A 113,514-nucleotide genomic window follows, 5' to 3' on the forward strand; every position below is an offset into this window, starting at 1 on the left:
CATGCTGTAACTACTGAACCAAACCAGCTAGGGCTCACTGCCTTCTTCTAATCAGAGCTTTGTGATTGCATTTAGGATCTGCCCAGGTTATCCAGGATAACGGCCCCATCTCAAGGTCCATAACCTTAGTCACACCTGCAAAATCTCCTTTGCCATGTAAAGTAACATGCATAGGTTCCAGATATTAGCACCTATGTATAATTTTGGAGGCTTTATTCAGCCCACCACACTGTCCTACATAAATGTAATATCATGTGAGCCACAAATACAAGCCACGTATGTAATTTAAATTTTTTTAGTAGCTACATTTTTTTTAATATATTTTATTGATTTTTTACAGAGAGGAAGAGAGAGGGATAGAGAGTTAGAAACATCAATGAGAGAGAAACATCGATCAGCTGCCTCCTGCACACCCCCTACTGGGGCTGTGCCCGCAACCAAGGTACATGCCCTTGACCGGAATCGAACCTGGGACCCTTGAGTCCGCAGGCCGACGCTCTATCCACTGAGCCAAACCGGTTTCGGCTAGTAGCTACATTTTTAAAACAGTAAAATGAGACAGGCAAAATTAATTTTAATATATTACATTTAACTCAATATACACAAAATATGACATCAACCTATGATCAACACAAAGTTATTAATTATATCTCTTGCTTTTTTTCCATGCTAAGTTTTCAAAATCTGTTATTTTTTTTTTTACACGTAAAGCGCACTGCAATTCAGAACAGCCACATGTCAAGAGCTAGATATTCACATGTGACTGGCAACAACAAGGCCAACTACTAAACTGGGAAGTCACTGGAACAATTATTCAGAAAAGGGTGACAACAACATGGCTTTTCTATTTTTAATACCTGCGTAGAAATTTGTACAAACTGTTCCTAACGTTTTTGTCTGATCATTAAACAATATCAAAGACACTTCCGAAAAAGAATAAAGTGTGAGGACTTGCCCTATAATATCAAACCTTGTTATAAAGCTACAGACTGGATAGTATTGTGCAAGGGTGAACAGATAATAGAACAGAGGGACCAGAAATAAACCCATGCAAATATGGATACTTGATTTATGCCAAATGTACTTTTGCAGAGCAGTGGAGAAATGACGGCCCTTTTCATTATTATATTTGGCATAATAATCTCCAAATGGAATAAAATATGAATCATGACCCCCCCTACCTCCCAGTATCAATAAAAATCAACTCCAAGTGGATACTAATCTTAGTGAGACAGGCAAAACAATAACACTTTCAGAAGATAAAATAGGAGAGGATCTTTGAGACCTGGGTGTAGGAGACTTTTTTTAAACCAGAAAAAGCACTAAACATAATAACAACTACATTAAATTTAAGAACATCTTTTCATCAGACACAGATAAGAGAGTGAACAGGCAAGCAATAGAGTGGGTAAGATAGTTCCAATATATTATGTGCTAACGAGTTCATATCCAGAATAAATGAAGAACTACAAGTCAATAAGGAAAAGTCTAATATAAATACATGCAAAAGACTTGAGTAGGCATCTCGCAGAGGATGTCTAGCCAGTGGACTTATAAAAAGGTGCTCAACCTCATTTATAGTCATGGAAATGCATATTTAACCCACACCGAGATATCAACACAAATTCACCAGAGTGGCTAAATAGACACATAATGTGAGTTGGTGAGGATGTGGAACAAGGGAACTCAGATTCTGCCGATGGGAGTAAGAATCAATACAACCACCTTGGCATTATCAGGTTGAAGAGATTCTATGACCGGCAATTCATTTCCTAGCTGTATACCCAACAGAAAGGCATGCAACTTGTGCCATTTTTTATATTACCATATTTGAAACAGCTGAAAACTGGGAAAAAACAATATCCATAGACAGCAGAATGGATAAATTGTGGCATAGTTCTGGAATGGAATTCTATATAAAAGTGAATGAACTACAGGTATACGGAATAACATGAATGCACACTTTAAAAGCCAGCTACACATGGCCTGCCGGCGGGGCTCAGCTGGTTGGAGCGTCGTCCTGTACACCAACAGGTGGCGTGTTTGGTTCCCAGTCAGGGCACATCCTGGGTTACAGGTTTGATCCCCTGTGGCCATGGTTCTCTTTCTCTCTCCCTCTCTCTAAAATCAATTTTTTAAAAAGAAGAAATGGTTGACATGGCAAATTTTATATGTTTTACTACAATCAAAAAATTAATAATGTATTATACCAAAAACAATTGAATTGTACTTTAAATTGGTGAATGGTATGACTATGTGAATTAAATATCAATGCAGCTTTTTCTTAAAAACAAACAAACAAAAAAACACACCCACAAAACAAACAAAAACAAAAACCCTAAATGGTTGTTTTTAGGGTTCATTTTTAGGAGGTAAAACTGTAAAGAAAAAGTAAGTAAGTAATCTCTATAAACATCAGGAGACCAGGATACTGGTGACTTTACAGGGTGGGAGGAGTCTGCGACCAGAAACCAGCAGTATGGGGTGCTAACAATTTCCTTTTCTTCACCTGGGTGTTGTTGCAGGGAGTTTCATTTCATTTCATTTCATTTCATTTCATTTCATTTCATTTCATTTCATTTATTTTTTGCTGCAAAAAGCTTTATTGTTCCATTTGGTCCAATGCATGGGAGAGGGCTTCAGGGTGGTTGAAAGAATGGCTGGGGTTTCGGGGAGAAGCGCAGGCAAGAGCCAGACACCAGGGGGTGCAGAGGGGCCCCTCAAAGGCCTCTGGGCTCCAGGGGCTCCTAGTCGTGCTTGAGGGGGAGCCTTTGGAAGAGACTCGCCCTGCCCAGCCTGGGGCCGCGGCCTGCGGAGGGCAGGCAGGTGTGGCCCATCTTCTTGATGAGTTTCACCCCTCACCCGGAAGTGGTTCTCCAGGAGTCAGAGCTGAAGGTCTGCGGGCCCAGAAGGGCCCGGGTCAGGCTCCTCTCCCAGGCCAGGCGGCTGGCATGGCGCCCTGAGTTGTGCCCACTCATCTCGGGGGGCTTCTGCTCGTCCTGGAGGAGAAGGCGGCCACCGCGCTGGGTTTGCATCTTGAAGAGCCGCTCAGCGCCCTCGTGCTTCTCCGCCAACTCGAGGAAGAAGCGGCCCCGGCCCTCCAGAGCCACATGGTCCAGAGGTAGGTGTGGGCGCCCGCAGATGCAGGCTGGCCAGGCGGTGGACGCAGCCTCCAGCTCGGTGGAGTAATTCTGACGAATTTGGGAGCTCATGGTTGTTTGGCAATGGGAGTTACGGTGTGTTGTTCGGCAATGGGAGTTACGGTGTGTTGTTCGGCAATAAGGAGCAATAGCCCTGACTGGTTTGGCTCAGTGGATAGAGCATCGGCCTGTGGACTGAAGGGTCCCAGGTTCGATTCCGGTCAAGGGCATGTACCGTGGTTGCGGGCACATCCCCAGTGAGGGGTGTGCAGGAGGCAGCTGATCAATGTTTCTCTCTCATCGATGTTTCTAACTCTCTATCCCTCTCCCTCCCTTCCCCTCTATAAAAAATAAATAATATATATTTTATTTATTTTTTATATATTTTTATTGATTTCAGAGAGGAAGAGAGAGAGAGAGAGAGAGAGAAATATCAAAGATGAGAGGGAATCATGGATCGGCTGTCTGCTGTCTCCCGCATGCCCCACACTGGGAACCGAACCCGCCAACCGGGCATGTGCCCTGGCCGGGAATCGAACCATGACCTCCTGGTTCACAGGTGGATGCTCAACCACGGAGCCACACCGGCCCAGCAAATAAAATATATTTTTAAAAAAATAAGGAGCAATAGGTGTTTTGTTCGGCAATAGGAGCAACAGGTGTGTTGTTTGGCAATAGGAGTTAAGGTGTGTTGTTCGGCGATAGGAGTTAAGGTGTGTTGTTCGGCGATAGGAGTTAAGGTGTGTTGTTCGGCGATAGGAGTTAAGGTGTGCTGGCTGATGCCGAAGGCGGTCGGAGGCTGGAAGAAGGGGCGTCCTTGGGTCTGTTTCGTCCAAACACTGTTGAAGCAAGAGACACACCCGGGACCGCCGAGGGCACTCGGGAGTTTCATTTTATAATAATCCATTGAACTATTTATTCGTGTTTTTAGCCCAATTTTTTTTTAAAAAAAATTGATTTTAGAGAAGAAGGGAGAGGGAGAAAAAGCATCCATGTGAGAGAGAAACATCCATCTGCTGCCTCCCCCATGTGCCCCGACCAGGGATCGAACCCGCAGTCCGGGCACAGGCCTTGACCTGAATGGAATTTACCCCTTGCCCTCCGTGCAGTGCCAACACTCCATCCGAGCCACACCAGCCTGGCCATGTTTAGCACACTTTTAAAATGTGTATTATTTTTCACAATGCTTTAGTTCATTTAAATATATTTTTATTGATTTCAGAGCGGAAGGGAGAGGGAGAGATAGAAACATCAATGATGAGAGAGAATCACTGATCGGCTGCCTCCTGCACACCCCGTACTCGGGAGCCTGCAACCCTGGCATGTGCCCTTGACAGGAATCCAACCTGGAACCCTTCAGTCCGCCGGCCTGCCGTCTATCCACTGAGCCAAACAGGCTAGGGTGCACTGTAAGAATCCCTTTCCACGTCCCGCATGGTCCAGGGTTCCGGTTCAGGGTTCGAGTTCTGGAGAAGGGCCGCACACAAATGAAAGGAGACTTGAAGAAATTCAATTTGGCGAAATGGGGGGCCAGGCGGTAGTCCACCTCTAGTGGGAGAACTACCGACTGCTCTGGCCCTGCCATCCCTTTTATTGAGGCTTTGGGGAAAACATCTTAGGCAAAATAACAGAAACTTACATGTAGCCCTTAGGCAGGAAGTAACAGAAACTTACATGGGACAAACAAAGGTGGAGGCTGCTTCAGCTAACAATATCTCAACTAAAGGGTGAGTGGTTAGAGCAATTAAGGTTGTTGACCAGCCTTCCTGGCTTCCTGTCAACATCTCTCTTTTAGTGAAACTGATTTGTTTCCGGCAGTGCACAATGCTTCATTTTTAATTTAAAATTCAGTAAGAACAAAGTATTGGGGAGTTGAAGGAGGATGGCTTGTTGAGTAGACTACACGGGAACAGAGCTTCCCCATTTGAGCAGAGGGGGAAGAGAATTCTCCTCGCAGACAGCAGCGTGTCCCAGCTGCAGACGTACAAGAGAATGAGGTGAGCCTGAGTGCCGGGCTGAACTGATTACTCCGACAGTCTCATGTGAAAGAGGGCTAAGGGGTCGCCTGGCTCAAGGGACCAAGCAGCCTCCATTGCCTGCCTCCTTCGCCTCTTATTGTAACAGCAGTTTGAGATAAAGTTTATCTTTTAGATACAATCAATCAGGTCAGTAATCTTGGGAGGACACGTGTTTGTAGTGTCTTTTAAGCAAGTGCACCCAAAGATGAGGCATAAGGCTTCCAGTAAGCACCCGGGGTCTGCACCTGCACAGACTTGTTTGGAAAGGTCCAGGGATAATTAGGGGCGCTGCCTTCCACACTCCCCTAAGTTTTCCCTAAGAATTCCGATAAGCAGGGCAGGCAGACCTTCCACACACGCCCCTTTTCTCAGAATATCCTCCTTACAAACTTTCCAACCAAATCTCATGCTTCCCAGCACCTGGGGATTGAAAGGTGACCAGCCCAGTTCTGCCGGGGCTTAGAGAACAAGTGGGAAGAGGTGTGTGTGATGAAGTCCGGGGGCTGGGCAGAGGCCAGATGGTGGACAGACGGGAAGCTACATGGGGTGTTCTAGACATTGTCCTAACCCAGTGGTCGGCAAACTCATTAGGCAACAGAGCCATATATCAACAGGACAACGACTGAAATGTCTTTTGAGAGCCAAATTTTTTAAACTTAAACTTCTTCTAACGCCACTTCTTCAAAATAGACTCGCCCATGCCATGGTATTTTGTGGAAGAGCCACACTCAAGGGGCCAAAGAGCCGCATGTGGCTCGCGAGCTGCAGTTTGCCGACCACGGTCCTAAGGGAACAGTGTGACATCATGAGTGGTTTTCTTTTTTTATTAAGGTACTAGAAGCCCAGTGCATGAAATTCGTGCACGGCGGGGGGTTGTCCCTCAGCCCAGCCTGTACCCTCTCCAATCTGGGACTCCCGATCGGGCCTAAACGGGCAGTCGGACATCCCTCTCACAATCCAGGACTGCTGGCTCCCAACTGCTTGCCTGCCTGCCTTCCTGATTGCCCCTAACCGCTTCTGCCTGCCAGCCTGATCACCCCCTAACCACTCTGCTGCCAGCCTGGTTGATGCTTAACTGCTCCCCTGCCAGCCTGTTTGCCCCCAACTTCCCTCCTCTGCCGGCCTGGTCACCCCTAACTGCCCTCTCCTGCAGGGTTGATCACCTCCAACTGCCCTCCCTTGCAAGCCTGGTCCCTCTCAACTGCCCTCCCTTGCAGGCCTGGTCCCTCACAACTGCCCTCCCTTGCAGGCCGGGTGCCTCCCAACTGCCCTCTCCTCCTGGCCATCTTGTGGTGGCCATCTTGTGTCCATATGGGGGCAGGATCTTTGACCACATGGGGGCAGCTATATTGTGTGTTGCAGTGATGATCAATCTGTATATTACTCTTTTATTAGATAGGATAGAGGCCTGGTGCACGGGTGGGGGCCAGCTGGTTTGCCCTGAAGGGTGTCACAGATAAGGGTGGGGGTTCCCTTGGGGTGTGGGGTGGCCTGAGCGAGGGGCCTGTGGTGGTTTGCAGGCCGCCCATGCCCCCTGGCAACACAAGGGGAGGCCCTGGTATCTGGAATTTATTTTCCTTCTACAATTGAAACTTTGTAGCCTGGAGCGGAGCCAAGCCTGAGGCTCCAGCAGCCATTTCTGTGGCAGTTAATTCACCTTCTACAATTGCAACTTTGTAGCCTTAAGCGGGTGAGCCTGGCCAGGGTGTGCGGAAAGCTTTGCTTCCCCTGTTGCCGCCGGCAACCCTGGCCTGCTCTCTCAAGCTCCATTCTGCCGCCAGTTGTTTGAATTTGTTTACCTTCTATAATTGAAACTTTGTAGCTTGAGTGGAGGCTTAGGCCTGCAACAGCTATGGAAAGCTTGGCTTCCTCTGTTACCTGGGAAACCTTGCTCTCTGTGGCTGTAGCCATCTTGGATTGGGGTTAATTTGCATACTCACCCTGATTGGCTGGTGGGCGTGGCTTATGTAGCTGAGTGATGGTTAATTTGCATATTACCATTTTATTAGAGAGGATTATATGTGTACATATCTTACCATTGCCCCCCCACCCCACTCCCATACATGCCCTCACCCCCCAGAGTTTTGTGTCCATTGGTGATGCTTATATGCTTGCATACAAGTCCTTCTGTTGATCTCTTATCTCCCCCACCTCTCCCTAACCTTCCCGCTGTAATTTGACCTTCTGTTTGATGCTTTACCGTCTTTGTATCTATCTGTTTGTTCAACAGCTTATAATTTTCTTTATTATCCATAGATGAGTGAGATCATGTGGTATTTTTCTTTCATGGACTGGCTTATTTCACTTAGCATGATGTTCTCCAATTGCATCCAGGTTGCTGCAAATGGTAGGAGTTCCTTCTTTTTTATGGCAGCACAGTATTCCATTGTGTAGATGTAACATAGTTTTCTGATCCAGTCATCTGCTGACGGGCACCTAGGCTGTTTCCAAATCTTTGCTATGGTAAATTGTGCTGCTATGAACATAGGGGTGCATATATCCTTTTTGATTGGTGTTTCCAGTTTCTTAGGATATATTCCTAGGAGTGGGATTACTGGGTCAAATGGGAGTTCCATTTTCAGTTTTTTGAGGAAACTCCATACTGTTCTCCACAGTGGCTGCACCAGTCTGCATTCCCACCAGCAGTGCACAAGTGTTCCTTTTTCTCCGCATCCTCGCCAGCACTTGTCGTTTGCTCATTTGTTGATGATAGCCTTTCTGGCCGGTGTGAGATGGTATCGCATTGTTGTTTTGATTTGCATCTCATCATGAGTGGTTTTAAAGCAGGGAAGTGACCTGATGAATTCAGTTAGCTCATTCTGCCTGGAACACGGGAATAAATTGAATACGATCAGGAACAGAAGCCAAGAAACCAGTTAAGAAGCCATGTTAATAATTCTGAAGGTTGGTGGGAGCTTGGACTAGGGTGGAGGCAGTGGAGAGGAATACAGTGCCCTTGTGCCCTGGATGTGCTTAACAATTCTGTTCAACTATATCCGGCACTATTTCTTTGGAATGTAGTTAAAAATACTGTAATGTTATTGCGTACCCTATTATATACTGTACCTTGCTATATACAGTACATGCTTATAACCTACATACTTGCACATACATTTTGTGTACAGAGTTATACACACAAAATCAGGCCTGCTGTATTTTATGAGTGACTTAAGGTATTTCCAAAGTTATGTTGCGTACGTAACTTTTGTCTTACACACTGACTTTAGAACCTAACTTTAGTGTAAGGAACAACCCCATTGCTGATGGACTTGAGGTATTGAGGAGGTTTGGTGGGTGATTGGAATAGGAGGGAGAGAAAGAGGAATTAATGAAAGAATGATATTCTCAGGTCTCCTGCCTAAACAAGTGAGTAGACAGTGGTTCTATTTATTGAGATGGGACCCAGCAGGGGACGAACAGTGGAGGGTAGAAATGATGAGCTCCTTTTTCTTGATATTGTATGAAAATTTTCAAAAATGTAGAAAAGTTGACAGGTTGTACAGCTCATACACTTACCACCTAGATTCTACAACTCATTGCTGTGTTTTCTTCTTCACCTCTTCCCATGTACCCAGAGGAGTTCGTTTCAGAGCAAGCTGAATTAGTATCTAAGTGTCCTGTCTAAAAGGCTGCTGGTCTAGAGTACAGAAACACGTTTAAAGAGCTAAAATCGACCAAAAAAATAAATAAATAAAACTTTAAAAATTACAATTTCAACTGGTCTCTTGACTCTACCCTCTTCAGCTCATCTATTCCTATCCACCTGTCTGTCCATTTAATGTATCTTTATTTAAAAAAAAAATCTGTTCACATCACTTTTCTTTAAAAATTTATTTAAAAATTTATTGATGACAGAGAGGGAGAGAGGGAGGGAGGGAGAGGTTGTGATTGGCCGTTACACTTATTCCTGCACGCATCGGTTGGTGCTTGTATGTGCCCTGCCTGGGGATGGAACCTGCAAGCTTGGGGTATGCAGATGATGCTCTAACCAACTTAGCTACCCCTTGAGGGTCTCTGTTCACATGACGCGTCTTTCGCAGTCCTTCACAGCTGCTCACTGCCAGGCTGGCATGACTTCTAGTCCTTCAGGATCTTCCAGCAGGCGTGACTAAGTCTACATTGCTGACCTCATGCCTAGCTACTCCCCCACACCGTTTAGACTGCTTAGTGGCTCCTCAAATATACCAACCATACTTTCTGCTTTATGGCCTCCTCCAAGACATCCCTGAAAGCCAGGCTGGGACAATTCGAGTCTCCGCAGAGCTAAAAATCCTTGAGGATGGTGTTGAGTCTTTTATAGCCAGAATACTTAGCACTTTGCCTAATACAAAGCGGACATTCTGTTTTACTGTAGCTGAACTTTGTCTACACACAGGGCTTTGTAAACCTCCCTTTTCCTTCCAGCAAAATCCTCCTCAAGCCTGAATTCATTCAGGATGCCTTCCGGGCCCCTCCAAGTAGTGTGGGACTCTGACTCCGTTATCCACCGCCCCTGGACTTAATAAATCATATTTTAATAGTTTATATTTTAATAGTTTACCTATACAACTGCAGTACATGTTAACGCGTTCGCCTTCCTTGGGAACTAACAGCAAACCTACCCACGCTTCCAGGCTCTCTCCAAAGCACCTCTTCCATGTAATAGTTCACTGACCCCTAGCGAGAATGACTTCCTTTAACTCAGCTCCTGGTGCGTACATCTTGTTAGCACTGACGTTCTTTTTGTGGTTGTTGCTAATCCTCACCCAAGGATATTTCTCCCATTGCTTTTCAGAGCGAGTGGGAACGAGGGAGGGAGGGGAAGAGAGAGAACATGTGAGAGAGGCCTATGAGCTGGTTGCCTCCCACAGGCGCTCCAAAGGGACAGGGGTTGGCCCTGCAACCCAGCTACATGCTCTTGACCGGGAATTGAACCCGCGACCCTTCGAGCACTGATAGTCTCTCACAGCTGCTTCCTATTGCTGTCCGGGTCCCTTCCTCCCCGCCCTGGTAGGCTGACACTCCTAGCGGCTGGGACAGCGGTCCTGCTCCTCACGGACTCCCTGTCCGTCCGGCACCTGCCGCTGCGTTTTGCAAACTCCGCCTAAAGCCTCCTTCACCGATCGCCCGCTTATCCCTCTACTTATTGGGGTTCAGCCCCTCCCTGCGAGCGCCTCAGGACCCGGCTGGGACTAAGCGAGGGGGGTGGTGGTGCTGGCCCCGCCTCCCCGTGCCCAGTCCCTGGGTCCTAACGCTCCAGGGATCGACGCCGGATATCCGCTCCGGCGCAGTGACGTTTTAAGAGCGCGTGATGCGTGCGTTGCCCAGGTCGCCCCTCATCGGGAAGTAGGGCTGCTGGTGAAGGGGTGGGGCCCAACGCGGATCTCGCTCGCTCATTGGCTCCCGTGCTGACGGACAGGTGAAGGAGCCACTAAGATGCTGCTTGCATCCCGGCAAAATATAAATAAGTAAATAAACAACAGGCTGTGGGGAGGGGAGCGGGATGTCTGCTTGGGAGCTGCCGGGGCGCAGCTTGTTCATTTTGTCTTAACCTGGCCGGGAAGTCCCGTTTTCTGGGCTGTTGTCCTGACAGCGGAGTCGCCACAGACTCGAGTCTTAATTCCGATATTTCCAGCTCTGGCTTCCTGGGGCAGCCTCCGAGGGCTGGCCCGCCGCCCTGTGGTCCATTTTAGGTCTGGCGGCTGTAGCCCCCTCGCCTTTGGCCAGACTTGCTCCCAACTGGCCACCCAGGAAGTTGCCTGGCTGGCTGCCACTTAGACTTGGTAAAAGGAAAATCTGAACACATTCTCTGCCTGTGACCGCCGGTGCCCTCCAGGGCACAGGCGCCAAGATCCTCTTTAAAGCACGTGGCTGAGGCATTCGTGATGAGCTCCTGCTCATCTTCCCAGTCACATCTCAGAGGGTCACCACCAGGGTCAGGCCCTTTCAGCTTTGTGCTTGTGCTTGAGGCGTCCCTTCTGCCTGGATGGCGCCTGCCCCTTGCACCCTGTTTCGCTGCTGGAGAAGCTTGACCTCACTCTGAGGCCTTCCCCAGTTCACGTACTGCCCGCAGCCCTGCTCCCACCTCTGGGCTGAGCACACAGGCACGCTGGCTGTTGTGCCACACTGCTTATCACACCTGCTGGGTACCTGGAACGTGAGTGACCTGACGGAAGGGACTAGCACAGTGGACGTTGGTAGTTCAATAGATGGGTATTGAATGAATCAATATGGACTCTGAAGATCAAAAGTGAAGATTAAAAAGTGTCAGGCCGGTGTGGCCAGTGGTTGAGCGTCAACCTATGAACCAAAAGGTCATGGTTTGATTCCCAGTCAAGGCACATGCCTCGGTTGCAGGTCTGATCCCCAGTGTGGCTTGTGCAGGAGGCAGCGGATCAATGATTCTCTCTCATCATTGCTGTTTCTCTCTCTCTCTCTCTCTTTCCCTTCCTCTTTGAAATCAATTTAAACATTTTTAAGTGTCAGGCAGGGCTGTGGTATTTTGGGGGTTCACCAAGGACATGAACCACATCTTTTCCACTTCTGAATCTTGATAGCTATTTAACAAGGTGACCATCCTTTTCAAATATGTGAATAAATTCAAGATGACAAATAGCGAAGTTAAGCCATTTATTTATGGTTCCATCACAGCCCTGGAACGACTTCTGCCCCGTGAGGGCAGGGCAGGGGGCCTCAGGGTTCAGTCACTGAAGAAAATGCCAGCAGGCAGGCTTAGGAGGGTGTGTTCGTGTGTGAGACAATGAGGACACCAAATCCCAGAGGTGTTTACTGCAATGCGTATTCAAGGAGGGCGGGGCGGGGTGGGGTTCGCCCAATCTGATCCTTCAAGGCTCTGGGGTGACTCACTTTTCCTTGGGTTCAGAGGTGGGGCTGAGAGTTGTTCCCTGAGTTGGGTCCTGTTTCCCCTGGCCCTTGGCATTCCCCCAGTCCCCAGCCACGAGAGCCACGTTCCTCAGATAATTGATGTTGAAGCAGTTGGTCTGTTCATCCCCAGGATTCATTTTACAGCAGAAGGCAGGGTCTCGCCAGAAGTCACGCTGGGGACCACACAGGTCACTGATGAAGGATGTTTTCTGGTGGATGGGAAGAAGAAAGCAGAGACAGTGAGGGAGGGGGTCGTCAGAGGTCAGGCATGGAGACTTGGGTGCCCAAAGTCGCCCTTCCTTCAGCTTCTACTGCTCCCTTCCTGGGTGCCAGAGAGAATGCAAGGCTGCCTTGCACAACTAGACTTCCTGTGATGGACAGATGTGCATATCTGCAAAGGCTGGAGCTTAATAGGAATGTAGCAGTGGGGAGCAGGTCAGGTCAGGAATGAGGACTTCTGGAACCAAGAAGAAAGATCTCTCCCCCTAGTCCTCATTATTTCTGTGGACTGTTTTGAGGTCCTAAAAGTAGGGGTAACCTCCAGGTCTAGTAATCTCCCTCCCCTCCCCTGCATTCCCTTGGAGATGTGACTCCCTGCACCCACACTCACCTCCTCCTCAGCACAGCAGGCTTGCTCTGGAAGGGGCAGCTTACAGCAGCGGTCAGTCATGTTTCGGATTAGCCCAGGAATCTGCTTACTATGGTGGGAAAGGGCAGGGGTCAGGGTCTTCAGGAAACCCCAGGCAGTAAAAATGGTGCTTGGAGACAATGATTTTGATCTTGCCAAGAGTGCCCCAGAGGATGTCCCAAAAGGAGATTTTTGGGAAGGGAGGAGAGTTGGGAGGAATTGTACAAGACTTACTGCTTGGAGATAACTCTTTGGTCTCCACAGATATAGTCCATGATGTTGGGGGTGACTCGGCTGAGGTCAACGGTCAAGAGATCCCGGTCATAGTTGGGGTAGGGAGCCTTTTGGGCAAAGCATTCATCGCGTTTCGGGCTAGGAGGGTACCGGCAACATGAGTGGTGGTGGGTCTTTATAGCCATTTCTCGCTCACAGTAGCCATCGAGGGACTCCTCCCACTGTGAGACAGAAGAGGGAAGTCAGAAGCCTGGACACTTGGCCCCTTCTCCCCACACCCTCCACTTCCCTTGTTGCCCGCACTCTAAGGAGGGGGCCTCCCAACCCAGGTGCCAAAAGGGAAGGACAAAGAACCAGAGGGCAGGGGGCAGCTGTGGAGGTGGGAGGTTGGGGAGGTGGGAGGTGGAAGCACAGGTGGGGTTCGGAGCTGGCCACGGGAGATGAGCTGGCCACGGAGAGGGCTGGGTGAGGCTAGAGCTGGATGGATGGACGGACGGCAGACAGGTGCACGTGTGGGATCGTGGGTGGACGAGGCCAGGAGTGCAGGATGAAGGCTCAAGACGAACAGACTCAGGTGACGAACACAATGGATGGACGGACATTCACAAGCAGACGGACGGGTAAACATGTTCACAGTGGGGAGGCACGCGGAGGAACGGAGCAGCGGGATCAGAGGTCAGAGATGGGCGGGCAGGCAGGCAGGCTCTCCGGGGGGCTGGGACGCCCACTCACAGCCTTCCGTGTGCAGGTGTGGTTACTCCCCTGCCGGCAGCAGCGCTGGAACTCCCCCTCCAGCCGGCTCAGAGCCTGCAGCTGCCTTTGGAGGTGGTCAGTGGGTGGGAGGTTGCGGGGCACCGAGCGGAAGCGTCTTGCGTGGCAGATGTTCTTGATATTGTCCAGTGTGGGCAGCCCCGGGGGGAAAGGCAGCTCGAGGCCCGCGGATATGACAGGCTGGTGGCTGGGGCAGGCCGGGAGCTTGTAGTGTGGCCGGGGAGCTTCCTCCTGGAAGCAGGAGAATCGAGCCTCCCCCTGCTGTTTGCAGCACCAGTGGGGTCGGGTCTTGACCGAAAGCTCGGCCTCACAGTACTGGTCCATTGTGTCCTCCCACTAGAGGAGAAGGTGGGTCAGCCTCGCGGCCCCGGCCCCATTCCTGTCTTCCTCCCGGCTCCAGGGAAGGACTCTGGGCGGTGAGGGCGGAAAGCAGCAGAGCAGCCTCTGCTCTCCACGGTAGGACCAGTGAGGTTTCTGCACACCCAGGCCTCGGCCTCCAGTCCTTCACACACACACACACACACACACACACAGGACCAGTGAGGTTTCTGCACACCCAGGCCTCGGACACACACACACACACACACACACACACACACACGACCAGTGAGGTTTCTGCACACCCAGGCCTCGGCCTCCAGTCCTTCACTCACACACACACACACACACACACACACACACACACACACACACAGGACCAGTGAGGTTTCTGCACACCCAGGCCTCGGCCTCCAGTCCTTCACACACACACACACACACACACACACACACACACACACACACACACTGTCTGGGGTTTAAAGGACACCCCAGGTCTAAAAGCCCGAGCCTTACCACAAGTTTTGCACAGTCCATGCGCTTTGCATAGTAGTGACAGCGGCAGCAGCGGGAATATCCCGTCTCCAGCATATTGAGGGTCTCACCCTGGCGACTGAGGTGGGAGTAGCCAGTCTGTGGCAGGTTCCAAGGGCCATACACCACATGCTGGCGATTCGGACGGCAGATCTGGTCCAGGTTGTCTGGAGAAGGCCGCCCAGGAGGGAAGCCATCCAGCCGGTAGCCCCAGCCCCCTTGGGGCCGGCCCTGTTGGCAGTGCTGGCCTGGACTGTGCTGCGTGATGGGAGCGGGCTTTTCTAAAGTCGGGAAAACCGAGGGGAGGGGTAGAGAAAGGCTGGATGAGTTGGGAGGATTGAAAGGACTTGGGGTTGAGGAGAAAGGATTGGGAGGATATGGGGGAAGAGAAAGAAAGGAATTTGTGGCTCTTACCTTCAGATTGAGTAGCTGAAAGGAAAAGAGAACCATTATTGTCCCCCTGAGTCAGGCCTGCTCCCTGCACTGCGTCCCTAGGCCCAGGCGCCCTGCCCCCTCTGCAGGGTCCTGACACCGAAGCAGGGGGACCCACAGGCCAGAGCCGTCACTCACCCTCGCCCTGCTTAGGTGGGCCGGTGCTCTCCTCCTGTGCGGGGAACGTTGGTGTGTCTACTGCGGCGGAAGAAGACGCATAAGCAAAAGTCACATCGGGAAGGCTCTCTCTAAAAGCGGGGGACCTGGCCAGTTCCCATTCGCAGAGAGGGTCTCAATAGAGAAGCAAATGAAACTAGATTCTATTCTTATGCCAGTTGATCTCCGACTTTATAAAATAGGTATTATTTCCCCAACGTGACAGATGAGGAACTAAGGCTTGGAGAGGTGACTTACCCACGTTTGCACAGCTAGTCAGTGGCACAGTCCCCAAAGCCAGGGCAGGCAGAGGGTTAGAGAGAAGAGGGAGTCACTTACGCTCCTTCTGTTCAATAGGGCCCTGGGGAGGGGCCAGTTCTTCTTGGAGAGGGACCACGTTCCCGGGGGCAGCGGGGTGCTCGGCCTGGCTGCCTGACAGAGAGAGGAATCCTGAGGGGAGGACACAAAGGAGCAAGGATCAGCCTGATGCCAGCAAGATGACAGTGGGCTGGAGGCGAGGGAACTCCGGGCACTCACCACTCTTCACGAGGAGCTGGGGCGAGAACAGCTCCTCCACTTGGTCAAAGGAGGAAAAGGGCTGCACTGCAAAAGGGGAGGGTGTGAGGAGCCAGGTGCGGGGACCGGGCGAGGCCTGCTCTCCCCTCCCTCCCTGAAGACAGGGGGGAAGGCAGCCAGACTAGAAACCCGGAGGGGGAATGGGTGGACTTACCTTCACTCTGTCCCTCAAAGTCAGGGTCGTGCAGAGAGATGTCAGGGTGATCCCTGGGGAGGACTCGTGTCAGGGGTGGGGAAGGGGGCGCTGCATAGCCAACTAGAGGCAAGAAGGGAGACAGTCAGAGCCTACAGTTCCTGCTTGACCCCCAGTCCCATGCCACTCCCCCAAACGCTTACCTTCTTGATGGTACTCTGGCCCCAACTCCCTCTGCCTTGAAGGGTTGAAGCCTGGAGTGAGGAAGGGGGAGGCAGGGTGGTTTGAGAGGCCCTGCCTGGCTCTGAGCACGGGGTGGGGAGGAGGAGAGATCAGGAGCACAGGGAAGAGGATGAAGGCACCAGCAGCCCCTCCTTATTGCTCCTGCCCCGTGTCCCCTAATCCATCCCCCCAAACACTCCTTGACGTGAGTCACTGGGCTCTGCGCAAGCCTGTGATACTCTATGACAGCCTCACCCCTACCAGACGCACCGCCCAGGGTCTCCCAAGCCCGGGCCTACGGAGAACGGGACCTACGGGGCGGGAGGAAGGCCCCCATCTCTGTCAGGGTCACTCCCTCAGGACTTCTGGGCCGCCCTCCCACAGCCGCTCTGCCGGGATGCTCCCCTAGTTCTCAGAGGGAAAGGTCTGAACCTTGAACTGATCGGAGCCTTGCCTGTCCATTTCCTCCGCCGACCCTCCTATTCCAGGGCCTTCTGACATGAAGCCTACCCAGCAATGTAAGCTTCCTTCACCTTTAGCTACTCCCAGGTCCTCCTTAGGTTAGGTCTCCATTGAGGACGGGGACTGCGATGATTCAGGACTGAGGCAAAGCACCCCTCAGCCACAGGGAAAGGATCGCCTGTAGCTGACCTGCAGTCACGAAGACTAGGGGCAGCGAGCGGGCCTTGGGCAGATAGACTAGAGCTGTGATGCTCTCCCCAGCTTCCCTCGGGAGCGTTTTCTTCAGCATCCACGCAGGTCAAGTGTGTGTGCCAGAGGGTGGCTGTGTCCAGGCCCCTGTGCACGGGCACCGTTTCAACTCTTCTCCCAACCAGGCAGGGAGGTCGTCCAGACTCTAAGTCAGCAAATTGGTTTCGAGCCGCCTGGGGGCCCTTCTTCCACCTTCCGCTGCCTAATTGGTCCCACCTACATCTCCCTCAGGCAGAGGCCTCCCTCAGCGAGTCCACCTCCCCACCCGCGCCCCAGTTGGCCTTTGACTCCAAGTTTGCGTTTCTTGGCAGCAACCACTAGGCAGTCTCTAGCAGCAGCCGTCTCTAGCAACCCCTCCTGTGCCCCTGAGCCCTCCCTGGTGAAGGGCTTCAGGCCCAGGCCCACCTTGGGCCTGCTCAACAGCAGGAGCAATTGGAGAACCAACCTGCTGGTGATGAGCCACCTAGGATGGCTGGACTCAGGCCCAGGCCCCCGCTGGCCAGGACCCCTTCCCAAGGGCTGACTCCAACCCCAACTCACCTCCTTCAGAGGCTATAGAAGTAACAGCCAAACAGGCCAAGACCAAGGCTGCTCTGAGCATGGTCCTGGGGCAGTGGCCACCCAGGAGGTGTCTCCTCAGGTAGATCTGTATCCGAAGGCCTGGCTGCTGGGAACCTGCTCCTCTGGTTGCTGCTACTGCGGTAGTGAACTTCAGGCCGGCTCCCTTCCTTTTATATGGCTTTGTGGGAATAGCTCCCGCCCTCCTCAGCTTCCTGCCATGACTCAGTCCCAGCTGCTCCCCCTCCGGCAGCCACTCCTCCCAAACTCACCCTGAGGCATCCTGAGAGGCTTGAGAAGAATGGGGGTAATGAGAGGGGAACAATTTTAGGACCCCAAGATGTTTGAAAGTTTATTTTGTGCCTCAGTTTCTCTGTTTGCAGGTGGAGAAGGGAACTGACAACCTGCTGAATTGGGGTTGGGGAAATGGGCACTAAGGAGTTAAGTGGGAACAAGACACCTACCCTAGGGGCTCCCTAACCAGTGAGAGGCCTGGGCTGCCCTTTTTATTAACTCTTTTTCTTTTATTGATTTTAGAGAGGGAGGTATTTTTTTGTTCCACTTGTCTATGCATTCATTGGTTGGTTGATTTTTGTTGTTAATCCTCACGGAGGATATTTTTCCATTGCTTTTTTTAGAGTGGAAGGGAGAGGGACGGAGAGAAACATCAATGTGAGAGGGAACATCCCGATGAGTCCCAACCAGGGCCGGGGAACCTGCGACCATGGTACGTGCCCTTGACTGGAATTGTACTCGGACCCTTCAGTCTCAGGGCCGACACTCTATCCACTGAGCCAAACCAGCTAGGACTCAGCGGGCTCTGTGGCGCAATGGATAGCGCATTGGACTTCTAGTGACAAACCAGCTAGGACTCATTCATTGATTCTTGTTATGTGTCCTGACCAGGGATTGAACCTTCAACCTTGGTGGATCGGGACAGCACTCTAACCAACTGAGCTACCTGGCCAGGGCCTGGGTTGTCCCTTAACTTATTTTTTCTTTTCTAAAGTTTATTGATTTTTAGAGGGAAACATCGATGTGAGAAATGGTTGCCTCCTGCATGCACCCCAACCCGGGATCGAACCTGCATAGGTATGTGCCCTGACCAGGAATCCAACCCACCCCCTTCCAGTGCACAGGATGATGCTCCAACCAGCCAGGGCTGGGCTGTCCCTCTTCACGTTCCCCATCGCCCTGGGACAAGAGAGGGAGACGAAGTCAAACCCTCTTTATCCCCCACCAGGAGTCAGAGATGACGACACAACCCCAGAGCTTCAGGTTTATTATGTTTAGTTCCGCTCTCCTATGCAAGCAGCTGTGGCTTCCCCCACATCAATCTCTTTCCGGAGAGTAGATTCAGGCCTCCCCACAAGTTCTAAAGGGTCTGGGACTCCAGACTCTGTCCGTCAGGTGGGCCCCGCCTGTGTTCAGAGGGGCTGGTGGCTCCCGCAGGTCTGTCACATCACTATGCAAACTCAGAAAACTTCCTCGGCGTTTGGGACCCTGGAGTTCTGCAGCTCCAGCAGCCGTCCCACAGCCGCCGCCAAGTCCCGTTCTCCAAGCCGCCGATTGTCTCGAGTCCGAACGTTCACTGTTCTGTTGCTCTGCTCCTTCTGGCCAACCACTGCAAGTGGGGGGGGGGGGGGTATCTCAGGGCAGATGTAACCCACCTGGGGTATCTCCCTTTGCAGAAATGGAAGAGGCCTAACCTAAGTCTTTAGAAAGGGTGAGAACAAAGCCCAGATGTGGTGCGGGGACCGGTATATTACTGGCTCTTGCTCTGCAGCTCTCCTGCTCGTGCTGAGGAGATAAGAAGGTCGGGAGCCCGGGGTCAGAGATAGTAGGGTCAGCCAGAGCTAGACAAAGGTCAGCTGGCCCAGAGAATGTATGTGCACGTGTGTGTGAGTGTCAGAAAGGGCAGGTGGCGGTGGTGGGAGGCTCGGCAAGCCCACGGGGCTGTGGGCAGCGGAGTGGGTGTGGAGAGCTAGAATCAGGTTATCTGGCGGAAGACTTTCTGCTCCTGGCTTTCATTGGAAAATGAAAAAGGAACAGGCAGAGCTACACTCGTCTCCGTCTCCGTAAGGCCTTTCTCATCCAGGAGGGCTGACGCCATCTAGGTCTAGAATAAACAAAGCTAACTAATTAAGGCCTTATTAACCCTTCCTGTCCCTTTCTCTCTGACACTCCCTTGGTGAATTAACCTAACAGACAGCTATGAAGGATCAGAACACTGTTCTGTGGGTCAGAGGTAGCTGTTGGGGTGAAGAAAACTATGGTGCAAATGGCTCAGGCATCCTGGCTCCTGTCCAGCTCAGGAACTGAGCTCCAATTAAGCCAAATATGCAGATGACCAGACTTAATAAAAAGGAGAACAGCGTACGGGGCGGGTGCTGGAGCTGTCACTCACCAAACTGAAAATTGTAGTTGGCGAGCTGGGCCCCGCGGACTCTCCGGCTGAGGGTCTGACCAGAGTCAGCGTCCAGGTCCCCGACCAGTCCCCCCGCCCGCAGGCTCTGCTGTACCTGGGCAGAGGTTTGGTGACAGGAACTTAATTAAATGGAAGGCTGAGGAGTAGAACAGTCTGATACCAAAGCCCCATCTGCTCCTCCTCTCTCTGCCTCAAGGCTCTCGGGGTCTCAGACACCCCTCCTGTCTCCACATGGAGGCCCGGCCCTCGCCCCTGCAGCCTGTGCCTGCCTCCTGCTGGAGCCCAGCCTGCAGGTTCCCTGGGCTGCCTGCTTCTGGCTACAGTCTCCCCAACCAGCTGCTTGACTCGGGGTCAGCCCATAGCCTTACTTCTCCCGAGAAAGCAAAGGAAAAGCAACATGTATCCAACCCCTTTCTGTGCTCTGTCGTCGGCCTCTCCTGTGTGTTGATTTAACTGTCACACATCTCCACGAGGAGGGACCAGTCTGTTTCTCAGATGTGGAGTTCCCAGCACACAGGCCAGCAGCCTGCGAGCGCTGTGCACCTCCCACCCAGGTGGCCTCTTCCTGTGCACTTGCTCGGGTCCCTATTGGTCGTGCTCAGCCCTGTCCTCGCCCCCCATCCTCACCTCCCGGGCGTAGTCCTCTTGCTCGGCCCCCACTGGGAGGACCATCACCTGGAACGGGGACAGCCACAGCGGCCTAGTTGGGGAGAACAGAGGAGGGCAAACGCCTTATTCTGGCTCCGACCACGAGGGCGGCTGCAGCGAGCAGACTGGAGAAGGCAACAAGCTGGAGTCTGAAGCGGGCAGGGTCTGGGGCAGGCACCGTCCTGTCTGAGCTCAGAACGGAAGTCTGGAGTCAGGGGTCTCACCATCTCCCCCCACAGCTCTCCGCCAGCACTCCCAGCATTCTCTCCACAGAACCCAGAACTGCTCGGTGAATGAGGACTGGACGCTCCGGGGCCCCGGCTCGCCTTAGAGGGAAAAAGAAAAGTGGGTGGAATGGAGGAAGTAGCACAAATTGTGCAATCAAGATCACCTGCCAGTTCTGAGAAACATTCGGGCTCAGCAGGGGAGGGGGTGCAGGATCTGGTTCCTTTCAGGGCCAAAGGGGGAGGGGAAGCTGTTCTCCAGTGATTCCATGGGCGGCCGCGGGAAGAGGGAACTTGTCCGGACAAGGCTCGGTACCCCTTGTACTGGAGGTCAAATCTCAGGGGCAGCTGGAAGTCAAGCTGGATTGTCCCGCACTGATGGGGCCGGCCCAGGGCATCGTGGAGGTGCACGTCAATCTGGAGGAGAGAGGGGAGGGCCTGTGAGCAGCCAGAACCCGTGCCCTCCGGTACCTGTGCCCCCCCCCCCCTTTCCACCTTACCCAGGCTGCTCTGAGAGCCTTCTCCAGCGGGGCCTCGGCAGGCACTCTCAGTGGTGTAATATGAGGGGACACCAACAGTCACATGACTAACCTACACACTCCCTGGCCTCTCAATTCCTCGAGCGCCTCATCTCGGAGACCTTCACCCACACCCACACTGTGGCCGCACCTCCGGAACGGTCCACCCTGCTCTGATCCGTCTCTTGGTTTTCTAGCTCTGACAATTACTCCTGCTAATAGCTCTTCAATGTCTAGGTTCCTTAATGCTTCTTTCTCTCCCCGTTCAGACGCCTCCCGCCTTTGATTCTTCCCTAGGCAGCTGTACCCACCCTCCCAGGTTCCTGACATCATTGTTCCTATCACATCCACATGGCAAACTCCCACCCCGGTGGCACCCTCCCCTCCCACCTCCTTGGCACTTAACAGAATGGCTCAGCGCTGCCCAACATGTCACACACACACAGATGCAGAACGGATTGATGCCATGCAAGTCCCTGCTTCAACCTCAGCTGGACCCTTGCTGCTGCCCCCAAGTCTGTGGCTGCTTTAACCAGCTGTGTCCTCTTCTCCTCGAGGCTTTTCAAGCTTCCCCTCCTCTCTTCAAGGCTCACCTCCCTCACTGAAAGCTCTCCTCCCCCCATTCCCATCTCACCAAATGACTCTTTCCCCTATTTCATGGAAAATTCAGACAATTACTATCTTGAGATGGAAAATGTTTCAAACCCTGTAACCACACCCATGAACTTCCTGGCATCTCCCCCAGCCTTTCTGTGTGCCCCCAAACAAGGGCAACGGTTGTTCTTCGGTGGAGGACTTTCAAAGCCACCCTTCAGTGGAAGTTCCCTCACTGAAACCCCTTCGACAACTTCAGCTCCTCCCTGACCCCAACAGGCACCCTCTCGATACGGCATTTAAACATTCTCAGGTCTCTCCCCTCATAAACATTCTGACCGCACAGGCCCTTAGTGACTCTCTTTTGCCTTTTAACAGCCAAAGTTCTTGAAAGAGTTAGGTTCATTCATTCCCTCACTCTCCACTTTACCAAAAATGGTCCTGCAAAACCTAACAGCTTGAGCTCCGCCTTCGCTCTGGTCTTTCTAGAAACCCAGCTCTGCTCTTTCTGTGCCAGACAGCGTCCTCAAGGGGCAGGCGCAGTGCAATTCATGATGACCAATCCACTGGACCCGGTGAGGTGGCTTTCTCGCTTGCTCACAGCTTACTGTCTGCTGTCTGCTCTGCCTCTCCTTGGGCTGCATGAAGCAGCAAGCTTTTACCAACGTGCTCTGCTGGCAATGCTCTTACCAGGGCTGCACCAAAGGTCACCGCACTTGCAATGAAGCAGAACATCCCTGGCCCGAGCTTGTTAGAGGAGCTGCCACTGCCTGTTGTATCCACGCATCTCTGTCAGTGCCTAGCCTGCTACGATGAGAATTCTGTCTGTGACTCTCCCTGCTTCATGCTGCCACATAAACAAAGTTCTCCACGCAAAGGGTCACACAGTTTGCCTCTACTGAGATCAAGCCTGCGTAAGCTAAGCACCAACCAACAGAACATTCAGAAAGTCACTGCTCGTAACACAATACAGGGTGGGGCACAAGCAGGTTTGCAGTTGTTCATAAGGAAAAGAATGCAATTACTAAGTATTACAGGAATAAACTGTTTCACACACAACGGTAAACCTACTTGTGAAACAGTTTACTCTTGCATTACTATTAATTACTGTATTCAAAAGTAGATATGACTGTAGACCTACATTTGCCTCACATGGTATACTGTAGATTTCTTACTCTGCAATATTCCTCTGGAAGAAACCACATTGTTGGACCTTGTTTAATGAATTCAGGATTACTGTTGAATTCATTAATTAATAATGAAGCCTGTTTGCCCACTGTTTGTGAGAAGATACATCCAGAGTATTGCCTTTATAAGCAGACTGGCACCAACAGTTATTTTAACACCCAGCTAAGTTATATACAAGTAAACATTATTAGCAGCTGGTACTTTTGCTAGCGGTTGTTAATTCCAGGTGTGAAACTGAAAAATAACATTTTCCTGGCATGTTAAATCAAGCCTTTTAAAAAGTTTCCAAGAAAATTTTTCTGTCCTGGGTTGTTAATGGTTAAGGAATTTTGAATTTTGTGATAAATTTATCACATTTTTTTTTAGATCCTGCTGTGCCTTTATCATGAAATACATTTATTTGTCTTATAAAAATAGCTCTAAAATTTGTTTCAACCTAATTGGTAACCTGAGTTTATATCTAGCGTGAATTCATTATGGTATTATTAACATATGTGAATTCAGTATATTTTGAGGCAGTATTCTTTTGCCATTCATGAATTCTTTTTTAAAAATACATTTTTTATTGATTTCAGAGAGGGAGAGAGAGATAGAAACATCAATAATAAGAATCACTGATTAGCTGCCTTCTGCACACCACACTGGGGATCCAGCCTGTAACCTGTTATGTGCCCAGACTTGGAATCGAACCATGACCTCCTAGTTCAGTGGTCGGCAAACTCATTAGTCAACAGAGCCAAATATCAACAGTACAAGGATTGAAATGTCTTTTGAGAGCCAAATTTTTTAAACTTAAACTTCTTCTAACGCCACTTCTTCAAAATAGACTCGCCCAGGCCGTGGTATTTTGTGGAAGAGCCACACAAGGGCCAAAGAGCCGCATGTGACTCGCGAGCCGCAGTTTGCCGACCACGGGCCTAGTTCATAGGTCCACACTCAACCACTGAGCCACACCGGCCTGGCTATACAATTTTTAAAATCTTTATTACTTGCCTGATTAGAAATGTTTAAAATATTGCAAAAATTTTAATAATGTAGTAGTTTTTATAACCAATTTTCTTCTGTCTGCATGTAATTCTGATTTCTTAAATATATTCACTGAATCCAGCAGATACTTTTCAGTTCTCCCCCGACCCCCCGATTCTTCCGCTTCTTCCAACTCGCCATGTGAGTCAGTGTTCCCCGGCCCCCAGCCTCTGCCTCCGGCTCCCTCCTGAAGCACCTCTTTCCTTGGCCAACAATCACGCTTCGCATTAGAGCCCTGCAGGAGGCCTTCCTGACCCTCCTGGACAGCAGCTCCCTCAGCGCCTGCAACCACGGTCCTCACAGACAAGTCCCACGGGGCAGGGACTCTATCGCTCTTCTTTACACACAAGTTTAAAAATTCCTTTTTATCTGTTAAATACTTAATAAAACAGAAACTATCCAAAGCCCCCAGCTTACCTTGGGCCCATAGAAGGCACCATCTCCAGGGCTGAGGTCCCAGGGCTCTCCAAATCCTTCCAGGGCCCGCTGAAGGACCTTTAGAGGGAATGAGACAAGAGGACTATGAGCAACACACCCTCCAGCCCCCCAAGTGACCGCCTCCGCCTCTCCTGAGGACCCTGACTCCCAACTGTTCCCCTTCCATCGGAGAGTGGTTCATCCACCCGATTCCCTGCACCTGCTCAGCCTGGTCCCAAAGGCAAGGCTCTCCCAGGAAGCCAGCCGGCCGGGTGGACAGTGCCAGGCGGAAGGAGAAGCCCAGGACAGCATAGACAGAGCGGAGGAAATCCAGGCAGCCCCGGATCTCGGCTTCCAGCTGGGGGAGGAAGTAAGGGAGGGTGAGCTGTGTGCTGGACAGAGCTCGGGAGTGAGGGTAGTTTGGGGCACACAGAGGAAAGTTGGGGATAGCACGTAGCTGAACTGTCATATAAAGAGGGCAACTGCGGGTCAGGAATGTTGGCTCATGGGGAGAGGAGGGGTGAGAAATGCCTTGATGGAGCTGGGGAAGGCCACCTGATCCGGTGCACAGAAGATGTGAGCATCGTCCTGCTGGAAGCACCGCAGCCGGGTCAGTCCTCCCAGACTGCCAGAGGCCTCGGCCCTGTGAAGGGCCCCAAAGTCTGCCAGTCGCAGGGGCAGCTCTCGCCAGGATCTGGGCCGGTGGGCGAACATCAGGCTGAGATTGGGGTGGGAAGGGGTCAGTGCCACAGGGAAAACTAGCTCCCGAAGACTGCTTCCTCTCCCTGCACCCTCAGCTAAGGACCTCGCCAGCCTGCCGTGGCCTCGGAGTCCTGCCAGTCCCCACTCATCACAACCGGAGCCCTGCGTGACTCAAAGGCGATTTCTCAGCAACAACAACAGACATCACTTACTGTGCGCCTGTTCTGTGACAGGCGCCGAGTTGGGAAAAAACCTTAGACAGCACTCCAAACCCTTGATGTTACACGTAAGGCACTGAGGCGTAGAGTGGTACAATGATCTTCCCGAATTCACATGGTTAGCTAGAGGCAGATTCAAGACTCAAATCAGGTGCCCAGCCCTCTTCCCAGATGCTTCCTGACACTTAGTATTTAGCAGCCTGGGCCTCTGGCTCCAGCTCACCAGTGTGCAGGGCAGTTCATGGGCTTGAGGGCGAGTGTGTCTGCAGGATGGCTGGGCGAGTGGTCACTCTGGGAGCTGGTGGGCCTGTCAGAGCTTGGGGACTGCAGGGCAAACATGTCTTCCTGATAATGCTCCCAGTGTCCTGACAGCTCCCAGAGTTTCGTAGAAAACAGTGTGGGTGTTTTTACTTCTGAGAAACCACGGCGGGTGTACTCGGCCTGGAAAGGGGGTACAGACAGGAAAGGTCAAAGTGACTGGGGGAGAGAAGGGAAGGTGGCAGCTGTGTGACTCTCCTGGGCCCTCAGTCATGCTGATCACAGCCACAACCTACTAAACACCATATTAACTCTCTGTTCCCCAACGGGACCACACATTTCTAGTATCTTAATAAAAATCACCAGCATTGACAAAATTTATGTTTATGCTTCTAATCCCCCCTTTTAACACTTGACTTCTTCTAGGCCCCCAGCCCCTCCCTGGTCTTCCTCCCCGACTGGGCCCCCCTTACCCTGATAAAAGACACCAGCGCATTATACACCCTTGTCCCCCGAGGCAGGAAGAAGCAGCTCCCAGGACTCAGTTCATGGAAGAAAAAGAGCTCCTGTTCCTGGGGTCAGGAAGGGCAGTGGTCACGTCAAGGGGGAAGCAGGGGCTTTGGAACCCAGAAGAAATAAGGGAGGGAGCGCTCAGTCTGCTGCATTCCGAGTCTGCTCCCAACGTCACCATCACGTTCCTTCCTCTCGTCCCAGCCCTTCCCATCAGCCCCCGCCCCAATCTCGGTACCTTCCCAATGCGCCGGTGGTCCCGTAACTCGGCCTCCTTCCTCCATTCTTCCCAGGCCCTCAGCTCCTCTGCTGTGGGGAAGGAAACCCCTGACACCCTCTGCAGCGTCTCGGGGGCACCGGAAGCCTTCCATAAGGATGAGGAGTTCTGTGGGGGGCACGGGGAGTCCATGGGAAGACAAGAGGCTGAAGCCACCCAGCTTCTCTTGCAAACCTCAAAGGACAGTCTCTGTGGGCTCCACAGTTCTGCACTACTTCCCCCACCACCACCGCGGCGGGGCCTTCACACGCTTGTGATGCTTCTAGCCTCCAAAGTGCCCGGTTCTTGATTTCCACAGCGTCCCACTCAGGCCTAACGTTCTCCTGAGCGACTCACTACTGCTGCCCTGCCAGCGCCCGGCCTTAGTCCCTCCCCTTCAGTGACTGCTCAGGGGATTAACCTGAAGATCTGGTCAAGTGCCATCCCGCCATCCCCTTACCAGTCTCCCACCCTCTCCCCTATCTCGGGCCCCGTGAAATCACCTGCCTCTGCCCTTCCCAATACAGTTCTAATGAGAAACAGCCTGCACGTTACAGCACTTTCCCTCAAACACTTCCTCCTGCGTTCGTTGGCTCTGTCTCTGGATGTGGGTTTACTGGCAGGAATGAACAGTCTCTCTCCATAGATGGGGAAATAGGTAAGGAGATGTACCCAAGGCCACACACGTCATTAATGGCAGAGCCAGGACGAAGCACAGATGGCTAGGTTTCAGTCCGGCGCTTTTTGTTCTACATATCTGCCTCTCTCCTCGCCCTCTGCTCCCACTCTCTCTAATAACTCACCTTGCCCAGGAACAGTGTTTTCATAAAAGACATGCCCTTGACTTAGAGTATTCTCCCCGTGCCTGTCAAATGGTATTCCGCACCCCTCTGTTCACAGGAGCCGGCCGTGTAAGACCTTGTCCAGCCGGCCCGCGCCCTCCCACCCCATCTCCTTTAGCGCTGATGTCCAATTATGGAAACTGAGTTAGCTCCTGGGCCTGCCATCAGACTCAGTTTCTAGAAGGCAGGGACTAAGTATCTTTCTCCCTCTGGATTCCCGGCTTAGCTATCAGCAAGGAAGGGGCTGAGAGGATTATCTTCCCATTCCCCTGCTACTCCAGGGAAAACAGGAGTTTCCACCTAACCCTGTCCCCACAACTGACCGTGAGCAGCTTCAGTCCTCCAATCTGTCCGGTATGCCGAAGGTGGGGGCCCCGGCAAAGATCAACCAACATGCCACACCTGGGAGGAAGAGGGGCCAGTCAGTGGTCTCCAAATTCCGGAGTTTTTAGTTTTCTCCCTCTCCTGGCCTTTAGCTGACAGACAGAGGAAGTAAAGAAACGTGCTCCACAGAGAGAGCAATGGGGGATAAAAATCCATTCCCGTCCATTTCTTTTTCAGGAGCAACAGATTAGCTTCTGTCTTCTTTCCCTTAGCCCCCCTCCGGCCTTGTCAGTGCAGCCACCTCCCCATTTCTCTCCGTCTCCACCACTCTCACCCATAAACTGTTGCTGTCGGACCCGTCACTTTCTTCTCGATCAGGCGGAGCTTAAAGGGGTTATCCTGGAAGAAGGGATGAGTGAAGACAAGTCTTTATCCCCAGAATGCCATCCCGGGAGAGAGCCACCTCGTCCCTCAGGCCTCTGATCTTCCTCCTAAAACTGAGTGTTTCCAACCCACCTTGAAGAGCTGGCGAAGCTGATCCCGGGAAGCCTCTAGCCTCCGGAAGGGCTGAGCAGCAGCTGCAAGTTTTTGGCAAATTTGCTCCAAAACAGGCAGCTCTGAGCCCCGGATAGTCCTGGGAAGATGAGAACTGGTTGGTTTGCATCCTCTAAGCAGCATCACCTGGTGGCATACCTGTTGGCTAGGGGTGAAATCCTGCCCTCCAGAAACATCTAGAATTATTTGCTCTTAGACAAACTAACAGAAAACATAGGAAATCAGCTACAAATTTTATAGCTGGAGCAAATGCTCTATGTGTAAAATTAAAAGTTGAGTGCAGCCCCCAACTGGCTTGGCTCAGTCAGCCTGTAGGCTGAAGGGTCCCGGGTTCGATTCCCAGGCACATGCCTCAATTGCAGGCTCCATCCCCAGGAGTGGGGCATGCAGGAGGAAGCCAATCAATGATTCTCTCTCATCATTAGTATTTCTCTCTCTCCCTCTCCCTTCCTCTCTGAAATCAATAAAAATATATATCTTTTAAAAAGTTGAGTGCAGGCAATGTGGATGGACAAAATTAAAGCAATAGTAATGGAGAATGAAATAAAAGTTGAAGAACTCCTAAAGGCTAGAGAAGATGTTTTAAGCACATCAGGCCTGGAGGCCCTTCCCCCAGCTTGCTCCAAAGTGAACATGCCCAAGACCCCAGAAAAGGGCCTCAGAAACCACTCCAATAACAGGGTACAACCTTTCAGCTATAAGATGAATAAGGTCTGAGGAGCTAATGCATAGCATGGTGACTGTAGTTGATAATTCTGTATTGTATAGCTGAAATTTGCTATTTGCTAACAGACCTTAAGTGTTCTCACAATAAAAAGGTGAGGTCATCCTGGCTGGTTGCTCAGTGGTTAGAGCATCAAAGGGGCTCAGGTTCAATTCCTGGTCCCAGGCACATACCTGGGTTACAGGTTTGCTCCCCATCTCCAGTCAGAGTGTGTGCAGGAGGCAACCAGTCCATGTATCTCTCTCACATCTATGTTTCTCTCTCTCCCTCCTACTCCCCCTCCCTTCCACTCTCTCTGAAAAGCAATCGGAAAAATATCCTCAGGTGAGGATTAACAAAAAAACAACACAAAAAATGTGAGGTGATGGGTTAATTAACTAGATTGTGGGAATCCTTTCACAATGTATATGAATATCAAATTATCACAGTACACACTTTAAAAATATTACAATTTTGTCAATTATACCTCAAAAAAACCTGGGGGGAAAAGGTAAAGTCTCAAAAGAGAAACCATCCTTCTCCTCCTCCCTTGCACTGCTCACCGTTCCTTTCCCAGGAAGAAATCATGGTAGAAGCCACACTCTGTGCTGGGCCCTCGGCAGAGGACAGCACCGAGCAGTTGTTCAGCTGCTGCCCCCAGGACATGGGCGCTGGAGTGCCAGAACACCTGGGTTCACAGGAAAGAAGTCCATGAGTCCTAACCTTCTCCCTTAACCCAGTGGTCGGCAAACTGCGGCTCGCGAGCCACATGCGGCTCTTTGGCCCCTTGAGTGTGGCTCGGCGTTAGAACCACTTCTTCAAAATAGACTCACCCAGGCCGAAAACCGACTTCTGCGCATGGGCCACGAAGTTTCAATCGCACTGTACGTGCACGCATGCACGTGGTATTTTGTGGAAGAGCCACACTCAAGGGGCCAAAGAGCCACATGTGGCTCGCGAGCCGCGGTTTGCCGATCACTACCTTAACCCCTCGCTCTCGGATTCTCTCCTCCGAGAAGCTGGTGTGAAACCAGTATGGCTCTTCTAGGAAAAACTATCATATAATGGAGGTGGTGACAATTACATAGTGAGAAGGAAAAAAAAACAAAACAGAAAAGAAAGCAGAGGTCAGTAGTAACGGTGCACAGAAGAGAGTACCCTCCTACCCCACTCCCCGGGTACCAGGTCAGAGGAGGCCGGGCAGCTTTGCTCTCCTGTAACGTCTCTTATAGGGCTTCAGAGTAAGCTACTCTGTGAAGACTGCTTCTTAAAGGCTCTGCTCAGTCTTTCAGGCCTTTTTCTTGCCCCCTAGCTCAGGAATCCAGTGTGATGCAACCACTGCTTTAGGATTTGGTCATCATTTATACATAAGTGACATGAGAACTCAATTTTTCTGCATCCTAATACATGAGGTCTACATTACCTAAGCCAGTGGTCGGCAAACTCATTAGTCAACAGAGCCAAATTTCAACAGTACAACGATTGAAATTTCTTTTGAGAGCCAAATTTTTTAAATTTAAACTTCTTCTAATGCCACTTCTTCAAAATAGACTCACCCAGGCCGTGGTATTTTGTGGAAGAGCCACACTCAAGGGGCCAAAGAGCCGTATGTGGCTCGCAAGCCGCGGTTTGCCGACCACTGACCTAAGCTGACATGAAGAAGACAAAATGGGGACGTGGCTTGGTTGTATGCTCAGTTGTGGAAGCCACGTTAAAATTAAATATATGCTACAGGTGACTTATAATGGGTGTCTCAATATCATCCTGTTTTCTTTTTTCTTTTCTTTTTTTCATCCTGTTTTCAATGTATTACTTCCCCCTTTCACTAACACAAATGATGTCCGCTTATAAGAGACCCAGGCTTAGTAAAAACTTTCATCATAAGTTTCCAGCTTAGCTAGGAATAGTCAAGACAAGCAATCTGTGGTAAGTCTCCCTCCCAAGTAAAAATGGAAAAACTGAGGCAAAAGAAATTGTTAGAAACACCCACTTAAATATCTCTTAGTTTAGTAGCCACTGTATTTGTGATAAAGAAGAAACTTACTGCTTTCCCCTCTGCAGAGTCAAACGTCAGAAATCTGAGGTCAGAATCTGTCTCCAAGGGCCGCTCCAGATCATAAGGTTCTCCATTCACCTGAGCAGCCACTGCAGTATCTGCCAGGGTTGAACTTCATCAATGGGGATGGGGTGAAGATAAAGGAAAAGAGGGTTACAATCCACATGGAAAAAGAGGGACTCAACTTGCAAAGGGGGAATGTGTTACCAGAGCAATAGAACCTATTGTTTCTCCTCCCCCCTCCCCCCAGGACAACAGAGGCAGGACAGAGACTCTGAAACTAACACAGATAAAGAACGAAGGTAGGAAAAGCTATCTTGATGGCACGGAACAGAAACAAGCAGTTTTCTTTCTCTGCTCAGGTCCAGAGGACGCAGAGGGAGAACAATAATACCGGTAGGTAGAGAACGGGCCTGGTACCTGATCTGCTGGGCTAGCTGGTAAGGGGTTGTGTTCCATGCCACAGCCTCCACCTTCTGTCCTCCGGGAAGTGCTACCGTAATAGTCCGGTGTTCCTTCTGTGCCATGCTTGCTAACCTCTTTACCTGAGCAGCCCATAGCTCCTCAAAAAGGCCAAGCCGCTCTACCAAACCGGGTGGAGGAGTCGGCACAGCTGCCTGGAGGGAAAGGCGTTAGGAGGTAACACAGGTCCCATCAGTTATTCCTGGGATTGGGGATGGTGGGAGATGAGGATATTGAAGTGGCCGTGGTCCTAACCTCTAGTCTTTAAAAGGAATGGATGCTACAGGGCCCTACGTTAGGAGTCCTGGCTCCCCAGGCTGTTGACCTTAGGAAAAAGTGCCTCAAAAGGCTAGGGTAGCCCTGCCGCAGTGGCTCAGCCGTTGAGAATCGACCCATGAGCCAGGAGGTCATGGTTCAATTCCCCGTCAGGGCACATGCCCGGGTTGCGGGCTCCATCCCCTTTGTGTGGCGTCCAGGAGGCAGCCAATCAATGATTCTCTGTCATCACCGATGTTTCTATCCTTCTTTCCTCTCCCTTCCTCTCTGAAATCAATAAAAACATATAAATTGAAAAAAAAGAAAAGGCCAGAGTAGCCGGTCCGGGACTCAGGGCGGGAGCAGGGGCAGGGGGTCAGGCTGGGTTAAGAACCTACACCTTGGGCTTTGGGGGGTTCGGAACTTTGGGGTACCTCAAGCGCCGTGTGTAGCCCGCAGGCTTGTAACCCTGGGAGACGGAGCCGCCGCCACCTCTGATACAGCCCCATGTTCCTCCAGACCGGTGCCTACATCCCCAAATTTCTCCGCCAGAAGATTCCTCATTGGCCTCTGGCCCGACAAGGCCCATGCCTATTGGTTACTACAGCTGCCACTCTAGCCTAGAACCACCACCCCCAGGAAATGAGAAGACGTACGTACACCCCACACAGCAACAGCAGCGATGTGGGTGGTTCCGGCCGATGGGAAGACTTACGCGGTTACACCGGCAATCCCGAGACCTGCAGTTTCAGCCCAGAGTAGCAATAAGAGGTCCTGAGGGTTTGAGGACAGGAGCAAGAAAACTCTGAAAAAACAAACAAACAAAAAACTCTGGAGTGAGAGTGGGAGAAAAACGGACCAGAAAGGGCAGTCAGTAATTTCCACGTAACCGTATATATTTTTTACATAGTCTTTACTAGCAAGTAGGAAACACTTAAGAACATAGATTTGAAACCAAATGGACCTCGTGTAAATCCTGGATCTGCCTGCCATTCACTATGTAATTTGGAGAATTTGTTTTTTATGCTTCAGTTTGTTCATCTATGAGATGGGAATCATAGTATTGCTCCCAATTGTTGAAGTTTGTTTTATGTAAATCATCTAATATACTGCATGGTATAAGGTAATGGGCAACAGTATGGACAAACCATTAAAATAAGTTAATATAACAGCTTTAAGAGCTGGAGCAGAGCCCTCACCGGTTTGGCTCAGTGGATAGAGCGTTGGCCTGTGGACGAAGGGTCCCAGGTTCGATTCCAGTCAAGGGCACATGCCTGGGTTGCGGGCTTGGTCCAATGTGCAGGAGGCAGCCAATCAATGATTCCCTCTCATCATTGATGTTTCTTCCTCTCCTTTCCTCTCTGAAATCAATAAAAATATATTTTAAAAATCTTAAAAAAAAAAAAAAGGCTGGAGCAGAGAATCTGCAGAGGGCACTTCCTGGAGTTCCTTCATACTCGTGCTTAAGAGACCTGTAAATCTTATAGATGAGGAATTTAAAGTCAATTGAGTGCTAATGCTGGATTTAATCCAAGTCTTGTACTTTCCTACCACTGGTAATAGTGTTTACTTCAGAAAGTGGTGCCTGACCCAGAATCTTGGCTCTCTGCTTCCTATGCAAGACCTTTGCCTCTCATCCCCATTCTGGCTCTCAACTTCCTTTAGCCTTCTTTTCCCTTTCCATACTATATCTAGGATAAAGAACTAGGTATATTTGTTTTATCTTACACAGTAAAAACAAAATCTCAGTCAGATTTTAGTAAAGTGAGAGGGAAAATGGACTTGGAGCCAGCTATGAGGTTCTCAGTGATTCCCATTAGTGCCCTCACCTGGAGGTGGGGGTGGTTAGAGTTGGTGCTCAAGTTTCCGGTGGTGATGGAATCAAGGACTGAGGAGGAAGAGCTGTCAGAAAATGCTGGTTAATCTAGGTTTCCGGAGGCCAGAGGTTCTGTCTGGGAAAGACAGCAGTTGATCTGAGTCACAGGCACCATTCTAGATCTTGGCTCCATCTTCTTACATGTTAGATACCCTGAAATACAAAAAGAAATAAGACTGTGGAAGAGGGATATCACGTGTGTGTGTTTGTGTGTGTGTCTGGGAAAGGTATTGAGGATTTTTAAGTGGCATTCACAAAGTGTGTCAAGAGGCAGAATCCTTTCCATAGCTCCACACCAAAAGGTACAGGAGTGTTACATTGCAGGTGCTCAATAAATTATTGAATTAAGAATGTACCAATCATTGTGCTAGTATTGAGTTGAAACTCCAAAGGATACATAAACTGACATACATTTTTAAATCATTCTACCTTGTCCTTTTTTTGTGTGGAGGGTAGAGGGATGGTGGAATAAGTAAGCTCCATTATTATGGCAGCTTCCTATACTCATCCCTCAAACATTTATTGGCTACTCACTACGTGCAATGCACTGAGCTGTGTGGTCAGGGGATGCTGATCAGTCAACAACTACATCATTGCCTATGTAACCTGTGTTGCAACGAAGGAAGGAAAGAACTTCAAGTTATTCAATTTCTCCCTCTGTAGCAAGCAAGCCAGCAAAAGCAAGCTAGCTAAGGCCAATGCATTAATCGCCGGTTCTGCTACAATTTCTGAATTGTGCCTACTATGTCTCAGCCTCAGGGAATTTTAACCAGTTAGTCTGCCTGGGAAGCATCCCTAAAACTGCTCTTACTTCTATCCAGAGTATCACTGAACGCCTACTATGTGCCAAGTGCTTGTATTCACTATCTTAATTCCTAGAAAAAACCCTGACTAGTAGTAGCTCTTCTTATGCTCCCTTTATAACATGGAAAATTACCCTCAGAGAAGTCACAATCTCTGAATCCAAAGCCTATAGACCACGCCATGCTCTGCCGCCTCTCAGACACCAGAATAGTCAGAAGGCATCACGTTTGGTAGCACGGCTCTGCTCACTCTCCAGGTGCACTACTGGGAGCGTGTGGGGCCCAAAAGGCTTTAATATAGAGGTTGGAGAGAGGAGTCCAATAAAAACCAAGAAAAGAGGCATTTTACCAAATTTTTTCTAGCAGACTAAAGATAAGGAAAAAGAAGTGCTCAGGAAATAATGCCAGATTTCACAGAAGTCTAGGGAAAAGGGAATCCTCAGTTAAGGGTATCCTAGACCCTTAGTCAAGTTTTGGGAAATTCTCAGTTTTACTTCACCTTTAAAATAGACATCTTAAAGTTAGCTAAAGCTTTGAGGTGGTATTGTTATAATCTTATACAAGAATGCTCTCTGCTGAAGGTAAAATACATTTTCCATTTGCCAACAGGTCAACACATACCTCCAAATCTATCTTAGCTCTTAGAAGCAAAGTTTCCCTGCATCAAAGAGACAGAAAAGATATTGGAGGTAAAAAAGATAAATTTAAGAAGATAAAATATATAAAAATTTGTATCATTGCCATCAAATGCTTTTGAGGTTCACCCAATTAGCCAAGTAGCTAGAGGTACAGCAGGTGGTGTGGGGAGTTTTGGTTTATTAAAAATCCTTTTCCCTTAGCAATAAAGATCTAGGATGGGGCCAGGCTTTTTACTTTAACATTGCTTTAAGATGCCATGAAGAGAGAAAAAGTTCAACCAAATTTGCTGAGTAAATAAGGGGGAAAGCTTCCTATTAGGAGCATGGAAATAAGTTGAACTTGGCTTTGAAAACAAAGCCTTGGGTGCACCTAAAGTCTCTAGTTCCCTTTCCCCTAGACATCTCCTGAGTCTATAGAAGAGAAACAAGGCAACAGCCACCTCTACCCCCACCGCCCCCACCCCCCCCGGCGCCTTTTAAACAACCCTCCAAGGGAAAAACAGAAGTCTTCCAAACACAGGAACCAGTGCAGGGATGCCAACTGAGGTTCGATGCTGAGGCAAAAAACAAAGGAAAGAGCAAAGTACTCCAAAAGAAGGTCCTAGATACATCTACAGAAGGCAATTAAGGCCCACTACCCAATAGCCAAGATTTCAAATTCATCCTTTACTAGTCTCTACTGCCTTTGGCAATGCCTGGCTGCCTAGGAGATATGGACCTGAACTGTCTCATGTAGGTGCAAAGGATTGCTAGCCAGGGGAGGGCAAAACTGAAGCACAGGGTGCCACCCATCTCCCTTCTCTCCATGCATTTCAACTCAATTACCCCAAGACAAATGCAAGAAGTCTCAAGTCCGCATCTCTTTTCTACAAATTATGCAGCAAAGTCATTCTCAAAAATAAGGGGAGTCCTTGCCCTAGCTGGGTTGGCTCAGTGGATAGAGCATTGACCTGCAGACTGAAGGGTCCCAGGTTCGAATTCGGTCAAGGGCATGTATTTCAGTTGTGGGCTCGATCCCCAGTGGGGGCCGTGCAGGAGGCAGCCAATCGATGATGTTACTCTCTCATTGATGTTTCTATCTCTCTATCCCTCGCCATTTCTCTCTCACATATTTTTAAAAAAAGGGGGGGTGGGGGGGGGCCCTTGCCAGGTGCACCAAAAGATTTTGGGTTTGATTTGTGGTCAGGGCACATACCTAGGCTGTGGGTTTGATCCCTGGTCGGGGCGGGTATGAGAGGCAACCAATCTGTTTCTCTCTCACATCGATGTTTCTCTCTCTCTCCCTCAAATCAATAAACATATCCTTCGGTGAGGTTTAAAAAACACATAAGGAGAAACATAAGGAAGTAATGAGAAAAATAAGGAAGTGAAGTTGCTGGAACATTGAATTTGCTATGAACCCCAACAGGTCCAGGGTGGACTGGTTCAGCCAACACCCCTTTGAGTCAAACACAAAAAACAGTGGCCTGTACTTGTGTTCTCTCTGTTGGCACTGCTCACTAGCCCTGCCTCCCACATTTGTATTCTCAACTTTTGACTCTTGCCACAGTGAGCACAAAGGGAAAGGAGAAAATAAAGGAACCGTAAGGTAACTGCAGTGTCAGTTTCTACATAGATCTCAGCCTTCGTATCCCCTTCCTCAAACGCATAATTAAACGTAAGAGGTTCCTCCTGTTCTCCCCCAGCAGTCAGAATTGGATGGTTTTACATTGCACTTGACTTGCTCTTTTAACTTGACGCAGGCAGTTTTTACTTCTACATGGGGGGAGAACAGGATGTTTACTTAGGAGCCATGTCTCACTCATGTCTTTAGCAGCTTTGTCTAGGCAGCCTCAGTGAGTTATTACTCAGCAATTGTGAGCAGCAGCTGACCGGACTTGTCTATACAGTTACTCATAAACAAGTATGAGAAACACCCCAGTACCCTAAATCCATTCGGATGGTGTTTGTGTTACTGTATCTACGTACATGCGGGAGTAACTCATCCCTCCTGTACCAGACTCGCCTAAAAACAATTTGGGGGAAGGACCCATTTCCAACATGCCCAGAAAGGCCGATGAGAGTCTAAAAGCTACTGCTTCCTTGAGGGTGGAGACAAGAATCAGGAGGGCAAGTCAAGGTCCGGAGGGGACAAGGAAGAAAGGGTGAGCCAGACCCCAGCGGCAGTCAGTTCAGCGGTACACCCTACCTGCTGGGTGTGCTCCCAGGCCGCTGCTATTTCTGCATTTCTGGTGACGTAGCTTCACATAACCAGGGCTGCTATTTAGAGCTTCTATCCTGCCAGTGACCCAGACCTGATCGAGATGCCTGCCATGACTCTCTCTACCCCTGAGAGCCCACATTCCATTCTTTAAGCCTCTGTGGGTTATGGAAAAGGGATGGGGCAAGAGAGAAGGGTTGTGTGGTTTCTGTATGACAGATTGCCAATATGCAGCAGAAAAGGGTAGATGTGGGCACAGAAGTGGCCAGAGGACCCCTGTCACCTCCCCAAATTCTAAGCTTGCTTTAAAAATGCTTCTTTGCTCACAATTGTACTTGTTGGAGACATACACAAATAATTAGCCATACAGTATAGCCCACTTCACCACCAGCCACTCCCTGAACATCTTTGATCTCATCCCACCCAAAATCCCTTTCCAAAACTGAATTACACAAAGGATCAAACAAAACCCACACGGCCATGAATTCCTTAGAGATTCCGATTGCCTCAGAGACACCAAGTGCAGGAGTCACACGGGACAGCTGGACAAGATCAATGTGAGAGGGGAAGAGCCACCACACCACAAAGAAACGATACTTTATTAAACTGGAAAACAAAAACATAGTATCGGAGACAGACAGACTTAAAAAAAGAAAGGAATGGCTGGAAGAGGAAGGTGCACAGGGTCACAAGGAGGGACGAGATGGGTGGTCGGCGGCATCTGTGCGTGCCTCCGTAGTGTGCAGGCACACCCACCATCCCCTTCCCCACATGCTCTCAGACCAAAGCCAATCCAATCAGATCTTCAGAGGTGTATCCAGGCTTTTCTTTTTGCATTCTGTAGTTGGGTTCACCTTCAGCCCTGGACAGTCATGTAGGGTCTTTGCTGGAGAAAATGTAGATATTCCAAGGAAGGCCTTCGCCACAAAGCAGCAATTTCAGCTCCTGGAGTAGTTTCCTACTCTTTGCACTCACCAGAGAAGCCAGGGGCCCTTGGTTAAAGCCCCAAATCTCAAAGAAAAATGTCAAACCTTGAGAACTAGTTATTTTATTAAGTGATAATACACATTTCAAAAGGATTTCAATGTTGTTGCCTCTAAAGCATGTACTTGTTTTGTTTTCCACACTGAACACGTGAGAATATCAATAGAACATATCTAATTTTAATTTTAACAGGCACCCCCGCCCATTCAAAAAAAAAAAAAAAAAAAGGGGAGGGGAGGAAAAAGCAGTAATTTACAGCGGCTTCAAAACAATTAACAGCTGAAGCTTAATTCTGCATGAACCAGTAATTTCAGGAAATAGTGAATATTCTGCAGTTAGGAAGTTTAGCATATTCACATTATCTAGATAGGTTTGCTGTACCATATATATCACACACATTGTATCCCTGGGATTGGAAAGGATAAAAGTCCTCCTCTCTGATCATTTTACCCTCCCTGGAATCAAACCAAATTCTACTTACTCTCCACATTTGGGGGGCAGAAGCAGGGAGAGCTTCCCTCTAAGCTCACTGAGGAGTAAACTTACAAACTACGTAAGGACTCCCATTTCTGACGCGGAATCAGAGTTTTCGGTGGTACCAGTGTATTCACAACCCCCACTAATTCTCTGTCTGTGATTTTACAGTGAGCACCAAGGACCTTAGTTACAACTTTGCATATTCTGCTTTCATGTGAATCATGTCCTTTCCAAGACACACTATGTTATGCTTTCTTTAAAAAATATCTTGTTTATTTTTTTAAACTCAGGTTGAAATACAAAAGTCAGAGCATGGGCACGGAGTTTTAAATCACAGACACAGAAAGAATAAAACCCCTTTGTTTCATGTTATGAATACCAGAATTGTCTTTTGTTTCACTATATCACATATGTACATTGTCGTCTTCATTTACTGCTGTAGACAGAGTTCCTTAAAGTGAACAGCTCAAAGTCACACAAATCCTCACTTCCATCCTGAAACAAGTGCTTGGAGGATTTTGTGGCTTAAAAAACAAAACAGGCCACAAAAGAAAGCCAGCCCTTAAAAGTCCATCTTTAAAACTGTACAAGGTCTTCCTTTCATGTATTAGCCATCATACTTTTAAGGACAATTACTCTGCCCCAACATTCAGGAAGCCACTTTCCTGACATCCCCGTATTTTCTTATAAAACCAAATGGTCAGAGAGCCTTTTCAAGTAAACACTACTTTTAGCTTAAACAAGAGCAGCAGAAAGAATTCACATTCTTTTGTTCTAGAATGAAAACATCCCCCTTAATTTCTGCAAAAAAAAAAAAAAAAATTCTATTTCAGTTGAGTCAAAATAGAACTCCCCCTCCCCACCCCTCACTGTCCTACTTATACATGTTCCTAAACAAATGTCTGAGGACTCAATGTAACTATACTGTTTCTTTGCTTTGCTACACTATATACCCCATCCCACATACAAGGTCATGGTATCATTGCATTTTTTGTGTGGGAGAGCCACAGGGCATAGAGGCTTGAGAGGGTCAAAGAAAGAAAGAACAGTTAGTTAGTTGGCCCAGGACCAGAAATGCATTAGGGAGATGAATGACTTGCAGCATCCTAACCACAGTACACATAGCGAGCCCAAATAAATAACATGGAATAACTTACAGAGAACTCCCAAACTATGACGCACACCTGGTTTAAGCTGTTCTTTATCTGAAAAGCAAGTTTATTTTGAGACAAAGCATCACCTTCTGTCACTACATTGTCCTCTCCCCCACCTTTAGTATTTCACTGCAGGAATCCAAAGCAATCCCCACACTTCCTGTGGTTCTATACTAACCTGGAAGAAAATAGGAAACTCACTAGGATTCTCTAAAACACTCAACTCATATTGTTTTACTCATCTAGCTGGAGTTTACCCGTGTGTGTGTGGACCTTAGGATAAGACACTAAATAACAAATAGTAACGCAACATTTGCTTTTCAATGTCCCTAAAATATAAAGATATAAACACTCAAAGTGCGGTGATTGTCTTTTCCCCAGTACTCTCTGTAGAAACACAAATAAGAAGCCTTTCAGTTCAGGGAGAAGAGAACTTTCTATGTGAAATGACTAAGAGCAGAAACATCCTTTATTTCCTACTGGGAGTGGGAAGTGAGGATAAGGCTTGAGCCTTGATATGTGATGGGCAGCTACTGTGGAGTGGGGTAAATTTGGATTTCTCATGTTCTCCAGTTTCCTCTATAAAAATATGTCTAGTAATACTCGCTTGTTACTAGGACACATTTGAAGAGGTGTAATAGAAAGAAAGATGCTATTGAACCTTCTTTGAAATAAACACCAAGAATGGGGTGAATACAGGAGCACGGCAAGGGGAAAGGAAAGATAAAGACAATGAGTTCCCTTTCCCTGGTAGTTAACCTTTGCTGAAATATGCCAACAAATACCACCTACGTTAGGGAGGCACCACGGTAAAAATGTCTACTTCCTACGTTAAAAAACACAGGGACAACAGTACAGTTCCACCTTTTAACAACTGTCAACTGGAGCGCCTTTCTGGCCACAGCAGAAGCGAAAGCTGAGAGAGAAAGCCGAGAGAGAAAAGCAGGCAGAGCTGGTGTAAGAGGAGTGAAACTATCTCAAAAAACATTTTCCATTCTCTCTCGTTTATGAAGGATGGGCAGGTCACAGCACACTGTTAGAGAGTCCCTTTCTCTAACTCTCTATTGTAATGACTCCATATTTTAACCTTAAAATATATTCAGCCTGCTCTCTTTCATTCCAAAAATAAAGAGGAAAAATGTTGACTAGGACAGAATGAGTATCTCCTCAAAGTTCCGGCCTGCTGGTGCTCTGGAAGAAGAGGCTGCCTTTTGTGTTGTTGTTAAATTCAGATTTGAGGAGAAAGGTAAAGAGCTCAACTTCCACATGCCTTTCGAAACAAACAAAACAGAACAGCGTGACAGCTCCGAGATCTCCCACATTTCCTCCCTTGCAACATCTCCCGGCTGTCAGCAGGGCAGAGACACAGGGAAGGGAGCCAAGCTGGTGACAGCAGTTAAGGTAGCTGGAGAGAGAAGGGGGCAGGAACCCTTCCATTGACTACTGATAAGCCAAACCCAAAATAACATCCCAACATTGCACATTATCATCTGTACTGGTGGAAGTTTTATTTCAAATGCAGTAATACTCTTCAATAGATGGGGTAATATAAGGTTTGTTTTCCTCCCCGTCCCTCAAACTCCCAGCCAAAGGAAGTGGCTTTGGTTGTGTTTCTTTGCCTGCTCCGCTCCGCCCCCCTAAAATACAAACAACTTGGGGAAGGTAGGTAAGTGCAGTGGGCAGGAGGACTGGATGGGACAGTGAAATGTAAGCATATATGTACGACTTTTTACTTTGGAAGGGAGACCCTTGGTCATAGAAAAATAAATCAAAGGAGGGAAACAAACAACAAACCGAACTCCTACTTCCAATGCTCTCTAGACTGTTCCAAATGCCTTTCCCTTGGTCGCCATCAGTACCTGGGAGGGAAGAATGGGCGTTTTGGTGCAAAGAACGGAGGGCCCCTAACAAAAGGTGGCCTGGGTCTCTTTAAACTGTGGAACGGGTCTCTGCCGAGAAAAGGTTCCCTAGGCCGAAAGTCTGGCCGGGGATTCCGCAAAATCATACCACTCCGGTTGATGATGTCTCTGTGTGAGGGACCCAAGGGGAGGCCGCCGCTGCTGTTGCTGCCTCCCCCACCTCCTCCATGGGCTGGGCCCAGGTGCTCCAGAGAATGGGAGGGTAGGCTCAGGCTCTCACGTACACGGCTAAGGCCAGGGCCGTTGAGGTCCCGTTGGGCGGGGCCCCCATGGTCCCTGGGTCCTGGGAGCACCCCAAAATGATCAGCCAAGGTCCCTTGAAGGAGAGAACTATGGTCCTTGGGAAATACTGCCACTGCTCCTGCCACTCCGTGCTCTGCCAGTGGTGGGGCTGGGAAGGGCACAACCCCAGAGTGGTCAACAGGGGGAGGAGGGGGGGGAGTAGAAAAGGGGACGCCACTCCCACCACTGCTGCTATGCTCCCCAGGGGCTGGAGGGGGTGGGGTGGGGAAAGGAACTCCGCTGTGCTCTCCAGGAGGGGGGGGCGGGGCAGCATGGGCCAAGGCGGCCTCCTTGGTGAAGGGGTTCGAAAGATCCACAGAGGGTAGATGAGTGGGTGCATCTCGAGAGAAGACACCACCACGATCCTTAGGAGGGGCGGGTGGGGCAGATGACCCCACGGGCTCTCTTTGGAAGGGTGTCCCATGTTCCAAGGGGGATGGGGGAAGATGATGCTCAAATGTTGAGTTGAAACTGTTGGAACGAAAGCTGCCGACACTTTCCTGAAATTGGGGTGCCCGTTCCTTGTATGGTGCTGCTTTAAAGCCAGTGAGGCCTCCGCTGCCCCCACCCCCAAGGGATGCCAACTCAGAGGCACTTGAGGGGCCATTGTCAAAAGAGCTGCCTGAGGCGCTCAGATCAAACCAACCCACCCTTGAAGCCTCACGCCCATGTCCTCTATTTCCCTTCCCAGGAACTCGGACGGACTCTACGGTCTGTATGGGCTCCCCGGACATCCTCCGATTGGATGCGTTATGGTAACCCAAGGTTTCTATCGGGGCCCCCTTTTCTTCAGTGCTGTCGGGCAAGTCTAGGCAGGAGGAGGAGACGCGCGTTTCTATGCGGTGGTAGTGCTCTTCTTGCTGCTGCTGCTCAGCGGCGGTCAGGCTGGGCTGGGTGAGGTTTGAGAGACTGACACCATCACTTGAAGTGCCCTTGCTGGGGGCCTGGACAAAATGCTTATCATCGGAGGGCTTTCGTGAGGCGTTTTTAAGCATGTTCTTAAACTCAATCGTCGACGTGGTGGAAATGGTGGAGGCCAGGACTTTCTCCACGCCTGATGCGGGTGGATGGCCCGTGGGAGCAGCAAGGGTGTTCTGCGGAGAGAAAAGGGAACGCTGTGGGACTGGGTGAGGAGAGTCTGGGTACTGCTTCTGTGGCAAACTGAGGTGCCCAGTGGTAGATTGAGACAGGCTATTGTGGTTGGAGTCAGGGGTGAAAAATGAATCATTCTTACTCGGTGACGGTGACCGGTTAGACCCAGGTTCATTCCCTCTTATGCTGAAGGCACCAAACAGCCCAGGGGAAGGTGAGAGGAGGTCACAGTTCTCACTAGAGTCCAGGAGGGCCCTTACAGATGGAGGGAAGGCAGACTTTACCCCAAATTCTTGGGCCCTGTGGCTGTAACTGGACAGGATTGGCTGGTAGTCCGTGGTCTCAGAAAGCTTGCTGGATTTCAGGATAGACTTGGCTGGTTTCTTCTCTAGGTTCATCATGGCAGAGGGTGGAGGCCCTGAATACTCAAAATCTCGGTAATCCTCATCTTCCTGGAAAGAAGTATCTGGATAGAACTTCTCCTGTGAAGAGTCCATCAGGGAAGATGGTCTCTCCATTCCGTCAGAAGGCTGCTTATAGGATGATTCACTGGCCAGGCCAAAGGGTCGAAATGTAGGTACAGAATTGGAGAGCTCCCTGGGGTAGCCTTCCTCTCGCCCGGGGGGTGGTGATCTTGTGCTGCTGGGTGTGGAAGAACCAGGGCTAATGATCTTGGAAAGCAGGGACATGGTATCTACACTGCTGGACGTGGGCTTGTCCATCATCTCATCTTGGGTGGGTGTCCCACTGCGTTCATCCCGCACAGGGGTTCCATCAATGTTGTCGACTGAAGTGCTAGTAGGGCCACGCTGGAAGTCTGCGGGATGGCTTTCTGCTGGGGCACTGGACCCCAAACTGCTCAGGATCGGGATGTTTAAGTTTAAGCCACTGAAACCAGGATTACCTTTTAAGAAGTTATGGATCTTCATTTCCAGGCTTGGGGAGGTGGACTCGGACTCCAGCTTTGGCTTGGAGATCTCTGAAGATTGGCACATGGCAACTTCAGGAGGTGGGGCAGCAGGGCTATTATTGTGGGTGCCTGTGAACCCCAGAGAGGTGGACGGCAGCTTGAATGTAGTGCTTGGAAGCCCTGGGCTTTGCCCAATTGAGGCCTTGCTGACTGAAGTTGAAGAGACTTCAGATGTCGATGAATTAGGAGAATAGTTGAAGCTTTTGGGAATAAAGGATTGGGTATTGGAGGGTAGATTTCTTCCTTTTATGTTAGAGACTGTAGTGGTGTTGGCAGGGGAAGCTGAAGTGCTCTGGGATGCAGCTTCACTGGCTGGAGCTGGGTTCCCAGTAACACTCTGAAGTAAAGATGACAGGCCTGTAGAAGCAGAGATTAGAGGAGTTAAAAAGAACAACTCCCTACCTTACAATAAAAACAATTTAGGCTAATCGGATATTCTCATTCATTCCAGTGGGAACCAGATAGACATTAAAATGTGAGGCCAAAGGAAATCCTGACCAAACAAGCATTGCTGCTAAATGTCACAGAAAACACTGGACTTATTTGCCAATATAAAGAGAGAAAATCACCGAAATGTTTCTAGTACAGTCATGAAACAAGTCCAACATGGCACAATAAAAGGCAACAGGAAGGGGTAGATTTTCGTGTCAGAATCATTCATAGTTAAAACAAGACAAAGCAGGAAAAGAAAGGAAGCAAAATCATTCTTAAAATAACACTTTAAGCCAGTATTTCTTTCTTTTTCTTTTTTTGTTAATCCTCACCCGAGGATATTTTTCCAATTGATTTTTAGAGAGTGATTGGGAAGGAAGGAGGGGGAGACTGAGTGGGAGAGGAGGAGGGAGCGAGGGAGGGAGGGAGGGAGGGAGAGAGAGAAACAATGTGAGAGAGACAAACTGATTGCCTCCCACACACATCCAGACTGGGGCCTGGGGATCGAACCTGCATCCCAGGTATGTGCACTTGATCAGAATCAAACCCATGACTCTTCCGTGCTTGGGCCGACACTCTAACCAATGAGAAACACTGACCAGGGCAAGTCAGTATTTCTTAATGTTTGCTCTGTGGAACTGTTTCTCTAAATAGATATATATATATTTTTTAATTTATTTTTATTGTTGACACTATTACAGATGTCCCCATTGCCCCCTCCTTTGCCCACCTCCACCCAGCCTGTGCCCCTTCCCTCTGGCCATCACTATCTAAATAGATATTCTGCCTTCGTTTCCAACCTCCATGATTATCTCTAGTAAGTTAATGCACATTGTTATTCTCGAGAGAGAGAGAGAACATATGCAAATTGCAGAAATATATTTGAACCAGGGCGCTTTTTAAAAGAAGCGTCTTTTGCTATCATTTTTGGGAAACAATGCTCTAAGCCAGCGGTCGCCAACCTTTCGGACCTCATGGACCACCAGTGGTCCACAGATCACCGGTTGGCGACCACTGCTCTAAGCTATCGTTTTTGGTTGTAAAATGTAGCAATAATAAACATAAACATACACTACAAACACTTACAAAGCTAGATCATCAAAGGCTCTGATCCTTTCACAAGAAAACACGAACCCCCCCCCCCCCCACCACCACCTTATATCGGGGAAAACTCAAGGATTACTGTTGATAGTGGTAAGATTCAACCCTACTTAATGATAGACAAAAACTTCTCAGAAGCCATGAAATAGAATTTTTGGGGCAAAGGCTGAAGTCCATCAAAGCAAACTGCTCCTGTAGAAATTTTTGTAGAAAAACATGACAAAAAGAAGATAACAGGTCCTATACATTAAAATCCTATTTTAGAAAATGTACCCACTTTCTAGTCATAAATGAAAACTTGTATATACTCCACCCAAACTTATAGCTTTTAGTTATACACTAAAATGGCTTCTTCATAATGACATGGTGAAAGAAAATACTTCATAAAATACTTCAATTAATATTTCTTCAAAATTTTAATTTTAATCCATATTTGCTAAGAGATTTAAGGTCTGAAGATTTTTTAAAAAAATTAATCCTCACCTGAGGACATTTTCAAAATTCTTTTTTAAAAAATAATTCTTTATTGTTGAAAGTATTACATATGCCCCCTTATTTTCCCCATTGACCCCCGTATCCCTCCCCCCATTGATTTTTTTAGAGAGAGTGGGAGGGAAGAAGGTAGGGGGAGAGAGAGAGTGAGAGAAACATCGATATGAGAGACACACACCGACTGGTTGTCTCCCCTACATACCGTGACTGGGGCTAGGATTCGAACCTGAAAAATACCCTTGGGTGAGGATTAACAAAATACAAATAAAACCACCACAAAAAAAACAAGAAATAAAAAAAGAAAGATACTATTCAGATTCCTGGCAATAGGTGAAACAGTTTTGTACCACTAAATATTACTTTTCTTCAATCTTTTTCTGTTAATACTCACCTGAGGATATTTTTTCCATTGCTTTTCAGAAGTGGAAGGAGGGAATGGGGGAGAGAGAAATACTGATGTGAAAGAGACACATCGATTGGTTGCCGCCTCCCGAGTGTGCCCTGATCTGAGGCAGGGAACGAATGGACAACCCAGTTACGTGCCCTTGACCAAAATCGAACTCACCACCCTTGGGTGTGCAATCTGGTGCTCTAACCACTGAGCAACACCAGCCAGGGCACTTTTCTTCCATCTTAACAAGCCATACTCTACAGCAAGCATGTCAAACTCAAAGCCCACCAGCTGCAAGTTTGACATGCTTGCTCTACAGCCCTTTGCCCACTTAAATCATTCTTTTGTGTTGAAAATCTGCCAATAAGGGCTATGAGTGACATAATCAGAGCAAAGTTCTAAGAGATTTTCTTTATAGTCTTTGAAGAAACACATCTATTTAGGTTGCTGGGCACAGTTGTCTTAAGTTAAGGAGAATTCCACTTTCTCTAAAGAAATGAAAGGTGATGAACTGCCCTGTTATTCCACAAATGTTGTTTTCTGGGATTTCCACTTCTCATTTTGTCAGAACACACCTAGTTCTGCTCAAATTTTGCCTGATAAGAAAGCCCACATAATCCTGTTGCAACAATTTCCGGGGGCGGGGTGTGTGTGTGAGTGTGTGCCCAAAGCTATTCTTGTTCCTCTTGCATTTGCCTGTACAGCCATGTAGACTCCGCATGCAATGGACTGATGGACTGCAGAAGGAAACACAACTAAGCTAGCTGATGCTGGACTAGACTCGGCTCTAACATGGAAAGGAAACTCTGGACGCTGGCTCTGATTTTTGCTCTGCTGAACTCCCAGTTACACGTCTTCTATGACTGGACTAAGGAAATGGGACCTTGAAATTCAAGGAATTAATTCCATGCAAATAAAACAATTCACTCATTCTCCCATGCGAGTCTTAGAAAATTCTTTTTTTCAGGGTATCATGAGACTTCTACTTCCACAATCAACAGTTGGAGGCGAGGACCTCACCCCTCTGGTAAAAGACAGCAAACCACGATGGGACAGAGACGGGGAGATCGAAGACCAGGACAACACAGCATCCCTCCCTTGCCATTGCCACTTCCCTTTCTCAGAAAGCTGGTTTGCAGCCCCTGGACCTCGGAGGGTGAAACAGTAGAAGAACCTGGCCTAGATCATGGCTGCAGAGCTAAATTACATTCCTCAACCTCCTCTGCAGTGAGACCTGGCTGTAAAACTGAATGTGAGGCACGGGATGAGGGTGGAGCTCCCCACCTGCAGGCCTGGCTCATACACCTCCCCTGCATAGCTCCCCCTGCTCGGTCCCTGGCTGTCTGGCTGAAATGGAGCCCATTGCCAGGGCAGCCACATACTGGAGAAAAGTCACAAGATGCAAAGAACCTGGGTCTCTGAATCACTGTCTGGAAGGGAGGCATCAAGATGTGCTCCCAGCCCTAGCCGGTTTGGCTCAGTGAATAGAGCATTGGCCTGCAAACTGAAAGGTCCCAGGTTCGATTCTGGTCAAGGGCACATGCCCGGGTTGTGGGCTCGATCCCCAGTGGGGGACTTGCAGGAGGCAGCCGATCCACCATGATTCTCTCTCGTCATGGATGTTTCTATCTCTCACTCCCTCTTCCTTCCTCTCTGAAATCAATAAAAATGTATTTTTTTTTTAAAATGATGCGCTCCCAGACTGAGAACAGCTGCGTCAAGTGTGTGTAATGTTAGCAAGATATAAACTTGTATTGTGGTAAGCCACTGAGACTGGGGAACCATCTGCTACTTTGGCCAACTAACAAGAACTGTTAATTTGGTACACTGCTGTAATAAAAACTTGGAAGTATTAAAAAAAAGAAAAGCTTCTTCTTTAAGATATATCTATCCAAGAAGCTAAAACTAGTGAGTTCAAAATTTTTACTATAATTATAGGCTAGAAGGGAGAATCATAAACATGATGCTAATCTCTAAAACTATCTCTGAAATTAGTAGTATAAGATGTGCTGTAGTATTATCATTAATTCTTTATTGCTGGTCGGTCTATGAATTGGGGATATGAATTATCATTTAGTACTATTTAGTTCAGCCCTGGCTGGTATGGCTCAGTTGGTTAGAACACTGTCCCTTAGACCAAACGGTGGCAGGTTTGGTTCCCCATCAACCTGGCACATACCCAGGTTGCAGGTTTGATCCTCATTCAGGGCACACGTGGAAGGCATCTGATTGACGTTTTTCTCTCACATCGATGTTTCTGTCTCTCTTCCTCTTTCCCTCCCTCCCTCCCTCTCAACCTACCTCTCTAAAAATCAATTTAAAAAATTGTATTTAGTTCAATGTACTAAAATTCTCCTATATCTTAAGACAAAGTTCACTATAATATAGTGCTTGGCTGATCCACTTACAGAACAGTTAGGAAATAAAATTGATACCTGTAATGTTCTCTATTCATATAAAGCAGTTTCTCAACCTCAGTCCTACTGGCATTTGGGGCTGGATAATTCTTTATTGCTGGGGCTGTCCTGTGCACTGTAGAATGTTCAGCTGCTACCCTGGCCTTTATGTATTAGATGCAGCAGCATCTCTACCCACCACAGTTATAACAAACAACGCCTTTAGGGCACTGGCAAATATCCCCTGGAGCTTCCTGGTTGAGATCTAGTGATATAGAGTAAATCACTATAAAGATACTGTTCTGCTATTTGTAATTAATACATAACTATACTGAGATACTTGTGTTGGTAGCTGGAGGGTCTGGGAATAGAGAGCAGGGAAGTTAATGAAAAAAAAAAAATGTTAGAAGTGAACAGTTTTAGGCCCAACACAGATAATTAGCAAAGTTGAAGAGAGGTTCAAATAAGGTAGATATTATATGTAAGCAAAAAAAAAAAAAGATTCACTACATACATATCTATAAATAGAGGCCTCTATAAAACATTAGGTCATAAATGAGACAATCATATCTCGTAAGATATTTGATAGCAGATTGACCTTTCTTACTGTCTTCAGCTTCAGTTAACATTAAAATATGTAAACCTCAACATATACTAACCTGTACTAAGAGCTGGGATAAATGCAGCCCCTAGGGTGTCATGGTGTAGGTGAAAGAATACCGGACTCCAGTCAAGAAATATGGCTTTTAGTCTTGGCTCATCATTGAATAGGTAGATGTGTGACCTTAAGCAGGTCACATCACCTCACTGAGCCTTAATTTCCTCACCTGAAAAGGAGGGGATTAGACTAGATGATATTTAAAGTCTCTCTCATCTTTGATTCTTTATAATACTACAAATGCCAGCTCACAGATGCTAAATATAAAGAGAATAATTAATCAACTATATTATATATTTCATGGCTTTGGATTTTTTTTCTTTTTTCTCAGAAATGGAACCCAGGCTTAAGCCAGAGACAAGCACAGACAGTTCAAGTCCCTCTGGCATGTCAGTTTACCTTGCAGGGCAGGGGCTGACTGGGTCTGGGTTTTGGAAAGAGCAGACAGAATGCTCTCTGGGGTGATCTCCACTTTCGAGAGGATATTTGCCAGAGGGTTGTGAGATGTTGTTGTGGCAGGTGCAGGTGTTTTCAGGCCACTGGAGAGGTTGCCAGGACTTGTAGGAGTTCCTGGAGAAGGTCTTGATGCAGGACTGACCCCTGGTGGCAGAAAGATTAACTCAAGCAAATGCAACTCAAAATGACTTTTAAATCCATAATACTTTCCATCCAAAATTTTTCTATGACTGATTCACAAATGGTCCATATCATGGCTTGTACCCCCCCGCCCCCAAATCTGAAAATTAGATGAAGATTTGCTTCCATCTAGTTGGAGCACCCCTAAAATAAACAAATATTAAGTTTTTCTCATATGTAATTCCCTTAGTTTTGAGAGCTCCAACTCAAAGAGACTAAGGAACCTATTTCTTTTTTCTCTATGAAATGAAACCTACACCTCAGAGTACTGTAGGTGCCCCCAAAATATTGCTGACTGATTATGATCAGAGCCCCTGCAATTGTATAACTCAGCCACAGCATAATTTTATGTGATTAATAAGATTTTGCTTTTGAAATGATCTATAAAACGAGATTATATAAGCAACCTCCTTTTACTTTTATATTTTAAAACAATAGATTGATATTTAACATAGGGAAAAAGTATATAAATATAAAATAATTTTTGATTTTTTTTAATGATCAAAAATATGAACAGGTATTTCACACAAAACATTATAAGCAAATGAAAAATATTTAAACCACATCTTTAATCAAAAGGATGCAAATTAAAACAAACAACTTTTAAAGATTGAATTTAATAAAGATTAAAACAAAACAAAATAGTTTTGGAGAAGCTGCGGCACAACGGGGACTTTTATATAGTACCTGGAACATAAATAGTACATTTTTGGAGATCATTGTAATTATAACATGAAAAGACTTAAAAAATCTAAGTGCTGATTTTTTGGAGAATCTATCTTTTAGAAATCATATATTTAAGTACTTTGAAGAAATGAAATAATTGGGATTTCCTTCAAAATAATCAGGATTGGGTAGGCCATGTGTTTATATAGTTGAAGATGAGTGATGAGTATGTGGAGGTGCTCTACATACTCATTAAAATTTCCATTTTTTTAAAAAAGCCCTATATATGCATCAACCCTTATAGGAAGGGTTGTACATAAAATTTTGGCATCATGGTTGTTCGTGAAAAATTGGAGACATACTGGATGTCTAAAATTAAAAGGCTTAAATAAATACTAAAAAACTATATAGCTAAAATTTTAAATAGCTGGTGTCAAAACAGTATATGCAATATGCTTCAATTATTAAAAGAACAATTATTACAAATATTTAATCTCCCAAAACATTCAGATACACACATACTTGGTAAGGTTATATATACAAGTGATTTTCTTTGGGGTAGAATTATATTTATTTTTTGTGGGAGCGCACTAACCACCAGGGGGGCAGCTCCTGCATTGAGCGTCTGCCCCTCGGTAGTCAGTGTGCGTCATAGTGACTGGTCAACCAGTTGTTCTGGTTATTCGGTTGTAACGGTCGCTTAGGCTTTTATAGATAGATAGATAGATAGATAGATAGATAGATAGATAGATAGATAGATACTACTTTTAGGTAAATTTAAAAAATTACTTTTAATTTTAAAAATCCAACAAAAAACAGACTGATGGTTCAATTAGAACGATGAAAGTCAGCCTTTTATCCTCTTTACTGGGCTTGCTTACCTGTATTTTTCATGACTGATGTTAGGCTACTAAGGATGGAACTGATCTTTGCCAGATCCACATTAGCCAGGTTTGGCAAAGCCAATGCTGGAGAAGGGGAAAGAAGAGAAGTATTCACAGGCTTTGGTAGAGGCGAGGTTGCTGTCATGGTCACAGGCACTGGGGTACATGAAGAGGCCTTTGAGATACTTTCTGTTGGCTTTGTAGGTACAGAAGTGGATACAGCCGACTTCTCCACAGGTTTTTCCTTCCTGTCCTCTACTATTTAAGCAAAGAAAACAAGTATTAGTGCATCTTATTACTATCCAGACTCTACTTCCAGTATGAAACAGCATGTCCTACTAGTTCCTGATTTGGGAGTAAAAAGCACTATGCTTTATAGAAAATCACTCACTTCATGATTTCTTTAAAAGCCCCACTCTTTATAATCTATGATCCTTCCTGACTTCAACACCTGCTTAAAAGGAATTCCCCAAATTCATACTTTATCTTTTTTCTAAAAAATTTATTTTTATTGATTTCAGAGAGGAAGGGAGAAAGAAAGAGAGAGAAACATCAATGATGAGAGAGAATCATTGATTGGCTGCCTCCTGCAGGCCCCTACTGGGGATTGAGCCCGCAACCCGGGCATGTGCCATTGGCCGGAATCGAACCCAAGACCTTTCAGTCCACAGGCTGACGCTCTATCCATGGAGCCAAACCAGCTGGGGCTACTTTATCTTATTTTTAATGATTTATTTGCATCTTCTTAGCATCTGTATATTAAATTTGTACATTTCTAGAAGCATGTTATTATTGAGTACACTTTCGTGTTCTGTCTTTCAGTAATGATATTTATGTCATAAATTGTCCTATCTTTTTTGTTAACCTGAGAGCTTTCTAAAGAAATGGACTTTACCGTATTTTTGTGTGGCTTCCTGATATTGGCCTATTAGGGGATGCAATTAGGCACTAATTTGAAACTGCAATTTCAACTCTTGATACTTTTAATAACTAAAAGGCTACACACTGTATGGATAGCACATTAAATTCAACACAAATCAAAAACTCTCCAATAATTATAAAAGCTGGGGATGTCAGAAAAACAATTCACCAATGCAGGCTAGCTTTTTTTTAAAGGTTTTTTTTGGTATTGATTTTAGAGAGACAGGAAGGAAGGGGGGGGGGGGGGGGAAGAAACAGAGAGGGGGGAAAAGGGAGAGAGGGAGAGAAGGAAAGAGGGAGAGAAATGTCACTGTGAACATCCTCCTGGGGATCAAGCCTGCATTCCTGGCATGTGCCCTGACAGGAACATGGAATGACACTCAACCTACTGAGTCACACTGGCCAGAGCTATCCAGATTCATTTTGAAAGTGTGGTAAACAAACTGTTGCTTTGGAATCTTGAAGGTTAAGAGTGACAGAGAATAAGGAATTTCAATATAAATGCTCCTCCCTCTAGAGCAGTACTGTTCAATAAAAATATAATTCAAGCTACATATATGTTTAAATTTTCGAGTGGCCACACTAAGGTAAAATTAATTTTAATAATGTTTTATTTATTTCAATATATTAGTGTGTACCTTTTATACTTAGAGCACATCTCAAGCTCGATAAGCCACATTTCAAACGCTCAACAGTCACATGTAGCTAGTGGCTACCATATTGAACAACAGAAATCCTGAGCAATGATTCTTCACCCATGTGGCTTACCAAATCCTGAACCATTGCTATGGAGACAATAATGTTTGCTACCTTGGTATTCTACCTTGTAAGAATTGAACTATCTTTAAAAATATATATAAATTATTGATTTTTAGAGTGAGAAAGAGAGAGAGATAGAGAGAGAGAGAGACCAATTTGTTGTTCCACTTATGTATGCATTCATTGATTGATTCTTGTATGTGCCTTAACTGGGGGATCAAACCTGCAACCTTGGTGTACTGGGATGATGCTCTAACCAACTGAGCTTCCCTGCCAGAGGTAAACTATCTTTTAACATCTGCCTATGATAGATTTATTGGTGGGAAAGTAAAACAGATAAGGAACAAGTTGCCTACTAATCAATAAGGACATACCAATAATTTTTGACCCATCATCTTCTACATCTGAGAGTTCCATGTCTTCCACATCACGATTATCTGTTGCAGGCTCAGGTGTGGCAGATTTCTCACTCTCCACAGCTGGTGACTGGGATTCTTCACCTCCCATTCCTTGAAAAGGAGACTCAGAACCAGTCGGGGAGGGAGCATCCATACTTGGGGAAGGAACTGGTGATTCTTCTGGATCAGGAAGGGTTGATTTCAATTGATCCAGCTTTTTCTTTAAATTGTTCACTCGATTAGCAAAGGTTTTGTATGCCTAAAAGAGAAAAAGATTAAGTTTCAAGTGTACAATTCCATAATACATCATCTTTATATTGCACTGTGTGCCCATCACACACAGTCAAGTCTCCTTCAGTTACCATATATTTGACCCCCTTTGTCCTCTTCAACCCTCCTCTCCCCCACCTCCCTTTCCCCTCTGTTATCTACCATACTGTTGTCTGATGTACCACTATTGATGTTAACTTTGATCACCTGGCTTAAATCTTAATGATCTGATTATCTTTTTTTCTTTTTTTAAAATATATTTTATTGATTTTTTACAGAGGAAGAGAGAGGGATAGAGAGTTAGAAACATTGATGAGAGAGAAACATCAATCAGCTGCCTCTTGCACACCCGAGTGTGCGAATTTTGTGCACAAGGCCTCTAGTATAGAAATAAATACAGATGCAAATGTGTGTGTATATAGGTTATGTGCTTGTGCACACACACGCACACACATACACACCCGTGGCAAAGTAAGTTAAATTAGCAACCATCATCACCTAAAAGATAGTAAGTAAGGATACAAAATAATAACAATAACAAGACAAATATAAATAAACAATACAAAAATTAATAAATAATATAAGAATAAACCGTGTTTTGCATACTCACACTGGAAACTCACTTTTGCCCACCCCATCTATTTCCTGTTACACTGATAAAGTCTGGCCGCAGTGCTGTCCCAATAGTAATGAGCGGACCTAATACACAAATCTTGGTTTCTAAATGTGATTTTTCACTATAAGAAACCAGGCTCTGTGGAGAAATGACTGATTTTGGGGAGATGGAGGAGAGATGGGGGCACAAGAAAGTGCAAGATGAGCCTGAACAAAAAATAAAGAAATGTTCAAAAAATGTAGGGATATGTCAAAAGAACAAATAAAACAGCTTGAAAGGAGCTCCTACTGGCCAAATCTGGGACACGTTGAGCATCAAGGTAAGTAATGGTAGTAATGAGTTAGAATAACAAATATATAGAACTCTATGAGTCCATACTATATAAATAAATAGAAAGTTTGATATGGAACAATATATTTACATAGTTTCAAAATATCTCCCAACAAAACACTTAATTACTATGCCAGTTTCCTAGGGTTGTGGTAATAAAATACCACTAATTGGGTGGCTTAATACAGCAAATTTATTGTCTCCTAATTCTGGAGGCTAGAAGTCCAAAATCAAGAGGTCAGCAAGGCTATGTTTCCTCAGAGCCTGGGCAGAATCTTTCCTTATCTTTTTTTTTTTTAATTAAAAAAAATATTTTTTTATTGATTTCAGAGAGGAAGGGAGAGGGAGAGAGAAATAGAAACATCAGTGATGAGAGAGAATCATTCATTGGCTGCCTCCTGCATGCCTCCCACTGGGGGTCAAGCCACAACCTGGGCACGTGCCCTTAACCAGAATCGAACCCGGGACCCTTCAGTCCGGTGACTCTATCCACTGAGCCAAACCAGCTAGGGCCTTCCTTGTCTTTTCCTAGCTTCTGGTGGTTGCCATTAACCCTTGGCATTTCTTGGCTTGTAGCTGCATCACTATAATATCTGTTTCAGTTGTCACATGATGTTCTCCCTGTGTGTCTGTATCCAAATTTCCCTCTTTTGATTAGAATGCCAGTTATACTGGAATAAGGCCCACCCTAATGACCTCATCTTAACTTGATTACATCTTCAAAGACCCTATTTCCATGTAAGGTCACATTCACATGTACTAGGGGTTAGGGTGTCAACATATCTTTTTGGGGTACAATTCAACCCATAGCAATTACCAAGGTAGAACTTTTCAATGGACAAGCCTAGAAGATGTCACATTAATAAAAAAATATCAAGTGGAATATTATAGGTAGTAAAATCAAACTTGTGTGTTATTTGAAATAATAAAAAGAGAAACAAACAAATCACTTCTGTGATATTGCTTCTAAAGATGTATAATCTCAATCTGATCACAAAGAAACATCACATAAATCCAAGTTAAAACATTGTACAAAATATGTGACTTATAATCTTCAAACATATTTAGATCATGAAAGTCAAGGAAAAGACTGGGGAACCATTCCAGATCAAAGGAAAATAAAGACAATGCAATAAATGCAAATTGTGATTCTAGACAGGATCATTTGCTTTAAAAACTGGTAAATTTGTATAAGGCCTGAGGATTACATAATAATAGTGTGTCAGTGTATCAATTAATTTCCCTATTAAATAGCTATATGTTATGCTTATGAAGAAGAATATAATTGGGAGGAAATACACATGAAAATATAGGGTATCCCCCCAAAAATTTATAAACACACTTTGAATAATTATAAAGGCAGTGTTTATTAAAATACATTTTGTTTTCATTTAACAGCTATCAGCTGTTAAAAGTGTGTATACATTTTTTTGGGACACCCTGTATGTGAGGGATGGGGTATTAGCAACTTATTTTCAAACTAGAGGCCTGGTGTACAAATTTGTGCACGGGTTGGGTCCCTCGGCCTGGCCGGTGATCGGGGCCATCTCACCCAGTCCCAATCGGGGCCAGCCAGCTGGGGGGCGGGGACTGCGGGAGGTTGGCTGTGGGAGCGCACTGACCACCAGGGGGCAGCTCCTGCATTGAGCATCCCCTGATGGTCAGTGCGCATCATAGCGACCAGTTGACCAGTTGCAACGGTCACTTAGGCTTTTATATATATACTAGAGGCCCAGTGCATGATTTAATCATGCACCTGGTGCACCAGCGGGCTGGCTGTCCGCCGGTGCCCCAGGCCTTCCGAAAGCCTCCGGTGCTGCGGAGGCTTTCGAAAGGCCTTGCGCCGGAGCAGACAGCCGGCCAGGTCCCCCGCTTTGGCCTTTGATCGCGGGGGACCTGGCCAGCTGTCCGCCGGTGCCCCAGGCCTTCCGAAAGCCTCCGGGGCAGCCATGGCTCAGCGTCCTGCTGGCCCAATCAGCTACCCTGGCCACCCTGAGTCCCGCCCCCTTGCGCCTCCTGCTGGCCCAATCGTGGGCGTAGCGGAGTGATGGTAATTTACATATTACCATTTTATTATGTAGGATAGACTAGAGGCCCGATGCACGAAATTCGTGCAAGGGCCTTGGCCCCGGCCCCACCGTGGCCGGGAGCCTCTGCCACCTCTGTCGCGGCCCCCGCCCGCTGTCGCTTTGTCCAGAAAAAAGGACGTCCAGTCTAATTAGCATATTATGCTTTTATTATTATAGATGATTCAGGAAAACAAAGTCTTCATGTATTTAAGATATTTAAGTTTGAGATTGTTCTCCCAAAAAAAGTAAGACCAAAAAATATGAACAGCAAAGATGAAGAAAATAGATAAGCAAACTTTTACCAGAAAATTGAATTCTTTCTAAAAAGGAACCAAATAGCAATTCTTAAACTGAAAACTAAACCAACCAAAATTAATAGATAGGCTTAACAATAGATAAGGGTTAGCAGAAGAGATAATTAATGAATTAGAAGACCAGTTCATAGAAAATATTCAGAAGGAAGCACTGAGATAAAAAAGGACAGAAAATACAGAAAGCAAATAAAGAAATTTGGAACACAGCAATGAGATTATATATATATATATATATATATATATATATATATATATATATATATATATATATATATATATATATTCATAGAGTTCCAGGAGGAAAGGAAAATGAAATAGAAACAATTCATGAAGAGGTAACAGCCAAGAATTCCTAAAATTTATGAAAATCATTAAGCTATTTGTTAAGGGTTGCATTGTGTTCCCCCAAAGTCTTATATGTTGAAGTCCTAACTCTGTACCTCAGAAAGTGGCCTTATTTGGAGAACAAAGTTTTTACAGAGGCAATCAAGTTGAAATGAGGTCATCAGGATGGGCCCTAATCCAGTATGACTGATATCCTTACACAAAGGGAAAATTGGGACCCAGAGTCACACAGAGGAAAGACAACATGAAGAAACACAGGGAGCAAATAGCCATCTTCAAGGCAAAGAGAAGCCAGGAACAGAACCTCCCCTTACAGCCCCAGAATCAACCCTGCTGACACCTTGATTTTAGATTTCTAGTGTCCAGAAGTATGAGACAATAACTTATTGTTTAAGCCACCCAGTCTGAAATACTCTGTTATAACAGTCCTAATAAACTAATATACCATCAATTTAAATAGTTCTTCAAAAATACAAACATGAAGACCACAGCTATCATACCCAGACACATTATATAACTACTAAAAAGCAGAGACAGAAAATAACATCTTTCTCCCTCTAAGATTCTTTTATTCTCCATTCGGCTATATTGATTCTGAAATGCAAACGTGATCACATCAATAGCAAATTAAAGTCCTTTTTTGGTACTTAACTTTGTACTGCCTTACTAAATAAATCAGGGCTTTTAACAAAATATCTGCCTCTATTGTTCTCTTTAATGTTCTCACAGAATGACATTGGCATTGTAATACCCTGTCTTCCAAGAGGAATGAACAACACTCCCCATTAAAAAGAGCTTCATCTAGCAGTTTAACTCTAGTGATAGCTGCAAGAACAAATACTGAGCCTCTCAGCCACAAACCAAATCAATCTACTTCCAAAGTCAGGTCCCTCCCCAAAATAGTCATTCAAAAAATATACTCCCTATGGAGATGTATTGCTGCAGAGTATTTCATTACATGATTCTCATAGTAAATTCTGGGAAGCAGAAATGTTTACCCATTTATTTTATGGATGAGGAAATTGATAGGGAGGTTAAATTTCAGTAACTAATAATTAGTGGATGTTAGAATTTTTTGAAAAGTTCTTATGTCTACTGCCTTGTGGGGTGATTTTTGTTCATTTGGGAGTGAATTTTTTTTTCTGTAGGAAATACGGAACACTGATAAAAAGTATAAAATAGTGTGTGTGTGGGGTAGAGGAGGATGGAGAGAAGAACCATTTCATGAGTTCCCAAAAGTGATAGGTTCGGTAAAATTTTATTACAATCTATTTCCTATGATCTTTTCCTCCTTTAAAAAAAGTTCTGAAAAACTACAATATAGTGAAATAAAAAAATTGATATACCTACTACCCAAAATATTTTGAAAAGTTAGTATTTCCTAATATTTCAGATCTCCTTTTAAAGTTACAGAAATGTTATAGATAAAACTCTCGTGCTTTTTCTTTATACCGTGTATTTGACTTATCATTTCATACTCTGCTCTTTACATCAGTGTTTCACCACAAAATTAACCCTATCATTAAAATACCAGAGGCCCGGTGCTCGGGATTCATGCACTGATGGGGGGCATGGCCTGTGGGGATTGGCCGCTGTGGGAGCACCGCTCATTCGGGTCTGCAGAGCGGCTGTGGACCCGCCTCTGAGCGGCTGCTCCCTGGTCCGGCACCTTCCGAGGAGCCAGAGCACTCGCCTCTCCCGGGGACCTGGTCGGGGTCGGGCCCCGGGACAATAGCGCTGAGAGGTGGAGGAGTAGGCCTCAGTCCCGCGGCGGCCACAAACCTGCCTCCCATCCTCTGGGGTCAGCTCTGTGAGCACAGCAGCAACACTGTGCGGCCTATAGGCATCCAGAGGAGGTGGCAGGGAGCGAGGAGCAGGAGCCTGGGGGGCGAGGAAGCGCGATCGCAGCCCAGGTTCCTGCCTGTCAGCCCAGGGTTCACAGTGGGAGCAGCTGCTCATCCTGGTCAGCCGAGCGTTGCTCACTGTGGGAGCACACTGACCACCAGGGGGCAGCTCCTGCATTGAGCGTCTGCCCGCTGGTGGTCAGTGTGCATCTTAGAGACTGGTTGACCGGTCGTTCTGCCGTTGGGTAGCTGGGCTTTTATTATATAGAATATTATGAACTTAAAGTAAAATATCCACCTGGTGTGTCTCAGTGGTTGAGCACTGACCCATGAACCAAGAGGTCCCTGGTTCAATTCCTGGTTAGGGCACATGCTCAGGTTGCAGGCTCAATCCCCAGTAGGGGGCATGCAGGAGGCAGTCAATTAATGATTCTCTTTCATCATTGATGTTTCTAACTCTCCCTCTCCCTTTCTCTATAAAATCAATAAAAACAGTAAAAAAAAAGTTAAATCTCATAATTGCCTCCTACCGCTTTTAGAACTTTGTTCCTAACTACCTCTCTGGTTTTATTACTTCCTCATACAAACCCAGGTATCAGAAACTGCTCTCAGGTCTACCAGTTTTGCCATGTTCTCTTATGTTCCCACGCTTTTGAAAATGCTCATCAGAGATTATGAGCTTTCATTTATCTAATGACTGCAATTTCAGAGTTCAGCTCCTTTGGAAAAAAATTTTCTCCATCTCTTCCACCTCCAGTTCCAAATTAGATAAAAGTACCAATTCAATCTATTCTCACAGTACCTTCTACTATAGCATTTATCACACAAAATTGCAATGATGTGTTTTATTGTATTTTCTCCATCAGATCAAAAGAATTCTGTGAGAACAATGTCTCTTTTCTCTGTATTACACAATACTTGGCACAGAATAAGTGCTCAATAAATGCTTGCTTAATAGACCTCATCAAGCCATTTTTTGAATAGCCTCCAAAGCAGACTAAATGATTTTATATGATTCTATAAATAAGGGGCTAGGGATATAGGTCACTATTCAAAAATTATAAAATATTTTTGGGTCAAAATGATGAACTGACCATTCCCATTCATGGTTTCTCCCTCCTGAGACTCCTATAAAATGAAAAATAAAGGAATACAAAGGTATAAACCAACAACAAGAAATACACCTGAGAAAAAGATTTCTACAGATTTTCAGATGACAGAATGTGAATAGAAGAGTGAGAAGTGATGAGGCAGGGTGGAGAAAAATGAGTTTAGGTGTATACAGAAAGGGAGCTATACCTGGGAAAGGAGCAAATCTGTCTTGCAGAATCCCTGAGAAACTTTGATCCAGAAAATGATGAGTATAAAAGGGTGGAGGAGTTAAGTAGTGGGGTTGAGAATAGGACCATTCATTAAAAGTGTGAATGCCTTGCCGACACCGGTTTGGCTCAGTGGATAGAGTGTCGGTCTGTGGACTGGAAGGTCCCAGGTTCGATTCCGGTCAAGGGCATGTACATTGGTTGCGGGCACATCCCCTGGTGGGGGGGTGTGCAGGAGGCAGCTGGTCGATGTCTCTCTCTCATCGATGTTTCTAGCTATCTATCCCTCTCCCTTCCTCTCTGTGAAAAATCAATAAAATATATATATATATATAAAAAAAGTGTGAATGCCAAACACTCATACCACCTCCTCTGCAGCCTTCACACTTGGTAGTAGCCAAGGCACTATGTCCCGGGCACAAAATATGCTTTCTTCTCTAAAGAGTTAAAATGTCCTGGCAAAAAGACTCCAGCCTTCTCACATTTAGAGCTCCTCCTGCCCAGACTAACAGCCAGCTCCTCACCTACACAGATTTTAATGGTTAAACCCAAGAAGTAGAGAATCCCTACCTATGGACAGAAAGCCCCTCAATAAATTTTTTCATAACTCATTCTTAAATAGGAATGGACAAAGAGATATATGAATTTTGAGGAAAGCCAAAATCATAAAAGAGAAAGACTAAGACAACTAGGAGGGAAAAAATAAAATAAAATAAAAGGCTCTACCAGGAAATAAGACAATTCAGGGAAGAGAAAAAAGTTTTAGTATCTTCATGGACACTAGATACTGTATCCATAAAATCAGAAAGGTTTGCCATAAAAAAGGGAACACAGAACAAAAAAGAATTCTTAGAAATTTAAAATATGACTGTCAAACATAAAAATATGAAGAGATGAAGCTGGGAGATAAAGTTGAAATCTTCCAGAAAGCAAGGTTGAGATAACATAGGACACATTAAATATTAACCTAGGAGATCCAACATCTGATTAATCAATGTTCCAGAGAGAGAAAATAAAGGAAAAGGAAAGAGAGAAGTTGTCCTGGAGTTGAAGAATACCAATCTTTAGACTGAAAGAGCACACCAAGTAACCCATAATGAATGAAAACCACGTAGATATATCATTGTAAAAATTTCAGAACACCATGGATAATGTCCCTAAAAGCTTACAGACAGAAAAACAAGAGTCATCCCCAAAGGATCTTGCAAAGACTTCATAGCAACAACACTAAAGACAATGGAGAAATGTCTTCTAAACTATGAGGGAAAATGCTCTTCAACCAGTCAAACTATCAAAGCATACGTGAAAACAGAATAAAGACATTGTTAGATATAAAGATTCAGAAATTTCTTTCTTGCAATAACCCCTTTAAAAAAAAAATTTGAGGATGTGCTCCAGCAGGATGAAAAAATACCAAGAAAAAAAGACACAAATCTTCAAAATAGAGGGCTTATCTAAGAATAACAGTAAAGACTAATCTTAAAATGAGATCTAGAGACCTAAAACTGGAGCAGGAGAATGGAAGTTTAGGCAGAAAGGCCTCGGGGGAAATGTAGATTCAGAATATCTGAAGTGATTGGCGGGGGGAGCCAAATATTTCTAATATATCCATAGTTAACAAAGACCTTGCAGTGAACAAATGTTTACATAGATATAATGTAAGCTTTATTAATTTCCATCCTTTAAAACAAGGAAGACAATTATGATTACAGAATGGAATGTAAATATTATCAACCTTACAACAGTAAGTAAAGTATAGTTCACTGAAGCTGGGAAACTGAAGAGGTAGATGAAAACTAATGGGAAAGAATATGATGTTAATATCCTCATTCTACAAAGCAGGGAGTCTAGAGTTAGTGGTCAAAAAATAGTATAGTACAGCTGACCCTTGAACAACAAGGTTTGAACTGCACAGATCCATTTGTAAGAGTCCATTGGCCCTCTGTATCCCCCAGGTTTCCCATCCACAAATTCAACCACCCGTGGATCAAAAACAGTATTTTCAATCTGCAGATGTGTTGTTCTATGTCATTTTATATAAGGTACTCGAGCATCTGCAGATTTTGGAATCTGCAGCGGGTCATGGAACTATCCCCAGTGGATTCTGAGAAATGACTGCATGGTAGTTAAGTTTTTGGGGAGTCAAATGTTATATATAGGTTTTCAATTGCACAGGGAATGAGGGAAAACACCTCTAACCCCCGTGTATTTAAGAGGCAACTGTACTTACATTTACAAAGGTAATAAAAAGATTTAAAACAGTTATATAATAATATTGGGAGAAAGTGGAAGGCTGGTAAATATAAGCTAAATCCTCATTTGTCATATCAAGTAGTTAAAAGATCTTTCTTAAATAGGATAAACCAAGAAAGAACAATATGGGCATATAATTTAGAAATATGGAGGCAAATGCCAGAAAAAGTTAAATGAGGTAAAAGGAATGGCTTCTAGGAAGTGGGACTGGTGGGCTCTATAATACTATATGCTTTTACATATGGTGATTAAAACTTTTAAAAAAAGTAAGTACAAAATGGACAGTTTCAGAGGCCATTAGACAAATGTCCAATTATCAACTCCCTTTCAGTGGAGGTGGGGACAAAGAGGGTCCTTAATGCAGTCAATTTACATGAAATTTAGTAACAGAATGTTTCCATCTAGTTTTCTACATATATTTCAGCCTAATTTTATATCCTGTAATAGTAACTTGACATACTCCCTTTGAAATTCTAAGACATAAGGTATAATAACCAAGGTATGCATGAGCTTTAGCATCAAAAAGACCCAGGTCTAATTTAGACTCCACCACTTGGTAGCTATACTAGTATTACCTATACAAGGTTCTAAACCTCTTTAAAAGTAACTTCTTCATCTGTGAACTGGAGATAATGTTTATCCTCTCTGAGTTAGGTGACACATGTAAAACAGTCACTGACATATAGTAACCAATCAATATGATAGCTCTAATTACTACTTACATTGGCCACCACTTTTACTTCTTTGTACTGTGCTTCATAGAAAATTCCAGCATTTTCCAGTGCTTCTGTTAGTGAGGGCCCATTTTTCACCTGCTTATCTAATCCATTCACAAATTCCTCCAGCTTGGCGCTTGCCTCCTCAAATTCTTTGGAGAACTTCTTCCCACCGGTCTTATCTAAAATAACAGAGGAAGTATTCATTTCAGGATAAAAAAGAAAAACTAAACAATTAAATTTTTCAAAGAAAACCCCCCTCCAGATGATCAGTGAACCTATTCTTACTGCCTTAATATGTAATATTCTTAGTCTCATAGTTTCACCTTTAAAAAGTTTCTCCAAATCACAAAACAGATTATTAAAATGATTCATGTGAATCTGCTAGAGTTAAAAGCAATAGTGCATCATGAAGGTACCAATAATTACAGTAAACAAAAGAAAGTCCAACTAAAAGAAAGTTCATTAATTTTCTTTACAAATTTGATGCCATTCTACTACTTTGGAATAGTGGAATGAGGCTTGATTCTGTTCACTTAGACCAGGGGTGGAGAACCTTTTTTCTGCCAAGGGCCATATGGATATTGATATCATTCATGGGCCATGCACAATTACCAACTTAAAAATTAGCTTGCTATATTTGGTCAAACATTTAATGAACTCACCACTAATGCCTTGGCAATGCCAGATCAAATGATTTCTTGTGCTAAATGTTCCTCACCCCTGACTTAGACCATTAACTTTTAATCCTCTAGAATGTATGCTACATGAAAAAACTAAGGTTCAGAAAAGTAAAGATAAAGTGACTGTTCTGTGAATCACACTAAAAATTCTTCTTTTCATATCAGAAGAGTACAAACCCTCAATTATTTTTGCATCAATAGTGACATTATGGACCTTGCTGGTGTGCCCACTGGTTAGAGCATCGACTTGAGCACCAAAGAGTCTCGGGTTTGATTCCCAGTCTTGGACTCGTAACTGGGTTGTAGATGATCCCTGGTCCGGCTGGAACATGTGCAGGAGGCAACCAATCGATGTGTCTCTCACATCGATGTTTCTCTCTCTCTCTGCCTCCCTCTTTCCCTCCTTTCCTCCCTTTTACTCTCTCCAAAAAACAGTCAATGGAAAAAATATTCTCAGGTGAGGATTAAAACATACACACACACACACACACACACACACACACACACACACACTAAAACAACAATAGTGACATTAGGAACTGTTACTTACACTTCTAAGTATACTTCTTTCCCCATGACTGTAGGAATATGACTTTAGAAACGGGCACAAATTTTGGCTTTGTCTCTCATCAGCTGTGTAACTTAGGCAAGCTACTCATCCCCTTATGAAGTCTTGAGTTTCTCATATATAAAATGGAAGTTTTTAATATACTTCTGGGTTGTTGTGAGGATTAAATTCAATAACATGTTAAATTTATGTATTTATGTATTTATTTATTTATTCAATTAGCAATAATTGTGCCTCAGATAAACCCCATTTATGATACTGCCACTGTGCAAAGCTAACATGTTAAAATTTAAAGGATGGTACAATAACAAAATAAAGGCCAAAATGAATATCTAGTAGCCATTTACTCATTACTTCAAAAATATTTATTAAATGCCTATTATGTACCAAGCATCGCTCTAGGCTGGATACAGCAGTGAACAAATAAGGATAATTTCACTCAGTGTGATTCAGTGATTGAACGTTGACCTATGAACCAGGAGGTCTATAGTTTGATTCCTGGTCAGGGCACATGCCTGGGCTGCAGGCTCCATCCTCAGGCGGGGGCATGCAGAAGGCAGCCCATAGATTATTCTCTCTCATTACTGATGTTTCTATTTCTCTCCCTCTCCCTTCCTCTCTCTGAAGTCAACAACAACAACAACAAAATATATATATTTAAAGTACAAAGGATAGTTTCTACCATCATGAGGTTTATATTATGATAAACTATTAATATTATTTATGACCTGGGTGGTTGCTCAGTGGTTAGAGCGTCAGCCCAAGCACCTAAGGGTCACGGGTTCCAAGGACACATACCTGGGTTGTGGGTTTGCTCGCCACCCCCCATGGGGACCATGTGGGAGGCAACCAGTCTATGTGTCTGTCTCTGTCTCTCTCTCTGTCTCTCTCTCTCTCTCTCCCCTTCTCCCTTCCACTCTCTCTGAAAAGCAATGGAAAAAATATCCTCAGGTGAGGATTAACACACAAAAACAAAACAAAAACTATTATTTATAATTTACAATGTAAGGAAAAGAGAGCAACTAACTAGATTTTATGAGGCATTACAGTGGCCGTATTAAAGAGCATACCCAAACCAGTTCATCACACGTATGAAATATACCTGCCTATATATAACCTAGTATATCAAGAAAGCACCATAAGTGGGGAAAATGACAGAATTTATTTCTTTGGGTTTTTAAACTCATTTTTCTCCAGCTTTCTTGAGATATAATTGACATATAATACTGCGTGAGTTTAGTGTGCACAGGTGAAGGACAGAAATTTACTTATGAAATGTATATGCATATAATCACCTGGGAAACCAGAGCTGGCACAACTGCTCTCTACAACCAACTAAGGGTTCTCTTTATGGAAGAAGCCAGTCTTACCACTTCAAAATGACAGATCTGGGAAAAAATCTGAGTTATTCTTGTTAAAAGGATGTATTACCTTTTAAGCATTTGAGAGTTTCTGTGCTGCACACATCCACCCGCATAGTTGACAGCTGTTTTTCCTTCAATTCTATCTGATCTTCTGAGCGCTTGTAAAGCAACAGCTCTTCAATGAGGGCCTGAGACTGAACACAGAGCAGAGTCAAATTTCATTCACAAGATCACTGACTTATTTATCTTTTCCCATTAAAACCTAGTAAAACCCCACGAGGGAAAAACCCTTCACATTTCCTCATAATCAGGGATATCAATATCAATTCTCATGTCAAAATATTCTTTTAGTCTTATACTTTAAAAGATCCTTTCCTGCCCTGACTGGGTGGGTCAGTTGGTTGGAGCATTGTCCCATACACCAAAAGGGTTGTGGGTTTGATTCCCACACAGGGTACATACATAAGTTGCAGGTTCGATCCTGGGCCGGGACATGTATGGGAAGCAACCGATCGATGTTTCTCTCTCTCTCTCTCTCTCTCTCTCTCTCTCTCTCTCTCTCTCTCTCTCTCTCTCTCTCCCTTCTTCTCTAAAATCAATCAAAACATATCGTTAGGTGAAGATTTAAAAAAAAAATCATTTTCCTTGGTTATTCAAAGCTAATTTATGGATATAGGGTTAAGCATGAAACAAAGGTCCACTTATATCTTTAAATTTTAATTAAATAAACATAGCCTTATTATTCTAACTCTACACAAATTCTAATTTAGTAGAGCTTCAAAGAAAGATGAACCGCATGTTGGGGGATTCAGAACTAAGCCTGTAACAGATTTTCTGTAAGGTTATTTTTTCCATTAGGGAAACAGATAAAACTTCAAGTAATCTGATCCCAATCTGGATTCCCTTAGAACTTAAGATATAATTGATGTACAAACTGAATAAAAATAAATCTTACTGGACTACACAGGAAGCTATAACACAAAAAGGGTGAATAATGCTTTGGTGAAATATGTTCAACATATTCTGTAACTTACTCGAAATTCAGCAACTATCTTAGATTTGAGAGCAGCTTTTGGATTCGTGGATGCTGTTGGAATGAAACAAAACATCATTAAGAATACAGACAGAAACTATTGACTAATATTCAGAAAAATTTTAGCTCTTATAGTTAAGGGTGTACTTTTGAACATATGTCAAACATGCACATTTAAATCCTAATATCTAGAATAGTGGAATATGAAATTTAAACCTCCCAAGCATGGTCAATATAAAAACATGTGACTGACCGACTTACCTCCAATAGGCCCTTTAAGTCATAAAGTCCTAGAATTATTGATTTGGAGATCCTGAGATACATGAAGTACCTTTTTTCCTAGTCTGACTGAGTGTAAGAGGATCTCAATACTTCAAAATAAGAGTGTTAAGGAGCAGGACATCCAATTAATTCTGAGCACCGGCTGAAGAATATTATTTACAAACATCAACTCTATTCCTATGTATTTAGCTTTGGATTTCTTTTTCTGGTGACTCAGTTCATAGCAAAAACAGGCAAAGAAAGTTCTAAGTACATTCCCACTGTGGTGGAACTTTGGCTGAAATGATGACTCCTGTTGTTCCTAAGCATGCAACTTATGCCCAAAAGGAAGCCAGAGGACTCCCTTAATCATGATGAATATCAAATGCTTGCTGGAGCAAAACCATCCCAAGTGTCTTGAGTCACCTCCCAATTCTCACTGTCTTTTACCTTGTTCCCTCCACACCTTCAGGTCTTTCTCAATATTCCTGTTTGGCCCACAGCAGCCTATCACATGCAGTATTCCACTCCCTTGATCTCATGCTGGGTAAACATGATAAACATAGCAGGAGCTCCTGTTAGAGAATGAGCTTCTGGCCTGATCTGAGGCCCAGGTCTAATCTGGCAGAGTGTATCCCCAAATCTGAAGGATTGCATGGCTCCCACAGAAACGCTTCTTAATGCCTAGTCTCCTCTTCAGCTCTGTTGTTTAATGCCAGCTGCCTCTAACTTCATGTATCTTTGAACCTGAGTGTTAGCCTGGGCACTATCAAGTATTTATTTTCTTCTTTCAATCCCCCAACTACTCTTGAATCTTCACTCATTTAAACTCTCTTCCTGCATTTTCTTTGTTTAAAAGTAGTTTTTGTTTTGTTTTGTTTTTAAGAAGTAACTCCATGATGGCTTGTTTAGTGTAAGTCACTGGGAGCCTCCCAGGCCTGGAAAACACAGGCTTGCCCATAGTTTATGCGAGGTATGATGTCAAATGGTCTACATTTTCTTCTGCTCCAAAAAGAGGAGTTAATTTTATATTAGTTGAGATTTTGTTCCTTACTTTGTGATTTCTTCCACTGCTTATTCGGTTGTTTGTTCAGATTTTCTTTCAGCTGCTTCTGAGTTTTGAAAGTGGTACCTGGAAAACATTTCAGTTTTTGCAACCTGGCATTATGGGAAGCTGTTCTGTCTGTCCACTTCAGTGTCAAAGTTGTAGCACGAAAAAAGGCAATCCGAGACTGTGTGTTGTTTCTTTCTTTCTTTTTCTTTCATTTTTATTTAAAAAATAAATAAAACACCTACCAGATCTCTAAGAAGCTGTCAAATAAACATAATTTCTACTGTCAATGAAATGACTGATTTTGAGAATAGGACAGGAAGATTAAAAATACCAGTTAACACATTCCAATGAAGAATTTAACAGCTTCTTAGAAGTTGCTATTTGTAAAGCAAATTTCTAGTCAATAATAGTCATGATTTAAGATATCACCAGCTTCTATTCCATGACTTAATTACATGCATCTAATATATAGGAACTAAATAACTTTTTAAAAAACAGGCATACCACTTACTGTAAATCTAAACCAAAATAGAGACTAAAGAATGCCAATATATGCTTAATATCAAATACTTAGTGAAAACTGAAATCCGGTCCAAAAATTCTCCAACAGTAAGAGGACAGGGCAGTAATTATTAAGCACAAAAAGTAAACTTTAGTTTAAACACTTGACATAAAGCAAATGGAATAGATGACCATCATCACTTAATATGCTTGACTTTCTTCAGTCAGTAAAAATAAAATCCAACCCGCCCCAAACCTATTCTACTTAAATTTTAATTCGGATTTTTATAAGTATTTAATTTTAAACAAACAAGGTCAGATCCAAAACTTTCTATTTCATTATTAAGCAATAGGACCAGATCTACAAAATATATACAATTTTAACATCTGAACAATGACTCAAATTTCCTTCTAGGAGAGAAAAGACACTTACTCAAAGCTTCTCTTAATGCCATAATCATTTCTTCTGGGTAAACATTTCTGTCCTCCCAGATTTTAAAGATTCTTTCTATAGATTTAGAGACAGATGGATCCCTAAGGAGAAAGAAAAAGTTAGATAAAAATGTTAATGTATCTCAAACTATAGATCTAAAAATAAAGTTATCAACAAAATTATTTTCCAAATGTCTTTTGATGTTTATTTTAAAACTTTTTTCTACATGTCTAGGACTAAAATCTTAAGCACTCTTACTCAGTTCTATGAATGACACAGATGAGGCCATGGACAACACACTGAACTTATTGATGGATATGAAGTTGAGAGGGCCACTCAGGGTATGCATTGACACAACTAGCATCCCAAAAGACAGACTCACTCTAAATCTAATAATAAAGAATCTGGTCTAAAAAATCAATTGTATGAGTACAGAATAAGACAAGGCTTAGCAATACTTTTAAAAGACTCAGAAAGTAGCCCTGGCCAGTGTGTGTCATGGTTAGAGCTTGGCCCGTGGACCAGAGAGAGGGTCGAGGGTTCAATTCCCAGTTAAGGGCACGTATCTGGGTTGCAGGTTCGTACTCAGCCACGGTTGAGATTCTTGCCAAACAACTGATGTGTCTCTTCCACATCAATCTATCTTTCTTTCTTTCCCACCCTGTCCTCTCTCTCTAAAAATCAATAGGAAAAGTATCAAGTGAAGCTTAAAAAAATAATTAAAAATTCAGAAATTAGAGTGGAGATAAATTTTATCTCTAAAACCTTGCTACTCTGTATCTCTTAAAATAATGACTATTTTATAACTTACCTTTTTTATTTATTTATAACAAATATCTTCCCTAGTGTGTCACTTGTCTTTAATTTTATGGCTTATTCTATAACACAGAAGTTTAATTTTGATGTAAGTAAATTCATAAATACTTCTATTTATTAATGTTCTTTGTATCTTAAGAGCTATTTAACTCCCTTTGTCATAAAATGTGTCATATTTTCTTCTAACATTTTAAAGTTTTAATACCCCAAGGTTGAATAAGTTTACAATATATAATTACTGGGTTGTTTTCCAAATTTTATTTAATACCCCAAGGCTTAAATAAGTGTGCAATATATATCTGGGCTGTTTCCAAATTTTCATTACCACAAATACTGTTGCTATAAAAATTCTCTTCCATCAATTTGCTGCACATATACAAAAGTTTCTCAGGGCTTTGTAAAAGACTAGGGGTGGAATCCCAAGATCATAGGGTGTATATAACAAACTTTTTATTTTTTTAAAGGTATGGGCATTAAAAAATATATTTTTATTAATTTCAGAGAGGAAGGGAGAGGGAGAGAGAGATAGAAACATCAATGAGAGAGAATCATTCATCGGCTGCTTCCTGCATGCCCCATACTGGGGATCGAGCCCGCAACCCGGGCATGTGCCCTTGACCAGAATCGAACCTGGGACCCTTCCGTCAACAGGCCAATGCTCTATCCACTGAGCCAAACCGGCCAAGGCTATAACAAACTTTTTAAAAAGAGGTTGTTTTATACCATCCAACCCTCAAACCAACAGTATATGAGAGTTCCCATTGTGCCACAATCTTGCTAATTTTGGTATTGGTGAACTTTAAAATGTATATGTGCCAGATATTAATTTATTGCCTCTCTGCTCTAAGCCACCCTTCTTGGTGCTACTGGAGCCAGAATGAACCCTTGGCTCTTTGTTAGACTCTGCCAATAGAGGGCCCTAGAGTGACATTGAGAGGCTGGAATTGGCTGTAGGGATTCTTTTGGTGTTCTGTTCTGTTCTTAAGTGGATCAGCATACAGGCATCTTGGTGGGGGGTTGCTCTTGCATTGCAGTTCAGTGATGAGTGCTCTCCACCCTGTTTCTTAGCCAATAGAGTGGCAAGTAGCATGTGCAGGTAGCAATTCCCTCTTTCCTCAGGTTTGAGTCTCAGCTGGGGCTCCTCATTTACTTTTCCCTAAGGTCCAGAAGTAGTCCCACCGTGCCTTAGAGTTCTTTTATTCTTTTCTAGTAGTTAGTAACTACCTTTTACCTACTTAACAATTCTTGTTTAATACTCACCCGAGGATGTTTTTATTGTGTGTTTTTTTAAATTTATCTTTATTGTTGAAAGTATTACAGATGTCCCCTTTTTCCTGGGTTGTGGGCTCAATCCCCAGAAGGGGGCATGCAGGAGGCAGCCAATCAATGATTCTCTCTCATCATTGATGTTTCTATCTCTCCCTCTCCCTTTCTCTCTGAGATCAATAAAAAATATATATTTTAAAGTAATTAATAGGTATTTAAACAATTTCTGTTTTAATTTCTAGTATTATAAGTGCCAGGTAAACGCTTTTATTTTTTTTTTTTGGCCTTTTTCTTCCTATTTTGTAATTCTTTATGATCTCATTGTTGATTGCACTGCAATATTTTCTCCCACTCTGTGCCTTGTTTTTCACCCCCTGATTCCCAAGACAACCTTTTAAATCCATTTTTTTAAAATATATTTTATTGATTTCTTACAGAGAGGAAGAGAGAGGGATAGAGAGTTAGAAACATCGATGAGAGAGAAACATCGATCAGCTGCCTCTTGCACACCCCCTACTGGGGGATGTGCCGGCAACCAAGGTACATGCCCTTGACCGGAATCGAACCTGGGACCCTTGAGTCCGCAGGCCGACGCTCTATCCACTGAGCTAAACCAGTTTCGGCTTAAATCCATTTTTATTTTCTTTTTTCTTTTTCACATACAGAACTTTTCCACACACCACATTTTATTTTTTCAGCTATCAAGTCACTGCATGTTGGTCAGGTGCCATTTTATCCCTAAAACTTTGCTGGCATAAAAATATGACAGTTAACCCGTGTTCAATCTATAAAATGTTTACATACCACAGCACATTAAGCTTATGTGGCAATTAAACCACATAAAAATAGGACAAGACCGCCATTCTACATCAGAATCCGGTGTTCACAGGCCCTATTAGGTGACTGTACAATAGCTCCAAAAGGCAGCAGAGGCAACAGTCAGTAACTTCAGAGGACATTGAACATTATGATCAGGAAGCACATCATGATGTTACCCCAATGTCATGTACCACCCCACCCTTTTTCTAAGGTGGTCTCATGCTTCTAGCATGCCAGTTCTGGCTAATACAAAATGAAGACAACACAACATTTACTCTGTGGCGGTAGTCTAACTCATACTATGTATATATTGTGATTTTGAATATAACTTGTCCTAAAAACCTGTCACAATCATCATGGTTTTTCAGGTTAGGTGTCCAATAATCCTGCATTTGACTATTACTTCTTTTTGCGTACAACTAGCACCAAAGCCAAGCTGGACATGCAATTTTTCCCATAATATGGAAAATATTTTGTCTATAATTAAATTGGGAGGATAAGCTGATAAGAGTTGTTTTCACTCTTAGGAATACTGAAGCATTCTATCCTTAGTTCTCCTTGAGGTGTCCCCTGGAGAGTCAAAGTCAGGATCATCCACACCACTGCATGCGTGAAGTACGATAACAGGAAACTGACATGCAGCATAAACTGGGCCCTTCAAAAAGTACTCCATCAGGACAGACTGTGAGATTCTTCTGTTCTAAATCTTTAGAAACTTCATCAAGTTTTCTTTATTATTTATTTAATTTTTTTAATCCTCACCGAGGCTATTTTTTCCATTGTTTTTTTTTGTTTGTTTGTTTTTGTTTTTAAGAGAGAGTGGAAGAGAGAGGGAAACACAAAGAGAAATATCAATATGAGAGAAGCACATTGATTGGTTGCCTCCTGCATGAGCCCTGACCAGGGCACAGGCAGGAGAGGAGCCTGCAACCAAGGTATGTGCTCTTGACCAGAATCGAACCCAGGACCCTTTGGTCCACAGGCCGACATGCTATCCACTGAGCCAAACCGGATAGGGCCATAATGTTTTCAATGTACCTTTTATAGGACTCTGGATCTAACATACTGAATGAATATTCCAACATAGACACTAGTTTTGGAAAAACCCTAAGTCCTGGACTAGAAATCTGGTCACACTATTTTTTTTTTTTTTAAGTAGAATTCTTTTTTTTTTTTTAATATATTTTATTGATTTTTTTACAGAGAGGAAAGGAGAGGGACAGAGAGCTAGAAACATCGATGATAGAGAAACATCGACCAGCTGCCTCTTGCACACCCCCTACCGGGGATGTGCCCGCAACCAATGTACATGCCCTTGACCGGAATTGAACCTGGGACCTTTCAGTCCGCAGACCGACGCTCTATCCACTGAGCCAAACCGGTTTCGGCTGGTCACACTATTTTGCAACCTCATTGTTCTGAGTCTGAAGCATTGTGAATGTGAAAAGTGCAGCCAGAAACCCATAAAAGACTCAGTAGAAGAAGAGAAAAATCAAATCCCAGCTCTTGGTAGTGTACCCTAGCAACACTCTAGTGGTCAGATTGTCAATGAAGAGCTTCTACTCGGCCGGGCTCATCATCATAGCAGCAGCTAACATTTATTAAGTGTTTATTATATGCCAGTCACTGTTCTAAGCTCTTTATATGTACTACTAGAGGCCCAGTGTACAAAATTTGTACACGGGGGTGTGTGTCCCTCAGCCCAGCCTGCACCCTCTCCAATCTGGGACCCCTTGAGGGATGTCCGACTGCCTGTTTAGGCCCGATCCTACCAGGATCGGGCCTAAACGGGAAGTCAGACATCCCTCTCACAATCCAGGACTGCTGGCCCCCAACTGCTCGCCTGCCTGCCTTCCTGATTGCCCCTAACCACTTCTTCCTGCCAGCCTGATTGATGCCTAACTGCTCCCCTGCCAGCCTGATTGCCCCTAACCGCCCTCCCCTGCAGGCCTGGTCACCCCTAACTGCCCTTCCCTGCAGGCCCGGTCACCCCAACTTCCCTCCTCTGCCAGCCTGGTCACCCCTAACTGCCCTCCCCTGCAGGCTTGATCGCCCCCAACTGCCCTCCTCCCTTGCAGGCCTGGTCCCTCCCAACTGCCCTCCCCTGCTGGCCATCTTGTGTCCACATGGGGGCAGCCATCTTTGACCACATGGGGGCAGCCATATTGTGTCGGAGTAATGGTCAATTTGCATATTACTCTTTTATTAGATGGGCTAGAGGCCTGGTGCATGGGTGGGGCCGGCTGGTTTGCCCTGAAGGGTGTCCCGGATCAGGGTGGGGGTTCCCTTGGGGTGTGGAGCGGCCTGGGCAAGGGGCCTATGGTGGTTTGCAGGCCGGCCACGCCCCCTGGCGACCCAAGCGCAGGCCCTGGTATCTGGGATTTATTTATCTTCTATAATTGAAACTTTGTAGCCTTGAGCAGAGGCCAGGGCAGGCCAGGCTGGGAGGGAAGCTTGGCTTCCTCCATTGCTGGGGAAACCCAAGCCTCCTGCTTGCGCTGTGGCCGCAGCCATCTTGGTTGGGTTAATTTGCATACTTGCTCCTGATTGGCTGGTGGGCGTAGCTTGTAGGAGTAGCAGAGGTATGGTCAATTTGCATGTTTCTCTTTTATTAGTGTAGATTAACTCAGTTCCCTCATTCTGTGGGGTAGGTACTATTTATTACTGGCTCCATTAGACAGATAAGAAAACTGAGGCTAATTTAAATTGCCTAAAGTTATAGAGCTGGAAGGTGGCAAAACCAGTTTTCAAACCCATGTACCTTGGTTCCAGAGCCTATGGTCTTAAACCATTATATCTCTGGACATCAATGTGTATGTAGCCTAAAGTGAATGAAAAGTATATCAGAAAATAAGAAACTAGTTAGGATGATATAATAATACAAATATATTAAATAGAGATAATGGGAAATTAAAAGGCAGAGAGAAAAGAAGGAAGAAACAACAGAAGAATCAGTCCCTAGTAAGTGACTAAGAAATAAAGAGATAAGAATCTAAAATTACTAAGGGACCATTATAAGATTTTTTTAAAAAAACACCCACCTATAAATTAAGTTTAGAAAGACTAGAGTAAAAATAATAGAGGACTAAGAGTCAGAAAAACCTCAGTTTCAGTCTCAGCTCTTTCACTAAATTGTCATGTTACTTTGGGCAATTTCTTAACTGTTCTAGGTTTCAGTATTCTCATTTTGTAAAAAGGAAAAACAAAATCTAATCTGCTTACCTGCAAAGTTGGTTACTGTGAGTTTCAAATAACATTGTATAACAATTTCAATTTATAATATACATTCACACAAATTATAGGAGTAGGGCTTTATACAAATATAAGGTATATTACTGTTTTAGGCATTTTGTACTGAATATCATTAGGTAGCAATGAAGCAGTAATTCCCAGAAAGTAATCGAATACATAGTAAAAAAATCTAGGGATACAGATATAGTAGTTATTAGTACATGAGTAACAGTTAAATCCATGAGTAGATAAGTCTCCGAGAGAAAGTGTGTAAAGACAGCAGAAAGGCAAGTCTGACAGTTTAGTAATAAGGTGAGAAAACTGCCAAAATTCAAACTCCAAAAGGTTTCAAGACTTTCTTCACTAACCAACAACTAACCATGAAGTCATCAGAAACTCTTAAGTTGGGTTTATTTCAGAGTACCAAGGTCATCATTTCCCCAAAATCTGTCATGGTATCTTTTCCTAATAAAGGTCATACATACATCTTTATACCATCAAAGTAAAAACAAACAAATAAAACACATTAAGCTCTGATAATAATAATCAGCATAAATGCACTTTTCAGTTCGATTAAAGAGAATTTAAAAGCAAAAATGACTGCCTTTTCTGAAAACCTGGGATAGAAACAGGCATTAGGAAAGTTCTGATATAATACAAGCAAACCTTCAGTTATAGGGATTCTTCTACAACCTATATAACGTGTATAAAACTTATTGGTGAAAAAATAAAATTAAAAACTTATTGAAGTAGAAGAAAAACCCCTAGTTTTCCAAGTGGTAACTCAACTCTGACATTCATAAAGACAAATTTTTCCCTGTGCTTCAAATTGATATTTCAACTATTCTGTTCTCACAATGATGTATACATGCAGATGAATTGGCATTTTTGCACCTTAGCTAGGATCTCTAGGATAAAAATAAATATCATCAGGTTACCTTCATTTATGCCCCTCTCTCTCTCTCTCTCTCTCTCTCTCTCTCACACACACACACACACACACACACACACACACATTTTTAGAAAGAGAGGAAGGGAGAGTGAGAGAGAGAAACATCCATTAGTTGCCTCCTATAGTACCGCTAACCTAGGATCAAACCTGCACTTGGGTATGTGCCCAATTGGAATTGAACCCGCAACCTTTCGGTGTATGGGACAACACTCCAACCAACTGAGTCAGACCAGCTAGGGCTCACATGAATATTTTTATTACAATAATAACTAGCACATCCAGGTTCTCAGACTATGAAATTGCAAACCAGTGAGGGAAGGATAAACTGAAATATAATAAAAAGGAACTGGAGCCTTAACCAGTTTGGCTCAGTGGATAGAGCGTCGGCCTGCGGACTCAAGGGTCCCAGGTTCAATTCCGGTCAAGGGCATGTACCTTGGTTGCAGGCACATCCCCAGTGGGAGGTGTGCACGAGGCAGCTGATTGATGTTTCTCTCTCATCGATGTTTCTAACTCTCTCTCCCTCTCCCTTCCTCTCTGTAAAAACTCAATAAAATATATTAAAAAAAAAAAAAGGAACTGGAATAATTAGATTGTTATTTGGAAAGAAAAAGGTCCCTAACCCATCTAAAAGAACTAGTTTTCCCTCTGGCCATCTCCTTTAACATATGACAGTGAGTTCACCCCATAGCAACTTTTAATCAAGTGAAATCAAGTAACTCAAAGGTTCTAAAAGAATAAAATAATGCCTACTATAGAGGTCTCTAATAGGTTGCCCATGGCTCAAATTTAGTCATCAAATGTGTTTTATTTGGCTAACAATATTTTTTTAACGTGATTTAGTTTTGCACATTTAAAAAATGGGGGCTTCATATAAAAACCAGATTCTGACTTAGTTTAAAGGGTGAAGAAAGTTTTTGCAAGGTCTGGCAGTGTTTTTAACACTGGGCTCATATTTCTTTATTGCCATGGGCTAAGGGCAGAGTAGCTGCTGTCCCTTTTTGATGGATATTCCTCACATTCAACTCACTTCACTCATCTATGTTACCTGCCTGGAACTTAAAATTTTTAAACCAGTTACTGCTAACATATACAGTATAGGAAAGATACTGCTTTTCTATGTTGAACTTGAATCTGGCTACTTAACTGAACTCTCTTATTAGTTGGTTCTATGTAGGCCACAGGCTGGCAAACTACCAAACTTGAGCCAAAGCTGGCCTGCTGCCTATTTCTGTAAATAAAGTTTTATTGGAACATAGCCATCCCATTTATGTATTGTCTATGGCTGCTTTCATGCCGAATGGCAAAGTTGAATACCTGGGACAGAGATCCTATGGCCTGCAAGTCCTAAAACGCTTACTACCTGACCCTTTACAGAAAAAGGTTGCCCACCCCTGATGTGGGTAATCATATCATATGCAAATAATGACAATTCTGTCTCTTCTAAGTGCATTCTTCTTATTTATTTAGAAATGAATGGGATATCCAATAAAAAAGGGAATAGTATGATAATAGAAGGCAACCATCTTGGAATGCTTTTATTATTTTACCATTAAGTCTGATATTTACTAGAGGTTTCTGAAGATACCCTTCATTGAGTTAAGAACATTTTCAGAGCTTAAATTTTTAATTTAAAGGACTGTACTTTATTTGGAGATTAAGTCCTTCCCATCTTTTACTGCGAAATAGTAATAGAAATACGAAGTAGTTGTTTTAAAAAATATCTTCACATTGTAAAATAAAAGCTGACAACCATGAATTAGGTCATGAAATCTTAAGTGTAGGGAAGACTAGGTTAAATTTTAAAAAGACTACAGTGACATTTACAGCAGAAACTCTAAGTGGAGATCATCTGGCATACTGCTTTTCTTACTTAAAATTACTGCGTTTATATATGTAAAGAGGCAGCACATACTAGTGGGTAAGTGGCAGAGAACATGGGCTTGTTTAGACAGGCTTGGATGGGAATTCTATAGGACACTCCCCCTCCACCCAGGGAGCTGTAAGAATTTAGGCAAGTTATTTAATCTCTCCAAGCCAGTTTCTTCCTCCTTAAAATGGAATAGTAGTAGTAGGTACTTTATAAAGTTGTTCTCAGGATTAAATGACTTAAAGCACACATAGCACTTTGTAAAATATCTGGTCAATTTCAAGTATTCAATAAACGTTAGGTGCAATTGTTATTTTATGTATTCCTGACATGTGTATAAATCTTTATCACTTAGTACATTCAGATAGGGCCATATTTTGATCTTTTGTAATACCAAAGTAGGTATCTGAAGTTAATAATCCAAAGGAAGAAACAAGGATCATTTAGTTATGATGGGGTTAATACTAACAAATGGATCAGTAGTATATTATCTACACATATAAAAGCCTAAGCGACCATCACAACTGAATGGACAACTGAACAGGCTGCATGGGGGCGGCGGGGGGGGGGGGGGGGGCAGTTGGGGGTGACCAGGCCAGCAGGCGAGCAGTTAGGAGCCAGTGGTCCCAGATTGTGAGAGGGATGTCCCAGATTGGAGAGGGTGCAGGCTAGGCTGAGGGGATCCCCCCCCCATGCATGAATTTCATGTACCGGGCCTCCAGTATTAATATTTATACAAATATATTAAGCTAATAAATGTATAATTTGAGGAAATATTTAGCTATTTTGATTGTTCCATATTATTATTTTCCCTCCAATTGTGTGTGTCTCTTGTACCAAACAACTTACAAATATGGATAAAACACAAGGAAAACAATTAGTACAGGGCAAAAATAAGATCAGATATGTGTTCCAACATTTTGGAAAATGCTGGATATAATTTTGCTAAGAATGGAATAAATCAGTATGGAGTTGGGAATAAATATCTCCATTCCCCTTTAATTACACAGATTTCATGAAGGGAATAAAATTTCAGAAAGACTAAAAAAAGTAGGCAAATGTGTAAAAACTCCCACAAAAATAGAAGAAGCAGTTGGAAAGAAGTAGCCAGAGAGTATGACCAGGAGATACATATGGTAAGTAAGGCCAGAAGAGGCAGACTGTAAATAACAAACTTTCAAAAGGGGAACAAAGAGTTTTTGAAAGAAAAAAATGCATACATTAGCCGGAAAGTTACAATGAATAACTTAGGCAAAATATTCTTGGATCCTTAAGCATGTACAACTATTACAGTTCTTGGTAATGGGTAAAAATTGAATCTAAAATTCTACATTTTCTAAGCTTAGATCCCAAAGACCAGTAAGAATTTACTTACTTCACTAGAGCAGCTGCTTCAGGAAGTACATCAGCAAATGATTCACGGAATATGATTGCATTTTTCCTTTTACAGTTCTGGATGACATCATTGGCAAGGTAAAAGAGATTCAAACGGTGGGGATAGGCAGCTAGAGATGATAAAAGATATAAATAAAACCAAATCAGTCAATTTATACTTAGTTCAATTTATTCCAAATACAGTGTTCTCAAACTGCTTTTAGATGGATGGATGAACAGACAAATGAACTAATATGATCAACCTACTGAACCTAGTATCTAAAAACCTTGACTGCTTCAGGTTAAGTTTTTGTTCAAGCTACTCCTTGAATAGATTTCTTTATAGATGCTTGCCACTAAAAAACTCATTAACTCTGGAGAAGCTAAAATTAAAAAAACAAAACAAAACTGCTCCCCCAAACATTTGAAAAGATAAAAAATTGAGTAGAAGCAGCTCAACTTGTTGCAAAAACACCAGTTTTACTGGAAAGAGCGTGGGCTTTTCTAGAATCCAATCAGAATGTGACCTCAGGCAAATTCCTTATAATTGTAGATAGACTCCTTCCATCAGCCAGTCCAGATACCACTCAGATACATGTAAGTCCTCCCATCTGCTGGAAAAGAGGTTCTGCTGCTACGTGCATCACCAAGCGAAGGTCCTGGGAAATGAGTAATTTGATCCCATAAAACACACCTGAGTCAACCTTTTTCAAAGGCCCATGATTAGGCCCAATCAACTTACTATCTGGAACCTTGAGCCATGTCACCCCAAATTTCATTGTTATCCTGGACAATTTTAATATCCACATGGATGATCCATCATATTTTCTAGTCCCCCAATTTCTTGATCTCAAATTCAGTATCCTCCCAGAACCACTCTTTTGTTCTTCACTTTCATCAGAATCTCAGTTCTTTATTTTCTCTACAGCCTCTTACAGTATTCAAATTCTTTCTCCATCAACTCCAGAGTTTCTGACCCATTATTAAAATAACTCTTTTATCAAAAAAAGAGTTTTTCATCTTCATCATCGTTCCCCCACCTGCCTCAAATTTAGCCTTTCTAGCACATGCACTCAACAAAATCTTAAATCTGGATCTAACGGAATGCCTTCACTACAACTTTATTTCCGCTCCTGTGTTCTGTTGAAGAAAAATCCTATCACCAGGAAGATTGAAACCATATAAATTCAAACTTCTCCAGCTGGGCCGTCAATGCTACAGTCCTTCCACATGTCTTAATCAGCATTTTCCCTCATTTACTGTAAGAGCTATTTCAAATTTCTACCACTCTTGTCAAGACCTCTATGTTACCACATTCCTTTCTCACTCTCAGGAGATAAGCTTATATGCTATTTAAAAAACAATAAATGTTTGAATGTTATGGTTGAATTATCAATGTTTTGTTTTGTTTCTCTATTTCACAGAGAAAGCATAAATCATCAGATGGAAATTATGTTCTCTCAAAAAAAAGTTATCCACATTTAAACTCATCCAGATCAACTTAACCTGAGTCAGAATCAGGAATCTGAAAGACCTTTATGTACTCGCTGTCTTCACTTTAACTTCTATTAACTCCATACTTATAGAATGACAACTTCACAGGTTGTTATAAGAATTAAATAAATCAATGTATATGGACAGATGGCTCGGTTGGTTGGAGCTTCATTCCATACACCAAAAGGCTGAGGGTTTGATCTCCAGTCAGGTGCATTCGGGAGGCAATCAATCGATGTTTCTCTCTCTCCCCTCCCTCGCTCTCTAAAATCAACAAAAACATTTTAAAAACAAACAAAACAATGTGTATAAAGCATTAAGGAGAGTGTATAGCACACAGAAAATGGAATGCTACCAGCATAATCATTCACTTCCATGCCTTTAGCTACTACCACCTATGTATCCATGACTCCCATATCCATACTTTTCAAGCCTGGATTTCCCTTTATCAATTAATGCTAAGTCTCAGAGGCACCTTGAGCTTGATTTTTCAATATTTTACTAATATTAATCTTCCTCCTCTTCCAACTATTACTCCTCCTGTATTTAGCCAGAATTTAAGCAATCAATTTTTTAAAACATATTTCATTGATTTTTCACAGAGAGGAAGGGAGAGGGATAGAGAGTTAGAAACATCGATGAGAGAGAAACATCGATCAGCTGTCTCCTGCACACCCACCACTGAGGATGTGCCTGCAACCAAGGTACATGCCCTTGACCGGAATCAAACCTGGGACCCTTCAGTCCGCAGGCCAATGCTCTATCCACTGAGCCAAACCAGTTAGGGCAGCAATTTTTTGACTCCTCCTCCTCACTATACCCTTCAGCCCCCATTTGTTAAATCTCCAAGTCTAGCCAATTTTGTCTCCAATAATATCAAATTTATCCCTCTTCTCCTTCTCTATCTACTATAGCTCTTTGTTGGGTTCATCACCTTTCACCTGGACTACTACTTCAATAGCCTCCTAACTGGTTATTTTGCTTCTAGATTTGACCACCCCAAATTTATTCTCTACATTGAATTGCTAAATTCATCTTCTAATATGCAAAACTGTCCAGTTATTTCTGATATCAAATCTGCCAATGATTTCCAATTGTTTACTGGAAAATGCCCAAATACCTTAGACTCCATTTATGATCTTGATCTTACATTCTGTTCTAGTCTCATCTCTTCCCCTTCAAAATCAAATTTTATCTTTAATGAATTACAATTCCCAGAAATCTCTCCCTCTCTGTCTTTCAGAACTTGCCTTTTCTATAATCCCTCTGAATAATCTTTAGTGTTTTCCACTCATCAACAGGAAAACATCCCAAATTTTAAATTTAATCCATGTCAGATTCTGACCCTCCATCTCATTTCTACTTCTGCCCAAAACAAATCACCTCCAACGATGTTACTGCCACTTTCCCCCAATGTAAACCCTCCACTTTAGCCAGAGCACTAAGAAAGTTAGAAGGAATGAGAAAAGTTGGTTGAGGTAATCTGGGAAGATGCCTATGAATTTTTGAGAAGGCCCATCCTGAATGTTTTTCAAACCCTCTTATACCATAGTTCTTGCTTACATGTTCAGCCTCAACTTTAGCCACTCTCTCCCTTAAAGCTCCAGTTTGGTGAACAAAACTTTGTTCTCATCTTCGAGCCTCACCCCCTTCCCTCTCTTGTCACCCATTTCAATAGGCTAATTCCTTCACTTTCTTCAAGTCTTAGCTGACATCTCACATCTTTGATGAAGCTTCCCCTAACTCCACAAGACTATGCCTTTAGTGAACCCTGAACTTACCCAGTCAACACTTATCACACTAGAGTGTATTGGTTTGCACCCTCCATTAGAGAGAGTATAAACTCCCTGAAGGCTAGGATTCTGTCTTGTTTACTGCCATGTCCTCAATGACTAATTCAGTGTCTGATAGGTGCTCAATTAATATTAGCTAAATGTTTAATGAAGAAGTTAAATTTTCATAGGCAAGAAGGAAGGGGAAGAGCACTCCAGTGAGAACAAGTCTTGAGCAAAGGTGCTGAATAGGCCTGTGCAATGATTGTCTTTTGTTATGGAGGAGGAAGAAATTTAGGGTAGAATTTTAAATTTATTTAACAAAAACTTATGTATCCCTTTCTGTGTGCTAGGCACTGTTCTAAAAATGATACAAATTTTAACTGATGTCCTTACAACAACCCTAGTACTATTATTATCTCCATTTAAGAGATAGAATTAAATGAATTGTCCCTATTCACAGCTAGTAAGTGGTAAAGCTGGGATTTAAATACAGACAGTTTGGCTCCAGAATCTACATTTTTAACCACTACCTATTTCTATATTTGTCTGACCAGGAAGGTTTGGGTGGAAGAACAGTAGGAGAATCTTTGCCAGATGACAAATTCTGGTAGGACTTAAATAATGAGCTAAAAAGTTTCAGCCTTTATTCTGTGGCTAACAAGAAGCCATAAAAAGCTTTTATACAAAATTTTAAAAATATAGACTCCAACTACTACTTACCATTGCCTCCTGGTCTGAGTCATAATCATCTTTTGCTTGAATTACTGTAGTAGCCTTCTAACTGGTTTCCCTGTTTCTACCTTTGTTTGCCTCACTTCAGTCTAATCTCAACTCAGAAGTGTGATCTTGATCCTTTTAAAATAGAAATATGATCATATTATTCCACTGCTTAAATCCCTCCAATAATGGCTCCCCTCCTTACTCAGAGCAAAGATCAAAGTCCTTACAATGGCCTGTAAATCCTAAATAATCTGGCCCCACATTATGTCTCCAATCCCCTGTCCTCGTCACCATTCCAGCCATTTTGGCCACCTTGCTGCTACAAGACCTACAATACACCTGGCTACTCCCCGCCTCCAGGTCCTTTAAGCTCCCTGCTCACTCTGCTTGAAACATCCTTTTCCCACATAGTCTTATGGTTTACCTCTCTCATCACCTTTAAATATTTGCCCAAATGTCATTTTCTCAGTGACTTCCTGTACTCCCTAACCAGGAAAACTACAACATCAAGCCAACAACACTGCTATCATCCTTTCTTGTTTTATTTTCCCACATAATACATAATTTCCCAATATACTGTAGAATTTACTTGTTTATTTTTTTGCCTATCTCCTCCCATGAGAATATAAGCCTCATGCAAGGGAAGGATTTTTTTTGTCAGTTTTGTTTATGGTTGAATTCTCAGCATCTACACATAGCAGGTTTTTGTAACTACTTTTTAAATGAATAAATTAGAAGAGAAAGAAGATACAATGAAAAGAAGAAAAGGAATGAAGAATAATAAGTAGTTTTCTATTCATTTTGGTTAATAATCCCATAAGGCAGCTGAGAGAAACATCAATGTGAGAGAAACATATTGACTGGCTGCCTCCCGCACATGCCCCCAAGCAGGGCCAGGGATCGAGCCTACAACTAAGGTACGTGCCCTTGACCAGGAATCAAACCCAAGACCCTTCTGTCCACGGGCCAAAACTCTGTCCACTGAGCAAAACTGACCATATTTTTTAAAAAAATGAATTTTTAAAATTGAATTTATTGGAGTGACAGTGGTTAATAAAATTATATAGGTTTCAGCTGCACAATTCTATAATACATCATATGTATTGTTTTACTATTTTAAAAAAACCTAATAGCTTAATATTTTGATTGAGGGCTCAGATTTACAATTAGGTTATCTGGGAACAGATTCATCAACAAACTTGAAATGCACCTGGAACTCCCTCTTGATGAGGTATTCTTGTTGAGACTTGGAAACAATGTACTATACTAACTCAGTGGTGTGATGCCATGGTTTTGAGAACCGTCCTCAATAGCCAAGTCTTATCTATATATATAAAAGCCCAGCGACTGAAATGGCGGAATGACCAGAATGACCAGAACGACTGGTGGCTATGACGTGCACTACGGCAGCCAACCTGCCTGATCCAGGTCCCAATTGGCCCCCCGCCACCCCCATCTGGGGGCAGGGCTGGCCTGCCAACCACCCATGGCCCCTCCCCCCAGCCAGCCTGGCCCAATGGGCCCCCATTGGAGCGGGCCTGCCGGACCCCACCCATGCGCAGGAATTCGTACACCAGGCTTCCAGTATACGAATATGCTCCATAAAATAAAGTACAAAGAATATCCCAATACAGAAATTAGAGATCTCAAGAGCTATAGGTTAATGGAAGTCAAATCATATTTACATTTAACTTACAAGAATTCATTTGTAAGTACTGAGCCAGAGTTTAAGAACAAAAACAATTAACAACAAAGTTAAACAAGTGTTCAAGGACAAAGGCAATTAAATTTCAAGATAAAATTGGAGACCATAGAGAAATACTGACTAACCAAGAACTGGAAGAAATAATAAGATTATTTTCACAAAGATGAAGAGAAACAGAAGAACCAGCACGTTTGAATATTCCTAAATCTGTGGATGTTTCAAGCATCAAAAAAATTCAACTTATTTAATTTCTGAATGATTCACTCTATGGAATTATATACTACCAATTACAGTATATATCATACATACATACATACACACATATATACATGAGGTTGGGAATCATGAATAAAATAACTTCAATGTATACCAAAAGAGCACCATCTAAACTAAAAATTTCAAACTTGTCTCTTAACATTCATAAGATATCAACTCAGAAGTTCTTTATATAATTTGCCACTCATTTGTTAAATATTGTTATATACAGTTTTCTAGAAATCTAAATCGAAACGTTCCCTAATTCTAAACAGAAAACTGTTCAGTGTTACCAATGATCAATAAAGAGTCAAAGAAACATAGAATCTAAATATCCACCAATAGCCCTGGCCGGTTTGGCTCAGTGGATAGAGCATCGGCCTGTGAACTCAAGGGTCCCGGGTTTGATTCCGGTTAAGGGCACATGCCCGGGTTGCAGGCTCAGTCCCCGCATGCAGGAGGCAGCTGATCAATGATTCCCTCTCATCATTGATGTTTCTCTCTCTCTCTTCCTTTCCCTTCCTCTCTAAAATCAATAAAACTATATTTAATAAAAAATAAATTAAAAAATAAACATCCACCAATAGTGGATCAATCAAATATGAAGACCATACAGAAAACAGAAAAATGGTTTACATATTGAAAGTAGAGAAAAAGTACGTCAACTTTGACTCTTGGTTCCCCTTAAATACCACATGTAAGTCTTGTGAATCCTACCTCCTTTATTACTGTACTAGAAGCCCGGTGCACGAAATTCGTGCACGGCGGGGGGTTGTCCCTCAGCCCAGCCTGTACCCTCTTCAATCTTGGACTCCTGGAGGGATGTCCGACTGCCCGTTTAGGCCCGATCCCAGGATCGGGCCTAAACGGGCAGTCGGACATCCCTCTCACAATCCAGAACTGCTGGCTCCCAACTGCTTGCCTGCCTGCCTTCCTGATTGCCCCTAACCGCTTCTGCCTGCCAGCCTGATCACCCCCTAACCACTCCGCTGCCAGCCTGGTTGATGCTTAACTGCTCCCCTGCCAGCCTGTTTGCCTCCAACTTCCCTCCTCTGCCAGCCTGGTCACCCCTAACTGCCCTCTCCTGCAGGGTTGATCACCTCCAACTGCCCTCCCTTGCAAGCCTGGTCCCTCTCAACTGCCCTCCCTTGCAGGCCTGGTCCCTCACAACTGCCCTCCCTTGCAGGCCGGGTGCCTCCCAACTGCCCTCCCCTGCTGGCCATCTTGTGGTGGCCATCTTGTGTCCACAGGGGGCAGGATCTTTGACCACATGGGGGCAGCTATATTGTGTGTTGCAGTGATGATCAATCTGCATAGTACTCTTTTATTAGATAGGATAGAGGCCTGGTACAGGGGTGGGGGCCAGCTGGTTTGCCCTGAAGGGCATCCCGGATCAGGGTGGGGTTCCCTTGGGGTGTGGGGCGGCCTGAGCAAGGGGCCTGTGGTGGTTTGCAGGCCGGCCACGCCCCCTGGCGACCCAAGCGGAGGCCCTGGTATCTGGAATTTATTTTCCTTCTACAATTGAAACTTTGTAGCCTGGGGCGGCAGCCATTTCTGTGGCAGTTAATTCACCTTCTACAATTGAAACTTTGTAGCCTTAAGCGGGTGAGCCCGGCCAGGGTGTGCAGAAAGCTTTGCTTCCCCTGTTGCCGCCGGCAACCCTGGCCTGCTCTCTCAAGCTCCATTCTGCGGCCAGTTGTTTGAATTTGTTTACCTTCTATAATTGAAACTTTGTAGCTTGAGTGGAGGCTTAGGCCTGCAATGGCTATGGAAAGCTTGGCTTGCTCTGTTACCTGGGAAACCTTGCTTTCTGTGGCTGTAGCCATCTTGGATTGGGGTTAATTTGCATACTCACCCTGATTGGCTGGTGGGCGTGGCTTGGCTGGTGGGCGTGGCTAATGTAGCAGAGTGATGGTTAATTTGCATATTACCATTTTATTAGAGAGGATTTTTCTGAATTTAAGAAACCACTCTTTATAACATGTACCATTTAATGTATCACCAAGAATAAGTACTTCCAATTAGTTGTATGAAACCATCAACTGTAAAATGCACAGATTTCAAACATGTTAAAATGTGAAAAACAATATACATCTTAGAATTGATGGACTATATAATTCACAATTCATTCTCTCCCTTCCCACTCCTTTTGCTACCACCTTACTTCATTTTCTCATTATTACAACAAACCTAATTAACTGACCTCTGCCTCTAGTTTCAACCACTCTGCAATGCAGTCTCCAAACTGCTGAGAATTTATCCCACAGATATGCTTGCCTCTATGTACAAAGACTATAAAGATATTCTTTGCAACACTATTTCCAACGAAAGTCTGGAGATATCATAAGTCCATTAATAGGGGCTTGGCTAAATAAAGTATGTTACCTCTACCCACTGAATAGTACATAAAAAATACAAGGATATTCTATACCTCATCTAGATCTATCTCCAAGATATAAAGTGAAAAACACAAGATACAATGGGTCTAGTACGCTATATCTGTACAAAAAATACAAATGAGCATATACTTTATATTAATAGAGAATAACTCTGGAAGGGTATACAAAAAACTGCTACAGAAGGAAACCAAAGGATCATGAGAGACAGGGACAGTCATGATAGAAGAGTTTATTTTTTTTTAATATACTTTTATTGATTTCAGAGAGGCAGGGAGAGGGAGAGAGAGATAGAAACATCAATGATGAGAGAATTATCGACTGGCTGCCTCCTGCACAACCCCTACTGGGGATCGAGTCCGCAACCCAGGCATGTGCCTTTGATCGGAATCCTACCCGGGACTCTTCAGTCTGCAGGCTGACACTCTATTCACTGGGCCAAACCAACTAGGGCAGAAGAGTTTATTTTTTATATTTGTACACTTTTTGGAATTTGATTTGGGTATTTACTTATTCAAATTAATACATTAAAAATTAACCCTTTGCACTCGCTTGCTTTTTTCTCGATTCCTTTATTCTAATGCTAACCATGTCGAGTCACACTCGACATCCGAGTGCAAAAGGTTAAAAAGAAAATACCCCTATACATGGCTACATTTTATATTGCCCTTCCTCAATATTGCTAACAACTTGCACATAGTTACTATACTAGATAATACCAAGCAATGATCTAACTTGTGAAGGGGAAGGAATCTTTTACTCCCATTCCTTGTGGACCAACTCTATCTTCAATAAGTCTACATATTACAAAGTCTTAAATAACCCCTACCATGGCTCTTTTGTAACATTTACTCTTTCAAATTTGACCATATCTATATATATAAAAGTCTAAGTGACCGGAACGACTGGTCGCTATGACACACACTGACCACCAGGGGGCAGATGCTCAACGCAGAAGCTGCCCCCTGGTGGTCAGTGTGCTCCCACAGCGGGAGTGCCGCTCAGCTGACTGACCTGTCCTTGGTGGCCCATCAGCCCGGCCTCCTGGAAGTCAGCCTTGGGCACCATGGCCACTTCCCCTCCCTAGATGCTCCACAAGGAAGAAACAATATAAAAGCGGCTGCCAGGTGGTTCCTGACAACCAACGCGAATGTCAGCAGGACAGATCCGGATCCTGGGCCGGCAAGGGCATCCTGTCCCACCACTACCCACTTCAGGGCCCCACCTGTGCATGAATTCGTGCACCAGGCCTCTAGTAAATAATAAGGTGCTAAGGATAGTCCTGTCTCAAATCCACATATCAGAATTCTCATCAGAGAATGGTATAGTGGAAAGAAGATAGAAATTAGACTCAGACTAACATCAGTTCAAATTCTACCTCAATAACTAACTGAGTCATGACCTTGGGTAAAATTATGTCACCAAGCCTTAATTTCCATATCCTATATAATAAAGAGGTAATATGCAAATTGACCATCACTCCATGCAAATTGACCATCACTCCAACACACAGGTGGCCGCCCCCATGTGGACACAAGATGGCCGGCAGAGGAGGGCAGTTGGGGGCGACCAGGCCTGCAGGGGAGGGCAGTTGTGGGGGACCGGGCCTGCAGGGGAGGACAGTTGGGGGGGACCCAGGCCTGCAGGGGAGGGCAGTTGGGGCGGACCAGGTCTGCAGGGGAGGGCAGTTAGGGGCAACAAGGCTGGCAAGGGAGGACAGTTAGGGGTGACCGAGCCAGCAGGGGAGGGCAGTTAGGGGCAACCAAGCTGGCAGGGGAGGGCAGCTAAGGGCGACCAGGCCAGTAGGGGAGGGCAGTTGGGGGTGAACAGGTCGGCAAGGGAGGGCAGTTAGGGGCAATCGGGCCAGCAGGGGAGGACAGTTAGGGGCGACCAGGCCAGCAGGGGAGGGTAGTTGGGGGCAATCAGGCTTGCAGGGGAGCAGTTAGGAATTGATCAGGCTTGCAGGGGAGTGGTTAGGGGGTGATCAGGCTGGCAGGCAGAAGCAGTTAGGGGTAATCAGGCAAGCAGGCAGGCGAGCGGTTGGGAGCCAGCAGTCCTGGATTGTGAAAGGGCAGTCAGACATCCCTCGAGGGGTCCCAGATTGGAGCAGGTGCAGGCTTGGCTGAGGGACACCAGTCCCCCTATCCCCCGTGCATGAATTTCATGCACCGGGCCTCTAGTCTTAAAATAAATATAATCGCTCAAAAGGCATTTTGGATATGTTAAGTATCTGTTACACAGAGCAATTTATTCAAAGTTGTTTCTTCCCATTTTTCCCTCCAAGTTAGTATATATGAGGTGAATATGAGCAGAGAATGCCATCTATTGAAATTAATCCATGTATGACAATAGTTTCATCCTCTTTAACTTTGGCCTCTGAAAATGGGGAGAAAAAGGGCTCTATGATTCTTAGCTCCTCCAATCCCAGGAAGCATGTGAAGCATTTAAGCTGCCAAAAACATCAGAGGCCCAATCACTTGGAAAACCTAGTCTTCAAAAAACTCTTAGAGCTTCAAACCAACTTTCTTTTCAGATGTACCAGGTGTACCGATTAATAATGAGGATTTTTTTCAACAGATGCAGTTACACATATGAGATATATATGCGACTTGATATGTATGCTATTTTGTTGTATTGACAACAAGCTTCAAAGCTTCATATGTCCAATTTTCTGAAGGTGTTAACATCATAGATATTTTTACGCTTAAAAATGTTGAATTTTGGCCAAAACAGGTTTGGCTCAGTGGATAGGGCGTCGGCCTGTGGACTGAAAGGTCCCGGGTTTGATTTTAGTCAAGGGCATGTACCTTGGTTGTGGGCACATCCCCAGTGGGGGTTGTGCAGGAGGCAGCTGATTGATGTTTCTCTCATCGATGTTTCTAACTCTCTATCCTTCTCCCTTCCTCTCTGTAAAGAATCAATAAAATATATATATATATATATATATATATATATAAAATGTTGAATTTTGTGCCAAAAAAGGAGCATTTGCGGGAAGTTTTAATTCATTACTTTATTTTGAAGTGCTGCTGAAAGTTAGTGTATACTTCGGGAAGCTTATGGTGAACATGCTCCATCTCAAGATACTTGTGAACACTGGTTTAAACACTTTAAAGTGATGATTTAGATTTGAAAGACAAAGAGCGTCTAGGTCAACTGAAAAAATTTGAAGACCAACAATTACAAGCATTATTGGATGAAGATGCGTGTCAAACTCAAAAACAACTTGCAGAAAGATTAAACGTTGCTCAGCAAACAATTTCCGATCGTTTACAAGCAATGGGAAAGATTTTAAAGGAAGGAAAATGGTTGCCACATCAACTGAACGAAAGACAAATGGAAAACCGAAGTCATCAGTAAAACGTTACTTCCACAGCACAAAAGAAAGCCTTTTTTGCACCGAATTGTGACTGGTGATGAAAAGTGGATTTATTTTGAGAATCCCAAATGAACAAAATCATGGGTTGATCCAGGTCAACCATCAACTTCGACTGCAAGGCCAAATTGCTTCTGAGAGAAGACAATGCTCTGCGTTTGGTGGGATCAGGAAGGTGTGGTGTATTATGAGCTTCTAAAACCAGGTGAAACCGTTAATACTTATACTTATCGCTACTGATAACAAATAATCAAGTTGAACCACAGTTTGGTCGTAAAACCACCAGAATGTGCCAGAAGACACGACAAAGTAATTTTGCTTCATGATAATGCACCATCACACACATCAAAACCAGTTAAAGACACGTTAAAAGATCTTGCCTGGGAAGTATGAACCCACCCGCTGTATTCACCAGACCTTGCTCCTTCAGATTACCACTTGTTCCGATCGATGGCACACGCACTTTCTGAGCAGCACTTCAAAATTTACAAAGAAATGGAAAACTGGGTCTCTGAATGGTTTGCCTCAAAACAAGAAAAGTTCTATTGGGAAGGTATCCACAAATTACCTGAAAGATGGGGAAAATCTAGCAATGGACATTACTTTGAATAAAGCACTTTTGATGTTTCTCTTGAAATTATCGTGTTTTGATAACAAAATCCACATTATTAACCGGTACACCTGGTACTCAGAAATGGTTGACCTACAGTAATACTAAGTACAGAGATTTACATGAGTTATTTAATTTATTATGCCGAATAACTATGCACATATCTTTAATTAACAAAATATTTTTAAAAGTTGATTATAACCAAAACTCTATTCATGTATAATACAAAGCCCTCTCTCTCCCTCTCTGAAATCAATTTAAAAAATAAACAAACCCAAGGCAAATCCCTAGTCCTTAATGAAAACTTTTTAAACCACTTCCATTTTTCTTTACTCTGAACTCATACTGCTCTTATATTTAATACTAGATACCTGGTGCATGTATTCATGCACCAGTGGGGTCCCTCGGTCTGCCTGTGGAGATTAGGCTGAAACCAGCTCTCCAACACTCCCCCCAGGGGTCCCAGATTGCGAGAGGGAGCAGGCCAGGCACAGGGACCCCACCGGTGCATGATCAGGTCCGGGGAGGGACCATGGGAGGGCTTCAGGGTGTGTACGACCCGTCTCGCCCAGTTCCAATCGGCCAGACCCCAGCAGCAAGCTAACCTACCAGTCGGAGTGTCTACCCCCTGGTGGTCAGTGCGTGTCATAGCAACTGGTCAAACGGTTGAACTAACGATTGGACACTTAGCATATTAGGCTTTTATTATATAGGATCATGTAGTGTTTCACACCTTAGCTTCTCCTTGAGTGGAATGTAAAATGTTTTCTATCTTCAATGATGCTGATTATCTACGAACTACTTGCTAATATGTATTTTGTTGACCACCTGTCTGCCCTGGTCTAACTTGAGGCAAAAAAACCCAGCAGATTATTCCTTTTCATCTTCAATAAGTATTGGCACAAGACAACTATTTATTAAGTACATCAATGAAGAGAAATGCTAGTGTGGCTGATTCAAACAAATTAATTCCCAAAACATCCCACTGAGCATTTAGAACACATCATATTGATTCTTTTAACAAATTTACCCTGGTAATTATATGCTTAAATGTATAACATGATAATCTACCTCTCCACACCTTATACTTCTCTAATAGATAGGAAGAGAGATGCTGCAAAGTGCAGAAAGGATAACTTGTAAGAAAACAATATATTGCCTGGCCTGCGTGGCTCAGTGGTTGAGCGTCAACCTATGAACCAGGAGGTCACGGTTTGATTCCCGGTCAGGGCACATGCCCGGGTTGCAGGCTCCATCCCCAGTAGGGGGGCGTGCAGGCGGCAGCTGATCAATGATTCTCTCTCATCATTAATATTTCTACCTCTCTCTCTCCCTTCCTCTCTTAAATCAATAAAAATATATGTATTTTTAAAAACCACAATATATTAACCAAAGTATCAGGTGACATTTCAAAATCAATTCCACCATCAATAAGAACAAAGCATATCTGAGATCAGGAGTTGTAAAATTATACATTTACAAAAGACTTAAAAGAATTGGTTTCCATAAAACTTATTTAAAGTCACAATTAGTTGTCACAGTCGGATACCATTCCTTGACTTTTTTCTCAATCTATCTAATAAGTAAAGAAAAATTTCACCCTGGCCAGGTAGCTCAGTTGATTAGATGCCAAGGTTGCAGGTTCCATCTACAGTCAGGACATATACAAGAAAGAATCAACTAATTAATGCATAAATAAATAGAACAACAAATCAATGTTTCTCTCTGCCTTCCTCTCTCTCATATCAATCAACCAATCAATCAATAATTTTAAAAAGAGAAAAAATTCCAAGAAGCAGTATGGTCTTTGGCAGTTGTTCCCAAATTCTGGTTTTGGCCTTTAATAAAATTTCTACTGGTTTGTAGAGAAATGAAAAAAGTAAGGACACAGCTTATTTTTCCTAAAGTAAAATGTATCCACACTAAGGGATTATTCCTTATTATCTTCTTCCTACTTTTCTATTAAAATACCTTTATGAAATGATAATAACAAATTTAATGTCCCTTAGCTGGCAATATAAACAATCCTTTTTCAGCACCCTTAGTTTTTTATTTTCTTAAACTGACTGGCTCATATCTAGAAATTACCGTCCAAAAGATCTTCTCTAACCCTGACTCACTGTGAGCTACCAAAGTAAATGCATAAATACTTCATCTGCTTAGTCTTTTTTTTTAATGTTTTTATTAATTTTATAGAGAAAGGGAGAGGGATAGAGAGATAGAAACATCAATAAGAGAGAGACATCGAATGGCTGTCTCCTGCACACTCCCTACTGGGGATCGAGCCCACAACCTGGGCATGTGTCCTGACCAGAATCCAACCCAAGACCTCTTAGTTCATGGGATGATGCTCAATCCACTGAGACACACCAGCCAGGCATAAGCATATTTTTAATGCATTACTAGTGTATGCTAAAAAAGAAGTAAAGGAGCTTTTTAAGGATGTATTATCCTCTCCCTTTCTCTCTATCTAAAAATGAATAAAAACATTTAAAAATATGCTTATAACCTTCCATACAGAAGAATTTAAATAATTTACATTGATACTACCCCCTCAAGGAGGTGGAGCATAACTTCCCACTTCTTAAGTGTGTACTATGCACAGTGACCTCTTTCCAAAGTGTCCAGTATGATGAAGGAGAGGGAGAAGTAACTTTACAGTGAAGAAACCTAACGAACACTGCCTTACCCAGTGATCAACATTAGCATCATGGGTGATAAGTCATGCTGGTAGTTACCCTTGATATGATGTAATAAAAATGGCACTTTACTTCTTCACAGGAACCTATAACCCAATCATGAAGAAAAAAGAATCAGACAAACCCATATTAAGGGACATTCTACAAAATATCTGATCAGTACTTCTCAAAACTGTTAGTCAAAAAAGAGACATGATGACTAGGCAAAAAAATTAAGGAAATCCACAAATAAAGTATGAACTCTAGTTAATAATTATACATATATCAATATTAGTTCATTTGTTGTAACAAATGCACCACACTAATTAATTTAAGATATTAATAACAAGAAAAACGGGAAGAAAACCAAGATGGCGGCATAGGTAAACACCTAAACTGCTGCCTCACACAACAATTTCAAAACTACAACTAAAGGACAAAACGGACATCATCCAGAACCACAGGAAGGCTGGCTGAGTGGAAGTTCTACAACTAGAAGGAAAGAGAAAAGCACACTGAGACTCAGAGGAGCTGCGGAAGGCAGAGGTACGGAGGCGCACGTGCGGAGAGGGCTGGCAACTGAGGACGCGGCTGGCTTTCTCAATCAGGAGGGAGACACAAGCTCCCGACTGCTCTGAACTCCAGTTCCGGGCGAGACTCTGGGGACCCAGACTCATACGGGGAGAAACTGGACTGTCTGGCAGCGGGCGAAACTCGAGGGCGGCTTTCTCTCAGAGGTGCTTGAGATTACCACGGGACACTGAGACCAGGGGCCTCTTAGGGCAGGGCTGATGGGAAGCCATTGCTGTTTGCTCCGCCCTGAGATCCTGCCCCATCCAAGCTGAGCGCAGAGGCTTTTGCATATGAATGACCTGGTCCTTTGAATTCTAAACTTACCCAACAAACTGCAGCTGAGCCAGTGAGACCCAGAACATCCAAAAGAAGGCCCAAGGCCCCACAGCAGCTTGTATTGCTTCACAGCCGGGCCTCATCTGGGCACCTCCAAAACCCAAACAAAGAAGAGAAATCTGCAGATCTCTCCGTAGCTCCTGCTCAGTGGCCTCAGGCAGAGGCTAAATCAGCACCTCCTTGGAGATCCAAGAGCCAGTGTACCCAGGGATCAGAGTGGGACCATCCAGATTACAACTCCTCAGATCCATAAGGGACACACTCAGGGGGCAGACTCAGTGAACACCAAAGCCCCATTGAAGCAATTCTTGTCTCATAAGGGTATCTCCAGCACAGAAGTTCTCCCAGAGTAGACACAACTGATCCTCACAGCCAATTGGCCTGGAGGTCAATTCCTCCCAGGTATACCAACAACAATCAAGGCTTGACTACAAGGCTGTGCACACAGCCCACAAAAGGGTGCACCAAGAGTGTCCACCTCAGGTAACTGGGGAGGCTGAGCCACTGGGCCCTATAGGACACCTCGCACACAAAGCCATTCTATCAACTCAGGGAAGCAGCCAAAATGCGGATACAAAGAAACAGGTCACAAATGAAAGAAATGGAGGAAAGCAAACGACTGGATATAGAGTTCAAAACCACGATTATAAGGTTTTTCAAGAATTTTCTAGAAAAAGCCAATAAATTTAGCGAGACCCTCGAGGATATGAAAAAGGACCAACTAGAAATTAAGCATACACTGACTGAAATAAAAAATAATATACAAAGATTCAACAGCAGACTAGAGGATCTCAAGAACCAAGTCAAAGATTTGAAATACAAAGAAGCAAAAACCACCCTACCGGAAAAGCAAAAAGAAAAAAGAATCCAAAAATATGAAGATAGTGTAAGGAGCCTCTGGGACAACTTCAAGCATACCAACATCAGAATTATGGGGGTGCCAGAAGAAGAGAGAGAGCAAGATACTGAAAACTTATTTGAAGAAATAATGACAAAAAACTTCCCCCACCTGGTGAAAGAAACAGACTTACAAGTCCAGGAAGCGCAGAGAACCCCAAACAAAAGGAATCCAAAGAGGACCACACCAAGACACATCATAATTAAAATGCCAAGAGCAAAAGACAAAGAGAGAATATTAAAAGCAGCAAGAGAAAAACAGTTACCTACCTACAAGGGAGCACCCATATGATTGTCAGCTGATTTCTCAACAGAAACTATGCAGGCTAGAAGGGAGTGGCAAGAAATAGTCAAAGTGATGAATAGCAAGAACCTACAACCAAGATTACTCTACTCAGCAAAGCTATCATTCAGAATTGAAGGTCAGATAAAGAGCTTCACAGATAAGACAAAGCTAAAGGAGTTCATCACCACCAAACCAGTATTATATGAAATGCTGAAAGGTATTCTTTAAGAAGAGGAAGAAGGAGAAAAGGGTAAAGATAAAAATTATGAACAACAAATACATATCTTATCAACAAGTTAATCTAAAAATCAAGTGAATAAAAAATCTGATGAACAGAATAAACTGGTGAATATAATAGAATCAGGGGCATAGAAAGGGAGTGGACTGACAATTCTCGGGGGGAAAGGGGTGTGGGGGGTGCAGGAAGAGACTGGACAAAAATCGTACACCTATGGATGAGGACAGTGGGGGGGGGGGGTAAGGGCAGAGGGAGGGGTGGGAACCGGGTGGAGGGGAGCTCTGGGGGGGGGAAAAGAGGAACAACTGTAATAATCTGAACAATAAAGATTTATTAAAAATGAAAAAAAAACATTAAAAAAGAAAAACTGGGTACAGGGTATATGACAACTCTCTATACTATTTCTGGTTCATAGTTCGATGCTCAACACTGAGCCATGCCAGCAGGGCAAGAACATTTATTAAGCCAGTCAGACCTAGTTTCAAAGCCCAGCCCCTATTTCCAACTGCATGACCTTTTCAAAACACTTCTTCCCTTATCTACTCTATGGGATAATAATAATAACTACATATTCAAAAGTTATTGTCAAGATTACATGACATAATACATGTGAAGTGCCTAGGATAGCATCAGGTACATAACTGTCCATAAATATTAGCCAATATGAGGATTATATACACTAAAAGGCTAATTATCTACTAAACAACTCTTCTCAGATGCCCTCTAAACACTCCAACTCCATATGTTCAAATCTGCTTTCATTATCTATCTCTTCCTCCCCAATTCTGTCACCCAAGACAGAATCCATAGAATCCATCTTTCAAATTTTCCTCTAACTTCCATTCCCAACATACAACTGGTTAAAAAGTTCTATCAAATTCTACTTATACTAAAAACCTCTTTGAAATCATTGAAATGCACAGGCACACAAACTCAAAGAAACAGAGAGTATAATGGTGGTTGCCGGGGACTAGGGAGGGGGGAGATGTTGATCAAAGGATACAAACTTCCAGTTATTAGATGAGTAAGTTCTGGGGATCTAATGTACAATATGGCGACTATAGTTAAAATACGGTATGATATGCTTGAAAGTTCCTAGATCTTTAAACGTTCTCTAACACAAATTAATTTATAAGGTGATAACCTTATTGTGGTAATCATTTTGCAATATATACGTGTATCAAATAATCATGTTGTATCGTGATTATTGAGATGTCAATTCTATCTCAATAAAGCTGGAAAAAAATAGGCATAAGGCTGTTTGGGAACCATCATACTATATACATCACACTCACTACATATGGAACAATACAAAATACCAATAAACTTTGAAAGAAATTGGAAGCAGTCTAGCACAGTGGTAGAGAGTAGACTCTGGAGTAAAGACTGCTTAGATTTGAATCCTGGCTCTACTGTTCACTTGCTGTGTACCTTGAACAATTTACGTCACTAAGCCTTTAAGTACTTCCCTTATTACCATTTATAATATTTCTTCATTATTTTCCCTGTCACCAGTGTAATTTTACATATATATCACTAATAGACTTATTAAGTAATAAAAATTTACTTCATGAATTGTTATATTAAATGAGATCACATAAGAACTCAGTAAATGTTAACTATTTATTATTAAATCTATTAGTGATATGTTTGTGAAGTTAACTGCATTAATGACTAGAAATTTAATAAAGAATACTGTTAAATAATAAAGTATTTGTAAGCAACAGAGGCTTTGAATCTATTATTTCTTTTCTTTCTCCCACTCTCACCTTCTGCCTACATTTTTTTAAAAATTAAACTTATGCTTAGCCACTCTGAAACCAGGTAGTTTCCTTTTCCTATGCTATAAATTTTCTGAGTTTCCTCCGTGAGCCCCAGCTTATAAAATTTTTAAGTGGGGATAACTCATATCTTACAGAGCTAATGTCGGGTTTAGAGGTAATATATGTATGATACCTAGTAAAAAAAACTCAGTGAATACTTTCACTCCAACCAAAAAGTGATACCTCTTTTAAAGTGTTACAGCAGCCGAAACTGGTTTGGCTCAGTGGATAGAGCGTCGGTCTGTGGACTGGAGGGTCCCAGGTTCGATTCCGGTCAAGGGCATGTACATTGGTTGCAGGCACATCCCCAGTAGGAGGTGTGCAGGAGGCAGCTGGTCGATGTCTCTCTCTCTTTTATGTTTCTAACTCTCTATCCCTCTTCCTTCCTCTCTGTGAAAAATCAATAAAATACTTTTTTTTAAAAAGTGTTACAGCATATAAAAATGCATACTATCACACTTCCCAGAACCAATTATTTTTATTCAATTCCTATCTTAGTTACTAAATGTTAAGTTTCTTATAATTTTCAGCATCCAATACAGAGTTTTACATAAGCAAGCTTTCAATATTCCTGAATTCATTTTCTAAATGCTGTCTTTGGACACAGGAAGACACTATACATTTCAATAACTCAAGTAACGCTGACTGTCTCCTGGACACAAGAGATCATCATTTTAAAATACTGCTTTATGCTATAGTTTTTAAAACTATCAAACAGCTTGGTATCCGTTCTGGTCTTTTAAAAATAAAATGTGGAATGCTGTACCTCCTAACATTAAAAGATCTTTCCCCCTAGAACACTGCAGCTTTTACTAAAGGGTAATAAAGAAACTCGCTCACTCACTCTCCCTCTGCTAGTGGATACCAAAGAACCATACAGTGAAAGTAAGTGAAACTACATATTCACTAAAGAGTAAAGTGGAGAGAGGAAGAGATGAGGGAAAAAATGAAGGCCACAACCAAAAAATTTAAACCCAGCATACTATACATTTAATTTCTTTCATCGAAGAGCCTCTATTTCAATGTTTCTAAGAAAATAAAAAGAATGAGGTATTTTTTTAAACTGCCTTTATCTTAGCCAGACAAACTTTATGTTCCAAAGCCCAGATGAAATTTTTGCCTTTTTCCAAAAGGAGGAACTAGGTTCTACTACTTTCTCTACAAGATGTACATTTCTCCAGTGCTCTATAATTAGACAAAACAACTACGTTTTTGTTTCCTTGACAAACAAATGAGAAACTCAGTCAAGCTGGTTTGTACAATAGTGTTAAGTTATTGACAAATTTTACTAGGGTCTCTGAACTCCTTCTACACATTAAAAGGCCTCACATAATCTGATAGTTGAAATTTTAAAACAACTAACTCACATACCCTCTTTGGACTTGAATAAAATTAGTAAGCCTCTACTTCCTAAGAAATCACACATACATACCCCTTCTCTGCAGATAAAACTTTAATTTTGGGGTGACCTGTTTGAGCAGATTTTAATATTAATATTATTCTACTGCCAATGAAATTTTCTTTTTAAGATTTACATACCACAGGACCATGTGAAGCTTGTCAATATTGTTTCACACTTTTGAGTTATGAGAATAGAATGTTTATCTGTTACATAATTTAGTTTACTATAAGCTTATATAGCAATATTATGTTCTATATGTTATTTCAGATCCACCTAGAGCCATGTATATAATACCACCCTTCTGCATTTGACAGACAACGCAGCTAAATGAAGAACATAACAATGGCTTGTAAAATCACATAATACAGGTAAAAAGGCTCATTTAGTATATACCATTACGATAATTATACGGTATAACTAAGGTGCTTCCATGTTTTTAAACATTGTCAGGAAACATGGAAAATATTATTTGCATCTCTATGAACCTAGGATAATGGAATGAAAAAAATATGACCTAGGTATCCAAAGGGCAAGAAGAAGACCAATTATGCTATAATTTGCCATAAAGCCTAAACCAAGAGCAGAAATATGCAAGAGATCAAAATAGATATACTACTTCTTTGGGGAGCTGAGACAAAGTTTACCTTGAACCTCAAAAAGAACCTAAGCCAAGACCACATCAGATCAAATAAATAGACAGAGGTATCTAAAATACGAGAATGCCCCAGAGCCTTCTCTCAACCTTTTATCTATCTACTCTTATTATTCTTTCTTATTACACCTACTTCTCTATCCACACTTAATCCCTAGTGCAGTCATGGCCACATAACAACACTTCGGTCAACAGCAACCTGCCACATACAGGTGGCCCCACAAGATTATAACAGAGCTGAAAGTTTCCCATCGCCTAGTGATGTATCCATCACAACGTAGTGCTACGTATTCCTCATTCCTGTTTTGTGGTGATGCTGGTATAAACAAACCTCTTGCATTGCCAGTTGTATAAAAGAATAGCACATATAATTATGTATAGTACATAATACTTAAAAATGGTAAGAAACAACCTTGTTACTGGTGTATGTATTTACTACTATACTACACTTTTTATCTTTAGAGTGCACTCTTTCTACTTACTAAAAAAAGTTTGCTGTAAAACATTAGGCCTTGTTGTGCCAGCAGAAGACTCACAGATCTGGTGTTTGCCACTCTCTTGATTGCATCATTCTCTTGTGCTTGATTTAATCTTGTGTTGTTTTATAAATTTAGTGTAGCCTAAGAGTACAGTGTTCAGTGTAGCCTTACTGTACAGTAGTGTACACATTCACTCAACAGTCACTTAGAGCAACTTCCAGTCCTACATGCTCCATTCATGCTAAGTGCACTATATAGGTGAACCATTTTATACCCTATTTTAGTACCTTTTCTATGTTTAGATATACAAATACCACTGTGTTACAGTTGCCTACAGTATTCAGTACAGTACCATGCTGTATGGGGTTTGTAACCTAGGAGCAATGGGCTCTATCATGTAGTCTAGGTGTGTAGTAGGCGATATATACCATCTTGGTGTGTGTAAGTGCACTCTATGATGTTCGAAGAATGACAAAATCACCTAACAATGCATTTCTCAGAATGCATCCCCATTAAGTGGCGCATGCTGTAGATCTCTTCCAGCCTGGTGGCTCTAAAGACACACTAACACCCTGTCCTGTGGTGACTGTTGCATACCTCAGGCAAAAAAAGTCATTTTTTATTACTCTCCTCTCTTACCCCATATTTAATTCATCTAGAAACCCAGTACGATCTACCATCAAAAGAGATCTAGAATTAGCCCAGCTGGCATGGCTCGGTGATGGATGGTGGACCATTCCACCTGTGAACCTGGAGGTCACTGTTCGATTCCCGGACATATGCCCTGGGTTACAGGCTTGTGGGCTTGATGCTCAGTGTGGGGTGTGCAGTGCAGGAGGCAGATCAATGATTCTCTCTCATCATTATGTTTCTATCTCTCTCCCCCTCTCCCTTCCTCTCTGAAATCAATAAAAAATATTAAATAAAGAAGAGATCTAGAATTAAATTACTTCATATCAATTCAACTGGCCACAACCTGGTCTAAACCACCATCTGACCCCAGGATTACTACTATAGTCACCTAATTGATATACATATTTCTGCAGCAACCAATGACCTTTTCAAAAACACAAATCAGTTCACATCACTCCGCTGCTCAAATGGCTCCCTATTTCATTCAGAATAAAAGCCAAACCTCCTTACAATATCTATAAAGCTCTTTGTGATCTGCCTCTCCGTTCACCATCACTCACCATAATTTCTGAGTTCATCTGTTAATCCTCATTTTAACTAACTCCTTTCCAGCCACAAAAGCTTTCTTGCTGTTCCTTAAGCTTAGCAGGCACACTCTAACCTCAAGATCTTTGTATTTTTCTGTCCTCTTTGTCTTGGAACACTCTTTCTCTCACACCCTCATATCTTCATTGTTTAATACCTTACCTTCTTTCTCAAACATCTCTTCTCAGTGAGACCTTCCCTTACCATCCAATTTAAATCTGCAAACTCCCTTAACACTCTGTATCCCCCCCTTCCTTGCTTTATATTTTATATTCTCTACAGCACTTCTAATATTCTCACCTCCTAATATATTTAATATTTTACTTATTTATTGTCTCTCCTTACTAGAGTTTAAGGGGAGACAGGAGAGTGGTGAAGGGCACAATGAAAGTAGCTTATGCATTGAACCTCATTTTTCACGTCAGAATACAGTATGTAACACTAGTACATATAACACACAAAATATGTGTTAATCGACTGTTTATGTAATCAGTAAGGCTTCCAGTCAACAGTAGACTCTTAGTAATTAAGTTTTGGGAGAGTCAAAAGTTATACACAGTTTTCTGACTTCTCAGGGGTTGGCATCCCTAACCTGGGAGTTGTTCAAAGGTCAACTGTAAATACAAAACTACTACAAATTACCCTTAACCATTTTAGAAAGTTAAGTTACATTCCACTAGGCCAAGGGAACAAAAATCAGGGTTTTACAAAGCCAAAAGCGCTTAACTAAATAAACTATATATTATGCACTTCAAATAAGTAGTCTTCCTAGAGCAGAGGTAGGGAACCTTTTTTTCCGCCAAGGGCCATTTGGATATTTATAACATCATTCTCGGGCCACACAAAATTATCAACTTAAAAATTAACCTGCTATATTTGGTAAAACATTTAATTAACTCACCCCTAGTGCCTTGGCAGGGGCAGACCAAATGATTTCCAGGGCCTTATAGGGCCCCTGGGCCAGACATTCCCCACCCCTGTCCTAGAGCAATCATTTTTGTCCCTTCTTAAGATATTAACAAAAGAAATAAACTCAGATACAATATCAACAACAGCAGAGGCAGAAAAATTCTGGCTCTAGTATTGCTGCCTAGAAAAAATATTGTAATTGTCATCTGTAATCCCACAAGGCAGGGATGAAAACCAATTTATTCTTGCAAATGATGTAACCATACAGTTAAAGTGCCAGAGCCCAAAGACAGAAAATGCTAAATACTTTCATAATTTAGTAAAAATGTTTTAAAACATGAAAAATATGTTTAAGAAAAAGAAGTCCTCAGCTCAGATGAGCACTGCTTGCTACCACTGGTATACCAAGTACATTAAAGAATAATCCTGAAAATATTTTACAAAGTTAAATGTGGTCCTTGTCAACTGATATGGTAGCCAAAATTCCAACTCCACCGTTTTATTGTGTAAACTTAAGCAACTTAACATTTCTGAGCCTTAGTGTCCCCATCTGTAAATCAATGATTAAAAAATCTACTTCTTAGGGTGTTTTAAGGTGTAATGAGATAGATATACTATAAATGATGAGGGCTCGGCACATAGCAGATATTTAATATGAGAGGGTCTTTGATAACTTATGTTTGATTTTGTATGTTCTAATTTTACCTCTTCAAAAGAAAGTAACTTCAATCTGCTATTGATAAATATAGAAAGTAACTTCGATCTGCTATTGATAAATATAGGTAATCCCCATCTTGGTTCTACAACCCTTTCAGCATATATTATTTAAAGAGCCACAAAACATCTCTCCCAACAATAACTTCATATGTACAAATTATTTTAAGCTTGGGCCTATGATTTTGCATCCATCTGCTCCCTAAAAGGTAAACACAAATCAAAACACCACATAAGCAATCGCTGAAGTGGAATAAGAATAACTGAATGATGGGTATCACTGGTGACAAGCTACGGACAGGAAGCAACCAAGATCTAAAATTCAAACACAGATGGATTTAGGATGAACCCTCTCTTCTTAGCAGGAAGCAACAGTGACTTCTCCACACTTCCTCCTACAAGATGTGACACCTTCTGCAAACAATCCATGCTTCCTGACAGTTGACTAGACCTCTTTTCTGTAGTAAAGCAGCAAAGCGGAAAAACTCCCCAATGAAGACCAAAAAAAAAGTAATAACCAGGGGAGTGGTGAAAGCACTACCTATTCAAAAAGCACCCCCCAAAAAGCACACTTCCTGATTTCCTGATTTGATTATTACACATGAAACCAAACTCAATTCCTTAAAAAAAAATATAATTGTTTTTCCAAGTGATTTTAAAGCATTGATCACACTGACGACAGTGGTTTCCGGCCGGTACCAAGAAGCCCTGCAGCGAACACGGGGAAGCCTCCCAGGTAAGTCGCTTCAGCTCTAAGTGGAACTCACGTTACTTAACATGCACCCAGATGAGGCCCTTCTTGTTACACATCACAAGTTTAGGTCCGTGATGAACAGCGTGATCCGGCATATGCCAGCGAAATAGGTGGGTTTGCTCACTGCTTACGCCCGAGCCCGTCTATCTCCGGGAAAACCAGAAATCATCATTAACACGTCCAGGCCTCTACCGAGAAACAAACGGACGCGACAATTTCCGTCAAGGTTCAGCCAAGTCCACAAAACCGTGCAGGGCTCTGAAAGGGTATCCTGCAGAAATCCCCACAGACCGGGGGCCCACGGCCCAAGGTCACACCAAGGCAGTGGCGAAAATATCCGAGAAATGCGAAGCCTTCTGCAATTCAGGGGGGAAAAAAAACCCTGGCTAGGAATGGAGTCTGGGTTTGGGAACACTCAGGTCAGATCTTTATACGTGAACAGCCCCGCCAAAGGCAGTGGCTCCATGGGAAAACCCCAAGCGGGTCACGCAATGATTTCCTTCATTTCCCCCCCGCCCCAGGCTTCCCCCTTCCCCCTCGGCACCCCCAACACTCACATCTCCGGAGCCACTTCATCCAATGGTAGACGATAGTAGCGTGGTGTTTCTTGTTCTCGATACACCAAGACGACAGGCCTTGAATAGATTCCATGGTGTTGGTGACCGACTGGAATTTTCGATCCAACGAGGACTCCAGAGCCCCTGCCGAAGAGGCCGACGAGGAGGAGGCCTTACTGCTGCCTCCGCCGCCGCCGGCCGCCATCTTCCCGGTTTGCACAAGCGCTGCTGCTCCTCTGGCGGCGGCGGCGGCGGCGGCGGCGGCGGCGGCGGCGGGAGCGAGCAAAACAATCACTGAGAGTGCGTGAAAGCCGTAGGTGGGGAGGGCGGCCAGGGGGAGGGGAGGGTGCACGCGCTCGGCTCCTCCGGAGGGAGGACGGGCGGACCAGCTGCTGGGCACGCTGGGGGCTCCGACACGCTTCAAAGGGAGGGGCTGTGGGTTTCGAAGGTTTATCAGAATTGCTCAAGGGGTTGTGTTTAAACCGGTCAGGAACCAAGGAAGAATTACGCAGAAAAACGGGTCCCGCAAAGCCTCTCAAAACTGCCTGGCCCCCCAATCAATGGCTTTACACTCCGGCTCTCTACGCTAAGGCCCTTCCCCGCCCCTATCCCCACACTCCTCTTAGGGCGGGCGTTAATATCTGAAGTTTAATACTACCCGACTGCCCCTTCGGTAGCAGAAATCTTTCTCCTTTAGGTCCTCTAGTACAGAAAAGGCCCCAGGATGGCTAGTCAGGATTTTTTTTTTTTTTTTTGCAACGCAATAGCCAGGGGACAGCAACAGTATCGCGCACGCGCCGCTTGGTCCCGCCCCCCTCTCTTCCTTCTCAACCTAGAAAGCAGAGGGAGGCCGTGATGGCGGGGCAATCTGACCAATCACGGCCCAAGCACGAGAAGCGCGCGCAGGAGCCCGCAGGACCGTAGGGCCGCGGAGGCGCGTCTATTATTTCTGCGCGTGCGCAACACCTCGGCGTGTAGCGGGCTGGGAGGGAAAACGGGGAGGGGAGTAGGGAGTTGGTCACACTGAGAGGTTGGGGGAGGGGGCTTCCCCGCCCCGTCTCGCCCGGCCTTTTCCTCCCTAGTGAGATCTCTCTCTGTGTCTTGAGGCTACCCAGCTCACAAAACAGGGCCGGAAACGCCCACCACTTGGCGGCCACTGTTACTTTCTGGCGGCTGCAGCCGCTGGGGCACTAACTCCTCAGGGAACTGACGCTCCACAAAGTGGCTGGCAGCCATCTTGCAGTGCCTTAATGATGCGCATGCGCCGCTCCAGCGAGCCATTCTATACGCAGACTCCCAGACCAAGCAATAGTTTACATTCCCCTTGGGCCATACCATTCATAGCCATTTGACTATATGAATTATAGGAAGAGGAAATAAATGAAGTAAATGAAATTTTCCTGGTAAAATTCTCTCTTTTTTTATTTATTGATTTCAGCCCTAGCCGGTTTGGCTCAGTGGATAGAGCGTTGGCCTGCCGACCAAAGGGTCCCCTGTTGGATTGGGGTCAAGGGCATGGACCTTGGTTGCAGACCCATCCCCCACAGGGGTCCTGGTCAAGGTGCTTACAGGAGGCAACCAATTGACATGATATTTGTCTTTCCCTCTATCTTCCCCTCTCTGAAAAATCACCCTCTGGTGAGGATTTTTTTTAAAAAATTTTGATTTCAGAGAGGAGAGAGAGAAAAACATCAATGATGAAAGAATCATGGGTCGGCTACCTCCTGCATGTCCCACAGTGGGGATGGAGTTGGCAACCGGGGCAAGTTCCCCACCAGGAATGAGCCGTGACCTTCTGGTTCATCGATCTATGCTCAACCATTGAGCCACGCGGGCCAGGCTCCCCATAAAATTTTCAAGGCCAGGAAAGGTTAACATATCTCACCTTGGCCAGCTAAGACCATCTCACAATTGCATAGTACATTATAGTTTACAGGAGCCTTGGATAACTAGTTTATTGATTAGCACCACCTAGATTAACCGTTCTAACTCATCTGCCATGTAAATCCTCTGAGCAGATTTGGAGGCTTCTGTGTCCCACTGAACAAATGCAATTATTATATTTTAATTATTTTATGTCTCCCTAGTAGACTCATGTTTCTTGACGCAGGGAACCTATTTCGTCAAACTCATATCTAGTATTCATTAATTCAACAAAAAGTTGTTGAACATGTGGGATGTACCATTCTAGATATTGGAGAGTAACAGCAAAACAGACAAAAATTCCTTCCCTCTGGGGCTTAGTGTCAGGATACCATAAGCAAATATGTATCAGGGGGTAGTAAGGCGTTCTATGAAGAAGTATGAAGCAGGTTAAGAGAGGTAGAGGGTACAGAATGGGTGATCCTGTATGGGCATAGGAATGGTGGTTTGGTGAGTCAGAAAGGAAGGGACACTTGCTCTTGTTAAACAAAAATTTTAACTTTCACAGCTGAACGTCTTTAAAAGAAAAGGTTGATTAGGCCATTGCTACAAAAAAGAAGACTAATTCTTGGGGTGTGAGCCTAACCACCACCAACAAGGCTAGGTAAGAAAAACATGTCTAATGTCCTTGGGTTTTGCAAGCATTTTTTTTTTAATCCTTACCTGAGGACATGCTTATTAATTTTAGAGAGAGAGAGGAAGGGAGAAAGAGAAAAACATCAATGTGAGAGAAACATCAACCAGTTGCCTTCCCATATGCACTCCGACCAGGCATGAAACCTGCAACCTAGGTATGTACCCTGACTGGAAATCAAATCCAAAACCTTTCAGTGTATGGGACGACACTCCAACCAACTGACCCACACTGGCCAGGTATGCAAGCATTATACAGTACATGAAGTAGGGGGAGTAAGATACAAATTCTTCTTAAATAATTTATGTTAGCTATAGACAAAGGGGATGGGAGAAGGTGAAGCTGGGATAGGAGCAGCAGAGTCCACAAGAATCTGTAAAACTCGTGTGTAAACAAGCAGCAGAGGTTCCTGGGGTTCAAAAATGGGGAGGGGGGAGGTAAGAAATTGGTCAAACTAGCTATTCTCTCTTTTTAGATAATCTAGAAATAGTCACCTAGAAGTTAATAAGTCCCAAATACACTGAGTGCAAGCAGTCTTTTGTTAGTTTTGCACTACAGATGTTAACTGCTTAACCTCTAATTATCTCTTCCTTCCACCCTCTGGCCTGCTGTAGTTTAATTTAGGTTACCTCATAATTTTCTCCTTGTAAATATGAACATTGAGAACAAGATAACAAAGCAGATATGGGGGAAGGGCAGAAAGAACTGCAAGTGCAGAGGCCCTAAAATAGGAATGTCTTGACAATTAGAGAAAGAACAAGAAAGCCAGTGTGGCTAGAAAAGGGTAGGAGAGCCAAAACCGGTTTGGCTCAGTGGATAGAGCGTCAGCCTGCGGACTCAAGGGTCCCAGGTTCGATTCCGGTCAAGGGCATGTACCTTGGTTGAGGGCACATGCCCAGTAGGGGGTGTGCAGGAGGCAGCTGATCGATGTTTCTCTCTCATCGATGTTTCTAACTCTCTATCCCTCTCCCTTCCTCTCTGTAAAAAATCAATAAAATATATTTTTAAAAAAAGAAAAGAAAAGGGTAGGAGAAGGGATAAGTGGTAGAGGTCTAAGAGGTCACTGTAAGGACTTTGGCTTTTAGCTCTGAGATGGGAGCCCTTGTATACAGAGCTTTAGGCAGAAAAATTACATGGGAAATATTTTTGAAAGATCACATTGGGCCCTAGCTGGTTTGGCTCAGTGGATAGAGTGGCCTGCGACTGAAGGGTCCTGGGTTCGATTCCAGTCAAGGGCATGTACCTCAGTTGCAAGCTCCTCCCTGGCCTGGGCCCTGGATGGAGCAAGTGTAGGAGGCAACCAATTGATGTGTCTCTCTCACATCGATGTTTCTCTATCTCTCCCCCTCCCACTCTCCAAAAAAAAAAAAAATCACATTGCTATTGAAAATAGATTTCAGAAGAAAAAGAAAATAGACTTCAGAGCCCTGGTCGGCATGGCTCAATGGTTAGAGCGTCTGTCTGTGCACCAGATGCTCATGGGTTCAATCCCAGGTCAAGGGCAAGTGCTTGGGTTGCAGGTTCGATCCCTGATCCCTGCCCTCAGTGGGGGCAAATGGGTGAGGCAACCAATCAATGTATCTCTCCCACACTGATGTTTCTTTCTCTCTCCATCCCATCTTAGCCCCCCCTTCCTCTCTCTAAAAATCAATGGAAAAAAATATCTGCATTCCTTGGGTGAGGATTAAAAAAAACAACAAGACTTCATAAACACTTAGTTAAGGAGGCTGTTGGAATAATCCAGACAAGGAAATGATGGAGGAGAAGCCCCAGGCCCTGGAGGGGAAACTGGGGGGCAGTCATAGGCACACTAGAGAGAAACAGAAACAGAAGAGCTTCCAGGGCAAATGCTGGAATCTAAGAACACTGCAGATGAGTTTGAAGTTCATGCTAGTCAAGGGGAGAATAATGAGCTATAAATCTTGAAGATATAGATTTGTACCCCTAGAAGTCTTAGAACATAAGCCCCAAAGGGTGGGGTGTGTATGTTGGGACAAGGACCACCTCCTCTGTGTTAGCTTCTTGGTCCCAGTAGGTGATAGGTCTTTGTGTGCAGCTCAGGAAGACCCTAAGCTGAAGGGCAGCTATAGGGCCCAGGCAACCAATAAAGAACTGAATGAACTTAGAGAAAATATGTATGAAGTGGCCATTTTCTCACATGAACCAGGGGGAAGAAAGAGGGAAAGGAACAGTCATGTGAAAATTGAATAGGAATCAGGATTTCAGGTATGGACATCTTTTTTCTTTTTTTTTTTTTTAATATATTTTATTGATTTTTTACAGAGAGGAAGAGAGAGGGATAGAGAGTTAGAAACATCGATGAGAGAGAAACATCGATCAGCTGCCTCCTGCACAACCCCTACTGGGGATGTGCCCGCAACCAAGGTACATGCCCTTGACCGGAATCGAACCTGGGACCCTTGAGTCCGCAGGCTGACGCTCTATCCACTGAGCCAAACCGGTTTCGGCATCAGGTATGGACATCTTGAGTTTGAGATATCAGACACATAAATGGCATTAAATATGTAAGTATGAAATTCATGAGAGGTCTAGGTAGAAAATATCAATTTAAAAATTTTCAGTATATAGATGATCTTTAAAATGATGAGATGGATGAGGTTGCCCAGGAATTAAGGTTCTAGACAGAACTGTAGTGGAGATATATATCTCTGACCAGAAATCGAACCCACAACCTTGGCATTATTAGGACAAGGCTTTAACCATGTCTTGGTAACTATTAATAACACTGCAATAAACATAGAGGTACATATATCTTTATGAATAAATGTTTTCAAACGTTTTGGGTAGATACCCAGGATTGCTGGGTCATATAGTAGCTCTCCACCCCTCCTGTCTTGTTTTTGTTGTTGTTAGTCCTCACCCAAGTATATTTATTTCCATTGATTTTTAGAGTGGGAGGGGGAGACAGAGGGAGATATCAATATGAGAGAGATACATTGATTGCCTCTCACATGTGCCCTGACAAGGGCCTGGGATCAAGCCTGCAACTGAGGTATGCGGCCTTGACTGGGAATCAAACCCGGGACCCTTCAGTCTGAGGGCTAATGCCGTATCCACTGAGCCAAACCAGCTAGGGCCTACCCATCTTGATGTGGCTTCTTCTATATATCCTGAGTTGTAAGATTTCTGTTCAGCTAGATTTGGGGCGATTCTGAATGATGGTTGTTCTGTGCTTTAGTTGGAATTTTGATGTGGTTGTAGGAGGTTCTGAGTACCATGTTTACCTACCCTGCATCTTGACCAGAACCACCCCCCCCCGCCAGGCTTGAAGGCTTTTAAGGACAGGTTATCAATTGCTTGGGGGAAATGTTGTGGGCTGCAAATTAAAATCCTTTGATCTGGCAAAGTGAGACCACCATGCCTTCAAGCCTATCAATAAGCATACAGCGCCAGTGTACTACAGAAGCAATAACAAGTCATGGATGACCAGCTCCTCTTCTAAGATGTCTTCCTGAATTGCTATGCCAGAAAAATGGAGAAATACTATTTGGAGAATAGTATACCTTTCAAGATTTTGCTTACTGTTGATAGTGCTCCCAGACATCCTCCTTTTATTGGTGATCTTCATCCCAATAGCAACGTGGTGTTTCTCCCTCCAAACACCATCTCCTTGATCCAACCAATGAATCAAGGAGTTACAATAGCTTTTAAGGCCTACTACCTGAAGAGGACCTTTCTCCAGGCTATTGCTGCAACTGAGGAAGACACTGAGAAGACACTAATGCAATTCGGGAAGGATTACATCTATGACTGCATCAAGAACTTGGCTTGGGCTTGGGGTGAGGTAACCAAGGAGTGTATGAACAGCATTCTTAAGAAGACACTAAAGAAGTTCATCTATGATGTGAAAGTGTTTCCCAAGGATAAGGAGGTTATAAAAATCAACGAGTCACCCTGGCCAGTTTGGTTCAGTGAATAGAGCATCAGCATGCAGACCGAAGCGTCCTGGGTTCGATTCCGGTCAAGAGAACGTACTTCGGTTGCAGGCTCCTCCCTGGCCCAGGCCCTGGTCGGGCCTTGTGCAGGAGGCAACCAATTGATGTGTTTCTATCACATCAATATTTCTGTCTTTCCCTCTCTATTCCACTCTCTCTAAAAATCAATGGAAAAAATATCCTCAGGTGAGGATTAAAAAACAAAACCAAACAAAAATCAACAAGGCTATAGTTGAAACAGTAAACAACTTGAACCTGGGTGCAGATGAGCATGACATTGAGGAGCTTCTAGAGATGATTCCTGAGAAACTGACTGAATATTGCAAGTTTAAAAACATGGACCCCAACATTAAAAGGTTGGTCTTTCAGGAAGTATTTCAGAAGGCACTGTTATCATAGGTGATGGCTCCATGCATTATTGCCTCTGAAGACCTACCAGTGGGAAAAGGATTGTGGATTTTTTTAAATCAGTAAAGTGAGGAAATATGCTAAATTCTCATTCCACTTTACAAACTGACCCATAATATCCTCCTTCAATGTTCCCTCTGCATCCACTTCATTTCCTGCTAAAAATAGTTAGCCCTGGCTGGTGTGGCTTAATTGGTTGAGTGTCGTACTATGCACTGAAAGGTCACCAGTTTGATTCCTGGTCACAGCACAAGTCCAGGTTGTGGGTTTAATTCCCAGTTGGGGTGCATATGAGGCAACCGATCGATGTTTCTCTCTCTCTCTCTCCCTTTCCTTTCATCTTTCTCTAAAAATCAATAAAAACATTTAAAAATAAGAAAAAAAAATTAAACAAAGGCTATATACACACACACACACACACTGAGTGGCCAGATTATTATGATCTCTGAACGTATAATAATCTGGCCACTCAGTGTATATCCTATATAATAAAAGGCTAATATGCAAATTGTCCCTTCGACCAGGAGTTCGACCAGCAGGCAGGCCGGCTAACTGCTCGTCTCCTCCCCTGGCCAGGCTGGCCGGACCCCACCCATACACGAATTCATGCACCAGGCCTCTAATACACACACACACACACACACTCTGAATGGCCATATTATTATGCGTTCAGAGATCATAATAATCTGGCCACTCAGTGTGTGTGTGCATAATTCATTTCAGAGAGGTAGAGATAGAAATATCAATGATGAGAATCATTGATCGGCTGCTTCTCGCACGCCCCACACAGGGGACCAAGCCCGTAACCCAGGCATGTGCCCTTGACCAGAATCAAAC

General features: G+C 43.9%; 3 protein-coding genes across 10 annotated transcripts; all 3 read right to left on the reverse strand.

Moving 5' to 3' along the window:
- Positions 1-11,938: 11,938 nt before the first annotated feature.
- Positions 11,939-17,457, reverse strand: ECM1 (extracellular matrix protein 1). The gene is made up of 12 exons (XM_079761494.1): positions 17,278-17,457; positions 16,008-16,058; positions 15,826-15,927; positions 15,633-15,698; positions 15,435-15,545; positions 15,078-15,137; positions 14,922-14,936; positions 14,490-14,788; positions 13,617-13,991; positions 12,885-13,105; positions 12,633-12,720; positions 11,939-12,231 (listed from the first exon to the last, which is right to left on the reverse strand). Exons 1-12 carry the CDS (start codon positions 17,336-17,338, stop codon positions 12,001-12,003), a joined length of 1,680 nt encoding a protein of 559 aa, XP_079617620.1. The 5' UTR covers positions 17,339-17,457; the 3' UTR covers positions 11,939-12,000.
- Positions 17,458-18,560: 1,103 nt separating this feature from the next.
- Positions 18,561-35,230, reverse strand: TARS2 (threonyl-tRNA synthetase 2, mitochondrial). 5 transcript variants are annotated; one of them, XM_079761763.1, is made up of 19 exons: positions 33,309-34,869; positions 31,914-32,284; positions 31,183-31,379; positions 30,751-30,874; positions 29,270-29,394; positions 27,965-28,082; positions 27,783-27,847; positions 27,448-27,526; positions 26,265-26,411; positions 25,990-26,088; positions 25,482-25,699; positions 24,894-25,056; positions 24,559-24,696; positions 24,339-24,416; positions 20,912-21,012; positions 20,596-20,697; positions 20,351-20,423; positions 19,703-19,817; positions 18,561-18,919 (listed from the first exon to the last, which is right to left on the reverse strand). In XM_079761763.1, exons 2-19 carry the CDS (start codon positions 31,986-31,988, stop codon positions 18,771-18,773), a joined length of 2,166 nt encoding a protein of 721 aa, XP_079617889.1. In that variant the 5' UTR covers positions 31,989-32,284; positions 33,309-34,869; the 3' UTR covers positions 18,561-18,770. The 5 variants fall into 5 exon arrangements, 4 of the variants coding, with proteins under 4 accessions (XP_079617889.1, XP_079617890.1, XP_079617891.1 ...); XM_079761764.1 differs by lacking the exon at positions 18,561-18,919 and adding an exon at positions 18,934-19,095 and having other exon boundaries at positions 33,309-34,871; XM_079761765.1 differs by lacking the exon at positions 18,561-18,919 and adding an exon at positions 18,939-19,414 and having other exon boundaries at positions 33,309-34,871.
- Positions 35,231-35,332: 102 nt separating this feature from the next.
- On the reverse strand, positions 35,333-106,492 carry RPRD2 (regulation of nuclear pre-mRNA domain containing 2). Of its 4 annotated transcripts, XM_079761759.1 has the most exons (12): positions 105,757-106,491; positions 79,911-80,040; positions 69,582-69,682; positions 68,648-68,725; positions 67,334-67,386; positions 66,367-66,493; positions 63,691-63,866; positions 53,585-53,867; positions 51,528-51,788; positions 49,744-49,944; positions 43,047-44,231; positions 42,677-42,906 (listed from the first exon to the last, which is right to left on the reverse strand). In XM_079761759.1, exons 1-12 carry the CDS (start codon positions 105,959-105,961, stop codon positions 42,818-42,820), a joined length of 2,889 nt encoding a protein of 962 aa, XP_079617885.1. In that variant the 5' UTR covers positions 105,962-106,491; the 3' UTR covers positions 42,677-42,817. The 4 variants fall into 4 exon arrangements, with proteins under 4 accessions (XP_079617883.1, XP_079617884.1, XP_079617885.1 ...); XM_079761757.1 differs by having other exon boundaries at positions 35,333-44,231; positions 105,757-106,492; XM_079761760.1 differs by lacking the exon at positions 68,648-68,725.
- Between the last annotated feature and the right edge of the window lie 7,022 nt (positions 106,493-113,514).

The sequence above is a fragment of the Cnephaeus nilssonii genome (genome assembly GCF_951640355.1).
Source record: "Cnephaeus nilssonii genome assembly, chromosome: 21".
NCBI lineage: Eukaryota > Metazoa > Chordata > Mammalia > Chiroptera > Vespertilionidae > Cnephaeus > Cnephaeus nilssonii.

Bases quoted from the DNA above. Each gene is read 5' to 3' on its own strand.
- RPRD2 (XM_079761757.1), bottom strand. From the start codon at position 105,961: ATGGCGGCCGGCGGCGGCGGAGGCAGCAGTAAGGCCTCCTCCTCGTCG. The intron at 63,867-66,366 runs GTAATACATCCT...CTGTTATTTTAG, and splicing joins AACTCTCAAATGCTTAAAAG to ATAAGACCGGTGGGAAGAAG. The intron at 44,232-49,743 runs GTAAACTGACAT...CTGCTTCTACAG, and splicing joins GTCAGCCCCTGCCCTGCAAG to GCCTGTCATCTTTACTTCAG.
- TARS2 (XM_079761762.1), bottom strand. From the start codon at position 31,988: ATGGGGCTGTATCAGAGGTGGCGGCGGCTCCGTCTCCCAGGGTTACAA. The intron at 27,848-27,964 runs GTGGGTTGGAAA...CCCTTCTTCCAG, and splicing joins AGCTTCGCCAGCTCTTCAAG to GATAACCCCTTTAAGCTCCG. The intron at 25,057-25,481 runs GTGAGCTGGAGC...CCCCAATCTCAG, and splicing joins ATGAACTGCCCTGCACACTG to CCTGATGTTCGCCCACCGGC.
- ECM1 (XM_079761494.1), bottom strand. From the start codon at position 17,338: ATGCTCAGAGCAGCCTTGGTCTTGGCCTGTTTGGCTGTTACTTCTATA. The intron at 15,699-15,825 runs GTAAGTCCACCC...CCCCTTTTGCAG, and splicing joins CTTTGAGGGACAGAGTGAAG to TGCAGCCCTTTTCCTCCTTT. The intron at 13,992-14,489 runs GTAAGGCTCGGG...CTTCTCCTCTAG, and splicing joins TGGACTGTGCAAAACTTGTG to TGGGAGGACACAATGGACCA.